Below are 144,179 nucleotides of genomic sequence, written 5' to 3' on the forward strand. Positions count from 1 at the left end.
TAGTTGTGAATCAATAATAAGATATTTTACGGAACACCTACAAATCTCAATAGGAGAGGGCAAAAACCCCACTGTTTGGGGGCCAGTTACTGCTTGAGAAATGTTATTATTTGTGCCTATATTATTATTTTTATTATGAAAGTATCAGCTACCTAGTTAGCAGGCTTGGAATTTATTTTCAGTAGTGTACAATTGTCAACTTTATCTATAGGCAATACCACAACCATTTATTTATTAATTTCATTTTCCATTACATTTTTCCACTTTTTCACTTCCAGATATCTATCTTTGCATAAATTGCCATGAAATTATAGGCATTTTAGTAACTGTCCCAGGGCATTAAACCTGCCAGATGTTTGATGAAATGGAAAATTAAAAAGATTTCTACAGCTTTCTCCTTATTTTAGGAAGAACCAGCAGAAGATGTTGTTATACTTGTTATTTCCATATTTTTGATAAAAAAAGATAGCCGGGACTCTTTCAATTCTCCCAGGATATCAAACTTGCTAGATCTCAAAGTGTTGTGAACATTTTGTGAACTTTTAATACAGGGTAAAGGCGAACTTAATTGCTAAACAGAATTTACTTTCTCTTCCTTGAAACCTTTTGGTGAATCATACATAACTGCAGGCTGCAGCTATTGAAAATGCAGTTTAAAAAGGTTTAATAAATACATTTTTATTTGAAATCATTCAATTTTAAAGCATTTTTACTTTATACATATGTGAATGTACAGAATTTAGAAGATGAAAAAACAAAGCAAAATTAAAATTAAAAATAAACCCCCTTTCTCTGGAGATAAACAAGTAACTACTGTTTGGTTAACCAGTGCAGTAAAGTCTACCGCTGTTTTGTTACCATATATTAAGACCGCTTAATGTTAAAATTTACATTGCAGCAGTTCCTATTGCTAATATCTATTCTCTATTATCTGTCAAGAGTGCTTTATAGACTTAGAATAAATCTATGTATGTGTAAGACCTACTTGCAAAATTTCAGGCTGACTTTGTTGAAAATAAAAACCACCTGTATTTAGTCCTTGACTTACAACCATAGTTGAGCCCAACATTTCTATTACTAAACAAAACAGTTGTTAAATGAGGTTTGCCCCATTTTATGACCTATCTTGCCATAGTTGTTAAGCGAATCAGTCCCTTTGTTAATTTAGTAATATGGTTGTTAAGTGAATTGGGCATTCCTATTGACTTTCTTGTCAGAGGGTCACAAAAGGTAATCACATGACTCCAGGACAGGTGTGGTTTCATCCTGATTTGGACCTGTTCACCCGAATTGGTAGCAACCTGCTGGTGATGTCATGATCTGTGGGGGCTGCCATCTTTTTTTTTAAAAAAATAAAAATTCAATTTTTTAAAAAAAGATTCTTCCGAGCATGTGCAGAAGCCATGTTCTGGTGCTGTGCATGTAGTCTGCAATCCCCCCCCCCCGCCGGGAAATCCATTCATACTCCCACACCATTCGAAGGACGTTTATCCCAAATTGCATAGCTAAATGCCTATGGAGATTCTCAGTCATCAATATCATGATTGTCCCGAAGGTGCTTTCTTTCAAAAGGCAACTGGACTTATTTGTATTGCTAGAAAACATTTTGCTTCTCATGAGCTGTTCTCATAAAACAGCTTCAGCAAATAGAATAACAATCCTACTACATTTGGAAAAACTGATCAAGCCATGATCAGTTATGGCTGATACAACAAAATAAAAAAAGTATTTGTGAGTTGTTGTTTGGCGGCTGTATTGCTAAGTCCTCTTTTTTTGTGTTTTGTTTTGCATAATTTTAAAATGTAGATACTTAGATCTTTTTCATAGTCTGTAACCATAGCAATATTCATATGGCATTTTTTTGTTCTTGCATCCAACAGTCTGATGTGTTAATCAACCTTAGCCGTAGACTGCTGGGAGCAAAACAATAAAGATTAGTTCAGAGAACATTTCTCATCCTGTCCTTTTGCTGTAATTATTTTTTTTTTAAATTAAAGAGATTTTTTAGAAAACCTAGAAAAGATTAACACGCAGAGAGTATCTTTGTTTCCTGTACGAGACAAATTTTTAAGAATTGGAATGTATCCTTTCGTTTACATACAATGTTAAATAGATTTTAAAATAGTTTAATAAACAAAATATTGCTTAATTCCAATAATTTGTGAAACCTCCAAAGAAAATACGAACCTCAGTTTCCCCATTTTACAAAAGAAGAAGATTCCTTTACAAACTGTTCAGCTCAGGGAATAGAATAAGAAATACGATCTCAGAGATCTCACGAAGAAATTACAAAGGTCTGGAGAATGTTAATTAAGTTAAATAGATTAATAAGTCTTGTGCAAATTGTAAAATTTCAAATTCTCTATTTCCGGGAGTGTCAGAACAGGAGCAACATTTTCATTTAGTCATCTTTATCCAAATTGCTATTTACATTTCATAAAGGTACACAAAGGTTTGACATAAAGTTTTACAGTCAATCTTCGACTTACAGCCATTCTTTTAGTGACCATTCAAAGTTAGAATGGCACTTATATGTGATTTATGACCATTTTTCACATGTATGATAATTGCAGCATCCCTATGGTCGCATTATCAAAATTTGGACGCATTTCATATTTATGATGATTACAGTGTCTTGGGGCAGGGGTGGGTTCAAACTTACTTTGCTGCTAGTTCATTCCTTCCCGTGTCATGTGGGCACATCTCGTGGAATCTGGAATCAGCAGCGATGGTTTTGTCCTTTCTGTTTTTCTTTAATATTTGGAAATAAATATTGGCCTTGTTCTATTTTGCGGCTATGCCGCAAAGTCAGATTACTTTCTTATTAAACTTGTCATTATGCAGTGGGGGCAGGAGGTGGAGGCAGCCTCCTGAAAGGCTGGGAAGAAAACACACACTCCATGGGACCACTTTTTTCCTGTTCTCCTTGCATGCTAATCAAAGCAAAGTTCTGAGATCTTTCCCTGCCCGTCTTCTGGAATGCGAATTGTCTGCTGGGAGGCATGTTTAAATGTTCCACACAACTATATGGCCATGGAAAAGTATCTCTGTAAAATGCCCTGGGTGAAAGGGTGGAAGAGGAGTATGGGTGAATCAATGATAGGAGAGGAGTGTGGGTGGAAAGCCACTTGAGTAAGAATGCCCGTGTGGGCTCAACCGTGTGAGCCAGAGAACAAGTGGGCGTGTTAAGGTAGCCACATTCAATTATCCCCTTCAGAAGATGTTGGCTGGTGGCAGAAGGGGGCTGCTGGCCCAGACAGCTGCTAACTGGGCTGCCCTCTTCCCCCTATCTCCGCAGCCTTTGGGAGACACTGGCTGGCAGTGAGGTGGGGCTGCCTGGAAAGTTTCTAGCTGGGCTGTCATCACCTACACCCCATCCTCGCAGCCTTTGAGAGACGATGGCTGCTGGTGGGGTGGGTCTGTCTGGAAAGTTTCTAGCTGGGCTGCCCTCTCCCCTATCCCATCCCTACAGCATTCGAGAGATGAGGGCTGGCAGTGGGAGAGGCCGGCCTGCTCCCCACACCCTGGCCCATCTTCTCAGTGCCCCCGCAGAAAGAGAGCAAAGGATTGAATATGAAGTTTTCAGGTGGTAGATCACCATCCATTTTTGGGGAGGGGCAACCTGCCACCTGGTATCTCTTTCCTCTAGTTCTTCACGTTTCACGCACCCTTTTTGCAATCGCGAAGAGGGATCTACCCCCCCTCTCTCTGTGGGCGACTTGAGATCAAAGGATTTAATATGAATTTTTCAAGTGGCAGAAAGAGATACCAGGTGGCAGGTTTCTCCTCCCCAAAAACAGATGGTGATCTACCACCTGAAAACTTCATATTCAATCCTTTGCTCTCTTGGTTTGGAGATCCCAAGCAGTTGCTTAGTTTGATGTTCAGCGGCTTTTTTTTGCTTCTTTTTAAAACAATCTTATTGGAAAGCTCTTCATCTTTGAGAATTGGCACTCTCAAATCCAGACCTGCCACAGTTACAAGGGATACAAGACCCCCAGGGCCCCAAGTTACCCCCAACTTCTGCATCCCACTTCCAACTCCCAACTGTTGCTGTCTCCTTCCACCTCTCACTCCCTCCTCACTCTTCGCTTTGTTGGGAATTGGGCTCTGTGTTTTGGCAGCTGGGATAATCCCAGTGCGGAATCTCCTTTTTCCTCCTCCTGAACTTTTCTCCTTTTCCTCTGAGTTAGGGATGCTCTCAACACAGTTCCCTGGGCTCCATGTGGATGTGAGGGTCCCCACTGCCTGGAACCATCCAAAAATGCAATGCGTGAGCATATGAGCGGGGCTACGTTCTAAGTATAAGATGCACCCAGATTTTCACCCCCCTTTTTGGGGGGAAAGGGTGCATCTTATACTTTGAAAAATACACTAGATCTTTATTTTTCCAGCTTCGCCCATGCGTAGTTTCTTCTGTTCTTTTCTGTTTCAAAAACTAATCCTGCCAATGGTCAGACAGATGAATGGACTAATCCCAGCTGTCTTTACATAATTTCTTTTCAATATTCTTGGAAGTTGGAGAGAATATAAAGAGCTGCATAGGACTGCTCATAGTCCCATCACTGGAGACCACTTCTGTATTCATAATGCCAGAAACATAATAATAAAAATGATAATGTTCCTTTTTTTCTCTTGGCTTTCTTCTGTCCTAATCTTGTAATTATATTGTAATTAAAATGTAGGTTTCATAAAAAGCAAATTAACATTAAGAATGGATCAGAGTTTATTCAAGAAATAATAAAGAACACATGCATATCAATTTAGGAAATTCCACATTATTAATTATTTTTTAGTCAGAAAATATATAATCTAATTAAACTCCTAATCTAAAAACCTAAACCTATTATTCCTATCATTTAATGTTGCCAGTTAAAATGCAAAAGCTGAAGGCAAGATAAACTGTGAATTAGACTGACATAGCACTAACATTAATTATATTATATTACATTTTCACAAATGAGTATATTTGTACCCCATATTTCTTTTTAGACATTATATTATCATGTAGCATTAAATATTTATGCATGGCCTTTCAAATAATTTCCTGGTTACCCAAAGGGAGATCTAAAACCCCCCACAGTTAAGTTAGCCTGTGATTGTAGAGTGCATGTAAACAGTATTATACTTTGGTAATTAGTGTAAGGGTTCATGAAAGAATAAAGATCTTTTGAGAATTTAGTACCTTTTTATTTCCCTCAGAATGTTGTTATGCATCTTGGTATTGATCGGATATTATTTTACCAGCAGCTGAGTAGTCAATAAAGACTGAAGTTGGCAGACAGGGAAGAAAAATTTGAAGAGAGAAGCGAGAGCTTAGTATTTAGATATCCATTTATTTTCCTCTGTTGAGTAAATTTTTGCATCAACATTCAAACTAATAGTGTTTTCACATGACAGCTACTTAGAAGACTGGTGTTTCAGCAGAATCTTCGGAGAGAAGCAATAACGCAAATAAATAAATTCTAGCTATATTGTTGCAAAACATTGATGTATTAAATTAAGTCAGATAAAATGTAGAATTCAACATATATCGATTGACAAACCTGCCCCAAAGAAAAGTACTACAAAGCAGGATTCTTTGCCATTCTTTTTTTTTAACAGCTTCAACAACAAAGACTGAATGGAAAGAATTAATTGAGAATAATGCACTTTCTAGAGAAATTTCAAGTTGGGGAAGCAAACTTGATCTACCAAGCTGCCCCTGGTTTTATGCAGTTGTTTACTCAATGTGCTGAATCTGTTCTCTACAATTTGTGTGTGTTGTGTGTATATGTGTATAGATAGAAGGATAGATAATAGATAATAGAAAGAAAAAGGATAGATGATAGACAGATAGATAGATGATAGACAGATATACGATATACATTCTGTACAGAGAATTTGCTGCCTGCATTTTGGCTGGATGTGCTAATAGAGCCAATGCAGTGCTATTAAAATTTCAAGAGTAAGATTGGTTTCTACGTGCGAAGTAGTCTCTGAGGAAATAATCTCATGAGTCTGAACTCCTACTGCATACAAAGAATGGCTAACAATTGGAAAAGCTTTTATACCCTTGATGTTCTTCCCAATTTGTAATTTTAACTAAGGATGGTTATTTTTTGTAAGTTTTGAAAGCTTGCAGTGGGGTATCTCCTAGTGATTTTCCCACCGTTTTACTTTATTGAAGAACTTCACTGTCAACATCCTTGAGTTATTCCTTTTGACAATAGTATAAATGTGTTTTAAATTTGTTCTTTGTTGATGGGCTTATTTTTAATATTACTTACATGTGCTATTTAACGTATTTATATTTGATATTATTGCACTGACAAGTCTTACTCAAACATTTTTACTAATCTGACATTAGTGTAATGATTTCTTTAACGTTTACATTTAGCAACTCCAAAAACTCCATGAATGTATACATTTGTTTGAAGGGTTATAAATTTTAACTGTGGATAGAATTTCAGTTTTGTTTATATTGTACTTTGTATTCAGAGTTAAAAGAAGAGGTTTTGGCAAAACGATTTCTTATTCAGAAAGCATTTACATAACTCTAAAAATAATTGTACTACTCAAACATTTTATGTAACTGAGAATCTTTTATCCCTCTCATCATACCAGTGGTTTGAAAAATATAATTTAATTTGGCCAAGTGTCTTTAGATACACAAGGAATTTGTCTCTGGTGCAGAAGCTCTCAGTGTTCATGCAAGACAAGAGAATAATGATAATTGTCATACCAATAATAATGAGGACAATATCAATATGAAGAAATAAAAATTTCAAAAAATTAAACAGGTCCATAAAATAGAATCAGGAGGGATGACTCAAGATAACTTGCTGTTTTAATTTTTTTAAAAGTTGGTACCCATTTCACATTTCACATAGGACTGCCAGTTTAACTTTATGCCACTACCTATACTGTGATATACCTTATGATACTTGAGGCAAAGAGCAAGCTAACAAAGCTTAAGGCGGTTTTTGTGATATTTATTTCATTGACATAGAAGAGTTGAAAGGAACAATCTTTTGGAAAATCCTGCTCTGCAAGTATTGAGTTGTTACACTTTCCCAACCTAATAGTCACTTAAACTGCTTGCATAGATTTCCTTCTTTGACTCCTCATTTTTTCTGAGCTACTGCATGCCTTTAGTATGTTTGTTGGAAGAAATTTCCCTGTTTCGCCCTATGCTGAGAAGAAATAGACATGGAAGCAGCTGCCAGAAAAGGGATCCTTTAATTCAGGAAGGCCAGAAGAGTAGGGATACAGCTCAAGTTTTTGGGTTGCAAGCAAGCTTGGAAATGTGATTAAGCCTTTTATGCTTAATTCCACTTTGAAGCTCCTGCAGCTTGATAGGTTTTGATGTATTTCTAATCGCCCTGGGTTTTGTTTTCCTCTTTTCCTGGGTTAATCTTGGTCTTTTGTTTTTTTCTGTCCTAGGAGTTAATCCTGGCAAGGAGGCAGGAAAGAGGGATTCTGAGAATTGTGGTCCATCCTGAAATTGCCAGCACTTTACCCTTAGATTATCTACGGTTGACCTATCCAGATTCCTAAGAGGTCAGTAATGGGCGAGTACAAGTGCACTAGAGTGCCTTCCGTCCCCTGTCCTATTGCTCTCCTATATCTCCTATACCTTTCTTCTATTCCTATATCTCTTCTTCTATTCTTTCATTGATATGTTCTATTACTATATCTTCTTTTCTATTCTTTCATAGATATATTTTACTATGAGTGTCTCCTCTATAACTTTCATCATGTATTTTACTATGTGTGTATATGTGTGTGTGTGTGTGTATATATATATATATATATATATATATATATATATATATATATATATATATATATATATACCCACAAAAACTCTCATTGTGTATTGGACAAAATAAATAAATAAATAAATAAATAAATAAATAAATAAATAAATAAAAGTTTCAGGTAGTTAGTTTTAGCCTGATTCCCTTATCTTAATGGTTCTACTTAAGTATCTCTATTGTCAGCTCTGTTAGTAGGGCTGCTTTGTGTTTTTCTCTCAGCTGGGGCTATGGGTTTTTTTTAAAGGAAGGACTGGTTTGAGTCTCTTGGCACTGTTTTCTCAGATTCTGGTGCTATCCAGGGCACTGTCCCCTGGGGTACACTTCCCACAGGTTTTAAACTGATATTTTATGGATATCATTACCTCTAGTTCCTGCTTCTTGTTCCTACTCCCTTCCCTTCCCCTTCCCCTTCTCCCTGTCTCTCCTCTAGTAAAAAAGTATGTTGTCAGCTCCAAAAGATGTATAAAATTAGGCAGCCTTTCATTCTTTTACTTAGAATACATCTGGATTAGCTTGTATTAAAATGTCATTTCCTAATAGAGATTTTTTTCCCCTTTTTTAGAGACAGCACTGAGCTCCAGAATTCCTTCTGCAATGGACTATATTATTTTTATTCTCTACTGAACAAGAAATTCTGCTGCATAAAGATATACACTCTCACACAACCATCAATGCTCCACCATTAGCTGCTTGAAGTGATGGCTATATTTTGCCTGAAGACTGGGTCAGTCTTATGCCATTAAGATTAGCCTTGACAATGGCAAAATAAGAACCTAATGGCCTCAATCTGTGACACATATTTTGTCTGTCAAAGATCCCAATTAAAGCAGCACTTTCTCTAGAAGAAATGTCTTGTTGTCTGAGCCATGGACAATTGCTACCAGTCAGTATGGAAAATGGCCTAGATTAGTGTTTTTCAGCCTTGACCACTTTAACATGTGTGAACCAGCATGCTGGCTGGGGAATTTTGGAAGTTGAAGCTCCCACATCTTAAAGTGGCCGAGATTGAGAAATATTGGCTTAGATGGATAAAAGGATTTGTGTGGTAAGACAGTGTCCTGAATTTTGGTTCACAAAGTTCTTTAAAACAGCCAACTGAAATCCTGCTGGAGTTTCTATTCTATGCAAGAATATTTCTAGTTTTTATTAGCTTTCTCTGCTTCCATGCTAATTTGTTTCAGCCTTAGCTAACTGACCATTAAGTATTAATACCATTTGTCTAGCTAGAGTGTTTTTGTTATTTTAATTCTGCCACCCAGAGACTTTGGAATTAAAGACATCCATAACTGTTCCTGAAAAAATATTTACCATTTGAACAGCCTAAGCACACATTATTTTTCTTATTCCACTTCAATTGTGTGCCTCTGAAAATAACTGTCTGCTGCTAGAGCGATTTTCTCCCTAAAAATGACCCTTTAGACCTCATGTATTTTAAAGTGCTGCCACTTCACTTTGTAACACAAGCAGATCCTCTGTTGAACTTAACAATATGTAATTGTTACATGGGTTTGTGTGGCGGAGGTGTTACTTGTCTCTTGAGAAGAGTTTAATCTAGGCCTATTCCATCTTTTTTCTGGATGAATGTCACTCAGTCATAGGATTGTAAACACACTAATGCTTTTCATCTATAATGTTTTCCAGCTGTGACATATGTTTGACAACTAGCAATAGAATTTCATGGTCATAGGCTGATTTATCAGTTGATATCTCCCTCCTGTTCTAAGATGGATTAATAGCTATTTCTGAGGTATGTGATAGGGAGTCTAACAGGAAATGCTAAACATTCAGGCTAAAGGTGTAAGTTTTTGTTGATGAAAAATGGACAAATGATAGATGGCACAAGTGTTATACATTTCTTTGATGAATTCCAATGCTAACAATTGCTAACTTAGGACACCTCAGTGATAAATTGCCTTACCATGAAAACATAAGTTTACAGAGCTACCCTATTTTACAGATGCTTTTATGCATAAACCCCCCCAAATACATGGGAAAAAAGATTAATTTTTGTAATTTAGTTCAGAGTACTTGTAGTCCTAATAATTTGTCAGAAGTATCCCAAAACATTACTGAGTAGTCACAATGATAAATACCTTAGATTCAAGATGTTTTGCTGTTGAGGAATACAAAAGACTTTATCCTGCAAACAAACATATAAAAGAATAACAACAGAAACAAATGCCACAGTATCAGAGAATTGAGACACAATATTTTGGTTTTGTTTAGCATCAATATTTTGCTCACAAGAGGTTCGAGGCCAAGTAAAGTAATCTCTTAGCTAGCAGTGGATAGTTTCTTATAACTATACTTTGGTGGCGTGCTTGACCTCATAAATATGTTTGAGGGCTTATATGTTAGTTACATTATGCTTCTACAGTTCAAGGGCTTTGGAGTGGTCAATTTACTGTATTTTTGAAGTATATATCTTTCCTCTTCTAAAAGAGACTGAAAATTTTGGTGCATCTTATACTCAGAATGTAGCTTTTTTGAAGCTTGTTTTCAGATCTAACAAGGTACTAATGATCGTCCAGGCTTTTCTCAGCTTGCATAAGGAAAAGGGCAGCATAAAAATCGAATAAATAAATAAATAAATAAATAAATAAATAAATAAATAAGTAAGTAAGTAAGTAAGTAAGTAAGTAAGTAAGTAAGTAAGTAAGTAAATAAATAAATAAATAAATGGCTCATTTAATCACTGAAGAGTAAAATCTCAAAAATCATATACAAACGAGTAAAAGTCTTTAGTGTGATATAATGCCTCACATTTTTTGTATGCCATCTTGAAAAGAATAGTAAAAAGAAAGTTTTTTTTTAAAAAAATGTGTACATACTCTGTCAAGGGCATGACTGCTGCTAAACATCCATTGTTGCCAGTTCTTTCCTATAAATTCATTCCGTAGGCATTTTTAAATGTCTCAGCTTTTCAGCAAAAATATAAATAAATTCAGTTCAGGAGAGAAAAAAAATGTTGGTAGGCTTTACAAGAATAATAAATAAGTACAAGGAACTTCTCTTCCATCAAGAGTTTCTTCTGTAAAGGTTATATTAAACTTACCTCGCAAATTCAAGTTTAGGAAGAAACTAGTCCTTGGTGAGGTAATATGTGGTTTATCCTTCATCCTATTTGAGTTAGATTAATTCTGTTATTCAGCAGTGAGAAAATAGCCCTGTCTTGTAACTCAAAGTGATTCTTTTCTCAAGGTCAAAGGATATTTGCCACAGTTGTTACTGTTCCCAATTATAATCCTGATATCTGTACCTTATCAGTTTTGGTCCCAAAATTAAATCACAAGAAATGACTCAACATATTATTGGGGAGGGATATGAGAAGCTCTAGGTCCATTCTTTTAGAAGACACATTGTTAGGTATTTCACTCATTGAAACATTGAATTAAAATTGCACTAGATGGACAGAGTATAAACATGGAGAGTTTTCTAAGAGCCAGTGGTTAACTTTTGAGGCAGGCAGGATTCCCTTGAGTACCATTTGTTGGGGATCAAGGGAAAGGGAGGAGGGTTTTGCCTTCTCTTTCTACTCAAGATCCCCATGTACAATTGGTGGGTCACTGTGTGACACAGAATGCTGGACTCGATGGGCTTTGGCCTGATTCAGCATGGCTCTTCTTATGTTCTTATCTGGATGGCAGGAATTTGAAGGACTGGCGATCAATCAATAGTGATCAGTAGTGAACTTCTCTGCCAGGTAAATGTAAAGAACCAACTTTTCTGAATTCAACCCATTGCCATTTCTATAGGCTGGGGAGACAATACATTCTGGAACTTGCAATTATGGCAGTAATAATTGATTTTATGGATAATGTGTCATTGCATCATGATACATACGTTCCGATGAACAGGCTTCTGTCTTTGATGAGCAATAATCTGCAATTTTATTGCCAAGGAAGTCTTACTTAGCTTGCCACAATTACATTTATTGATCTGAACTAAATTTACAGTTCGATGGTACAATTGGATTTTGCATTGCATGAAATTACTCAGGCAGAGTTCATAACCAGTAGTGCCTTTATGCAGCTAATGTGGTTGCTGAATGCCAGATCAGCCTGTAAAATGCTTCATGGATTGTAGACAATTGTGCATGTATTACTATTAATAATGTACGACATCAGCTAAGAATCTCGGGCAAGAGTGAAAATATGGTCATGGTTGTCCAGACAACTCTGGTGGCTTCCAGGGGTATTGCACTGCTGATAATTAGATGTGATTCCTTATTTGTGAAATTGGGCCATCACATTGGACTGTTACTTATATTCCAGTCTCCCTGCTACTGGTAGTCCTCCTACCACAGCTACTTGATATTGTGATCAGGCTGGTGATGGTATGCCCCAGGCATGTGGTTCTGGGAGCAGCATGGCTACTGTGGCAACCATGAAGTTGGTCCAGGTTATTGTTTTCCTAATGTTGGAGAATGAGTGGTAGTATCAAAAGAGAAACCACCCTAGAGTTTCTATATAGTTACAAATAGACTAAGTCAAACCCTTCTTACATTCCATTCTTATTTAGTAACAAAAAAAGTGCTAAACCCTAATTGAGTACATTCCTGTACAAAGGCATTAGTAATAATAAATCAGTTTAATTGGAACTGCATGTGTGATCCTGTCCTATTGCATTCATGCCAATTCTTTTTTAGATAAATTGATCTCTCCTTTTCTTCCACCCTTCCGGCCTAATTTTTACTGAGAGACCCTAGAAAAGAAAGAATCTTGTTTGTACTTAGCAACTAACTGCGGCACTTAATTTTGGAAACTTGCCAACTGCTTACCCAGAGAACTTTGGAGCTGGGCCTGAGTCAGCTTGACCCTTGATAAGTATTGATTAAATCTGGATCTTGCTTTCAGGCAATTTTGGTTCTGTTTGGAAAGTAGAAAGTTGACACTTAATTTCTTCTCCACAATCCTTGTGATTTCTTCAACAGCTGCCTTAATAATATTCATGTTGGAAGTAATCAAACTGGTTAATTTTGTCTCATTCCTAGATAAGAATTTATTTTTACCCTGAAGTTAACATGCTCCCTATTTTCCCAAATGAAGAGGTGCTTGGAGACTATGATATAGAATATAGTTTCTTTGTAATGTTTTGCTTCATTTAAAATTAAACAAAAAGCTTAATAAAGCCAAACAGGTTTCTTAGAACTGGCAGCGGAATCATTGATTCCAGATAGGTCTCTGAAAACAAGAAATGGCCAGCAGCCCATTTCTCTGAAAACAAGAAAACTTTGAAAACAAGAAATGGCAAGCAGCCCATCCACATGTTCTGCTGAAGATTCAGTCCACATTGGCTCCATAAGATGACCTAGAACAGTGATGGTTAACCTTTTTGGCACTGAGTACCGAAACTGGATCACGCTGGAGTACCAGAACCCAGAAAAGAGCAGCTGGTGTGCATATGCATGCTGGAACCCAGAAGAGAGAGGTTGGCCAGTGCGCATGTGTGCACCAGAACCCAGAAGAGAGAAGCTGACTGCTGTGCATGTATGATGAAATCTGGAAGAACAGCTAGCGACAGCACACATGCCCACAGAGAGGGCTCTGCATGCTATTTCTGGGACATGTGCCATAGGTTCACCATCATGGATCTATAATGAAAACCACATACATACATACATACATACATACATACATACATACATACATACATACATACATAGAAAGAGGCAGTAGACATCATGATCTCCGGAATGTTTAAAATTTATTTTAAAACTACTAAATAGTTATTAAGCTTTCGTCAATCCCTATTGACTTCCCATCCATCCATCCATCCATCCATCCATCCATCCATCCATCCATCCATGATTTTCACATATGCTGGAACCATGCTAGTATAGAAATATTTCTTGAATCTGGTGGTTGTGTTATAAATTGCCTAATGCTCCAAAATTCTTGCAATTCTAATATTTCCAAATTGTTATCTTCAGTCCCTCATCTATAAATTCAGAACATTAATATACTATACATTTGTTTCTGTCTTTTCCCACTACTTGGAGCATATACTCTTTGTAATCTGACCTTGCATTTTTGTCATTCCCAACTATTCCTTGTAAAGGGCCTAGCTAGAAGTGGATTGTATTGTTTTAATATTTAGTTTTTTGTATTATACATTATTGCCACCATCATTTTTAAAATAAAAAGTAGGGGCATTTATCTATTGTTGATGACTTCTTGGCTGCAGCCAAGTAGTCCTTGCTGGATAATTGATTTATTGCTTATCAATAGAATTTCTGATTATGATATACTCATGGATCATGAAACATTCAGGAAATCTGTTGTTTTCTCAGCTATCTCAGGTTGGTTTTACAATGGAAATACCATGGTGGACTATAGGTCATAAGCTTTACAGAAGTAAAAGTCTTAAAAAGGAAAAAAAAAATCTGCTGAAAACTAAACCAAGCCACGATAACCTTATGTTACTTAACTGATTATATCTAGCAAATTAACTTTCTTGTAGGAGATTGTATTGGTTTAAAATCGTTAAGCACATTGATGATTATTTGTGGAAAGTGAATGAAAGAAACAAGATTTCCCCCCCTTGTCAAGCATGTATTAGATCACGGATATAAGTATAAACATGATTATGAATACATGAAATAGATACGAATAAAAGGGAATATTGGCACAAGGATGGTAGGCACACTGATGTGTTTATGCATGCCCCTTAAGGATCTCTTAGGAATGGGGTGAGGGCAACAGTAGATAGTCTAAGGTTAAAGTTTTGGGGGTTTGGGGAAGAAACCGCAGTGTCAGGTAGTGCATTCCAGACATCGATGACTCTGTTAATGAAGTCGTATTTTCTGTAATATAGTTTGGAGACCATAAGTTTATATCTATTATGTGCTTGTGTATTACTGTGGTTGAAGCTGAAGTATACTTGTGTATTACTGTGGTTGAAGCTGAAAGTGCCTTGTACGCTTAGGTCTGATTGAAGATGGCAAAGTTCTAAGTTGTTTAAACCCAAAATTTCAAGTCCGGTGACGTAAGGTATTCTGTTGTGAGAAGAGGAGTGGAGGACTCCTCTCCTGAAGTACCTCTAGACTTGTTGGATTGTATTAATGTCTGATGTGCAGTGCAAGCTCCAGACAGATGAGCTGTTTTCAAGAATTGGTCTAGTTTTGTATGCCCCAGTTTGCAGTTCAATATTGCAGTGAGTTCTGGTTCTTAGATCATTTGAGATGAGAACTCCAAGGTCCTTGTCAGAATGAACGTCGTCTATGAGGTCGTATCTGCCCAGCTTGTGTTTTGTGTTCTGATTTTTTTCCCAATGTGTAAGACAGAGTATATATGGAGTTGCCAGTTGTTTGACCATTCTGACACATAGTCGAGGTATTGTTTTAGGGTAACAGTACTGTCAATGGTGTTGAATAGTTTTATACCATCAGTGAACAGAATGCAGTTGATTATAATATGATCGCAAAAGTCATTTATGTAAAATATAGAGTGTGGGTCCTGAAACTCTACCTTGGGGGTCATCACTGTTAACAGGTGTAAGGTGTAAGGTTTGATAAGGCATTCCCTATTTTGACTACTTGTTGCCTGTTTGATAGGAATGCAGCTATCTACTTATATAGGGACCTGGAAATGCCATAGTATTTTACTTTTAGAAATAGTTTGTTGTGTACCACTAAATCAAAGGATTTACAGAAGTCTATATAAATTGTGTTTATTGTTTTATCCTTGTTGATTTGTGAAGTCCATATGTTTTTTTAGTGAAGGAGTTGTAGATTGCAGGACAGTTTTTTTCTGAAGCCAAACTACTTGTTAGAGAGTAGGTTGTTTGTTTCTAAGTAGAGGGTAATGGATTGATTTATGATTGATTCTATAACTTTTCAGGTGATACAACATAATGACATTGGTCTGTAATTTTCAGCTAGGTTGGGGTAACCCTTTTTGAAGATAGGAATGACAATGCTAGTGACCATAAATTAGGCAAGGAGCTGGTTCTGAAGGATAGTTCATAGATTATGCTAAGAGGTTCTGCTATGGTGGTTGGGAGTTTTTTTTAAAGAAGTCAGCACAGAGTCCATCAGGGCCAATAGATAGAGATATTTTTAAGTGGCGTAGTGCCTTTTCAATGGCATCTTCTGTAAAATTGGCATGTAGTAGATACAGATTATTTTATCTGTAACTCAAAATCAGAATTTTAATTAAGAATTCCTGGCTTTTTATTGATCAAATGTCTCCTACCGTTTTCAAGAGCAAAAACAATCATCTAGTTATATGGGAAAATGAAGCTGAAATGAACTATGAGAAATATCCCCCAATAAGAAATTGGTACAAATTTTCAACAGGATCCCAAATTGGATTGTATGACTGCTCTATTATTCTCTAGCAAAAAAGAACAGATGCTTGCTGTCAGGTGAGGATGGTTCTTGGAGATAAAACTGACTGTTTAGTGATACTTGAATGTGCTCATGTCTGCTGTTTGAGAATTGATGGCTTTCCATGCTGAATATATTTGAAAGTGCCTTGTACAGAGAAAACACCAAGTATCATCTATACTGGTTTACCACAGCACTCCAGACTTTTAATAGGAATCTTTCCCATGTACATCTGGAGACTTTGGGACCTGAAACTGGAACCAAAGCATGTGGTCTGTCTTTGACTTTATTTTCTTCTGCAGTATGAGTTTGATGGCTAAAATAGGGTTATAGGATTTGACTGTGATTGCTGTAGACAGGCTGTGAGAAGTGGTTTTTTTTTTTTTAAAAAAAGATAGCTATATTATTTGTAGTTTTACTTTGTGAAAGCTATCATTTTCTGGGATTGACTATTTTCAGAAAAAGAACCCTTTGGGTTAAATAGACCATTTGACCTCACCATTAAATTTCCACTCCTGCATTGAATTAACCTTCTTCTGAGTTAAATGTCATTTCAGCTTCTATTTTCATTCTATATGCATGTTTTAAAGTAGAGAGCACTCTGAATTTCATGAAAGAAATCAATAAGGAATCTTCAGAAAATGTTAGAGGCTAAGCAAATACTGCCTCTGATTTAAAGCCAAATCAAATCTTACCTAGAATACCTAGCAATATTTAGCAATGCCATATGATAATTAGTGCAATATATTACTCTATTATTATTCTGTCGGGCTCTCTGGTAGAATCCTCCCAAAAATTCACAGGTACAAATTTCAGACACACACACATTTGAAAATTCAAAACAATGTTCTTTATAATGAAAATTCACTTAAACCAAGCCCTCTTTTGGTATAGCCAAGAGCACTCGTCTCCAAACAAACTGGTAATTTGTACAAGTCCCTTATCAGTTCTGTGATACTTAGCTTGCAGCTGTGAGGCAATTCACAGTCCTTCTTCTTTCACAAAGTGAAACACACTTTGCTCTGGTTTAGTTTCAAAGCAGGGAAAAATCAGCACACAAAAAGTCAAAGTCAGTAAAGCAGTCACAAAACACAACGATCAGATAATCCTCCACAATGGCCAAACCCACAGGCTGCTATTTATAGCAGCCTCACTAATTACCACAGCCCCACCCAACCACAGGTGGACTCATTTTCTTTGATAATAATCTCTCAGTTGTTGTTGCCTATGCATCGCTCTCCGCATGCGTGGCTGTATCATTAACTCTTGTTCTGAATCCAAGGAGGAGCTAGATAATCGATCTCCTTCTGAGCTGTCTGCCACACTCTCCTCCTCCCTGTCACTCATGTCTTCTTGGTCAGAGGAGTCAGCAGATTCCACTGGGGGGGGTGGGGGAGCAAAATAGGCCTGCAACATGTGGATGTCTCCCCCACATCCACAGTCCTTGGGGCAGGAGCTGGGCCAGAGTTAACCACAACAGAGAATATGAGATGAAGGGGACACAATCTGAAGTTAGTTGGGGGAAAGATCAAAAGCAACATGAGAAAATATTATTTTACTGAAAGAGTAGTAGATCCTTGGAGCAAACTTCCAGCAGACATGGTTGGTAAATCCACAGTAACTGAATTTAAACATGCCTGGGATAAACACAGATCCATCCTAAGATAAAGTACAAAAAATAGTATAAGGGCAGACTAGATGGATCATGAGGTCTTTTTCTGCCGTCAGTCTTCTATGTTTCTATGTTGCAAAGGGTTGCTTCAGACCACATGGAAGAAAGGCAAGCGCTCTCTTGAATAATGAAAGTAGTTCCAGCTTTGATGCATATGGTCACCCATTGGGAGACAGCCAAGAGCAGCTTCCAAACCAACCATGGGAGTTTGGAAAAAGAGGAAGCTGCCTTAATGATATGAAATGTTCCAGCACATTCTGAAGCATCTTAGTTTGAAAGGCTTTGCATAGCCTCCCAAAGTGTTATTGCTTGCAGCTGTGTACTGTAGTGGTGCCAGATAAAGTTGTATCATTTGCCTGCAGGCTGGAAAATGACAACAACTCATGGACTTCATTTTGAAAAATGTGCCTAAATTAAGTTTAAAATGGTTCTATTTACAGTTTTCCTTTGCAAACCAGATTTAAAGTGAATTGTTAATATCGGCTCATGCTTTTTATCTGTATGTGCACTTGTGTATATGCACATGAAATGAAAACAAAAATAAAAAATAAAGAGTGAAAGCAACTACACTCCTCCTGAATACTTAATACATCCAGACCATTAATAATAAAATACTTAATATCCTCTAGAAATATTGGTCCACACTGCATTGTTTACAATTTGGTCTCCATGTGTGAATATACATAGTTTCTATAGGACAAGTGAGAATATCAAAGTGCAAATGCAAGCAATTGGATTCAAAATGCAGATGCTATAAAACATTACTCAAATGAAAAATACTTTTCCTATAAAGAGGCAAATAATCTTTGTCATTTCATTTGTCTGTTTCTTTGAGCTGTTATTATTGAAGTTACACATCTCTAACATTTAGACAGCTTACATCAAGAGGAAATTTTGCAGAGCTAGACTTTTGTTATATTGTTAGACATTGTACAATAAGTCATGACCCCGGATTTTACTGTATCCTGTAAAATGTTAGTACTAAAACTTACTTGTACATATTTTCTTTGGAATAGAGATCACAATAAAACCTTGAGTCTTCTCCATTTGGAAATGGAATCCTATTTTAATTAAGGTATGCCAAAATAAGAGTATACAATTTTTTAATGGGCCCAAATCTGTGAAAATACTGGCCTTGCATCCTGGCGGATAATGTGGAACATTACTTAGTTGTAGTAAGCTTTGCATAATTCAATAGAGATTGATCTTCATATAGTTCTCATTTGGGATGGTGGAAGTATTGGAGAGAATGTTTTCAGTACATAGCAGTTCTTTCAGATTAAAAAGATCAGGTGTCCTAAAGAGAAAAAAATTGATGTCTGGCTGGCATCAGTTTTTGGTTTATAATATATTGTCACAGATACTTTCTTTGCTTGGTATTACTGTATCATATCACTGCTTTGGTCAGTTTGACCTCGCCATAAGCCTTTTAAAAAAATTCTTTCTTCTAAATTAATGTTTTGCAAACTTGGGAAGTTTAACTTCCAGAATTCCCCATCCAGCCATGAACACTGTTCTAAATAGTTGCCCTATTTCATAGTGCTTTACAGCCCTTTCTAAGTGATTTACAGAATCAGCATATTGCCCCTAACAATCTGAGTCATCATTTCACCAACTTCGGAAGATGGAAGGCCAAGTCAATCTTGACCCGGTCAGGATCGAACTGCTGACAGTCAGCAGAGTTACTCTGCAATACTGCATTCTAATGATTGCACCGCCACAGCTCTTAAACAGTTACTGTTTTAAAAGTTTCTTACAATTTTAAAAACTCATTACTTATAATTATTGTGTTAGTGTTGGTCTTTTTACTGTGTTCTTGGAGCTTAAGTAGATCTAATTGATTAATATTTCCTATAGTGAAATAGTTACACAGTGTTTTGGTACAAAGGAAAAATATGTTTCAGAAATTGCAGGTCACTCAGATAGCACTTGACAACTACTCAAAGCTCCTTTTTCTTTTCTGAGGCCACTGTGGCTTCCCTACATCTTGCAATGTGATCCAGGAGCCTTTGAGCCTATAGAGATACATCAACTAGAATCTAGAATTCTAGATGATATATCTCTATACCATATGAGGGAGATTTTCCTTTTCAAATCCAAAGAACTGCCCAGCTTGACCTTTGAATATCTAATTTCAGTATTTGGATTTATATTACAGGGAATCTTAGACAGGCAGTTGGTTGCCTCAACTAGGAGCTAAGTAACAGTTTGAGTCTACTTGAAACAGTTCTGTCCATTAAGTAACTCTGTTGAGCTAGGAAGTGCAACACTAAGGGAAGTGGTGGAATACAACAACATAAATGGCAGTGACAGCATCAGTTGTGCAGATAATAGCAGAGGTAATATTGTTTAGATCAGTGTTTCCCAACCTTGGCAACTTGAATGTATTTGGACTTCAACTTCCAGAATTCCCCAGCCAGCAAATGCTGGCTGGGGAATTCTGGGAGTTGAAGTCCAAATATCTTCAAGTTGCCAAGGTTGGGAAACACTGGTTTAGATTGTGAAGCAATTATGTTAAGACCTTGGGTAGGAGGTGACCTGAAGACATTCCAGAAATAATCATTTAAGAAGTCACAACATATCCTTCAATAGGGCAAAAGACAATTGAAGTGTTGAAAGCCAATCAGAAATCCAATGTCAATACAATGCTACTTTGGTACTTATTGTTAATTGGTTCTGTTCTATTAATTGGTTGCAACGAGTGTTAAAAACAATGAGTGCCAAACAAACCACATGACTTAACATGTGACTTTTTGTTTTGGCTGGGGAGGTCTCCTTCCCTGCCTTTCCATGTTAGCAATCTGCCCAGCTACCCTCTGCGAGCGTCCCCCTTTTCCTGACATGACCAATTCTTGCCTATACTCTGCAACCATTCTCTTTTTCCTATCACAGCATGTGACATGCTACCTGTACAACATTTTCACGTCAAAATATGCTTTGATGCCAAATTTGATGACTTTTGAAGCAATAGAGTGCCAAGATATCACTGTATGTAAATATCTCTCCTGTTATGTGATAAGCTTTATACTCAAAATATTCATGTATTTTCCTTGTCTATAATCTGAGTTTATGTTTTAATTTTGTAAGATGCTCTGAGATCTTGACTGAAAAGGCTTTAATAGATAGTTTTGCCTTAAAAATCAAAAATTTTAAAATATATCTATTTTTTGTTCATATGAAAAGTCACCTAAAGCGTAAAACTTTATTAGATTTTGACTTTTCAACAGAGAACTTAACTGCAATGCTTGTCATTATGTCAGAATTCTGGCAAGAATTATCTGAGATTTGAGGCTTCTGATTCCTGATTGTTGCCTGTTAATGGTTGAAAAGATTCTTCTCAATAATTGGAGAGATTGGGTTATCACATGTTCTTGTGAATGAATAGTATTTACAGGTTAAATGTACTGGTAGCCAAGGACATACTGTCAGAAAAACAACAAAATTAGTAATGTTTTAGTGTAGAAGCATCAAAGCAGTTGCAAAACCCAAGGGAAAAATAGGTTGGTGAATCATACTTTTTTTTCTATTTAATGTGAGCATGTCTTTCTTCTACTGTTTTTAATGTGGCATTTATAGAAACAAGTTTTTAAAGTGCTTTAACAATGCAGAATACTTTATATCTTGAAAGGATTAATGACCAAGATAGAAATATGCTTCTACTCCCACACTGTTTTAAAGGAAGCTTTAAATGCATGCATCATTCTTTCACTGGAAAATGACAAAATATCCTGGTAACCAATGTAATGAGCAACAATTAATAATCAATTATGACAAATCTAAACTGTTTGTCTTTTATAACAAAACACAAATTAACAAATGGATAATTGATTTCCACAAACTGGGACAGGTCAAATATTATAAATATTTTGGCTTAGTATTCCAGGCCTTGAGAAAATTCACAGCCCAGGGAAATTATGCCACTTCTATCACCCAAAAGAACACACACAAGCAATAATTAAATTTTATAGGCCATAGGGGAGAAATTATAGTTGAGCAGCAGTTAAATTGCTTACAGCTAAAACAGTTGCTCAAATATGGGGTGCAATTTGGTCTTATACAAATTGGAGGATTTACAACAGTGATGGGCTCCTATGGATAAAGTGGAACTGGTAGAAAAATGTTATTCAGGTATGCAGAACCGGTGGGAAAAATTTGAAGTTTTTTCTTTTTCCCCTTTTTTGGGGGGGGGGGGGGGGGCTCTGGGTATGTTTTTTCTATTGCTGTAAATGTGGTTGAATGTGTATAATTTTAGAAGAGATGTATGTGTGTGTCTGTGTGTACATACACATACAGTTTATATAGTAGATAATGTATACTGCTCAAAAAAATAAAGGGAACACTCAAATAATACATCCTAGATTTGAATGAATGAAATATTCTCATTGAATACTTTGTTCTGTACAAAGTTGAATGTGCACAACAGCAAGTGAAATTGATTGCCAATCAGTGTTGCTTCCTAACTGGACAGTTTGATTACACAGAATTTTGATTTACTTGGAGTTATATTAAGTTGTTTAAGTGTTCCCTTTATTTTTTTTGAGCAGTGTATATTTTTATGTGCCTGTGTGTAATATATATATACACATATGGTACATATACATAGAATTAAATAGTATATTTTGAATGTTCAGTAATAGTAAATAGATAGGGAAATTGTATCTCTTTGAGGCGAGGAGCGGCCTGCCATCTTACTATGTATAATCCATTTTACTCTGTATAATCCATCTTACTATGTATAATCCACATTGGTGATTTGCCTCACGCATATAAGCCAGTATCCTATTATAATGGTTACTAAGACATTCCTGTTTAACCTGCACACTCAATTATCTGCCTCATATTCTGGGTCGTTCCATGCATGGCACGTCTGTGGATGTGACTAGTTATTAATAATTACTCACGAATATCCTGTTCTAACTGGTGTCCCATGATGTAGTCCCTCCCGAGAAATCCTCTATCCTTCAGTGTAAGGCAGAGCAGTCCCGCTTTTCACGTCCATGTCTTCTAACTTCTCCCACAGTGCTTTTTATGAGACCACTGGTTAATCTTTCAGGTTCATCTCGATGGCCTGGAGAAATTCCCTCATTACTAGCTTTTTACAAAGCCTTCATCCTAACCCTAACACATAAATGATGTCAAGTTGGCCACCTTTAAGCCAGTCACAACACCTTTAAGCCACCCTGGTCACATGATCATCAAGCCACTCCTATCTGATCACATGGCTGGCAAGCCACACCGACAAAATAAGCCATGCCCACAGTGTGGTAGTAAAATTTTTTGTAGCCCTTCACTTGTTTATAAAGCCATTTAGTGGTAATCAAATTTTGTTAAGATCTTGTTTGTCTACAAAATGCACCTCAAATGCACCTCAAATATTGAGACTTGAAACTAGCATGCCAAGTATTAAAGATCAGCATGGATAGGATTATAATCTCAGAATTTAGAATCTGGTTTCATCCTACAGGCCTGGTTCCCCTGCTGCTGTTGGACAATTAGCAACCCCATTGGAAATGCGCTTGCACCTTTTGCAGTCTTGACTTCTGTTTTGAATATCTAGACTTCACCTCTCATCTAAGTTTTCTCTCAGAGTAATGCTACTACCGGTATTGCAGTTGTTGTCATCGTTTTATGATGCCAATACGGTAGATTTAACTTGGCTGGAATTCTTATAAAATATTTTTCTGGAAATTCCTTTTTGGCAGATTTCCTGACGTGGTCCCTCCTATGCTTTTCTTATTTGTATTTAACATTTCAGGTGTTGGTTTATAGAATTTCCTTTTGCTATACTTTTTAAAATTAAAATTCCAATTAGTATTTAATTAATAAAAAGCAACCATCGAAAAAGTTCTTATTAAACTTCTCTAAAGTTTTTGAAGAAATGGTTTGTGTTATTTTACTGAAAGAGTAGTAGATCCTTGGAACAAACTTCCAGCAGACGTGGTTGGTAAATCCACAGTAACCGAATTTAAACATGCCTGGGATAAACATATATCCATTGTAAGATAAAATACAGGAAATAGTAAAAGGGCAGACTAGATGGACCATGGGGTCTTTTTCTGCCGTCAGTCTTCTATGTTTCTATGTTTCTATGTGTTCATTCGGTTAGTCAAAAGGACGAATAGAAAGCTGATTCGTAAAATGACATGGTTCTCTTGCTTCTAAAAGCAATGGGAGAGAGGCTTACCTTTGCTTTACTTCTGCAACTTCCTATACTTATTAAAATGCTAGGAAGATTTTGCAGGGAGGGGAAGTATCTCAGTAATAAAAAAATGCCTTGCCTCTATACCAGCGGTTCTCAACCTTTCTAATGCCGCGACGCCTTAATACAGTTCCTCATGTTGTGGTGACCCCCAACCATAAGTCTAGTGCCAATTATCCCAACAGAGCTTTAAGCGGATTGGCAGGAAGGTCAGAGGGACACCCCCACTGTAAATGCCTGATTGGTCAGATTGTAAAAATATGTTCCAAGGTGCAAAAATAGAAGCTTTAGTTCCTAACTAGTGATGGGCAAACTGAACCAGCACAATTCAGGTCCATACCGAATTTGGCGGTGTTCGGTATGCCGAACACGAACCCGAAATTTTTCCAAACTTCGGGCAAAGTTCGGGGTCATCTTCGGCATTCAGAGCTTTGACGTCACTGGCAGGTTGCTAAGGACGCCAAGGTGATAACTTCCTGGATTCCATGGAATCCAGGAAGTGATCACCTTGGTGTCCTTAGCAACCTGCTGGTGACATCAAAGCTCTGCCCGCCAAATCTCTTCATGGGAGGGATTCACCATTCGGGTTCGGCTTGGGTTCGGGTTCAGCCGAATTTTGTGTAAAATTCGGCCGAACTTGCCGAACCCAAACACTGTTGGGTTCACCCATCCAGGGCCGCCGATAGGGCAGTACTATTGGTAGTAGTGTCAGGGGCCCAGCCAAATTGACAAATAGGGGGGGCCCGGATGGTTTTGCCGGCCCCCTGGCGCCCGCAGTAATTTGTGCCCAGTGAGCAGCGCAGAGGGCCGGGAGAGGGCTTGCCTAGGGTGTGTGGCCATGGTGGGCATGGCACGGGATTTGGGGGCAGTAGTTTTAAAATGGCAGGGGGGGGGCAGACACTTAGGCTGTATGGGCCCCAAAAATTCCTGATGGTGGCCCTGCACCCATCACTATTCCTAACAGTATGGGAAATTTGTTTTTTTCCCATGGTCTTAGGCGACCCCTATGAAATGGCCATTCGACCCCCAAAGGGGTCCCAACCCCCAGGTTGAGAGCCACTGCTCTATACTATAATGTCCCTTGTTGAGGTAAATTGACAGGTGCCTCAAAACAATATAGCAGATATTGCTTATTTTATGTCAAAGAACCAAATATCCTTTTGGTTGACATTTTGGACCGTTTTGCATTTGGAAGTTTAAAAAAAATTTCACTTGCTTTTTTAAAAAAAACTTTGCTATTTGTATAGTTTTTCCAGAATCAATAAGGAACTGCAGCCTTTTTTGGACATTTTCTTATCTATGATTGGAATAATAGTGTTGGTATCTATTATAATGCATATGTTTCCCTTTTTGAAAAGAGTGTCTGTGGTTCCCATGGTACCCAATATACCACAATATCTCTGTTAGGGATTTCATTTTATTGATTGTCATTGCAATTCAAATGCAGAATTGTTCTGCCTTATAATAGAGTTGGCTTTATATTTTCTATAAGTTATATTTTCTATAATTTATTTTTTCCCTAGCAATATTTACTTAGGTTGCTTGACTTTCCATTCTAAGAATAACAATAACAATATTACGACATGTAAATGTCCGTACACTTTTATAAGAGATCTAGAAACATGTTGATGCTTCACTAATGTAAGATGGATAAATTCAAGTTCAGCTCAAGGTTTGCTGTTGCTACATAGATAAAAGCTATTCTACTGTATTTGTTTGTGCATCTATTTCTTAACTGCCAAGAAACACATGGATTGGTGTAGCTCATTTGCAAGCATTTGTTAAAGGATGAAGAAATATTTAGGGAAACTGAGCAGAGCCAAATGTGGGCTATTTAGTGTTAGGTTTTAGGAGAGGCACAGACTTCTACAAAACCAGACTCTTCCTATCCATTCAAACGAAAGGGACATATGTTTAATAGCAATAAGATGGTGCACTGAAGTTTTTGAGCAGAGAATATTCCCCTCTTTGTCATTAAAGAGAACAACAGTCTGTAGCACAACCATATGTTTTTTCACTAGCAACTTACAGCTTCTCCTACAGTCATCACAGCCATTGTTGTGCCAAAATATTTTTTTTATCACTTCAGCAATGGCTGGATAATGCTGTGAAGATATTATATGCATAACACACCAGTGTGGAATTAGTCCCCAAAGCGGTAACAATAAAGTGACAACAAAGGAGGAGTTACAATACTGAGAGAAAATAATTTCTCAGGGGCAGCTGCATTGGTTGTTTGCAGCAAAAGAACCCCAGCTTGTTACCTCCACTCTGTTAAGACATTTCTCTGTTTGGGGAGGAAGGGAAAATGGTACTGTGAAGTCAATTTAAAATTATAGTCATAAAGTTGAAAGGAATTATTTAGGGTATAGATGAGCTAGTTTGGGGTAGTGCTTAAAGCACCAGGCTAGAGACCAGAAGACTGTGAGTTTATGCACAAAAAATAGAAGGCTGTCCCACTTTAGGCACAAAGCAGTTGGTGACCATGGCAAACTATTGCCAAGATAGCTGAAGGAACTGTCCAGGTTGGGAATAAAAAAAAAGACAACAACATGACTCAAAGGTACTCTCTCTCTCACACACATACAAACACACTATTCGTAATTGATTTAACTCATGTTCATAATTTTAGTCATATGGCTTGCCATAAGAAATTAAAGTTATCCTCAAGTCCATAAATTGCTTTATTCTAGATTTTTTACTACTATTGTACATAGAATTAAATCTAAGATATGGATAATTGTGTAAGGACTAATCTTTACATCCCACTTATCTTGGCATTTCTAACTCTTTGTACAAATCCTCATGACACCATGGCTGACCGTTTGCAGAAGTGTCCTACAGTCATATTTCATTTATTTCACAATTCTGCTGTTAAACCGGTGAAGGGCTACCAAAATTTTTACTACCACACTATGGGCGTGGCTTATGCAGGATGCCCTGCATTTTCTTTCAACATCTTTCAGTGCAAATTGGGTTTTCTGGGGCGGAGTTCCATTTTCACTACCTCACTGCATCCTCCCTGGTCCGGGCAGCAGCCCCCCCCTGTGTTGAACCATGGTCTTTCCTCTACACCTGACAAACATTGACATAGGAATAATTTGTGATGCTTCAGTGATGATAGTAGACATTTCATTTTGCTGTAGGGACAGGTCCTTCCTTCTAGCTAGGCTTGCAGGAGTGCCAGTCACTTGGCTTATGTAGAAGAATAGAATGTTTAGTATAACAGATGAGATTTGTGTTGCCTAGTACTGTTTGAGGCATTCTGCAAGCTCTTTATGTACCAGAACCTGGCAGACTTGTAAAGAATAGTAGATCTAATTTTAAGCACCTAAACATTCATTCCTACAAAAGTAGTGTAAAATCTATTTGGAAAAATTATCTCATGGAGCTATGAGTTATGGAAGTAACATGAAATGTAAACCTAGTACTGTATTTTTCAGAGTATAAGATACACCTGAGTATAAGATGTTTTCGGGCAAGAAAACAAGGAAAAATGATATACTGTTCACTGTGTATTTATGTGCATGTGTGTCTGACCCACAGAAATAGCAAAGAAGATTTGTAGATTTAGTTTCACTTTCAGTTTCAGCGCATGGCTTGCCTGCAGCCTCAAATCAGCTGAGTGTCGGGAAGCTAATAATCAGTTGTTTGGCTTAACAGGTTCTGTTCTGTTTGCTGCAAGGAAGTAAATTGTTGGTAGGCAGATAGCTGGGGCTGCATGGTAGGCATATAGCTGGGGCTGCATTTGGTGTATAAGATGCACCTAAGTTTTTACCCTCTTTGGTGTGTGTGTGTGTGTGTGTAAAAAGGTCTATCTTATACTACAGTAAGTAAGCAAGAAAGTCAGTGAAGGTTGGGCACCTATCCTAATTTTCTCCCTCCCTTCCTCTCTCCCTCCCTCCATATCCATTACCCTCTCCCACACACATGTTGATTGATTTAAACAGAGAAATAGATGTGTTGCTGGTTATGACCCAAATGAAGTACATGTTTTTCACTAGTCCTGATGTTTACATGTTTTTCACTAGTCCTGATGAGAACTTATTTCATGTGACTGTCCCTTCCATTGACATTATTGTTTACAGTTGGGAAGGAGGTTCCATTTGGATTCCCCCAGTGCATTTTGTATATTCCATGGGTTATTTCAGGTTTGGATCCTGACTTCCAGAATTCCCCTTTATTGGCCCATACATGTAAATGATTTTAGATAAAGATTCTTAAAGATATTTCTTAAAAACCATTAATAGCAATAGCAATAGCATTTAGATTTGTATACCACTTCACAGTGCTTTACAGCCTTCTCTAAGCGGGTTTACAGCGAGGAAGCATATTGCTTCCAACAATCTGGGTCCTCATTTTACCGACCTTAGAAGGATAGAAGGCAGAGTCAATCTTGAGCTTACTGCTGGCAGCCGGTGACCAGCACAAGTAGCTAGTAGTACTGCACTCTAACCACTGCATCACCAAGGCTCCATTAAGCGAATGGTTTCTAAAATTCAGTGAGAAGATTTTACTAATTTAATTTAATTTAAAAGTAATACAATATGATGATGTAAGGTTAACCAGAAAGTTGTAACGAGAATTTTTCAGATAATGGTCCTATTTATTATTGGTACCTAAGCAATCTGGATGAAATGTATTATTTACTGCACCAGTGGCAAAATTCTGAAATTTTCCTTTTCACTTGGTTTAATGCTGGTTGCCTGTTGCCTGAATACATAAATAAAAATCCTCTGATATCCTTGGCATGTCTTGAATTATAATTCATGCCAGATCTATCATTAGATGAAACACCAAGCAGAATAAATATACACACATAAAATAGCTGACATAAAATGACGAACAGCATCTAAAAAATCACCGACTGCTTCTCTGTTTACTGCTCCAATTTACATAAAATCAAATATATGACTAGTTTGCTGTATATTTGAAGTTAGAGCTTTTTTAAAATCCAATTTATACCAGCAGTACACAATATTACACATTCCCTAACCATCTCACTCTTGTAGAAAGCTTTCTTGATGGTGAAAATGTAAACTAATTATTAAAATATGTTCCTTCAGGGTACTTTGTGGTTTGCTGGCTAGAAAACAATTTAAACTCTCAAATATTTCAGATTTGATGTCTTAAGGCATGAGAAATAAGAGAACTAAAAAAATCCTCTTAGATTGAGGGAAATACATGTTGGAAATGCCTGGCCTAAGAAAACTTAATTACAATCAACTTAGTGATAAACATGTCTATGCTTGTTTGCTTGATGCAAATTCTGCCTCTCTTTTATGAGACACATGTACTTGGTTTCCTTGATTCTCATCAATATACTATGACCTTGTAATCTTGCTTTTCAATTGGTTCTTTAGATTTAAACCTTCCAATTTTGCATCTTTGTTTTTCTTTTCACACAGAGTTATTAGTTACTTGTTCCCTTCTTCTTGTATCTGTTTAAAATAATCTCCACCTTTTGTTATTTGAGGATTATGATATGTCTATTCTTTTTTTCCCTTTGGTTTACTAAGTCTTAATGTCCAAAAATGTTTTCTTTTTTATGCCTGGCATTTGGCAAATAAAAGCTAAATAAGGTATCTTCATATTCTTCTGAGAAAAGTGTATATTTTGAGCACATCATGGGTATATTTTGAATCAGAGAAAATTTGTTATTCCTTTTAATTGTGTTCCGTATTCCATTTGTGAGATCTCATTTGTCTATGTCTATGTCCAGTGGTGGGAAGCAGTCGGTGTGCCCAGCTGCCCAGTTCCGGTAGGTTGGTGACCATGCACACATGCAACCAGGGAGATACCGGTGATTTTCACCTTGTTTTGCTTCCGTGCATGCGCTAAAGCAAAGAAATAGGCAAAAATCATCCAAATCTCACATGCGTGAGTGACCTCACACAAATGAGATTTGGATGATTTTTGCTTCTGCAAAAAAATGGCAAAAATATCCAAATTCGCATTTGAGGAAGCTGGCGGGAGCGAGATTTGGGCGATTTTCGCTATTTCTTAACTTCTGCGCATGTGCCCACACCCATAATTCAATGCCTGGAAATGGGGAAAACAGCTTCTCCCACCCCTAGGAGGCCCTCTAGAGGCCAGAAATGGCCTTTTTCCCAACTTCTAATGGGCCCAGTAGGCTCATGTTTTGCCCTCCCCAGGCTCCAAAGGCTTCCTTGGAGCTGGGGGAGGATAAAAACACCCTCTCCCACCCTCTGGAGGCTCTTTGAAAGCAAAAAACACCCTCACAGAGCCTTTGTGTGAGCCAAAAATCAGCTGGCTGGCACACACATGAATGTTGGAGCTGAGCTAGGGCAATGGCTCGCATGCCAACAGATACGGCTTTGGATGCCATGCCATAGGTTTACCATCACTGCCCTATACTATTTCAGACAAATGATTGTCCAATCTCTTCTTTAAAACTTTCAGTGTTGGGGGATTTACAAATTCTGGAGACAAGTTGTTACGCTGATTAATTCCTGTCAGGAAATGTCTCTTTAATTCTAGTTTGCTTCTTTCCTTGATTAGTTTCTTTCTATTGTTTCTTGTCCTGCCCTCAGGTGCTTTGGAGAATAGATTGACCCTTCTTCTTTGTGGCAACTCCTGAACCTGTTAATTGAAAAATGTCCTAGTTTAACATTAAAATGTTTTCCTTTAACCTCTGTAGTGTTTTTTAAGAGCTTGGCAATCACTTTGGTGGATAGTAAAATTTTAAGATGATCTCTTTGGGTCACTGTGTCATTTTCATCTTGACAATCACATTGAATCATTTTGATAGTATGTAACAAGAGGAGATTGGAGACTATGTCCTTTGTGGTAACTATGGAAATATTGGATATAAACAAATCTGAAGTTCAGTTAGGGTTCATCTTCCCTAATCATGCTTGGAAGATTAGTGTCAGCTTGCATAGAGCATGGAATCTGATCATATTTGTTTTTATATTGTTAATCACTATAGTTTTATAAGGTCAGCTACCTTTTTAAGCTGAGTTTATATGTGTCCTGTTAAGTACATCAACATTCAGAAAATGTACATAGCAGTTACACCTGTTTCCTGAATCTGTGGTTTCTGGCTAAACTACAGTTATGAAGAAAAATTCTCTCTGAATTTCCTAGATAAGGAAATTAGGAATATTACTCATCCATACAATGTTGATATCACTTCTTGCCAAGATAGCCATATGGCATTCTGACATTGATTTCTAATCCACCTTGCCCTCTCATTAGTGCATGTTCATGAGTGCACATCATGGTTGGATGATGAACAGCTAAAAATGTATATTTTCCATTCTACTTCCTAAAATGCGGGATTTTTCTGGCATTCTGCCAACAATGGACCAATGAAATCTGGGTTTGGCAAAAAAAATCCCACATTTTTATAAAAGATGGGCATGGGAAAAACAAATAAGGGTTACATATCATCCTTCTGTTTTAATTTAAGCAGAAAAAATATCTATCATTTTGCAATACTAAAGGACTAGCAAAACCGTTTAAGTTTTAAGTTGAATGACACAGTAAACTAGTGTCATTCAATGAAGGGGAAAGTCATAACTGTCAAATTATTCTATTGCTGAAGTAGACAGCAAATAAGAAAAGTCCTGGAGTGGTGATAATAATCTGGAATAGTTTTTCCCACCTTGGTGTCTTCCGGGTGTATTGAACATAACTTGCACAAGGCCAACGTGTCATGCCAATGACTGGCATGTGGGGTAGGGGGTAGGAATGACAATGGTGATGCAAAGCATTTGGAGAGTAAAGGGCTAAATAAGTCAGAGGAAGAGCTCTTCAGAAGAGCTGCCCAGAAGTGATCACTCTCAAACCTTGTCAAATGTAGAAAATCAGGAGTCTAGGCAATTCAAATGAAAATATACGTTTGTTGCTGTCTACAAGAATCTGAACTATTAACCATCAGAGCAAATTGGTGGTAGTTAAGAGTTGATAGAATTCAGGATAGATTGGGCATGAAGGGATTGGAGACTGATGGTGCATTTGACCCCTCCCTTGGGTTCAGCCAGAGATCTACTACAAAATTATTTTAACTCCACTGGACCAAACAGGATTAACTAACAATCCAGCATTCTTGAAGACACATAATATACAACTTAGAACTTTTCTTTTTGTCAATAAATGAGACTGTCATTTACATTTTTAGAGTATATATATATTTTAGTAAAAGTATAAAATTCATTTCATAATGTATAGCAGGGATGTCTGTGGGGCAAATGCATCACATGCATGCCATGTCTATCCTTGTTCCGCAAAGGGGGAAAACATTATGAAATGACACATAATGGCGACACAACATAGCGAGTTTAACACCTGTGATGTATAGTGAGGAGTCTGAATGTGTAAGTTAGGGTCCTTATTTGCTGCACAAATCCCATCGACCGATTAAGTCCCACAGAGTTGGTCTTCTCTGGGTCCCATCGACAAAACAATGCGGTCTGGTGGGACCCAAAGGAAGAGCCTTCTCTGTGGCGGCCCAGACCCTCTGGAATCAACTCCCCTCAGAGATCAGGACCGCCCCACCCTCCTTGCCTTTCGAAAACTCCTAAAAACCCACCTTTGCCGCCAGGCATGGGGAAATCTTTGTGTATGATATGACTGTATGTATGTTTTTTTATATATATATATATTGGGGTTTCTTGTTTTTTAGACTTTTTAAATGTATTATTGTTATTTTAGATTCTAACTATTAGATTTGTCATTATATATTGTTTTTATCATTGCTGTAAGCCACCCTGAGTCTACGGAGAGGGGCGGCATACAAATCTAATAAATAATAATAATAATAATAATAATAATAATAATAATAATAATAATAATAATAATAATAATAATAAATGATTCTCCTTGGCGGCTCCGTTTTATGTATGGTTTGTTTGGGCTGCATGAATGTTTTTAATCAAGGGCTTTTTTAACTGCTGCTTTTTTAATCATTGGATTTGTATTTTGTGTTCCTGTTGTGAGACCTCTGAGTCTTCGGAGAGGGGCAGCATACAAATCTAATAAATAAATAAATAAATAAATAAATAAATAAATAAATAAATAAATAAGCAAGCAAGCAAGCAAGCAAGCAAGCAAGCAAGCAAGCAAGCAAGCAAGCAAACAAACAAACAAACAAACAAACAAACAAACAAACAAACAAATAAATAAAACTGGCTTTGAGCTTTAATTCCCATTTACCTTGTCAGTTCCATGAAAGGCAATTCATGTAGTATAACATTTGGGAATCCCTGTGATATGTAATTTAATAATCACAAATGAATAACATTTATTTGGTACACCAATGTAATACCAAATAAATGATGTCTTAATTAATTTAAGCAATTCATGTAAGCAATGTCACAAATCCATTTACTATTTTAGGGAATCTATTGTGAAGTTTGAAAAGTACAACTGTAAAAGGTAATTTGGCCCAATTGTATAAGTTGTTTTCTATTTTTACTTTTTCAGATAGGTTATTTTTTGAAGGTCACATATTTTACTGCATTGTAGTGCTTTGTGACATTTGAAACGTACACAGTTTAAAAGTTTAATGTTCCTTTAGGGGCATTTTAAAAGAAACTTATTATTCCAGTTAAAGTTTAATAGGGTTTTAGACCTGCATCCCCTTAATATTCTATGACAATGCCTTAGGTCTGCTCATTCTGATGTGCAATAATAGAATTAGGTTGAGATCCTTCAGATTCCATGATTAGTAGGATTTATAACAGTGTTTGAACTCTTCCCAAAACTGTAAAAGCAGCTTCTTTGAAAAACAATTTGGTATACTGGTGTTGGAATAAAGATCTGGGAGACTAAGATGAAAATCAATGGAAAGTCACTCAATGATTTGAGGTCAATCCTTCACACTAAACCTAACTTATTATTGAAAAAATGTTAGAAATGGGAGCACTGGATATATTTTTTTTATGTCTGGTAAAAAATGTCAGGTATTAAATAAAACATTTTCCAATCATTTGGCACATATCTATGTGATAGGTCCCAATACTGAAGATGCAGGAGGCTGGTGGAGTGACTTCAGTTCTTTATTAGTTACAGTGAGCAAACTTCAGCTAAGGTCTACCGCGATGAGGCCCCAGTTAAAATAGTGTGCCCTGGCAGAGAGGAACCAATCAGCATTGAGCACCTTTAATCAATAGCACAGACTGATTGTAAACAGCTCAGCTAACATATAAATCCCAGGACACAACATTATGTATAGTAAAATTATAAGTAAAAGGTAGCACATGCTGGATGAAGCTTATCCAGAAGAGTCAGGATAGAAATTGATTCAAATATGTCACTAATGTCAAGAGAGATCAACAGGAACACCAATTTTTATGGACCAGTCACATTTATTCAGAATGTTGACACTCTGTCAGTACCACATACTGTATTGGTTGGGTTTTCAATATATGAAGATAAGCCAGCATTGTATGTTAGGAGAAAATAGTAGTGTTACTTTAAGAGCTAGGAAGCAATTATGAGCTGGGCTGCAATTTAGCCATATAAGGAGACAGATGTGCTGCTCTATGTTGCATTCTGTTGTATTCAGCTTTGTTGCATTGTGTCTGTTCTTCTGTATGCCTTACATTGTATTGTTGGTTGTTGGTGAATATATTCTGGTTAGTGGTGCTAAGTCTTTGCTGTGTGCAAATAAGAGAATATGTTATATAGCTGTAACAGAGAATATGTTATATAGTGTGCTAAGTTTTGCTGCTTGCTATTAATATGAGATAATGTACTGTACTGCTGTGTGCTAAATGGTAAATTATATCTGCTGTGTGCAATATACTGTATAGAACAGGGGTAGGCAAAGTTGGCTCTTCTATGACACATGGACTTCATGGTTTGTGACATGTTAGTTTTTGCAAAATGGAATGTTTCTTTAAATGAAGGGAAGAGGACCTGCTTTAAGATACAGTGGTACCTCTACTTAAGAACTTAATTCATTCCATGACCAGGTTCTTAAGTAGAAAAGTTTGTAAATAGAAGCAATTTTTCCCATAGGAATCAATGTAAAAGCAAATAATGCATGCAAACCCATTAGGAGAGAAATAAAAGATCAGAATTTGGGTGGGAGGAAGAGGAAAAAGAAGAGGAGGAGGACAGTCGCTGCCAAAGGAAGAAGGTGAGGTGAGGGAAATCCAAAAAATCCAAAACTTTCAGGCTTAAAAAAAAAGAGGGACTCTGAGGCGGTGTGGAGGAGCATGTGCCTCCCATACACCCGGCACGAGGCTGCCTCCCATACACTGCACCAGAGAGAGAAACGCAGGCGGGCGAGAGGGGGGAACTTCCCGCTCCTTTGACTGAAAGGCGGCAGTTGCTGCTGCTACTTGCTTCCTCTTCCTTCCCATGCTGAAAGGCTCCCGTCTCCTCTCGCTTGCTCACTTTGTAGCTGCCGCCTTTCCGTCACTATGGTGACTCCTTGGTTTGGCTGAAGCCGAGTTGATCTGGCAGGGCGAAGCACCCCCTTTTGGCCAGACGCTCCAGGAGGCAATCTTGCACCAGGTGTATGGAAGGCAGCATGGGGGAATCACCACAAAGTGGTTTATTCCCTCTCCAAGAGCCCAGAGAAAGGAAAACTCTCCATTTGTTCTGGGCTGTTCAGAGCGAGGGCGAAGGGAGCATTTCTTTTCTCTGGGCGTTGGCAGAGGTTTATTCCCTCTCCAAATGCCCAGAGAAAGGAAAATGCTTGGTTCACTCTGGACTGCCAAAGCCTCCTTAAGCGCCACCAAAAGTCTCCTCTGACAGCCCAGAAAAGCCCGAGATGGCCGGGATTAAAGGGAGAATGGCAGGAAAGTGGCTGGGCGTTCATGCTGCTCTCAAATTTCCTGGGAAATTTTTCCAGGCTTCTTAAGTAGAAAATGGCTCTTACAAAGAGGCAAAAAACACCCGATTCCTATCTAGAATGGTTCTTAAGTAGAGGTGCTCTTTGGTAGAGGAACCACTCTATAGGAAACTGATCTGCTCTGAACCACTGTTCCCTCTACACTGCGCAAAAACAACCTTCCACACATCACTTTCCAAGTGCTGCAAAGAGATGTCAACTCCACCCCGTGAGCTCAACCATCACTCAGCCTTCTTATTATCGCTCTATCTATTGAATGGATTTCAGCCTCTGAATGCTGTTTGGCTTTAAATCGAATGGGGTCTTAGTTCTGTGGTGGGCGGTCTCCTAATGTGTATGTGTGTGTGTGTGGAGGGGGGGAATATGAACAAAAGAGGGAGGGAGGAAGAGAGGAGGGGAGTGTGTGTATGTACATGCACATGCTTGGACAGGGATGGGAGATTTAAAAAACTTCGGCGTGAAGCTTCTAATCTGGCACAGAGCCATCCCCTGTGCCTCCTTTGCCCCCAGATGCCCTGCGAATGGGCTGCCTCCCTCCCCTCAGCTAGCCTTCACACCCGCACTTCCTGCCCAAATGTTGTGGCTACTCTTCATAAATCTCCAACACTCACATTTCCAAACAGTAGTTAAGTGTCTAGTGAACCCGCATCTTCCTCCCAGGGACTTGTCAAAAATAGAAGGGGAGGGGGAAGAGAAGGAGAAGAGGAGGAAGAAGAAGGTGAAGAAGAAGACGGAGACTACTGCATGGCTGCCTGCACCAGAAGCCTATGCTCCCATCTGTTACCAATAGGCAACAGACTGCAAATTATGCAGACAGAAATTCTTCCATTAGAGGCTCTCGTCCACCCAAATCTAAAAAAAAAAGTAGTATGATTAGATATAATTTTATGATTGTTGGAATTTACTCTACCACTGGTTAGAAAAAAGAAAAAATGCTTGCTAATTAGAATATGAACATGTAAAACACACACACACACACATATATATCCTTGATGAAAACAAAAAGAACAAGCAAGATAAAGTTATGATTTAATAATTGAACTGATTGTCTAAAAAAGTCAAACTGGTTTTTTTTGGATGAAAACTAACTGAATCTAAAGAAAATCTACAGTTTTGTAAAAATATATATATACTGATCCTGTACACGCCTTTATTTTAATATATGGGGTGGTTTTTTTTGCTTGTTTAGTTCCCCCCCCCCCTTATTGGATGTATTGTTTTAATATGTATCTTTGGATGTACTGTTTTTCTTGTTTGTTTTTTCTTTTTCTTTTTCCTTTTCATGTATTCTAAGTATCTTGTATTATATATGTAGAAATTCTTGCCTATTGTCACGTCATGGTGCTTTCTTTCTTCTGAAGTCCGGGTGACCATACTCCTCCTTCCCCTTGCAATTCAACCTGGTCTGCCCCCCCTGCCTTCCTTACTCCGGTATCCCCAATGTCTCTTTCTTCACGCCCCTCTCAAATGCCCAGCCTTGCAACTACAAATAACTCAGTGATAACAGATTTTCCCCCCACCAACTGCAGGAGATAGTGCTAATCTTTTAATAAAAGATCACATTACAATAGGATCTGTCTGGACCAGGGATAGCAAAGTTGGCCTTTCTCTGACTTGTGGACCTCATCTCCCAGAATTCTTGAGCCAATCATGCTAGGTCAGGAATTCTGGGAGGTAAAATCTATCATAGAAGAGCCAACTTTGGCTACCCCTGGTCTGGACAGACTATAATAGATCTAGAACTCCAGCTGTGCTAATATTAGAAGACACTGTAATCATGTGAAAATAACTTTTGGGAATTGCTCAGCATTTCCAGAGGACCATTGTTTCCCAACCCTGATAAAGATTTTTTTAAAAATGAACTTCTGTCTGCTGGAATGCAACTTTTAAAATAGCAATGTCAATAATCTTGCAAAGTAGAGTTATCATTTAGGAATGGAATTGGAATTGGAATAATAAATAGTAGCTGCTTCATGGCTTTACTTGATTCCTTTGTTTATTTTTTTAATTTCGCTATGGCAGTCTGTCACAAACAATATTAAAACTTGAAAGCCTGTTTAACATTTTATTCATTAACTTAGGCAAGGCAAATTTATAAATTCCAGCAGGTTAAATTGGAATTTGTGCTCTGAAAAAGGCTCTAAATCTGCCTTTCCCCACATTACTTATACCCTTAGACCACTGTTGGTCAGCTGTTGATCAAGTTCTACAAGGACTCTTTATCTTCTTATGTGCATGTGGACAAATGGAAAAACAATAAAGAGCCCTCGTGGTGCACAGAAAATACGTCCTCATTGCACATTCCAGGGTTTTTTTGCCCTGTGCTTTAAACCTCTATACCAAACTGATTTTATTGTTAAAATACTCTATTGAACAAAATTTTATAGTTCAAGTTTGCTTCTACTTCAATATTAGGGAGGCATTGTATTTTATTTTTTGTAGCATTTTATTATTCCCTCTAAGCTATTATTCCCTCAACCTCAAAATGCAAACTTTGAGTTTCAAATAACACTGATTTCATTGTTGTTTTAGGTGACATATGTGAAAAAAAGCAGATGCTCAGGCATGAAAATGTGTCTGTTATACTATACTTTTCCGCACCCACAAAAAAAAAAATAGAGGGAACATTGCTCTGAACTCAGGACATATGGTACTGAGGGAAGTAGGAGGGAGAGATTCTATTCTTCTGCTGTCATTTTTTTAATGAAACAATCTCCTTCTTTGTTTCATTTTTCATATTAGAGGATATTTATCTGCAGAGTACTATCTAACCCAGTTGAAGAGGTCATTGTCCATGCATTTAAACTCAAATGTTTACCATGTGAAAGGGTAACCTAACATATGCACTGGTTAATGGGAGGAAAAAACTCCTCTGTTTGAGCGCAGAGATTAACAATCCCACCCAGTATTAGGCATTGCTTCACAACTGGTATGTGATTAATATTAATAAGGCAGAGATAAAAAGAAGAAAAGAATAAAATCTTATAAACATAGATAAGCATATACAACAATCTGTCTTAAGTCTTATGGTGGATCCAACACCTGGAGTAAATCCTGATTAAAATAAGATGGTAAAACCTCAGATGCACCTTCCCCACATTCCAGTGTGTGTATGCCTTCAAGCCAGTCTTGACATCTGGCAACTACATGGACAAATCTCTGTAGTTTCCTTGGCATCATTTTCGGAAGTGATTTGCTGCTGCCTTCTTCCTGTGGTTGAGAGAAAGGGAGTGGCTCAAAGTCATCCAGCTGGCTTTGTGTGTAAGGCAGAACTAGAATTCAGAGTCTCTTGGTTTCTAGCCCATTGCCTTTAACAACCACATCTACGTATCCTAATAAATCTACATTAAATAGTAAGCTTATTATTGGAAGGAGGGAGGGGGCCCTTAACCAAATTCTTTAACATTTGAGCTTTTCCTGGAGAAAGTGCTAAATCTTTGCTCTACTTGCATTGAGGTATTAAAATGAAAATAAACATGAATATATCATTCTTGCCTGCTGTGTAGTATTTTTCTACAGCTTTTAGAGTCATATGTTAAACACCCTGGCTGGTTTTTAAAGACATTTTTGATTGCATCACTTCTCCGGAATTAGCATACTGCAAACACTAAGTGAATATTTCTTCACCCAGCAGTCTTAATGCGCTTATATGAGTCACGTTCATTTAATTTTGTTATTAAACAGGAGTATATCCAATCAGCTGCAGTTTAGATAAAATACTGTAGCTTCATAAGATCCTAGTGCCAGAGCTCCACTTAGTTCCTGTTATTTAAATAGAAAATATATTTTTGCAAATTATTTATTTTTCTATCATGATGTAATCATTTGATACTAATTATTAAAACCATTGGTAAAAAAAACCTTTGATTTTTAATTGTCCATAAGAATTATACTGGCCTGTGACTGGAGCTCCTGCCTATTCTGCCTAAAGTAATTTTAATAGTTCCTAAAACTGTGAACTACTTTGGGTCCCTTTCCAGTATCAGTCCCTCCTGAAGTCTAGAAATACAGATCGATCACCAGGACCTAATAGCATCGAACAAAATAACAGAATTGGAAGGTCATCTAGTACCTACAGGAGAAAAAGATCATAGAAAAAGCTCACATTAATGGCTAATAGCCAAATGGCCAATAGACCTTTTTATTTAAGAATGATAATAACCATGGGAGCTTATTGTTAAATGAATCCACTGAATTTATTCTATAGTAGGGAACATCTAGGCACAGAAGAAAGAGAAGTAACTTCATAAAGGAATCCAGATTCCTAGATTCCAGATTCAACATGATCTGGCTAAGACTGGAATCTGTTTGAAAACATGAAGAATCCCTGAAAGTCAACACATTAATAATACTCTAGAACAGTGATGGCGAACCTTTTTTCCTCTCGGGTGCTGAAAGTGCCTGGGGACAGTGAAAATTGCTTCCCCTACCCTCATGGAGGCCCCCTAGAGGCCAGAAACATCCTGTTTTCCAACTTCTGGTGGGCCTGGTAGGCTCATTTTTCACCCTCCCCAAGCTCCAGAGGCTTCCCTGGAACAAGCAAAATCATCCTCCCCCATCCCTATAAAGCCCTTCATGGCATCGGACCAGAATATCTCCGAGACCGCCTTCTGCTGCACGAATCCCAGCGACCGATTAGGTCCCACAGAGTGGGCCTTCTCCGGGTCCCGTCAACTAAACAATGTCGGTTGGCGGGCCCCAGGGGAAGAGCCTTCTCTGTGGCGGCCCCGACTCTCTGGAACCAGCTCCCCCCAGAGATTAGAACTGCCCCTACCCTCCTTGCCTTTCACAAACTCCTTAAAACCCACCTTTGTCGTCAGGCATGGGGGAACTGAATTTTTTATCTCCCCCAGGCCTATATAATTTATGTATGGTATGTTTGTAGGTATGTCTGCTTAAAAATGAGGTTTTTTAATTGTTTTAAATTTTAAATTGTAAATTATTAGATTTGTCAGGAACTGTTTTTATTGTGTTGTGAGCCGCCCCGAATCTACGGAGAGGGGCGGCATACCAATCTAATAAAAAATAAAAAATAAAAAATTAAATCCCCCTGGAGCCCCCCCAGAAGCTGAAAATGCCCTCCCAGAGCCTCTGTGCGAGCCACAAATCAGCTGTCCAGTGTGCATATGCATGCTGGAGCTGAGCTAGAGCAACAGCTTGCGTCCCGGGAGATATGGCTCTGCGTGCCATTTGTGGCACCCGTGCCATAGGTTCGCCATCACTGCTCTAGAAAATGGACTGTTGATATGACCTGACATACAAGTCATATTTCAGATATTTCTATGAACAATATGTATTGATTATTGGGAAAATGTTTATTTTAATTTCAAAATAACCATAAGGAGCCATAGGGCATAAAAGCATGACTAATAGTTATTTTGCAATTGGGATGAACGTTGTCACAAATTGTTTTCACCATGAGTTTTCTTTTACATTCAGATAGGATCCGAGAGCAAATATAAAACTACATGTAATCCTTGACTTACAACCACAATTGAATCAAAAAATTATGTTCCTAAATAGGCAGTTGTTAACTAAGTTTTGCCCCATTGTACGACCTTTCTTGCCACAGTTGTTAAGTGAATCACTGCAGTTGTTAAGTCAGTAACATGTTTGTTAAGTGAATCTGGCTTTCCCATTGACTTTGCTTGTCAGAAGATTGGAAAAATTCACTACATGATCCGAGGCCACTGCGACCATTATAAATATGAGTCAGTTGTCAGTTGTCTTCGGAGAGGGTGGCATACAAATCTAATAATTTATTATTATTATTATTATTATTATTATTATTATTATTATTATTATCTGAGTTTTTAATCACGTAACCATGGGGATGCTGCAATGATAAGTGTGAAAAACTATTTATGGAACTGCTTCCTGCCATATACCTCCCAGAGACCAATAAGAGCACACAGAGTTGGCCTCCTTCAGGTCCCGTAGACTAAAAATGTAGGTAGGTGGTACCTTAGGGGAGGGCCTTCTCTGTGGCTGCCTCAGCTCTATGGAACCAACTACCTCCCCCCCCCCCCCGATGTTCACACTGCTCCCATCCTACTGGCCTTCCACAAGGCCATGAAGACCTGGCTTTGCCGGCAGGCCTGGGGGCCATGAATTGTACATCTTTCATGGCCACACTATATGAATGGTGTGTATGCTTAGGATTTTGACTGCTTTTTTATACACATGGGTTTTATTATGGGGCTTAGTTTTAAATATATTTGATTTCTTTTTATTGCTTGTATTTTTTTGTATTTATTATATTATTTTGTAAGCCTCCCTGAGTCCTTCGGGATTGGGCGGCATAGAAGTTGAATAAATAAAACTGTCAATTTTCATTGCCATTTATCATTTTGAACAGTCACTACTGTTGTAAGTTACAAACTACTGTATGTTGAGGGGGGAATGTTTCTTGGTTTTAATATATAGATAATATGTGTAGAAAAATCTATTTAAATTATATAGCGATGATAAAACATAGAAGATAGAACAGAATGGGAAAGGGAGGGAAAAGCACCAAAAATCTCATTGTTCCTTGATGGGGGGAGTAATAAATACGCAAAATAAAAGCACACTATTCTGGTTCCCAGGTGTTAGGACTTTTTATGGCATTTTTCTTCACCTCACCTCAACCTCATAGGAATTGCTTTTATGAACTGTAATGCAAAAAAAATGATCTCAGGAAAGGCAGCATATTATTGTCTACAGCAGTGTTTCCCAACCTTGGCAACTTGAAGATATTTGGACTTTAACTCCCAGAATTCCAGATATCTTCAAGTTGCCAAGGTTGGGAAACACTGGTCTACAGCACCCTAACACAGAATCAGGCATTGCTCACATGTTTTAAATTCAAGTAGTGGAAAAATGCATAAGTACTTGAAACATGACAATTGTAGTTGACCATTAAAAGTCTTGTGCCTTCTGAAGGGAAACTTTATAACAAAGAAATCCAACAAGTACCTCCAAGTTCCTGGAGCTTGAGAACAAGACTATATTACGATAACTCATTATGTTTGTTGAGATTGGATTTCTAGCTCTTATTCTAACCATATTGATCATCGCTTACAGCAACTCTTTGATGATGCAAAGAAGTCAATAAATGTTCTCCTCACTGGAAACCTTCAGTTACGTCCTCTGACCATTGTAATTTATTTTACAGTATTTGTCACAGTTCTTTAGTATACATCCGATATGTTTGCATCAGAAGCGGAAGGGCTGAATAACAAATTGTTTTAATGCTTGCATAGAAACAAACTTTACAATAGAGGACGGATGAAGGAGAATGCAAATGCTTTTCTATATCTGACTTCTATGTTGAGTCACTCTTAATATGTATGACTAATAAACATATAAATAATAAAGTTTAAATTTTTATAGAAAAATAGTACTACAGACGCAGCATATTGCGTCGGATGCGAAATAAGAACACGGACACCAAAGAGCTGGGATTAATGGGTCACTTTATTAAATGATAAATCAACTTTAAGTGATTATCAACAAATAACCAGGACTTGCAGAGGCCAATCAGAAAACAGGGTGGAAATTCCTGTCAGAAAACTTTCATGGGCAACTATGGGCATAGCTCCTTGCTGAGCAAGGGGGGCGGACACCATTCCCTTGCCTTGTTCTAGGCCACACCCACAAAGTGTGTGGGAGGGCTCACCATCCAATCCCCATCCGGTTATTGGGGTAGGTGAGTCCCAAGGGCACCCCCCCTCCAATTGCTCAGGCCGTGCTGGCCTGGAGTTCCTGGCAAGAGGCAGCCCATCATCTTCCAAAAGATGCCCTAAAGGAGAATGTGCAGCTGCTACTACTGCCCATTTCTGCCCCTTACCTGCCAAATCCCCGTGACCAGAGGGACAAGCCAATTGTGACCAAATTAACTAATCTGGACAGCATCCCCTAACTGATCCATCCTCCCCTCCAGTATAGAGGAGGCAAAAAACCAGACGCAACTAAAGCATTGAGACCACAAAAAATTCCTACTCAGCCCCCCTTTAAACCCACTGCAAGATAGAGGAGGGTGGACAGGTGTTTAGCCGGGGGTGGAAAGGAAGGAGGCCGGGAGCGCAGCCCTATTTATTCATTCATTCATTCATTCATTCATTCGTTCGTTCGTTCGTTCGTTTGTTTGTTTGTTTGTTCGTTCGTTCGTTCATTCATTTGTCCAATACACAAATACATAGGAAGAAAAATAGACATGTGATAATATAAATGAGGGTGAAAGTGAACTTAGAGGAGAGGGTATATGAAAGGAATAGAGTATATAAGATAGGAGAAAGAAAGGAAAGACAATTGGACAGGGGACGAAAGGCACACCAGTGCACTTATGTACGCCCCTTACTGGCCTCTTAGGAACCTGGAGAAATCAATCATGGAGAGTCTAAGGGAGAAGTGTTGGGGGTTAGGGGTTGACACAATTCCACGCTTCAATAACTCTATTGTTGAAATCATATTTTTTACAGTCAAGTTTGAAGCGGTTCGTATTAAGTTTGAATCTGTTGCGTGCTCTTGTGTTATTGTGGTTGAAGCTGAAGTAGTCATTGACCTGTAGGGCGTTGCAGCATATGATCTTGTGGGCAATACTCAAGTCGTGTTTTAGGTGCCGTAGTTCTAGGCTTTCTAGGCCCAGGATTGTTAGTCTATTTTCGTAGGATATTCTGTTTCGAGTGGAGGAGTGAAAGGCTCTTCTAATGAAATATCTTTGGACATTTTCAAGGGTGTTGATGTCTGAGATGTGGTATGGGTTCCAGACAGATGAGCAGTAGTCTAGTATAGGTCTGACAAAAGTTTTGTAGGCTCTTGTGAATAGTGTGAGATTGCCTGAGCAGAAGCTGCGTAGGATCAGGTTAACAACTCTAGAGGCTTTTTTGGCGATGTTGTTGTAGTGGGCTTTAGCACTTAGGTCATTCGATATTAGTATTCCAAGGTCTTTTACAGAATGTGGGTTAGCAGTGAGAGATTGTTTATTCAGTTCGTATGTGCGGTTTGGATTCTTTTTGCCGATGTGGAGGAAATAGCATTTGTTGGTTTATATTTGAAGTTGCCAGGTGTTAGACCAGTCTGAGACAAAGTCCAGGTCTTTTTGGAGAGTGAGTGTGTTGTCAATGGTGTTGAAAAGTTTCACATCGTCGGCAAAAAGAACACAGTTGCTTTCGATATGGTCACAGAGGTCATTGATGTAGAGAATGAAGAGAGTAGGACCTAGTATGCTTCCCTGGGGAATGGCGCTTATGATAGGGGCGGGGGTGGAGATGGCGCAACCAATTTTGACAATTTGTTGGCTGTTTGACAGGAATGCAGTAATCCAGTTGTGGAGGAGTCCTGAGATGCCATAGGATTTGAGTTTTAGAAGTAGTTTGTCATGGACCACTGAGTCGAAGCCTTTGCAAAAGTCTATATAAATTGCATCAATGGATTTTCCTTGGTCGAGGAGGGTAGTCCAAATGTTTTTGCAGTGAAGTAGTTGTAGGTTGCAGGATAATTTCTTTCTGAATCCAAATTGTTTGTTTGAGAGTAGGTTATTAGATTCTAAGTAGAGGGTGATTGATCGATTTATAATTGATTCCATGATATTACAAGGGACGCAACAGAGAGATATTGGTCTGTAGTTGTCCACTAGTGAAGGGTCTCCTTTTTTGAAAATGGGGATGACTATTGCTTTTGACCACAGCTTGGGGAGCGTGCTGGTCCTGAAGGATTTTTGGAAGATAATGCTTAGGGGTTCAGCAAGAGCAGAAGAAAGTTTCCTTAGGAAGTATGCACAGAGACCGTCTGGTCCGGCAGATAGGGAAGGTTTGAGGTCACGGATTGCTTTTTCTACACTATCTACAGTGAAGACGATTTGGGTTAGGTTTTTTAGTGGGTTAGAGGTGCGATTTGTGAAGATGGGGGAAGAGCCATGGCTTTTAACAAAAACAGAGCCAAAAAAAGAGTTGAAGAGGTTGGCTCGCCCATCCTGCCCCCAACCCCAGGAAGCCCTATGCAAAGCGATGGGGCTATTGGGCAATCTCACGCTGTCTCACGAGATTGTCCCTAAACAAACTGGCAAGCGCGCCAGGGCCGTGTTCATCTAGCCCCAATGCAACCTCCAGCTGTTGATTCTGCTGGCCGTTCAAATTTCTTTTTTCTCCTTCACCACTGAAAGGTAAGATTTTTGTGGGAAATACATTTTTTTTTCTCCTGCTAATGAGAAATGCTAAAAATTCCATATAGGTAAGTATAAAGTCTAATAAAGGCATCTATAAGAACAAAATAACTACTTAAAATGTCTGAACCTGAATTGGCCTGGTGTCCCAAACAGATCATTTGTTACAAAAGGAGAATGTTTAAAGGTCAGAAAAGGTGCGTTCTCAACATTCTGAAACTATAGGTAGTCCTTGTTTAATGTCCACTCATTCAGTGACTGAAATTGCAATGACACTAAATGACAGGTATTTACAACCTGTGCAAACATTACAACATCCCTACAGTCATGGGATCATAATTTGTTTGCTTGGCAATTTGTTTGCAATTGAAACACTGCAACATCCCATAGTAACATGATCGCCATTTGCGACTTTCATGCTCAACTTTCAACAAAGTCAATGGGGAAGCTAGCAGGAGGTCACAAATGGTGATCAAGTGATTGTGGGACAGTGCAACTACATGGGGTTAGCCTAACACTAGCAACTAGGACTCCCGAACTGTTGCTGACTCCCTGATAACCGTGCTAGTTAGTGGCAGTTCCTAGTCTCATTTACAGAGGGTAACTGAGGATTACTTATAGCAGGAGTTTCTCTGTAGAATCTATACAGAAAAAGCACAGTCAATATCTCTGTGTCAAGAGCAACAAAGCTGCAGATTAAAAAAACAAGGTGAAGGAAACACTTTAAAAGTAAAAGGAATTTCCTAGGATTGGGCCTCTCTGGGAATCTGATGTCGGGCAGTGGAATTTATGTATTGTTTGAAGGATTATGCTGTTAAGCCAGGAATCTGATATAAGTCTGTCAAATTGTAGAAGTATGTTACTATCTGCTAGGGCAAACTAGCATTACACAGGTTATAAGCAACGGAAAAATGTTTGATGACCAGACATGTCTGCAGGGCATGATAAATAAATGAAGGTGGTGACAATAAAGGAGTGATTGAAGTTCTGACAGAAACTCTTTGACTTCTTTCCCTCAGGCCCAAATGCACTCAACAAATGCCATCCAATCTTTCCTATCTTCTTCACCACATGGAGTTACCATACTGAGATAGCTGCGTCTTTGTTTAAAAGGTTGGCATCAGCACTTGTCTAGGTATGGCCCTTAATGGTAAAGGTACTGATATTTTGAACTGTGGACGTACATAAATATTGGAAAATCAATTGACCTTCTTTTAAAAACTTCACTAATGAACTCCTTTCTATTATTCAGTCCTCTCGAGATCGACCATAAGATGAAGCTATTTTGTATGTTACATTAAATCAGCATCAAGAAAGGAATATGTTTCTAAAAAGTTTCTGAAATTTTTCAGTTTTTTAAAATCATAGGAATAATAACAATAACAATAATAATAATAATAATAATAAAAGAAATAAAAAATCTAATAAATAATAATAATAATAATAATAATAATAATAATAATTTGTTCAACTTTGTCATATAATTTGAAAAGTAAAATTAATCTTTATCTACCCATAACTGATCTTGAAAATTGCAAAAAAGGAAAATTCAAAAATATTGTTCATTTTTCTTTGAGAAGCAGAGAGTGGAATAAACTTGATTGGCAGACAAAGCTTATTTCTGCCTAGAGATGTCAGGGACTGAATCTGGGAATGATTCTCTGTGGAGTTAAATAAAGACTAACTAATACCATTTTCTTGACCATCTCTTGTTTCTCTTTTCATATGATATGTATGTCAAAAACATAATATGAACAAAAAAATAATTAACTAAAAATACTTGAAATCTTTTATGAAAGTTCTGCTGAAAATGTAAAAGAAATTTCTGTATATGATTATTGAAAAAGGGTTGAATAAGGAAGTGAAGGGATTTTTGAAAATTAAAGGAGGAGGCAAGACTTTAATGAGGTGCCTTCAAAAGAAGGTTGAAAACTATTTCTTGAATTCCACTCAGTGATGGGCTCCTGAGGATATGGTCAAGTATGCAGAACTGGTAGAAAAGTTTTGATTTTTTTTCCTTTTTTTCCCTTCTGGGCTCTGGGTATATTTTTCCTATCACAGTAAATGAGGTTGAATGTGTATAATTTTAGAAGAGCTGTGTGTGTGTACATATACATACAGTTTATATAGTAGATAATGTATATTTTATGTGCCTGTATGTAATATGTATGTATACATATGGCATATATACATAGAATTAAATAGTATATTTTGGATGTTCAGTAATAGTAAATAGATAGGGAAATTGTATCTTTTTGAGGCAAGGAGAGGCCAGGCACCCTAACCCTAACCCTTGATGTGAGAGACATCAAGTTGGCCACCTTTAAGCCAGTCACATGACCTATAAGTCACCCTGGTAACATGATCATCAAGCCACTCTCACCTGGACACATGGCCGGCAAGCCACACCCACAATATAAGCCATACCTACAGTGTGGTAGCAAAAATTTTGCAGCCCCTCACTGAATCCACTATATTGCTTTTTACATTTTTAAAATTTCTTGTTTTCTTTATTATTTTTATATTTGTCTGTTCTCTCTATAAACTCTTATCTGCATTCAGAATTAGCATTAAGTGTGTCTTTGAGCTGAGTGCAGAAGCACATATTGTTCAGAAAATGTCCTCATAATGCTATGCATCTAGTAATATCCTCATAATGGTGAGTGAAGAAAAAAAGGAGAAGCAATAATGCTGCATGACAGACAATCAGAGCATTACCAAAATGATGCAGAGATTTCATTTAGGTTTTTTACTATGACATTTTACTGGACTGAATTTTATTTCACAAAAACATCCTTTAAAACTCTACCTGTAGTCTAATTATGAATTCAGTGGGATAGTGGGAACTTTGATGGAAAATTTCAAAATTTGTGAATGATTTGGATAAAAATCAACATTAGGAATGCTCGTGATCTTTGAGAAAGAGAAAAAAAGATATCTTATTTATCATCTAGCGTTGTTTGCTCATTCCTTCCTTTAGCTCTGAAAGTTTAGATTTCTGTTTCCAGTTTGGTTTTGTAGTTGTAACCTAATTCCTCACATGCACAAATGGAGCTTTGAGTATTTGCCTGTCACTTGTGCCACCTGATTTCCAATGGCCCATGGACAGGTAGTGATCCATGGATGGCAGGTTGGGGACCCCTGTTGTGTACAATATATAATAATATATCCTCCATTTAATTATGACGAAGAAAGTAGGGCCACAATATATCGCCCACTTTTCTGTATAGTAATTATTTTAACATTTTAACCATGCGCAAAACTGACTGAATTCCACTACTTACCATGCTTACACTTCTGAATCTTGCTTGACTTTACACTTTGAATATAGTGCATTTTTTTTGCCAATGCATTCATATTAAAGTTGGTGGGATAAGGGAAATCCTGTCTGAATTTCAGTGAAGGGAATGCATAACTACCCAAGTAATCCCTGATGAAAATAACTGCATAATATCTGTACCGTCCCTGAAGTAGGGATATCAGGAAATATGCTCATATAATGCTTCAAAACATTTTAAAGAATGGATGTTGGAGTTGTTGTATCCCCTTTGTTCTGTTTTGATGTAGATATTGATTTCATGCTGTACATAGTCACCTGTCAGACTTTTAGAAAGTAGCTGTCACAAATTTTCTCATGTGGAAATGCAGGCATTCTAAGGAGAAGCAAAAGGAAGTGAGAAAAATGCCTGTTCATGACATCTATAGCTTCTCACTTACTCAGATAAAATCAGTCCATTATTTAAACTTTTTTGCAGATGTTCAGTAGACATTAATTGAATAATTCAAAGTATGTTAGCAATAGTGTCATCTCTTTCCTCTCCTGTCTGGATTCTGATGAATGGAGCTTATGAGAAGTGATATTTATAATTTATCTTTTTTCTGAACAGAATGAACATCAGTACAGATGTTCTTCATGCTTAGGAAATGTTGATCTAGCCCATCATGTTTGGGCAGATGCTTTTACTGGACTGTCCATTATTTATTTGCCCACCAATATAGTGTGAATATGATACAAATATATGATTGTAGTTTGAAGAAAGAATTTGCTGTTGCCATCCTCTGAATAATGATGGGAAATAGCAAGGAATGAGCAGCATATGGAATGAGGACTTTCTATTACTTTATTTAGTCTATAAATAAATAGCATTGCAGGAAAAAAAGAAGCTTCAATATCCTCTACCTTTCTATATCTTTCTTCCTCCCCTTCCCACTTACAAGTCCATAAGGGGATGGGTATTAATACAGTTCAGTAATCTGATGCTGATAATGTTCATTTGAGAAATTAGAAGATCATACAAATGGGCAATAATGGCAGGTAGCAGTAGCTTGTGTATTGATGTAGGTAGCTCACTGACAAAATTGCAAAGTTTGATTTACTTGGAGTTATATACTGTTGTTTAAGTGTTCCCTTTATTTTTTGGGGCAGTATATAAGAAAGAACTTACTAGATACATGGATAAAAATAAGGTAGCAACATTATAATAGGGTCCCAAAATGGATTTCAATAACTGAAACAGCTATATATCCAAACCTCCTAGATGTAAACAAGGTAGTAACATACCAACACCTCCTCGATCAGTGCTTCTCAATTATTTTATGTTATGCCCCCCGCAGGAAGAAATAAACATTTCAGGTGCCCCCAATTCTGCAATCTGGGCCCCAATGGAATTTTTGTGTTAATATTTATTATTTTACTTATTATAAGCTGCAAGCAAACTATTGGCTGGGGAAGGTTGCACTACCCACTTACCTGGGAGTAAGTCCCACAGAACTCAGTGGAGCCTGTTTTCGGTTAGGGGAATCAATAGAGAGGGATCACCCATATTCCCTGGGGTCATATGTGCCCACCCCGGGGGTTCAGCCGCACTATTTGAGAAGCACTGTGCTAGATGAACATGACGAGCTGATGTAAAAAGAACTTAAAGAAAAAGGAATACATCTTGATTGGTGGCACTATCTGCAGGTCCAATCAAAATATAATGAAGACAAAACAAAATATGGATTTCAAAAAATTAGTGACTTAGGTAGGATACTTATGGGCACTGCCAAAAAAATGATTTCTACATTATATAACATCTTATTCCAATATAATTTGCTGTTTGAAGATAATTTGAAGACTGTTCACAAATAGGAACACACAAAAGAATAGAAAGAATATATATTAATAGTAAAAGCAAGAAAAAAAATAGCACTAATAAGGCCACAATAAGAAGCAAAGCCATACTATGTAGAAGAGGATTCATTCATCCTCATGAAAAGTTGGGCCAGATTGTCAAGGTCCATTTGAAATTTCAAGATGGTTGGAGACCATACAGAATTTGGTTAAACTCTCACTACTTCTTGCCAGTGAAGGTACTCCTTTTAATCCAGAGGTGTCAAATTTAATTTCATTGAGGACTGCATCAATGTTGTGTTTGACCTTGTTGTATGTGTGTGTATGTGGGCAGGGTGGGCAACACATCACTCATGTCAGGTGCGCCTGTGGTGGCCCAAGTACTCAGCCAATGAATACGGGTTCCTGAAATCTGCAACGGTTTTCACGTGCAACAGCCTCCTGCAACCCTCTGCCAGCAAAAATGGAGTTCTGGAGGCTTGCCAAGGCCCTCACAAGTTTGTTTTTGCTGGCAGAGGCACCACAGGCAAGTCCTTTGCTGTTTCCAGGGTGGCCCCTTGGGCAAGATCTAAACTCCCTGCAGGCTGGATCTGGCCCTTGAGCCTTGAGTTTGAAACCCTTATTTTAAACCATATTTTAGGGGGGAAATTTGCCCATTTCATCTTTGCAAAGAACCAACCAACCAACCAACCAACCAGCCAGCCAGCCAGCCAGACAGACAGACAGACAGACAGACAGACAGACAGACAGACAGACAGACAGACAGACAATAAATGAATGAATGAATGAATGAATGAATAAATAAATAAATAGAAAATGAATGAATGAATGAATGAATGAATGAATGTCCTCACCCGGAGTTTTCTGGCTAGCTTGCTGCAGTTCTGGCTCACCTCCCTCAGTCTCAACCTTTACTGGCCGATCAACCTAACTAAGGCTGCTCCATCAAGTGAGTGTTCTCTGAGCTCTGATCCTGACCGGCACTCAGCTCTGTACTTTCCTCTGCCAACTCAAATTCACCCTCTTCTGAACTCACATCCATAGAGGGGTCCCGGGCGGATCCATGACAACAGGCTACAGGTGGCCCTTAACTTCATTTAGTGACCATTCCAAGTTACAACGGCACTGGAAAAAATTATTTATGACCATTTTTCACACTTATGACCTTTGCAGCATTTCTGTGGTCATGTGATCAAAATTCGGATGCTTGGGAATTGACTCATATTTATGATAGTTGCAGTGTTCTGGAGTCATGCAATCACATTTTCTGACCTTCTGACAAGCAAAAACAATAGGAAAACCAGATTCATTTCACAACTCTGTTATTAATTTAACAATTGCAGTGATTCACTTAACAACTATGGCAAGAAAGTTCATAAAATAGGGCAAAATTCACTTAACCATTGTTTCACTTAGCCAATTTTGAGCTCAATTGTGGTTGTAAGTTGAGGACTACTTGTACTTAATAGATATCAATTAGAGATGAAAATATAAAGTCTCCTTTGAACTGAATCAACTCCAAGGCTGGTTGAAAGTTAATTGTAATGAAAGGACAAAGAAAGCCCTTTTAGGTAGATCCTTTGACTGCTGTTGATCTACGCTTTATTTGGCTGATCCAAAGTATGCAGCAAAGAACCATGTTTCTTCTTAAGGCACCTATTATAATGAAAACTGACTCAAACGCTAAGTTATGAGTTTCCCTACTGTAAATGAAACAAAATCTAGATTGTACAGTCCAAGCTTGATTGATAGAAAGAACGCTTACATAGTTATTTCAGTCATAGACTTCTATAAATGGCACATTTATCCCAGTTAGAAATGTTCGACCTTATATAACGAAAAGCGGCAACTCAAGATAAATAGGGGTGGTGGAAATAAAAGTGCAGTATTGTTTAGCTGAGTGCCTTTCACATTTCTGGGGTTTTGTCCATGTTTTCATTCCTTAACAGACGATAAGCATCCTATTTCATGGGGGAGGGAAGGGGAGGAGAGAAAATTTTTCTCCTACTACCTGAGAAGTAAAACAATCCAAATGAATCAGAAATTGAGGCCTACTTTCTAAAATAACCAAATGGTCTTGATGAATGTATTACAGGACTCTTGAGTTGTTTATTACCTTTGTTTTTCATATTTTCTCAGAAATATGAAATGCAAAACAAGAGGAATGAAGTTATTTAAGCAGCTATTTCCTAAAACAAATGGATCCTAAAATGAATGGAACATGTTTAATTATAAAACCAATTAAGTTATTTGGCAGGTAATTTCAGCGATAAAGGTAAAGATTTCACCTATCAAGTCATGTTCAACTCTAGGGATCAGGGCTCATCTCCATTTCTTAGTTGAGGGAGGCAGTGCTGTCTAAACACAGTTCCATAGTCATGTGGCCAGCATGACTATATGCTCATGGGACACTGCTACTTTCCCATCAAAGTGGTACCTATTTCTCTACTTGCACTTACATGCTATCGAACTGCAAGGTTCGTAGGAGATGGGGCCATTGAAATTACTAAATTTTAGTCATTAAAAACTGTTCTATATATAAAGGGCAGAGAAAATCAAAACTTTGAATGTCTCCCTTTCCCACTATTTATAGCTATAAAGGTTCTGCAGATATACTGTATATTTTCCTATAAAAGTATCATAATCTTTGCTTGCTTTCCTTAATTTTTGAAAATAAAAGAAGGGGAATAGGTTCATCTACTTCAATAAGCTAATAAAATAACATATTTTATTAGAATAAATGTTCTCACTTGGACCATCAATAAATCAACACAGAGCAGAACTGGAAAATAGACTAGAATGGAATGGAATGGAACAAAACAGAACAGAATAGAATTTTATTGGCCAAGTGTGATTGGGCATACAAAGCATTTGTCTTGGTAGTCATGCTCTCAGTGTACATAGAATAAAGGTTTGTCAAGAATCATAACGTAGAACACTTAATGATAGTCTGGGTACAAATAAGCAATCAAATCATATTAGGAACCAGTCAATATAAATTGTAATGATATAAGCAACAAAGTTACAACCATACAGCCATTTGTAGGAGGAGATTGGTGATGGGAAAGATGAGAAGATTAATAGTAGTGCAGACTTAGTAAATAGTTTGATGGTATTGAGGGAATCATTTGTTTAGCAGAGTGATGATGTTTGGGAAAAAAAACTTGTTCTTGTGTCTAGTTCTGGCATGCACTGCACACCAGAACTGCACACAGAACTATACACAAGTTGTTTTGAGGGCAGGAGTTGAAACAATTTATATCCAGGATGCAAAGATCAGTAAATATTTTCATGGCCCTTTTTTAACTTGTGCAGTATATTGGACCTCAATGGAAGGCAGATTGGCAGTAATTGTTTTTTCTGAAGTTCTAATTATCCTCTGAAGTCTGTGTCTGTCTTGTTGGATTGCAGAACCAAACCAAACAGTTATAGAGGTGCAGATAACAGACACAATTTCTCCATAGAATTGCCTTGTATCAGGTTGAGGTTGCCTTGGGCAGGTTGAGCTTCCAGAGTTGGCACAGAAAGAACATTCTTTGTTGTGCTTTTTGGATGACTTTTTTGATGTTAGGCGATCATTTTAGATCTTGAGATATGAACCTAGAAATTTGAAGATCTCTACTGTTGATAGTGTATTGTATAGTATTGTAAGAGCTGATAGAATGGGAGGGGTTCTCCTAAAGTTTACCACCATTTCTACAGTTTTGAATGTATTCAGTTCCAGATTGTTCAGTTGCATCGTGAGGGTAGTTGTTTAACCTTTCTCATTGTATCCAATGAGACCAATCACTGTTGTATCATCTGCAAACTTCAGTATTTTAACCAATGGATTGTTTGAGATGCAGTTATAAGAACATAAGAAGAACCATGCTGAATCAGGCCAAAGCCCATCGAGTCCAGCATTCTGTATCACATAGTGGCCCACCAATTGTCCATGGGGCTCTTGAGCAGAAAGAGAAGGCAAGACCCTCCCTTTTCCTTGACCCCCAACAAGTGGTACTCAAGGGAATCCTGCCTGCCTCAACCAAGATAGAGGCAGCACTTGGACATCCGTTTCAATAACCATCTATATGCTTGGCATCCATGAAACTGTCTAATCCTACCTTGAAGCTATCAAGGCTGACAGCTGTCATGACCTCTTCTGGAAGTGAATTCCATAAACCAACGACCCTCTGGGTGAAGAAATATTTCCCTTGATTTGTCCTCACTTTCTTACCTATGAGCTTTAGGGAGTGCCCCCTTGTCCTAGTATTGTGTGATCCACCTTTTCTGTCCCATGCATGATTTTATACACTTCGATCAAGTCACCCCTGTCATTGGTGTACAGAGAGAAGTGGTGTGAGCATACATCCTTGGGGGGTGTGTGTGTGTGCTAATTGTACAACTATCTGATATGATTTTGCCTAACTTCACCTGCTATTTTCTGTCTGTTAGGAAGCTTATGATCCACTTATAGGTGTGTTCAGGTACCACTAGCTGATTTAATTTAGTTAGAAGAATATCTGGTATGATTGTATTGAATGCTGAACTAAAATCTACCAAGAGGACCCCTGCACAGGTCTGTGGAGATTCAAGATGTTGTAGGATGAAATGCAGAGTCATATTAATAGTATCATCTGTCAATCTATTTGCTCGGTATGCAAATTGCAGGAGATCCGACAGTGGATCCGTGATGGTTTTCAGGTGGACATCACTAGCTTTTCAAAAGTCTTCATAACTTCAGATGTTAGAGCAACTGGTTGGTAAATCCACAGTAACTGAATTTAAACATGCCTGGGATAAACATATATCCATTGTAAGATAAAATGCAGGAAATAGTATAAGGGCAGACTAGATGGACCATGAGGTCTTTTTCTGCTGTCAGTCTTCTATGTTTCTAACTGGTTTTTAGTCACTCAGTTCCTTGATGGAGGGCTTCTTCAGCACGGGGATGATAGTGGAGCGTTTGAAGCAAGAAGGAACATGGCATATCTCTAGTGATTTGTTAAAGATTTGGGTGAAGATGAGGGCCAAATGGTCAGCACAGACATTTAAGCAAGAAGGAGCTATCTTGTCAATTTAATTATTTATTATTAGATTGTTGCTAATAATTTTATTCAAATTAAGAAAGAGAGAAGTCTTTCTTATTAGAAGAGTTAGTGTTCTTGGAGCATAACTTTTGTATGTATCCTTCTATCAAGACAGATTTTAGCACAAAACAACATTTTGAATTTGATTGCAAAAAATTACTTCAGAGCATGTTTCTGCAACACTTCAGGTAGCTGTTCTTTCTTCCAAATTGCATGATTCTATTAAAAAAAGCAGCTGTTTTCATTAAAGACTTCTACAATCACATTAAGCACTTTTTCTGAATTATTTTTAAAGTGCTTTCAGTTAAAATAGGTGTGATCCAGGGGTGGGCTACTGCCCAGACGGGGGAGGGGGAACGCAGTGGGGCAGCAAAAAATGGAGCTCCATCCCACAGCACCCAATTTGCACTGAAATATGTTGAAAGAAAATAAGTCACGCCGAAAGCGTGGTAGTAAAAATTAAATGGACATTAGCTAAAGTAAAATTTTTGGTAGGCCTTCACTGGTGTGATCATTCATGGACTTCTGTGCATTTCTGTGTTAAATACACTTTTGAATATAAAAGCACAGTATAAAAATGATGTTTATAAGAATGTAATGAAAGTTTTATATTTTATTAGTAGATGAAAACGATGGCATAAATTAAGTATTTGTTACATGCACAAACTAGGGCTATGCGGCACTTTCGAAAAAATGCAGGTGGCAGCATGAATGTGTTATCTTTCTTGCAATCCTTTAAAACAGGAAAATGTTTTTGCAAGATTGTCTGGCTGCCATTTGATCCCAGGAAAGGGTGTTGTTTTGTTAAAGAAATGAACAGAGTGCTTCTGGTCTTTTGCACTTCAAAGCATTTTTTGAAATCAAATCAGAAGCTGAAGAACAAATATTCTTCAGAACAGCATGTTTTTTTAATCTTGGAATTGTAAATTTAGTACCTTTTTAATGTTTAATAAATAAAACAAAAACACTGATAGTGTTACACAATAGGCCTCTGAGAGAAAGCTTTGATTCTCCTTGATGAGATTGTCACATGGGGAGAAGATACATTTTGCCTTAATGAGACACTTTTCTTTGTATGGCAGTCTCTGGAGTATTCAGAAAATTTATGAGACTTCCAACACCCCTTCCCTGGCTCCCATGCATGCCCCTTATTTCTCAAGATAAACATACAGAAAGATGAGCCAAGATAGTGTAGTGGGTAGAGTGCAGTACTGCAGGCCATTAAAGCTGACTGCTAGATCTGCAGGTCAGCGGTTCAGATCTCATCACCGGCTTAAGGTTAACTCAGCCTTCCATCCTTCCAATGTGGATAAAATGAGGACCTGGATTGTGGGGGCAGTATGCTGGCTCTGTGTAAAAAAGTGCTATTGCTAACGTGTTGTAAGCCGCCCTGAGTCTAAGGAGAAGGGTGGCATAAAAAATCAAATAAATAAATGTACGAGATTGTATTCCAAACTTGGTGATATTTATTTTTAATCATAAGTTTGAGCTATTTCAGTAATTTGTTTTTAATATGATCCCAATTCTTTGGTCTCTGAGTCAGCATCTGAACAGAAATCTTATCATAATTTAATAATAATAATAATAATAATTTATTAGATTTGTATGCCACTCCTCTCCGGAGACTCGGAGCGGCATATCAAATTCCCACCACTTTCATGGTTTGTGTTTTCCACAATGGGGCAATTCCAATGTCTGAAAGCTGCAAAAAGAGACAAACATGAATTTGGGAGTATGTAAACTATTCAAGGGAGCTGTTTGGTGTAGTGATGAATCAGTTAAGCTAAAAACCAGAACATCATGAGTTCTAGTCCTGTCTTAAACACAAAACCAACAGAATGACCATTGAGCAATCATTTTATCTCAGTCCAAGAAAGAAGATTGTGGCAAACCAATTCAGAATATCTTGCCAAGGAAAGTGCAAAGACTTGTGTAGGTGGTCACCAGGAAGCAAGACTTCTGACTTAAAAACATACAATAAATTTTAAAAAACCTCCAACCTTTTAAAATAGCAAACAAACACGAATCTAATTTCTCCTTGCTGAACTGCAGCCAAGACTGTTGGAATCAGTGGAGTACTTTCAGTTAAGCTTTAGAATTGCTCTGCAGCAGTATTTGAAAACTAATATGAACATTAAGCAGTAGCCTTGAATATAAAACATTAAATGGACATTAGCTAAAGGCTGTCATCAATGAAACCACAGCATCCACAACTTTAAACCCCATTCACATCACAAATTACTTACATCTCAGTCTTTATGGTCTCTTTAGAGATAATCTGATAATTGACTACTCACAAAATCTAATATTTCTGTGTCTAGTTTTAACACTTTCCCAGTTGAAAGCGCTGCATTTTATCGTTCAACAGTTTCCCACACAGCTAGAATTCAAGTTTAATATACAGCCCAGCTTCAGAAATTCTAGTTTTTGTTTTAAATTGAATGATGGAGAAACAAGAGAAACAAATGTTCATGAGTCTGTCTCTGTATAGCATTTTAAAAAATATCCCCATACAGGACATAAACAATCCATTTTTTTCCTTCCAGAAACCTTAAGAGAATGTAAAGATCTTTGGAGCCAAGCCAAAAATTACATATTTCCCTTCCCTTTTCCTTGACTCAAACTTCTAAAGCATTTAACTATACTATGTGAAAAACAAAGGCACTGTTTTCTTTCTTATTTGCTGACAATTATTCCTCACTGAAGGCTTGACCTGTCAAAGCAGCAAACAACTCCTCTGAATTCCGATGGGTTTTGTACTTGGAGCCCCTGAAAATCTCAGGACCCAATTAGTACAAGGGAATCATCAGAGAAAAATGGTGCTGTAAGAACCTCACTGAAAAACAGCCATGTCAAAACCTCTGCTGTCCTTAACCTTGACACAGAACAAAAAGATCTTCTCTCTGGAGACAACTCACAGTTGAACTGATTGGCTCTCTACTTTCTCCGTACAGGAGAAAATAATGATAAAGCAAATATTAAACAGGTCAATCAAAGCAGGTATCCTCCACAGAATCCAAGTGTTGTGATTGAGAGTGGTAATATTTTCTTTGCAGGAAAGCACCGAGAAATCAAGTAAAGACTATGCTTCTGATTGCATTTTCATGATTCTTTCCTTACTTCTTTTTTATTAGTCTTTCTTTATTGTTCCTATGTTCTTTTGACCTCCTGCTGCATTGTTTACATCTGTAATCCCCTATATTAAAAGTGGGTTTATAAAACATTTGTGACTTTCTGTTTCCATATAGATTTTATTAAAACTCAGGCTGAGAGAGTAAATCTGTGCCCTGTCTAATCTTTTTTTAAAAATGTATTTGCCTTTTAAACGAAGAGGAGCCAGGATTTTTTCCTCACTTCTCTTATATTGCCATTAACTTACCTTTACCACTTGCTATGCAGGTAAGCAGACAATTTCTGTGTTTTTATACCACACTCATTTATTATCTTTCTAGCATTGTCCTTGGCAGCAAAGTCGATTCTCTTCTGGCTTGTCTGTACAGAATCTCAACTCACAAAACTCCTGTAATCATTTGCCACTATAGCTTAGGATTTTGCAGGATGTTGGATGCATCAGTGCTTCAAAGATGGTGCTAAATATCCTATATCTTGGGCAACCTGATGGTTCATTTAAGTTCATTGCTTATTTGACCCCTATGACAATTATTAAGTGTTGTACCACATGATTCTTGATAAATCTATATTTTCTTTTATGAGAGCATATGCACCAAGACAAATTCCTTGTGTGTCCAATCACACTTGGCCAATAAAGAATTCTAAATTATCTCTTTCGCTTGTTTGCATGTTCTTCTAAGCCATATGGAACATAATGTATAGAATGGCCATTAGTGAGATATTTTTAAGTTTAAGTTTTCATGGATCTTTATTGACAATTAAGGATGAAGGTATGTTTCTCAGGTTTTTTAAAATGAAGGAATGGCTTAGAATGATATGTATCAGCTTTATATGTGTGGTGGGATAACTATTCTACTCTGGAACAGGGTCTCCTACTGTATATTTTTAATCTAAGATGCATATTATTGATTTAGATGTTTTGGATTCATTTATGTCTCTACCGAATAAATACAATTCACTCCACAATGAATCCCAGCAGGATTAAATACAAAATATAATAAAACCCATCGAAAGTGCAAATCAATAACTTAACAAGTCAAACTGGCAACCACACAAGGGACTCCCATATTACTCATTAAGAATTAAGTATTCTGCAAAAATACCCTCCTTCCAATCCCCTTATAAAATCTTTTAAGGAGCCATTGTATCCATGGTAACTCAAAATATTGCTGACAGATATCATTCTGAGGGGGAAAGTACAAAATGCTTTGATTCACTATACAGCTTTTATCTGTCACTGTGGACTTAGCTATCTTTAAATGACAACATCACCCTTCAAAAATACAAAAGCAAAAATTAAGGAAAAACCTTGTATTGTATTGCATATATGTACCAAAGAAAAATTCCTTGTGTGTCCAATCACACTTGGCCAATAAAGAATCCTATTCTATTCTATTCTATTCTACAGTGATCCCTCGATTTTCGCGATCTCGTTCTTCGCGAAACGCTATATCGTGATTTTTCCCACCCGATGACGTCACTCTCTTCCTTCCTTTCTCATCTTTCTTTCTCTCTCTCTTTCTCTATCTTGCTTCTTCCTCTCTCACACTCTCTTCCTCCCTCTCTCATCTCTTTCTTTCCTTCTCTCTCTTTTTCTATCTCTCCCCCTCTTGCTGGCGGGTGGTGGGCGGCGGGCGGGCGGGTGGGCGAGCGGAGGCATCAGCGAAGAAGACCCAGGGAAGGTTCCTTCGGCCACCCAGCAGCTGATCTGCTTGGCAGCGCAGCAGCAGCGAGCAGACGAAGATCGGGGTTTCCCCTTTGCGTGGGCGGCGGGGAAACCCCGATCTTCGTCTGCTCACTGCTGCTGCGCTGCTGAGCAGATCAGCTGCTGGGCGGCCACAGCAGCAGCGAGCAGACGAAGATCGGGGTTTCCCCGCCGCCCACGCAAAGGGGAAACCCCGATCTTCGTCTGCTCGCTGCTGCTGCACTGCCGAGCAGATCAGCTGCTGGGCGGCCGAAGGAACCTTCCCTGGGTCTTCCCCGCCGCCCACGCAAACTCCACCATCTGCGCATGCGCGGCCATGAAAAAAGGGTGCGCATGCGCAGATGGTGTTTTTACTTCCGCAACCCTACATCGCGAAAAATCGATTATCGCGAGGGGTCTTGGAACGGAACCCTCGCGATAATCGAGGGATCACTGTACTCTACTCTACTCTACTCTACTCTACTCTATTCTATCCTATTCTATTCCATTCTTGACATAAGCCATTGAATTCTCTGGATATGGCGCTAATGAGCTTGTTTGTTTATTTATTTATTTATTAGATTTGTATGCCTTCTGGGATACCATATTATATCTTTCATTCAGACATACATGTTGTATAATGCAATGTGGTGAATATCTTTGAGTAGATTTTCTGAATATGTGAATATGAATAGTGGGGAAAGAGTGAATTAGTGCATATCTTCTGAAATTAACAGATGAACAACTTCCTTCCTTCCCTTTACATGGAAATGTGCAAAACTGCTTTAGAAGCAAGGCAAATATTTATGACATAGAAAGAAAATGGCCTATACCCAGTAATGGGCAGTAGCCAGTATGACTGGGATCGCCAATTAGTTAGTAAAAATGGTGATGCGTTTGCCGCTGCGCACCCCCAATGTGCCCCCGCAGGCCTCTGCATGAGATTTGGCTGCTGTGCATGCGTGGAAGCAGAAATTGCGGAAATCTCACATGTGCAGAAGCCGAATCTCATGCCGGGGGCGCGCATCTGCACCAGATGCCTGCGTGCTCCTGCGCCCACCTCCAGGAGCATACTGGTAGCGGCTGTGGGGGCAGCCCCTCAGTTCTATACCCCTTCAAAAATACAAGTGGCTTGGAGGTGGGAGTTTGAAATTATGTTAGTCCTAAATAAACAAATTAAAAACCTTTCAAAAAGAATTAGACAACCCTTTTTATATTGGGTCAGTATTTTAGAGATGGTTCCTTACTTAAACAGACAAACAGAACTATCACAAGTGGGCAAAAAAGCAACTTCTGACATCTGACTTCCTTCTTGGAATTCAGAAGTTAGAGGTTGCCATTTGCCTACTTGTGGTCCATTGTGTTTCCTTATGGGAAGCTAACAGGCAACAGGGAAGCCCCTTCCTTGCTTCCTTCCTTCCTTCCTTCCTTCCTCCCTCCCTCCCTCCCTCCCTCATTTCATTTCATTTCATTTATTAGATTTGTATGCCACTCCTCTCCACAGATTCGGGGCGGCTCACAACAATAATAAAACAGTATACAATAGACAAATCTAATATTTAAAAAGTATCTAAAAACCCATTAATTTAAAACCATTCAACGCAAGCATGCCATACATAAACTATATAAGCCTGGGGGAAATGTCTCAATTCCCCCATGCCTGACAGCAGAGGTGAGTTTTAAGACGTTTGCGAAAGGCAAGGAGGGTGGGGGCAATCCTAATCTCTGGGGGGGAGCTGGTTCCAGAGGGTCGGGGCCGCCACAGAGAAGGCTTTTCCCCTGGGTCCTGCCAAACAACATTGTTTAGTCGACGGGACCCGGAGAAGGCCAACTCTGTGGGACCTAACCGGTCACTAGGATTCATGCGGCAGAAGGCAGTTTTGGAGATATTCAATCCAATGCCATGAAGGGCTTTATAGGTCATAACCAACACTTTGAATTGTGACCAGAAACTGATTGACAACCAATGCAGACTGCAGAGTGTTGGTGTGACATGGGCATACCTGGGGAACCCCATGATTGTTCTCGCAGCTGCATTTTGCATGATATGAAGTTTCCGAACACTTTTTAAAGGTAGCCCCATGTAGAGAGTGTTACAGTAGTCGAATCTCGAGGTGATGCAAGCAGTGACTCCTGGTCCAGATAGGGCCGCAACTGGTGCACCAAGCGAACCTGGGCAAATGCCGCCCTTGCCACAGTTGAAAGATGGCGCTCTAATGTAAGCTGTGGATCAAGGAGGACACCCAAGTTGCAGACCCTCTCTGAGGAGGTCAATAATTCCCCCCCTTCCTTCCTTCCGCTGCACAGGTTGGGGGAAGCATGTGGGTAGCATGGCCCAGGAAGGCTACACAAGGTCCCTTCCCTTCCCCTCCCTTCCCTTCCCTTCCCTGTAGTACTGGTTTGGAGGGAAGAAATAGATTGCAAGATTGGCTGGGAAATTGTCACAGAAGGTTAAAAATATTTATCACGTGATAGCAGCAGCAGCAGCAGCAGCAGCAACCCAGCAGCAAAAGTTAGTAGCAGGGAAGCTGTCACAACTTCTCCCAATTTCATTCTCTTGGAACTCACGAGTCCTGAATTTTAGACACATTCTGTAAGCAACTTGTCCAAAAATTGTTATGCTTTGATGCACCGTTTTTCTCAGTTAAAGATAATGAGTTTTAGTAATATAGAGATAGATACTTTATGGGGTTTTTCCCCCCAAGGCAGCTCTTAATGATTAGACTCATGCAGCTGAAACAAGTAATTTAGGGTACAGATTTCAATCCAAAATGCAATGTGGAAATTTAGATTAATGCATACCCAACAGTCGACTGTCTATCCTCAGCTTGATCAGATCCAGCAAAGGAAAATGTACTATTTCTCTGCTTCATTTATTCTGCTCTTAAATTGATCACGATGTTTGGTAGCTTCTTTTACAAAGGATTCAATCAGAATTTGCCTTTGGTTGAATTTTTAAAAATGTGTATTCACCTCTTTCAAGGTTTCTTATATTTCTTTTGATTTTTGACTTACCATTTTAAAGAGATGAAAAACAAAGCTGCCACAGATTTCTTTTGATGTATGCTACACAATGGGAAGGTCATATCTTTGCAACTTTTAGATCTGCTCTTACCAATCATATTCTTATTATGACTGGAGATCTGCAAAGAGCTGTAGCACTCTGTTCATTGTTTAAAATTCCTCAGCATTTGTGGAAGTGGAATTCTTTTTATTTCCAACACAATCTTTTTATAGGTGAACATACATTCCTTTTGCACTGTATGTGCTTGTTTTTTTCTTGGACAGGCTGTTGATCATTTTCTAATCTTCCAAGTTTCAGTTCTTCCAGAGAAGCTTGGAGACAATTCCTTGAATAGTCTATACCATTGATGGCGAACCTTTTTTTACTTGGGTGCCAAAAAAGCATGGGCGCATGCTATTGCACATGAGCAAGCGCCTACACCGATATTTCAATGCCTGGGGAGGGTGAAAACAGCTTTCTTTGTCTCCCAGAGGCCCTCTGGAGGCCAGAAATGGCCTGTTTCCCAACTTCTGGTGGGCCCAGTAGGCTTGTGTTTCGCCCTCCCCAGGCTCCAATGGCTTCCCTGGAGCTGGGAGATGATAAAAATGCCCTCCCCATCCCCCCTGGAGGCTCTCTGGAAGCCAAAAATACCCTTCCAGAGCCTTTGTGCAAGCCAAAAATTAGTTGACTGGCACACACATGCATGTTAGAGCTGAGCTAGGACAGCGGCTCACGTGCCAGCAGATATGGCTCCACGTGCTATCCGTAGCACCTGTGCCATGGATTCGCCACCACTGGTCTATACTTATAAGAAAGCTAGCTAGCTTGCAATAATCACAGCCACCTATATTTTCCTTCCAAGCAAGCTGCCTTTGTGGGATAGGGGCAAATACTAACACTCTTTGTGTGTATTAATTTTGGAACAGTACTTTTAACTCCCTTTAAATTTTAAACTCTTCAAATTTTGTATCACTTACATTATCTAGGAATTCACAAAATCCAGGAAACAAGAGTAGAAAGAACAGTCCACACAGTGAGAGGAGTATACTGGACCAATGAATGCAGATGGATTTCTTATTTAGGCAAATGCTGCTACTGAGTTGGCAGCAAAGTTTTATTCCATTTTATTCCATACTGTACTTGATGAGGAAAGCTGTATTTTCACTTCTTATCAACTATTTTGGTTGTACAGAAATGACAATGATGTAGTTCTTATTTTAAACTTTTCATCTAAAATCTCTAGAAACATAAATTCTTTGAATGTTGCTGTTTGGTTTATGGACAAAAATCAGGAAGGGAACAAAAAGAAAGGGATAGAAAGAAAAAGAAAGGAGAAAAAATGAAAAGAAACAGAAGGGGGGAGAAGGAAAAGAAAAGAGAAAAAGAAAGGAGAAAGGAAAAGGAAAAGAAAGAAAGGAAAGGAATTGGTTGATATCAAATAAAGTTACTGCTACTCAGCAATGAACTATGTCAGGATAATTGGTGATTTGCTGAACGTATTTTCATTAAGCTGCAAAAATTAAAATTGTAGAATATGTATGAAATCAGAACAAAAAGACCTGCAGTAAGTAAGGATCCTGGAAATTCATTGCAGAAGAAACGTAATGTGCTGCACCAGAACTCTTTTACAGGGAAAAGCAACATTTGCTCATACAAACTGCATTGCAGCATGGAAGACAATAATGCATGCAGTTCAGTAGATTAAGGTCTGCTGTTTTCATATCAAATAATATGTACAGTGTTTGGGAATATTGGCATTTAAAAAGTATATTGTACTGTATATAATTGCATTTTTAGAAAGTATATAGTATGCAAATTTGCATACTAACTACCAGTTGCAGCCATATTTTGATAATACTTCTCGACAAAACGGCAATTCCAAAATGTATTTTTAATATTATGCATGTGTATTTGCATTGCAAAAATCTTGGCAAAACAGAATAAATAAAGAAATGATTTTAGATTAAAATACATATCCCTTTCCTGGAGTCACGATTCTATTGCCTTAAGTAAAGAGAGATAGAATATTCCTGCTATCCTCCAGGTTGGATGATTGACAAGCAAATAAAGACATGGATATACTATAATTCAAGAGTTACTGGTGATAACAGTTGGAGTATATGCTTTTTATTTTTGACATGGTATTTACAGGTACAGGTAAAAGTGAACAGATGCAAAAATAATACCTGAAAGTCAACAAAAAAGGCACAATATTTTCATTCAAGTGATTGCATGGCTGATTAGGTTGTCACCAAATTATATTCATTATGTCAATTTGTACCTTTAAATGTTGTTGTAATTAGTTTGAAATAGAGCTTTGCTGATCTTCCCAAGTATTCAGCAAATTGCTTCTCAGAAAATGGTTGTCAATCTTGAGGAGTAGCATCTGTAACACCAGGTCTGCTGAAGTAGTTCATGACTTTTGTACTATCCCTGTGCTGTAGTATATAAAAAAGTAGATTTAGTTCCCAGAAACTTGAATACTGATCCGCCAATATGAGATAGTTATTACCATCCTCCATAAAGCAGTTAATCTGAATTTTTCTGAAAAGAATTACTAAAAATGCTATGCATAATCAAGGCCTCTGTTGATTTGTGATTCTAGAAGTGCATCTCAATTTTTACGGTTATAGTTCATTAGTGGTAACTGGCCAGTTCTAGTTTCCCCATAAAATAACTTTCTATAAGTTGCATTTCTAAAAAGCTTATTTTTTTCTTATGAAAGTCTTTATTACTATCTTGGATAATGAGAACATCATCTAGGACATTTCCTCCCTGGAAATCTGGCATTCTGCTAAATGGGAAGAGGTTAAGATTTGAAATTAATTGTCCTGCTTTTAATAGTTTCATGAATTCCTTGAAAACCCTTGATGAAAAACAGATATGTGGTCAGATTCATTAATGCCTTCAACTTCCTTTTATAGTTTTTTTCAGTTCCCTAGTTCATGTTTTTGTTTAGTTCTATTAATGTGTATCCCAGTATTCATTGAAAATGAATGACCTTATCTCATATATTTTTATGACTTCTTAAAATTGCATTCTTTTCTACAAGAAAACTGTAATTTTTAGACATTGCCTGTCTCATTCGGTATGCATTGTGATTTTATGTTTAAAAGGTGATGCAAATACAATGCTATATGCATTTTGTAGAAGATCTAATCTGTTTTGTTGGCATAGCTCAGACAGCAACAATTTTATCTGTGTTGCTGCATGTTTAAGAAAGTATATTTGGTAATTAAACCATTGATCTGTTTAAGAATCATGTGGTGCTGAACAACCACATCCAAGCATGCCAAGGGCTGCATTAAAAAAAAAAAACTAATGAGAGAAGCCAAGAGAAAACTTAAATTTATTTTCTTCAGATTTCAAAGCTAAATAAAAACTAAATAAAGTTAATGGGATGATTCTTCTATAATGGATTTAATAGGCTCCACCTTTTCTCCCATAAACATTATAAATTGATGTAAGGCGACCAGTTAGGTCCCACAGAGGGGGTCTTCTCCGGGTCCCGTCAACTAAACAATGCCGCTTGGCAGGACCCAGGGGAAGAGCCTTCTCTGTGGCGGTTCCGGACCTCTGGAACCAACTCCCCCCAGAGATTAGAATTGCCCCCATCTTCCTTGCCTTTCGTAAGCTACTTAAAACCCACCTCTGCCGCCAGGCATGGGGGAATTGAGATACTCTTTCCCCTTAGGCCTTTACAATTTTATGCATGGTATGTCTGTATGTATGTTTGGGTTTTATATTAATGGGTTTTTAATCATTTTTAGTATTGAATTATTATTGTACGCTGTCTTATTATTGCTGTTAGCCACCCCGAGTCTCCGGAGAGGGGTGGCATACATATCCAATAAGTAAGTAAGTAAGTAAGTAAGTAAGTAAGTAAGTAAGTAAGTAAGTAAGTAAGTAAGTAAGTAATAAATAAATAAATAAATAAATAAATAAATAAATAAATAAATACATTGAATATGCAATTTTGATACAAGTATGAATTTATAAATATCTGGGCATATTTATGTTTTGATCTCTGTAATTTGCTCTTTATGAAATACTGTACTGTGCTTAAGATAGACCTTGTTTTTGTTGTTCTGAATGTTTTGATCATTGTAGGAGATCCACAACAATTTCTGTTCATATAATATCTCCACATCTATATTTGGGCCATGGCCAGTGAAGGGCTACCAAAAGTTTTACTACCACACTGTAGGCGTGGCTTATGCAGGATGCCCTAAATTGTATTTCATCATCTTTCAATGCAAATTGGGTGCTCTGTGGTGAAGCTCCGTTTTTGCTACCCCACTACGTTCTCCCTTTTCCGGGCAGTAGCCCACCCCTGGCCCCTTGAGAACTGACACTGCTTCTAATTGGTACTGCAACATGGATATCTTGCCCAAAGGCACTTTTGTCAACTTTTTGCTAAAAATTTTAAACGCCTTATTGTTGTGTCCAGAGGACAGTTAAGTCTTGTATCCTCCCCATATTCCTTGGGCGGGAGAATACCATAATGTGATTGGTTGGCTGAGCCTGGCAGCCCGGTATATATATAGCTGCCAGGCACGGCCATGTTGTCTATTGTTTTATTCTGTAACCGTTATCCTCGTTAATAAAGAACCATTACTCACCACAAGAGTGCAGTCCTTCATTCCTGCAAGGATCCAACACTTATGACAACTACTTTAGTATAATCTGATAAGCATATTTTTTTACATTCACATGAACATAGTTTATCCTGACTAAATCACAGAGGAGTTCTCACATGCTGTAGGTTCTTACCAATTTTGTATTTAAATGTATTGAATTATTCTCGTGTACAGTGTCCATTTAGCTCTGGCTACAAAGCTTTTTACCCTTTTTTTTATATGACTTTGACATGAGAATTGAACGCCACAGAAATTGATTCTTTCATCTCTTTTGAAACTGAGTGATCCCAAGAGATAGACAACTCTTTTGAAGGCAAGATTCAGAAATTCCTGCCTGTTTGGTGTTTTTTTCTTAAGAAAAAGGAAAATTCTTCTTGGTTAATAATTTGATTTAATACATAATAAGCACAAAATAACTTTATTTATTAAATTTATAAAGTAGCTATATGCATGGGAATAACATGCAGACTAGTGCATACACACACGCATATACACACACGCACATCATTTGTCACAACTTCTATCCTCTCCAGATCTTATTTCCCTGGCTGAAAAGAGCTGAGAATTTATTTCCAGACTATTCTCCCTGACCTTTCACAATACAAGAACTAGATTCAGTTCTCCACATTACATAATGTAGTCGGATCCAAAGGAACTATTCTTGCCCTTTAGAAAAAACATCTTCTCACCACTAACCCTTTCCTTCCAGAGAAGGAAAATAATTAAGGAAAATGCAATTAGTTAAACGAGAATGAAATTGAGTAAAGGCAGTAAAGATCCAGCCCCTTGCTATGGACTAAGGCAGTGATGGCAAACCTTTTTTTCCTTGGGTGCCGAAAAAGCATGCACAAGTGCCCACACCCAGAATTAAATGCCTGGGGAAGACAAAAACAACTTCCCCCACCCCCAGAGACTCTCTTGAGGCCAGAAATGGCCTGTTTCCCAACTTTTGGTGGGCCCAGTAGGCTTGTGTTTCGCCCTCCCTAGGATCCAAAGGCATCCCTGGAGCTGAGGGAGGGTAAAAACGCCCTCCCCCGTCCCCCCAGAGGCTCTCTGGAAGCCAAAAATGCTCTTTCAGAGCCTGTGCACGGTAAAAATCAGCTGGCTGGCACAAACATGCAAGTCTACGGAAAGGGGCGGCATATAAATCTAATAAATAAATAAATAAATAAATAAATAAATAAATAAATAAATAAATAAATAAATAAATAAATAAATAAATAAATAAATAAATAAATAAATAAATAAATAAATAAATAAAGTTGGAGCTGAGTTAGGGCAAAGGCTCGCATGCCAGCAGATATGGCTCCGTGTGCCGCCTGTGGCACTTGTTCCATAGGTTTGCCATCACTGGACTAAGGCCAACTTGATAAGGAAATTGCAATAAACTAGTTGCATAGTGAGTACCCAATATCATCAATGCTTGGTCACTTGTTAACAAGAACCATGACTATTTCCAGGAATCCAGAGGCCTCCGAAAAGCAAATGTTTTTTTAAAAAAAACAAAATATCTGTCCTTTTACAATTAAACTTATCCAGTTTTCCCTATATGTTCCCAAGGGAGAGACATTTTGTTTTCCTCATAATTCAAAATTCTGATAATAAATCTTCTTATCTTCTTTGCTCCTCTTCCTTTGTAAGTTGGAACCCAATGATCATTTTCATCAAATGTGACCTTCCTCCTCAGAGTTGTGCTCCAATTTTCACATGTACAACAGTTCCTCAAGTTGTACAGTGGTACCTCGAGATACGAGTTTAATTCGTTCCGGACCTGCGCTCTTAAGTCGAGCAGCTCTTATCTCGAACGACTTTTCCCCATAGGAATTAATGTAAATAATTTTAATTGGTTCCAGTCCTCAAAAAACTCACAAAGTTAGTCTAAATTATGCAAAAAGACATTGCAAGAATAAATGTAACTTTACTTATTAATAAGATGATAAGCTGAGAGCTTTCCTTCCCTTCCTCTTTTTACCCAAAACAATCAACATGGCAAACTTTTATTTTTATTCATTAAACTGTAGTTATTTATTCAACTTCACTGCCACCCAATCCTGTAGAGGGAGGAAAGAAGGGAGGAAGGAAAAGGAAAGCAAGAAATGGAGGGAGGAAAGGAAGGAAGGAAAGAAAGAAAGGAAGGAAGAAAGAAAGGAAGGAAGAAAGAAAGGGTGAAGGGACAGGAACAGAGGAAGGAAGCAAGGAAACTTATGAAAGGGGAGAGTAACTTCACTGCCACCCAATCCTGTAGAGGGAGGAAAGAAGGGAGGAAGGAAAAGGAAAGCAAGAAATAGAGGAAGGGAAGGTAAAAGAGAGAAAGAAAAAGAGCAAGAAAGAAAGCAAGCAAGAGAGAAAGAAAGAAAATGAAAGAGAAATAAAAATAGAGAAGGAGAATGAAAGAAATGGAAGGAGGGAAGGAAGGAGAGAAAGCAAGAGAAAGAAAGAAAGAAAGAGAAAGAAAGAAAGAAAGAAAGAGAAAGAAAGAAAGAAAGAGAAAGAAAAAAGAATGAAAGAGCAAGAGAGCAAGAGAGAAAAAGAAAGAGAGAAAGAAAGAAAGAAAGAAAGAAAGAAAGGCAACTTCAAAGAAAGGCTCACTGAGCATCTCTCACTCTCTCTCTCTTTCTATCCCTCTCTCTTTCTCTCCCCCCTCTCCCCCCCTTTCCCTCTCTCTTTCTCTCTCTCCCTCTCTCTTTCTCTCCCCCCTCTCCCCCCTTTCCCTCTCCCCCCCCAGGCCGGCAGCGATGTTTTAAAACAGCCGCGCCGTTTGCGAGCTAACTCCTGAGGTGCGGAAGTTCGCCTTTGGCGTTTGGGCCACTCGGAATGTGAAATTCAAAACAGCGTTCGGATCCCCCCACCCCCAGCAGAAGCCAAGGACCCCCAGAGTGGGGCGGCAGGGGAGGCGACCGCCTCTCCACTCACCAAGTGCCGGGATACGAGCCAAGAAGAGCCGGGCTGGCTTACTTTCCTTCCTTCCCGCGCTGATGCAGAGCCACTCGAACAAAGCGTCATGCCCCCCTGACGCTTTTGGCGGCAAAAGAGCCCAGCGTCGCTTCGGAAGCCGCCGAAAGCATCAGAGGGGCGCGACGCTTTGTTCGAGTGGCTCTGCATCAGCGCGGGAAGGAAGGAAAGTAAGCCAGCCCGGCTCTTCTCGGCTCGTATCGCGGAGAGGGGCGGCATACAAATCCAAGTAATAAATAAAATAAAATAAAAAAATGTCTCTCCTCTCCCAGCTCTTATCTCGAGTAGCTCTTAAGTCGAGCAGCTCTTATGTCGGGGTTCCACTGTATATGATATTTCTTTGCTTGTGATTTGGTACATACTTCATCCATACCATTCTTTCAAACAGCTTTTCATTTTCCTACTTCACCAATTTCCTCTCTATTGAAATTTCACATGAATGCATACTTTTGTCTCCTGTCAGAATTAAAAAGAGACCATTTTTCTTTCTCCCTGCAGCTTTTATAACTGTATTATCTGCAGCAGCTAAAAGGGTTCTTTGGAAGAACTCACTTATAATGAACGATTGTGGTTTACAATGAGGAAAAAATATTGTAGATGGTTGAATATAATTGGTCTGGTTACCATTCTCCAAGCTTGCACCTGTCCTTAAAACATCTGCCTTGTGTGGTTAGAAAAGAATGTATAAAGTAAGTTTATTTTTACTTGCTTGTCTACAATATTTAAGCCTCAAAGGATTTTGGATGATGTAGAACTTCCAACATAATAAAAATAACTAAGTCCAAGTCAAAATAAAAAATAAAAGTTAACCCACAAATAAGAAAAATAAAGACAAAAGCCCAAGAGACCATCAGCTGAAACAAACCAATTGCAATAAATTAATTTTAAGCAATTCATGGTATAGTAAGCTGGGAGTTGCACCTATTTCTGAATGACAATATTCTTTAAGATGGGGGTCAAGACATTCTTGCTATGTCACCTACAGCCTTGGATTCCATCAGATGAACAATTTTGTCTTTCAATGAATGTATGTATCAGAAAGGCACCAACTTTGAAAATATTTGTTGAGAAATTGAAACAAACAGTTCCAACAAAAGCAAATAAATTATTATTAATAGCAGTGGCATCCATAATAGCTCATATAGACATTGTCTTCCAAATATTAATTGTAGCCATGACAAGAACGGTGGTGTATTTTGCACAAAGTTGTGTAACTTAACTAATTAATTCCAGAGATGCGGCGAGGGTGATGGTAGGGCAGTATAGCTTAATAACCTTCACACCAATATGCCGAGGAGTTAGCAGAATGAAGTTTAATAATGAGAAATAGTCAGACACTTATGCTGAGCTCTTGACCCAGCATGGAGAATTCTCTGGGGAAACAGTTTAGTATTACACACAATAGCCAACTATACAATTTAGTGAGCATTTACCTGTATCTTACGTCTCTATTTTTTTTTTAAGCAATGACAAATAAATCTAAAACAAATCATTTAGGAGTACTATATGTCCCATTGAATTTATTTCAAATGGGATATTGATTACATGCCATCAATTCATCACTGACTCTTAGCAACTGTTTGATAGACTTCTTTAAGATGATGTCCTAAAACAGATTTTCAGGATTTTGAACAATGTACTGTAACTTAATCCATACACCTGCAGCTAGTTGACCCCTTCTATTTTTCAGCATATACAGCCTTCTCATATACTTGCACAATTCTGATCTTTGTAAATATAGACATATCAGGGCCTTTGAATATCTCTTGGAGTCTTGGTTGATAGCCAACTAAATATAAGCCAGCAATGTGCAGCAGCAGCTAAAAAAGCCAACACAATCTTAAACTGCATCAAGAGAGGGATACACTCCAAGACTAGGGAGGTAGTAATACAACTCTATAATGCCTTTGTTAGACCACACCTAGAGTACTGCATTCAATTTTGGTCACCACACTATAAAAAAGACATTGAGACTCTAGACAAAGTACAGAAGAGAGCAACCAGAATGATAAAGGTACTGGAAACCAAGACATACAAGGAAAGGTTGCAGGAACTGGGCATGGATAGTCTAGTGAAGAGGAGGTCCAGGGAGGACATGAAAGCAGTCTTCAAATACTTAAGGAACTGCCACAGAGAGGAAGGGATGACAGTATTTTCCAGGGCACCAGAGGGCCAGACTAGTAGCAATGGATGGAAGCTGACCAAGGAGAGATTGACCAACCTGGAATTAAGGAAGAACTTTCTGATAGTGAGAGCGATCAACCAGTGGAATGGCTTGCCAGCAAAGGATGTGAACCCCCAAACACTTGACACTTTCAAAAAGAGATTGGAATGCCATCTGTCTGGGGTGATGTAGGGTCTCCTGCTTGAGCAGGGGGTTGTACTAGATGACCTGCAAGGTCCCTTCCAACTCTAATAATAAATAAAAATAAATAAAATATATTTTTGAGTGCTTTTTCATTTACTATTGAAGCTACCCACTATTTTTATACCATCATTGTCAGTTCTAAGACCGGTTGTTCTATATTTGTCTTTAGGTTTACAGCCTTGTAACACTTCTTTGTTAACTTGGAGCTTTCCATTTCACCATGTTCTGTCTATATCAGTGATGACGAACCTATGGCATGTGTGCCAGAGGTGGCACACTGAGCCCTTTCTGTGAGCATGTGCACCATCACCAGCTGCTCTTCTGGTTTCTGGTGTGAACATGCACACCAGCCAGTTGGTCTTTGTGGGTGCTGTAGCACCAGAAAAATGGCCTGAAAACAGCTCCAAAAATGGGGACAGTTTTTGGACCATTTTCAAGCTGTTTTCAGACTTTTGGACACTTGGTGCCGAAAAGATTCACTAACACTGGTCTATACTCTACTTTCCTAGCCTAAGTTTGTCATGAGGGCAATGTGACACTCTGGGATGAGAGAATGAAATGAGATTCCCATTTTTCTCATAAAATTTCACAGCTTGATGTGATTGACACAATCAAGGCATTTCTGTTAGAAGTGAAGTATATACTGACTTCTTTTTGGCATTTATTTTTCGATTACCCAGTACATGGACAAAAGAGATATCTGAAATTCAAGCTAGCTTTAGAAAAGTCGATAAGAACATGAGACCCAATAATGTCTTATGTTCTTATCAACTTTTCTAAAGCCGGCTTGAATTTCAGATATCTCTTTTTTCTATGTAGAGCTAATGGAACGTTAATTGAGTTGATTTTGTTCTGGGTTTTATAATTTAGAATACTTTTTAAGACAAAAAAGTATTGTCAAAATATATGATTCTCCAGAGGATGGCACTTCAAAATGGTGCTTGTTTGGTGACAAAGCATGCTTTGCTATAAATTATAGCACAAGATGCATACATATGTAAGTTTACTATGAAAAGAACTGATTGATTTTGGAAGAAGCTGATAGGTAGCCAATATATTCTAAGGTTAATAAAACTTTGTAAATAAAGCTTGGCTTTTGCTCTTTTATGAACAGAGGATGTAACTTTCCATTATTTCTATCCCCTAGAAGGAAGATGTAAGATATAATGCTTGAATAGAATTAAGGACTATGGCTTTATTAAATAATATCATTGATCCACAATGACGTATCTAGCTAAATTATCCCTATTATGTCAGTATATTTGATTTGCTAGCATAGTAAGCAAAAAGAAACTACATTTCTTTTTGCTGATCTCGCTTACACCATCTTTCTATAATTCCATGTTCTTCATTCATTACTGCTAACATTGATTGTGCCATGCTGTTAGGTTGGGGCAATGACAAAGCCTTAAAAGTCCAAAGACCTTTAGGCCAAAAACCCAAAAAGTCATTAAGAAGCTGACTTAAATAATGTTCCTTTCTCCAAAAAGAAGTCTTCCCGGTTTAGTGTAGATGTGACACATTTCTTCTATAATCTTCAGTAAGTTGTCTGCAGTTGCTTCATAGAGTGTAGGGGTATTTTAATCAAATCTTTATGGCTGTTGTTTTGCTTCATATGTACTGCAAGCTACATTCTCTAGGTCTATAAGGAGGGTTACAGAATTCAACTTTTGTTTTACAATTAGAATAGAGGCCACTCAAAAGATTAATCTTTCATTAAATAACTCAATTTTGAACTGTAATGAATGAAAACATGGCATTTGAACATATCAACAGTAGAAATGCAAAACATACAAACCATTCAGCTATTTATGTCCAAGATAGATTCTATTCATGTTGGCAAGACAGCTTTGATATTTGTCATTATCATTAATCTTGTACAAACCTTTGTAACTTCAGTTCAAGAATGGGAAAAAAGAAAACTTTCTATCTTAAGACACATGATTATTGATGATCTATTTCTGCTGAAAATACTTTGCTGAAAAATAGGGAATCAGTTTCAAGTTCAAATGAAACACTTGTCAGTCATATACAATAACAGTGCATAAGAATGGCGCATATGTATCTCATTTAAAATCAAAGGATCCTCTTCCATTTTACATAAATTCTCACTCCATATTAAAAAGGCTTTCCTGAAAATATGACAGAGAGAACTTTGCATTTAAATGTAATATGTCAACTTATACATTTTAATAGATTTCCCTCAAATCTACTTCGGAAAGTCATCAAGAATAGGTTATAAAAATATTCCAGGGATGGTGGTTCATTTCCCCCTTAAAACATTAAAGTGTTTCAACATTGCGCAGTATGCTTATAATAAAACGTGGGTATATTATAATACTGTATCTAGGGGCTATGTAAATTTAGCTGATCATATTGGCTGAACTTAAGGAAACTGGATAGAATGCACACTTGCTATAAATGTGCATAAATTAAGCTTAATATACCTGTCCTAGAATCTTGCAACAATCTATCTTGTCAGAAGATTTAAAATTCATTTATGTACATAAATGTCCTTATTGAGATCCAAGGAAAGGACATTTTTCTTGTCATTCCTGGCCAATCTGACCTTTAAGAAGATTTCTTTATGATCTCAAATATAGCGTTCTTTCTCAACCTTGGCTCAAGAAGGGCAGCAGTCTGTATAAGAACCAGCAATAACCCCCCCACCCCGGATATTAAACTTCATAATTAAAATACACGAGGTAGCAGAGATAAACAAGTTAACATTGGAACTTCAGGAAAAAGACAATACAGAATTTTATAACACTTGGGACAGGTGGTACGACTGGTTAAGTTAAAAAAAAAAATTGAAACTTTAACACTGCCGCCCCAAGTCTACGGAGAGGGTCGGCATACAAATCTAATAAATAAATAAATAAATAAACTGTATACACATTCAGAAGAAAACAAATAAAAGCAAAGAGAAATCTTATAAATCCTTTTAATTATGGTCAACTAAGCAAGCAGACAAACTGTTGCTAAACTCACCTATTGATGCCTACTGAACTACCAATCCACAACAATGAGAAATAATGTAACCCAGAAAAAGAAACACGAAGAGATAGAAATAAAGTAATCTAAAAAGTGTAGTTTACAATAAAATCATAAAACGAAATAGATTAAAACACGGATAGGTTGTAAGGAATAAGATCCAGCAGAATATCGCCGGCTGACTTACCGGCCCCACGGCGCTGTTGCGGAAGGGCCGGGCAGACTCGGACCCTTCCGATGGCGGCCGCCATCTTGTTTTCGGCCGAAATCTCGCGAGGCGAGATTTCGGCCGAGGATGCCCTGCCCACGTGGCTGGGCATGACGTCGGGTCCGGGTGGGGCCTGCTGGCCCTATTTAAGGGACAGCAGGCCGGGAAGAAAGCCTTTTCGCCCGGACCTTGGTACTAAGAGCAGACACTCTCTGGTGCTGCTCCGCCGCCATTTTGGTTGCCCTCGTGTTGCGGCCGCCATTTTGTGGCCTACCGAGAGGGCGAAGAGTTTCTTCCTGGCTGGAAGCCGACGTTGGAGGCTCAATCCTCAACACCTGTGGAGCGGTTTTCAGCGATCCCCCTCGGGCTCGAGGGGGACTGGTAACCTCCTCCCGGCCGGGAGGAGGGCGCGGTGGGGGCGTTGCCTCTGGGGTCCAGGGTCCTGGGCGGTTGGGAGGCCGGATTGCAGGCCTGTAAGGCCTACCTGTGAGGGGAGGCTTTCCACTAGCGCCTGGGGAACGGGGCCTGGGGGGTAGCAGGGGCTTCTCCCGTCCAGTATTTGGCCCTAGGTAGGGCACAGCGGTAGGGGACCTTGCTTGCCACTGTCGGTAAGGTTTTGCCCCAGGTAGTTTGGGTTGCCCTGCATATTGGGGAAAGTTGGGATGGCTCCAAAAAAGAGGCCTGCCACTGCCCCTGCGGCTCCGCCGGCTGCACGCCCCAGGAGGGCCCTTAGGCCTTCTGCCCGGGCTCGGGCCAGTAGGGAGGGGAATGCGGGGGTGGTCCCCGAGCAAGGGGGGGGGTTTCATTGCCTCCTGCCCCTCAACCTGTTCTTTCTCCCGCCATGTCTTGGGCCAGGGTGTTGGAGAGGCTCGACGAGCTCGAGCAGTGGAGGAGCGGTGCGGTCCCCGGAGCGTCCATCGATCAAGTTCCCGCGGCGCTGGGGAGAGATCCGGCGGCGGCCCAGGCTGGGCAGATGGCTCCGGTTGGACGACAGGCCCCAGCAGGGCCGATGGCGGCTTTCCCGGGCCCTGCAACAATGGGCCCCCCGTGGATGTCATCAACCCCGTACGGGGCAGGTGAGGCTGCACCACACACCACACCGCTGTCCTTTCTTCCTTCCCCCGCCCCGGGTTTTCCCCCGGCAGGGGTTGGGAGTGGGTCCAGTTTTTTGGGGTCCTCCATGGGCACTTGCGGGCAGGTTTGGGCCCAGCCGGTTCCTCCTTTGGGGCCGCCGGCGGCCGGCCCTGCTTCGCAGCCCGGGACGGGTCCTACGGGGATACCTGTGGTACCCGGGGCAGGGGGGTGGGTTCCCCCGGCCCCTGCTGTTATGCCCCCGCTACCCGTCTTGCCCTACCCCCACGGTGCGGGGGTGTTTGGCGTAGCGGCCAACTCGGTATGGGACCCGTTCGCTTGTATTAAAGCAGGGGCTATCCCGTGCGGGTTGCCGTCCACCCCTCTAGGATGCCACCTTCACCCGTCGGTCAAGGAGGCTATTTGGCGGGGTGAATACGTGGATCTTTTTTCGCTTTTGAACCGAGAGGTTCCCAAGCAGGAGAAAGAGATTGTTCCGGGGGAGAAAACTAAGAAGACCAAGGTGACGAAATGCTTCAGCTCCTGGCTGTATGCTTTTCTCACCTACGGGTCTGTGGTGATTCAAAGGCAGCCGGCTATGGCCTCTGCCATGTTTAAGTATATAGACTTGATTGCTAGGGCCCACTTCGAATATAAGGGCACCATATGGCGCCATTATGATAAGGGTTTCCGTATGAGGATGGCTGTTGAGCCTAACTTGCCTTGGGATATGGTGGTGCCGGACCTTTGGTTCCGGGCCACGCATATGTCAGGGAAGGAAGGGTGTGAGCGTACGGATAGTGGGCACTTCATGGAGGAGGAGCCTGGCGCGGCTTCACCGGCCAAGGCGACTCCTGGTGTGGCTGGCAAGGGGGCCTCGCCCGCTTGTCATGAGTTTGCTGCAAAAGGGGCGTGTTTTCGTCCCTTTTGTAAGTACAAGCATGCCTGCAGGAATTGTGGGGGGTCCCATGCAGCTTCAGTCTGTCCCCGCCCCAAGAAAGGGGCGGAGAAGAAGGGCGGGGGTCCAGGAAAACCTCCCCCACCAGCTGGGGGAAAAGGGGCCCAGCCCAATTAATGTGTCTGTGCTCGAGGGTTGGTTGGTCGACTACCACCCTCGCCCGAGAGCCGAGCTGCTCTTGAGGGGCTTCTCCGAGGGATTTAGGATCCCTTATGTGGGTGTTAGGAAGGCCTTCATGTCGGACAACCTCAGGTCGGTAGTTGGACATGAGGACATTGTGAGGGCTAAGATTCGAAAGGAGGTTGCCGAGGGCAGGGTCCTCGGGCCTTTCCCGGAGCCGCCCTTTTTGAATCTTAGAGTGTCCCCCCTAGGGGTGGTCCCCAAAAAGGCGAGTGGTGAATTTCGGTTGATTCACCATTTGTCTTTTCCAAAAGGGGAGTCAGTGAATGACTTCATTCCTGACAAGCTTTGTTCAGTCCGGTACGCATCCTTTGATGCGGCCGTGGCCATGGTTAGGGAGTGTGGGGTGGGAGCCTTGATGGGTAAATGCGACATTAAGTCGGCATTCCGGCTCTTCCCCATTCACCCAGGCGACTTCGGGCTTCTGGGCTTCCATTTCGAAGGTGGGTTTTATGTGGACAGGGCATTGCCCATGGGCTGTTCTGTTTCCTGCTCTCTTTTTGAGAGCTTTAGTACCTTCCTGGAGTGGGTGCTCAGGAGGCGTAGTGGCCTGGGTTTGGTCGTTCATTACCTTGATGATTTCTTGATGGCCGGGCCTGCGCAATCGGAGCAATGCTTTGCTTTGATGCGGGACTTCGAAGCCCTTTGCGCTCAATTGGGGGTGCCTTTAGCCCCCGAGAAGACCGAAGGCCCTGCCACCAGGATTACCTTCCTCGGTATTGAATTGGATTCAGAGGAGCAATCTTCCAGATTGCCCCTGGACAAGTTGGTAAAAATTAGGAGTAAACTCGAGGCGGTCCTGGACTGCAGGAAGGTTACTCTTCGGCAGCTCCAGGAGTTGGCCGGGATCCTTAATTTCGCCTGTCGGGTAGTGGTGCCTGGTAGGGCTTTTTCTCGCCGGTTATATGATGCGATGAAGGGGCTAAGTTTGCCCCACCATCGTACCCGCTTATGCGCAGGGGTCAGGGCTGACCTCTGCGTGTGGCGGGAGTTTTTGGAACGTTTTAACGGGTTGTCTTTCTGGCGGCAGGAGCTTCTTTTGGAAGCGGAGCTGCAGCTGTGTTCCGACGCCGCAGGGACTTGCGGTTTTGGGGTAGTGTTAGGTGACCAGTGGTGCTGGTCGGCATGGCCTCCGGAATGGAGTGCCTGTTCATTGGTTAAGGACTTGACCTTTTTGGAGCTTTTCCCCTTAATAGTGGCCTTAGAGCTCTGGGGGGAGCAGTTCAGGGATAAGACTGTGCATTTTTTGGTGTGACAATCTAGCGGTTGTCCATGTTGTGAACGCCCTGTCCTCTAAGAGTGACAGGGTGATGCGGCTTGTCCGCCATTTCGTGCACAGGTCCTTGTCTTTGAACGCCTTGTTTTTGGCTAGGCACGTCCCTGGTTTAGATAACGGGGTGGCTGACGCCTTGTCCCGTGGTCAGTTGTCCAGGTTTCGGACCCTGGCCCCGTGGGCCTGAGAGTCGCCAGAGGTGTTTCCAGCCCACCTGTGGAGCCTGGGCGGGCTCTCGAGAGCTGGAGAGACGAGGCCTCCAGGGCGATCGCCTTATCGGTAGCTCCTAGCACCCTGCGAGCTTATCAGCGTGCAGGTAAGGAGTTTGGGGATTTCAGGCTGGGTAAGGGTTACCCCCATTGCTGGCCTGCCCCGGTTGAGCACCTAGCCGAATTCTGTGTCCTGCTGAAGGGGCGTGGCCTTTCAGTGAGGACTATCAGGGCCAGGTTAGCCGGCCTCGCCTTTCTGTCCAAGGCGGGGGGGTTTGGTGATTTTCCGGGTGATTTTCGCATCCGGAGGATGCTGGAAGGCTGGGTGAGGGAGCGACAGGGGTTCCCCTCCGACACTCGTCAGGCCCTGACGGTTCAGCAGCTGTCTCTGATTAATCAGACGTTTGACAGTCTGTGTGCCTCTCTTTACGAGGCTCGGCTGTTTAGGGCAGCGACTTGTGTTATGTTTTTCGGGGCCCTCAGGGTCAGCGAGGCAATGGCCTCCTCGCAGTCTGACTTGTCGCTCCGCGCCTTCCAGCTCGCTGATCTGACCTTTAGACAGGGGGGTGTCTCTCTTTTGGTGAGACACTCCAAGACAGATCAGTTACACAGAGGGGTTAGACTTGAACTTAGCGCAGCCACCGATAAGTCTGTTTGCCCGGTGGCTGCTTTGCAGCAATTTTGTGTTTTGCGTGGGTCAGGGCGTGGGTACCTTTTTCTACACCAGGATGGCACCTGGTATCAATTCTGGGCGATAGTGTCTAAGGCAATGTCGCAGGTAGGCATGGATCCCGCCGGCTATGGAACGCATTCGTTCCGTATCGGCGCCGCCACTAGCGCGGCACTTTCCGGTTTCCCGGCCCAACGGATTCAGGAGATCGGCCGCTGGCGGTCAGCGGCATATTTGGGTTATGTTAGGCCCGCTGAGGATTCTGGGCAGGGTTTAGGCTAGGTAACCTCTCTGTGTGTGTCCTCTTCCAGGTTCCCAGTCCAGGCAGAAACCGACGGCGCTGCTGTGTGGCCACAGCATGGTCTTCTGGGCCGGCCGCTCCGCAGCTAGAAGCGCCATCGGGACCCAGCTGTCGTTGGGACGGTGGGTCAATGTTGTTTGGATGGGCCGGAGGGGTATGCGGTGGGAGGGGCTCCTACCGACGTTGCTGGGTACTCAGCATCTCAGGGCGGTACCCGGCGCTGCTGGGCGGGCGGCTACCCAGGGTCGCGCCCAGATGGGACTGGGTGGTCGGCAGCCCATAGCCGCACCCAGATGGCTGGTCTTGCACCTTGGTGGCAATGACCTGTGCCTGCTTGGCGGTCTACCGTTGATCGTCCAGGCGCGCGAAGACCTGCGGTGGCTTCGCACGGTATGGCCCACCACGCAAGTGGTGTGGTCAGAGATCCTTCCAAGGATCGTTTGGAGGGACGCCATTTCCCTTAGGGCCATACACCGGGTTAGGCGTAGGGTGAATAAGGCCGTGGGAAAAACTGTCAAAGAATTAGGTGGGGTTGTAGTGGCCCATCCCCTCATCACTGTAGATCGGCCGTGGCTTTACCGGGCCGATGGCGTTCACCTGTCAGAACAGGGGAACGCCATTTTCTTACAGGACCTGCAGCGGTCTCTGCGTGAGCTGGCGCAGATAGAGGGGGGAGTCGGGGGGCCAAGATAGAGATCTGACCCCCGCTCCGTGGCAGGTTAGGGGCGGAAATCTAGGTGGTTTCAGCAACTGCGCGTTCTCCCTTGGGCATCTTTGGGGATGATTGACAGGTTCTCTCCAAGCCCATGGTGGGTGCTACCTGCGCACTTGGGGGGAACCTGTCTTTGGGTCCCGCTATTGAAGTCCCAGGGTAGGGGTGAGCCGGCGGGACCCCCCTCATGCGAGTGTATGGCAGGGTCTCAGGTGAGGGAGAGGTCCCTCACCTGGACCAGCATCGATTACGCCCATAGTTGCCCAGGAATGTTGACCTTTTACGTCATTTCCGCCCCGGAAGTGTTTGTTTGACCCTGCAGGTCCACTGTTTCCGGGTCATAGTTGAGTATGTTGATTTATGCAAATTTATGCTAATTCATGCTAATTTAATTAATAAATTATGCAAATTTATTATAATAAAAATGATCCAAGTTTAAATCCAGCTCTTGTGTCCGAGTCGTTACTCCGTCTCTTCTGCAATATCGCCGGCTGACTTACCGGCCCCACGGCGCTGTTGCGGAAGGGCTGGGCAGACTCGGACCCTTCCGATGGCGGCCGCCATCTTGTTTTCGGCCGAAATCTCGCGAGGCGAGATTTCGGCCGAGGATGCCCTGCCCACGTGGCTGGGCATGATGTCGGGTCCGGGCGGGGCCTGCTGGCCCTATTTAAGGGACAGCAGGCTGGGAAGAAAGCCTTTTCGCCCGGACCTTGGTACTAAGAGCAGACACCCACCCGCCCTTCCCTATTTTGCAGTGTGCCTAGTGGGTCACCTTCGGGGGCCGAATGGGAATTTTTTGCAGCCTCGCCCATTAGGCCAGGCTGTTTTTTCGCCCATTCCACACTGGGGAGATGGATGTGCGGTTAGGGGGTGTTTGCATTTAATTAGGTTAATTGGCTTACCTCTGGTCATTGGGTAGGCAGGTTAGGGGCGGAAATCTGGGTGGTTTCAGCAACTGCGCGTTCTCCCTTGGGCATCTTTGGGGATGATTGACAGGTTCTCTCCAAGCCCATGGTGGGTGCTACCTGCGCACTTGGGGGGAACCTGTCTTTGGGTCCCGCTATTGAAGTCCCAGGGTAGGGGTGAGCCGGCGGGACCCCCCTCATGCGAGTGTATGGCAGGGTCTCAGGTGAGGGAGAGGTCCCTCACCTGGACCAGCATCGATTACGCCCATAGTTGCCCAGGAATGTTGACCTTTTACGTCATTTCCGCCCCGGAAGTGTTTGTTTGACCCTGCAGGTCCACTGTTTCCGGGTCATAGTTGAGTATGTTGATTTATGCAAATTGATGCTAATTCATGCTAATTTAATTAATAAATTATGCAAATTTATTATAATAAAAATGACCCAAGTTTTAATCCAGCTCTTGTGTCCGAGTCGTTACTCCGTCTCTTCTGCAATAACTGGCATATATGTTAATTGTTAGATGCTTAAGTTATGATACGTTTGTTATGTTTTTGTTTGTATATTTTTTCTTTTTGTGTGTCTCTGTCATTTTAAATGTAAATATTCAATAAAGATATTAAAAGTACCAGCAATAACAATGCTGATGCAGGAGCAGAGAATCCCTGGCTTGAAAATTTTGGGGATGAGCAATGCATACACTCAGAAACAAGGGGCAGTAAAGAAAGAGTGTGTCCTAGAGTGTCTCTGCTTCTCTTTTGATTAACCATGACAGGCCCATTATCAGAGCAAAAGGCTGTGACTGTTTAGAAGGGCAAGTGGACATGTCTGGTAGGAGGACAAGAGCTCAGAGCATACCCAGCACAAAGTCAAGCATCAGAAGAAATTTCCCAGACCAGCTGACGGAAAGTTTACAAGGTCAGCCCTGGATAGATAAAGGCTAATTAAGAAGAGAAAGTGTGGGAAAGAGAAGAAGTAAGAGGGGGAGGGGGAGGAAGAGGAGGAGGAGGAGAAAGGTTTAGAAATGAATTAATAAGAGACACAGCACAGTTGAAGGTTGAAGTAGAAAAAATAAAGACAAAGCTAAAAGATTGATAGAAACAAAGCTAAAAGTGTTTAAAATATAAGAGTAATTATGAATAAGTACTGATTAGGATAGAGCAAGATATGAATATAGAAGATTAAGTAACTCATTAAGAAATAATAGCTCTATGTTATAGTCATTGTAAATAATGGACTCCTGGGAACATAATCTACTGTGTTTCTTCAAAATTATAAATATTTAAATATGTCCAGAGAGAATCCTTTCATTGAGGCTGCGCTGCAGTATATGTCAGAATGGTGGCTCTTTGGGCTAACATAGAATTTTACTGTTTGGGAAGAAATTATGTTGAGACCAATAGAACCCTTCCCCTGGTTAATGTTGTTAGGAGAGCTTTAACAGAATAACAAAATAACAAGAGTTGGCACTCCCTTCTCAAGCAGGAAACTCTATAATATTTCAGACAAATGGTTGTCCAAACTCTTCTTAAGAGTTTCTTAAGAATCTCCAATGACAATCATTGATTGATTATTCTAATTGTCAAAAAAATTCTCCTTAGTTCTAGGTGGGTTCTCTCCTTGATTAGTGTTCATTCATTGCCTCTTGTCCTGTCTTCAAGTGCTTTGGAAAATAGATTGACTCTTCTTTTTTGTGGCAACCTTTTAGATATTGGAACACTTCTATCATATCACATCCTAATGTATCTTTTATAAATATCCCCAATTCCTGCTCATTTATATGATTTGGCTGCCAGTCCCCAAATCATCTTTGTTGCGCCTCTCTCTCGATACAATATTCCAAGTGCTGTCTTACCAAGATATTATAAAGTAGTGCTAACCCTTCCCGTGATCTTGATTCTATCCCTCTGTTAATATAGTCTAGGGCTATATTGCATATTTTGGCAGGTACAACACACCGTTGGCTCACATTTAAGTAATTGTCCACTAGGACAACAAGATACCTCTTGCAGTTATTACCATAGAGCCAGTACCACCTATTCTATATCTGTGCATTTGGTTTTTTTCTTGGCGAAATGTATAACTTTGTTTTTCTCACTATTGAATTTCAGTTGGTTAGATAGGGCCCAGTGCTACTCCAAAACAAATTATTGTCCGACATTTGTTCAAGGAAACTACACATGAAAATCAAAGAATATAGTACACAGAGGCCAGGAGTAACTTGTACTTTAAAACTGATACCATAGAAACTGCAGAAAAACAGAGTATGGTTCAGAGGAATAGGAATAAAAAAGGCTTGGATCTAAGATCAGATATGCAGGCAGATGGTGAAGTGAATTAAATTTCTGGAAAGAGCAAAGCTAAGATTGTCTATGGGAGACAAAAACGAAACAGGATGTTCTGTGAAAGAAATAATTCCAGGGTAAATATAAAAGACTTTCTCAAACAGGATACAACTAAAGAGTGAATTTCTCTTTGAAGGAAATTCATGGTGAAGCCTATTTAATGTGAGAATACAATGGATCAAGAGATGAATAGAGCATCTTCATTGTGAAGTATCTTAAATGTATGCCTTTGAACAACACATTATCTTTTAAAAGTTCCAAAATTAAAAATTATCTGCAAGAGGAATATTCAGAGTCAAAGGACTCTATTCAAAGTCTTTTGTATAGATGACAATTATCTGCATGAGTAATACACACATGCCTGAGCTTAGCCAGAAAAACAAATGGTTGGGTGGATATGTCAGGTGAAAAAGGGGATAAAGCATGATGTTTGATGTAGCTGAAACTTTTTAGTTAGTCCTGAAAATGTAAAACAGAATTCTCAGTAATGTATTTGAAAATTATGTATTATTATTTTATATTAATATCTTTTGAGCCTTGGTGGTGCAGTGAATGGTTAGAGTGCAGTACTGCAGGCTACTTCTGCTGACTGTCAGTTGCCTGAAATTTGACACCTCAAATCTCACCAGGCTCAAGGTTGATGCAGCCTTCCATCCTTCTGAGGTTGGTAAAATGAGGACCCAAATTGTTGGGGGCCATATGCTGACTCTGTAAACTGCTTAGAGAGGGTTGTAAAGCACTGTAAAGTGGTGTATAAGTTTGTTATTGCTATTAAGTCAGAAACAGGTTTGGACCCAGTGTGGTGCAGTGGTTAGGATGCTTGGACTAGACACCAGGAGATTTTGAGTTCTAGTTCTGCCTTTGAGTTTGGGCTCTGTTTCTCTTCCCAACTCATCTCACAGGTTTGTTGTGGTGGGGGAAAAAGAAAAGATGGAGGATTAGGTTTGTTCACCATTTTGAGTTAACCAAAATATCTTTTAAAAAGATACAAAAACACAGTGATACAAACTTACGTCTTACAAACTTAATTGGTTCCGGGATGAGGTTCTTAAGATGAAAAGTTTGTAAGATGAAACAATGTTTCCCATAGGAATCAACGGAAAAGTGATTAATGCGTGCAAGCCCAAAATTCACCCCTTTTGCCAGCTGAAGCGCCCATTTTTGCACTGCTGGGATTCCCCTGAGGCTTCCCTCCATGGGAAACCCCACTTCCAGACTTCTGTGTTTTTGTGATGCTGCAGGGGAATCCCAGCAGGCGAATCCCAGCATCGCAAAAACGAGCGCTTCGCTGGCAACGGAAATCCAGAGGTGGGGTTTCCCAGCGAAGGGAGCATCAGTGAAATCGCAGCATCACAAAAACACCGAAGTCCTCAAAACCCCACCTCTGGACCTCTGTGTTTTTGCGATGCTGCGATTTCACTGAGGCTCCCCTCGCTGGGAAACCCCCCTTCCAGACTTCCGTTGCCAGCAAAGCGCCTGTTTTTGCGCTGCTGGGATTCCCCTGCTGGGATTCTCCTGCAGCATCACAAAAACACGGAAGTCCAGAGGTGGGGTTTCCCATGGAGGCGAGCCTCAGGCGAATCCCAGCAGTGCAAAAACGGGTGCTTCGCTGGCAACGGAAGTCCGGAGGCGGGGCATCCCAGCAGCGGCAGTGGGTTTGTAAGGTGAAAATAGTTTGTAAGAAGAGGCAAAAAAATCTTAAACCCCAGGTTTGTATCTCGAAAAGTTTGTATGACGAGGGGTTTGTAAGACGAGGTATCACTGTATAGTAATAAGAACTTTAAGAACAAGCTGGGAATTGATCATACTATATATATGGGTCTCTATTCAGAAATAAGTTTTAGTGAGACTGATTCTTGGGGGTGGTTTGTAAGGTACCGCTATACTTTTTATATCTTAGCTGATAAATATCATAAAGACTATTTTATTATGTTGAAATATTTTGTTATCACTTCTATATTAGGTTTCTGATTTTTACCAGCTAACAGGTTTTCATAAATCCTTCTCCTGTCTTCATGCAATAAATAGTTTATATAAAAAGTTGGACTTACATGGAATCAGTTATGTAAAAAGTTGAAATTATTTTAGAAAAGTCTCATCTGAGTGTAATTTCAAAGTGATTAAAAGATTTGTTAAAAACATGAATTGGAGTTTAACTTGCTCTACTTTTGATTGTTTCATATCAGCAACCATGTGTACGTGTACACTGCCCTGAGTCCCAATTTCTAATATGATCAATCAATCAATCAAAATAAATATAAATAAAAAACAAACAAAATTGGTTTTAATAAAATTATGTCATAGACATTCCTGAAACATTCTTGAAACTAGAGGTCACAACATTTGATTGTTTTCAAATGTATACTGAAAGAGTATTAAACATAGCTGTGGCTATGTTACCCTTTTTTTCCCTTTCTTTTCCTTCCCTCCTTGCCTTTCTTTGTGGAGTCACAGCCTATGAAATGTGGTAGGGAGCTGTGTTTGGACCCCATTCTACTAGTATTTAGAAAGATGGTAAGATCTATCTCCTTGCTAAGCTTTTAATTGTTAGCATTAAAATGACTGATTGAAATATTGGCTTTCCAACTAGTTGATTTATGTAATGTAATATTTATCACAATCAAAAGACCTGAATAAATAGTGCTTGAATGGCTGTATAATGGCTGATGCTACATAATGATTTATCTATTAAAATGTAGTGAATTCCACGAAAAAAGTCTGAAGGGTAGCAGGGAACATTTAAATGGCTAGAAATGAATTGCAAATAGAATATATAGATGCAAAATAATGTAAGCCTTGATAAACAGAAGATTTTTTTAAATGTAATTTTTGAAAATTTGGAATAAGCAATAGAATTAATTCCATATCTAGATACAACAGTGCGTATATAATGATGAAATCTGTTGGTGAATGCTAAATAGAAGATCAATTGAATTAAGTCTACTAATAAAATGGGAAGTATCAGGATACTTGAGAGAAATGCAATGCTGGGACAAGTACAACACTTCCCCCCCACCTTCTCCATACCAAATTAATGCAATGAGAATTAAGCCTAGTCAGAAACTAGAAAATGTTTATTTATTTATTTATTTATTTATTTATTTATTCATTCATTCATTCATTCATTCATTCATTCATTCATTTATTAGATTTGTATGCCGCCCCTCTACGTAGACTCAGGGCGGCTAACAACAATAATAAAACAACATATAACTAATCTAATATTTAAAATAACTAAAAACCCTTATTTAAAAACCAAACATACACACAAATATACCAAGCATAAATTGTATAGGCCTGGGGGGAAGGAATATCTCAATTCCCCCATGCCTGATGACAGAGGTGGGTTTTAAGGAGCTTATGAAAGACGAGGAGGGTGGGGGCAATTCTGATCTCTGTGGGAGCTGATTCCAGAGGATCAGGACCGCCACAGAGAAGGCTTTTCCCCTGGGTCCCACCAAATGACATTGTTTAGTCGACGGGATCCGGAAAAGGCTAACTCTGTGGGACCTAACTGGTCACTGGGATTCGTGCGGTAGAAATGTAAAAAAAAAAAGAGAGAGCGAGATAGAGAGACAGAAGATGATGGAATAAATCTAGGAATACTGTCATTCCTTCATAGCAGAAACATATCACAACAAATACTATACCTCCTCATTGATATATGCTATAATAACAAAATCTTCACATTCCTTCTATATCAAAGATAGTCAGTGTGAAAGAATTCTAATTGGCTTTTTTCAAACTTTCTTGTTCTTCCAGACTAATTTTTTGTTTATCTAACAGTCTCCCCCTACCTTATCCGAGGTCATCTGTATCCTCCTCTATACCTACTTCAATCCTGTTAGAAGATAAATATGTTCTTCATTCTTAGCTTTCTTATAGGTCTGAAGGCTGTAACTTTCATGGGTAGCCTTCCCAGAACTTCCCAAACTTCCCGGAAGTTTCTGAATCACTTTTGCTGGAAATCAGAAAGTTGGAAGACATTGATTATGAAGGCTTAAACAGATTAAACATCTTTAACACATGTTTTAAAGGCCATGGTCCAAAGCAAAAATAAGATTTTGAAGGCTACTACATTGTCCATCTCCAGATTGTCCCTATTTATACATAACTGGAACTCTACTTTAAATTGTTAATTTTGCTTTTTCAAGAAATTGAGATGTGGTACTTATGTTTACAAATGATTTGCAATTGGCTTTAAAAATAAAAGTAACAAACTAAACTAAACAAAGCTAAGTATATAATTCAAAAGCACTATGTACTTAACAGATGGAATTGCAACAATCAGACAAGATAAGTAGATTTCAGTGCCCTTTTATGGTTAAAGGTTTGGTCTAGTGGTTAAAACACTTGGCTAGAAAGTAAGGGATGATGACTTCAAGTCCCTTCTTCACCACAAAAGCCAGCTGGTGACTTTGGGACCGTTGCTCAACCCACTTCATAGAATTGTTGCTATGGGAAAAATAGGAAGACGAATGTGCGTTAGATATGTTTGCTACCTTCAATTATTTTTTAAAAATAATAAAGGTGAGATATAAATAAATAATAAAAAATAAAAATAAAATAAAATAAATAAATAAATAAAATAATAAAATAATAAAAGACTTATACTGCAGCATTGAAGAGATAAATGAGCACATTTCTTTCACTTTTTAAAGAACAATTTTTATGTCTGTATCTCCATCACTATTATCCTTATGTTTTGCTGCTCCCCACCTCTTTTTAGTTATTAATTCAAAAGCAATAAAATATAAATTTAAAGAACCCAAGGCTGCTATAATTCTGGAAATGTAGATATAAAAATTTTATTGCAAGCCTGACAATTGAGATGAGAAAGTATTAATAGAATAATTGAATTGAATTTGCTGTGGTTCTCCATAATGATGATGATATTATCCATTCAGTTGTCTGACTCTTGTTGATTCTATGGGCCAGATTTCTCTCCATCTTCCAATCTTGCAGTACTTCTTTGAGTTGTTCTATTATCTGGCAGATATCAGTTTTGATAGTGTTCAGCCACCATATCCTTTGGTGGTCTGGTTTACTTTTACCACTAACTCTTCCAGACATAATTGCTTTCTCCAGTAAATTCCCCCATGCCACGTGGTATGACCAAAATAAGTGAGATGTAGTTTTATGATTCTGTGCTTTGGTGACATGTGTGATGTTATGCACTCCAGTACTTATTTATTACTATCTTTGCTGTCCAAGGAATAAGTAGGAACCTTCTCTTGCACCACAGCTCAAACAAGTCTATATTCTTCCTGTCTTGCTTTTTAAAGGTTCACTTTTGGCAACCATAGGTAGCTACCATAAACACTTGATTGCCAGGCTTCTAAATATAATCTACTAGCTGATGACCCGGATCTGCCTGGGTATTTTTTCATTCTAATCACACCTGCCTCCCGCGCATGTGTGCACGACCCCCTCTGTTGTGGTTAGCTCTAGCCCAGCTCCTGCCCCAGGGAATGTGGAGGTGGATGCAGGGGAAACTTCAACATGTTATAGGCCTGTGTTATTGCCGACAGAGTCAGTTCAGAGTTTAGTTTCCTCGGACGAAGAAGAAGGTGGGAGTGACTTGGAAGAGGTGGGCTTGGCACACAGCCCAGGCAGTCAATCTCCCTTATCTTCCATTGATTCGGATGAAGACGTCTTGGACCCACGCAAGCGCAGAATTATGCATAGAAGAGACCAAGTAAGGACATATTATAGGAGATAAGAGAGGCCACCTGTGTTTGGGTGGGGCTCCAGTAATTAGGGCTGCTGCTATAAATAACAGCGTGTGGGTTAGGCCTTTGTGGAAGAGTATCTGATCGCAGTTCTTCAGGAATCCTGTGTTGCTGTTTCCTGGACTTTGTTGATTTTTCACGCCTTTGAAACCAAAGCATAGCAACGTGTGTGTGTCTCACTTTGTTGGAAGAAGAAGGGGTGTGAAATTTCTTCACAGCTGCTAGCTAAGTACTTAATGACTGCTTAAGGGAAATTGTACAGACTACCCGGTTGTTTTGGGACGAGTGCTCTTTGCAATACAAAAATAGTGCTATGTTTATTTTGAATTTTGTGATAAAGAACATTGTTTTGAATTTTCAAACCTGTGTGTGTCTGAAATTTTTACCCTTGAATTTTCGGGAGGCTCCTACCAGAGAGCCCGGCAGAACACCCTCCGATGGTCATTTCGAAAAACAATTTCTTAGTGAGTATCTAGAGGAAAATCCAAGAGGAACATATGTGGAAAATTTCAAGTTTGTAGGCTTTGCGGTTATGGAGATTTCGTGATTACGGCATGAGTGGTTTTCACTTATATAGAGAGAGATGATATCCTACCAGTTTATGGAAAGTTGGACCAGTGTAAAATACCATTCATCTTCCTAATCTGAAGATTTTCATAATTCCAATACAAAATATTTATAATCATAGTTTTCCCCCTACCTCAGTATTATATGATGTCCTCACAGGTATAAGGACATTACAGTTTTCCTTTTCTGTGATTCATAAAGTGCTTTTGTTTTAAGGATTAATCCAAAAACTTGCTAAATATTCAGAAATCTGCTTAAGCTATTTCAGTTGTTCAGGATGACTTCACATTATAACAAGTCATGGATTTCAGAAGAGAGTAACTAAGCAGCAAACTTTAGTGTAGAGTTTGGAATTGTATTTATATGATGAATGAATTGTTACATTATACTTTACATTTTCTTTCTTTCTTTTCTTTTATGTTAAGATTCTGTAAACTAAATAATTTTGGAGTGCTGGCCGTTCCCATGGAGATCTAAATTTTGGCAGTAAACTCTGGCTATGTTTTGGAATGATTAAACTGTGTTTCAGATTACCAAACAAAGTCAGTATGTGCTCCATTTGCTGTACCAAGGCCTTTCATTGAGTTGACCATTGAAATGACCTTAAGAGAATGGAAATTTCAGAATGTCTCATTTTCCTCATGTGAATTCCATACCCAAGATAAGAAATCAGAGTCTGGAAGTAACATAGTGAAGCAGATTGGCTTCAAAAGTAGAGTAAGGAAGATGACTTTGAATGAGGTACAGTGGTACCTCTATATAAGAACAGCTCTACGTACAAACTTTTCTAGATAAGAAGCGGGTGATCAAGATTTTTTTGCCTCTTCTCAAGAACCATTTTCCACTTACGAACCCGAGCCTCCAAAACTGTAACCAGAAAAGGCCGGGAGAAGCCTCCGTGGGGCCTCTCTAGGAATCTCCTGGGGGGAAACAGGGCTGGAAAAGGTGGGGAGAAGCCTCCATGGGGACTCTCTAGGAATCTCCTGGGAGGAAACAGGGCCTCCACCCTTCCTGTGGTTTCCGCAATCGCACACATTATTTGCTTTTACATTGATTCCTATGTGAAAAATCGCTTCTTCTTACAAACTTTTCTACTTAAGAACCTGGTCACGGAACGAATTAAGTTTGTAAGTAGAGGTACCATTGTACATAGGATCTATTTTCTAAGCAAAAAGGCATGAAAGATTTTTTAAAAATCTTGAACAGTGAGATAATATTCAGAATTTGCTCAGGCTGTCTCTCCAATTCAATGAACAATAAGCAAGAGGAGGAGGTACAACCAGAACAGATTAGCAAGGTTCTGTTAGTATAGTCCAGGAATAGGTAAAGATGATTGGCTCAGGAATTCTTGGAATTGAAATCCACTTTGCCTATCCCTGTTATAGTCAATCTCAATAAAAGTAGTTTTACCCTTTCTGATCTGTTATACCTAGTACAGCTGACAGCAAAGGAGCAAGACAAACATTTATTTATTTATTTATTTATTTACTTACTTACTTACTTACTTACTTACTTACTTACTTACTTACTTACTTATTTATAGTACTTGATTATGCGTCCTTCAGTCATCCAACATTCTGGATTATCTAACATCGCTGCTGCTTGGGGGTGTGGCTATAGGCATTTCTGTGCCCTCAGACACGCCCCCAAACATGGCAGCCGCGACGGGAAGGATCACTGATTTTTTTACATTTTGAGATGACTGAACTGTTTATACATTAATGCAATGTTGTTACTGTAACATTACTGCAATAAAACTTCAATACATTTCCAAATCATAGTGATTGCAAGGCTTTTCTTAGACCCTCTGGATTATCTGACATTTTCGGCTATCCGACTATCAGCCCACCTATTTATGTCGGATAATTGAGACTCTACTGTATTTATTTATTATTAGAGTTCAAAGGGACCTTGCTAGTCATCTAGTCCAACCCCCTGCTCAAGCAGGAATCTTAATGGCAGTCGAATCTCCTCTTGAATATGTTGAGTGTTGGGTGTTCACAACCTCCGCTGGTAGGCCATTCCTATATGTTCTCCCTTTATTTATCCAACCTATATGTGGAATATAAATCAAAAGAGGTTGGGCTGGAATCAAAGTCCCATTTTTATACTACACTCTTTTATCTTCATTACTAGACCTTCCAAATCATTTGTATTTTCAGCTACCTCAGCAATAGCATCAGTATAGTTCAGCTTATGAATGTTTCTTCTTTCAATCTTAAAACCATGCTCATTTAAAGAGCCTAGAATAAAAATGGGATTTTGATTAAGTATAAAGAGCAAACTAATGACAACAAACAGAAAGCCCAGCCTTAGAAGTCATAGTTAGGCAGCTTTCAGGCTCATCTCTTAACAGTATAGGACAGTGATAGTCAACTTTTTTCCTTTGGGTGCTGAAAGTATGTGTGCACACGTTATCATGCACATGCAAGTGCCCACGCCCATAATTCAGTGACTGGGGAGTGTGAAAACGGCCTCCCCCAGTCCTGCACAAAGCCTCTGCAGGCTGGAAATGGCCTTTTTCCTGACTTCTGGGGGGCCTGGTAAGCCTGTTTTTAGCTCTCCCAGGCTCCAGAGGCTTCCCTGGAGCCTGTGGAGGGTGAAAAACCCCTCTGAAGGCCCTCTGGAGTACCCTCCCAGTGCCTCTGCATGAGCCAAAAATCATCTGGCCGGTGCACACATGCATGCTGGAACTGAGCTAGGGCAACGACCCGCGTGCTGGCAGATATGACTCTGCGTGCCACAGGTGGCACTCGTGCCATAGGTTTGCTATCACTGGTATAGGATCTAGCAGGAAATATAATGAATGTTGTCACAGGTTATTTTTTAAACCAAATTCTATTAGAGTAACCTGTACTTGACCCTAGACCAGGTGTTTGTTTTTATATTTGTCTGTAATAGATGAGGACATTTCTTATTTTGTAAATGAAAAGTATTTTATAAAAGGATGCATAAAACTAGGTACACAAATATATATGGAAGGTATCCTTTTACTATATATTCTACAACAGTGTTTCCCAAAGTGTGGTATGCATACCCCCAGGGATACGGGAAGAGTTTGGTGGGGGTACGCGTTCAGAAAAAGTTCTGAAACACATCTTGCCTTTTCTAACTTCATATTTACGTGAAGTTGCTTTTTCAGCATTTGTAGACATTAAGTAAAAAAAAAGACTATTGGATGTGGAACCGCATCTCAGATTAAAATTAACAACCAGGGAACCAAATTATGATGACCTGTCATCTCAGCACAAACAATTTCATCCTTCTCATTGATCCAAATAAATGTTATGTATAATATAACTTTTATTTATATTTTATTATGAATAATTTTATTTTTCATTTAGTATTATTTTGTGTATGTACCAAAAAAAGAAAAGAGAAAAATATTTTGATTGTTATTAAAATACATCCATTTCTTTTGACGAGGGGTACTAAGCGTTATGAAAATTATAGAAGAGGTACACACATGTCCCAAAATTTGGGAAACACTGCTCTACAACATCATTCCCTGTCACTATCTACTATTTCTTGAAGGTTTCTTTCAGAACTTTTTTGCCTCCTTTTTTATCTTTGGGATTTATTCTACTCCCACACACCCACGCTGTTGCTTTTAGTAACTAGCATGTAGAGCTCTTGTACCTTTCCAGGTTATGTTTTCTTTGCTGGCCTCTATACTTTTTTCTCCCTCTGGTCCATCCACTCTGTCTGAAGGAAAGAAAAGAAACATCTTTTATCTTTTTTTGCTGCTGGGCCTTTCCATTTGCCGAGCTCCTGAAACAATGTGCCTCTTCCATATCTGTGTCAAGGTTACTGTTTTATTAGCACTTCTGCTTTGCTAACAGTGGAGAAAAGGCTGAAATGGAAGATAAAGGATTTTCGCAAACAGCCAACTCTTCTCCACATACTATTGCTTGGTGGAGTAGCAATGAGGCTTTGGAAATAATATTCAGATATTGTGACATGTTTATACCTGTAATTATAAGAATAATTTAGACAGTAGTTGTTATTATTATTGCTATCATTATATTATTATTATTAATAATAATAATAATAATTATTATTATTATTATTATTATTTACTTGTACATCAAACATGTTCAAGATAGCAGGTATGTACATAAACATAAGCAAAGAAGGTACAGGTAAATTAGGACAATTAGGGCAATAGGACAGGGATGATAGACACAGTGGTGCGCTTATGAACATCCCTTACAGACCTCTTAGGAATGCGGTGAGGTCGACTATAAACAGTCTAACTTTAGACTGCTTTTTGTTTTGGTGGTTTGGGGAAGAAACCACAGAGTTTCTTCATGGAGAAATCACAATTATGAAGAACCACAGAGATCTTCATGGAGTTAAAATTTGGACTTTGAGGAAAAAGGTCAAGAGGTCAAGATAGAAAAAGCATCAATGCTTTTAAAATTTGGTAGAATGGAATAGAAAAGAATTCTTTATTGGCCAAGTATGATTAGACAAACAAAGAATTTATCTACGGTGCATAAGATCTTAGAAACATAGAAACAGAGAAGACTGACGGCAGAAAAAGACCTCATGGTCCATCTAGTCTGCCCTTATACTATTTCCTGTATTTTATCTTACAATGGATATATGTTTATCCCAGGCATGTTTAAATTCAGTTACTGTGGATTTACCAACCATGTCTGCTGGAAGTTTGTTCCAAGGATCTACTACTCTTTTAGTGAAATAATATTTTCTCACGTTGCTTTTGATCTTTCCCCCAACTAACTTCAGATTGTGTCCCCTTGTTCTTGTGTTCACTTTCCTATTAAAAACACTTCCCTCCTGAACCTTATTTAACCCTTTAACACATTTAAATGTTTCAATCATGTCCCCCCTTTTCCTTCTGTCCTACAGACTATACAGATTGATTTCATTAAGTCTTTCCTGATACGTTTTATGCTTAAGACCTTCCACCATTCTTGTAGCCCGTCTTTGGACCGGTTCAATTTTGTCAATATCTTTTTGTAGGCGAGGTCTCCAGAACTGAACACAGTATTCCTAATGTGGTCTCACCAGCGCTCTATATAAGGGGATCACAATCTCCCTCTTCCTGCTTGTTATACCTCTAGCTATGCAGCCAAGCATCCTACTTGCTTTTCCTACTGCCTGACCACACTGCTCACCCATTTTGAGACTGTCAGAAATCACTATCCCTAAATCCTTCTCTTCTGAAGTTTTTGCCAATGCAATACTCAGATTGAGGATTCCTTTTCCCCAAGTGCATTATTTTACATTTGGAAACATTAAACTGAAGTTTCCATTGCTTTGACCATTTGTCTAGTAAAGTTAAATCATTTACCATATTACAGACCCCTCCAGGAATATCAACCCTATTGCACACTTTATGTCCATCTTAATGTACATAAAGCTTTAAGCGATAAATCATGATTATAGTCATCATACAAATAGATTCATTATAAATTTATTTATTTATTTATTCAACTTCTATGCTGCCCAATCCCAAAGGATTCAGGTGTGGTTGAGTCATAAGATACAACACTTAGTGATAATGATAATTATAGGCAGGTGGGGACTGTTACTGCTGCTACTGGTATGCTGTGCACACAGCTTCAAGTCACTGGCGTGCACATGCATGTGTCCCAGTGAGATTTTACTTCTGCACATGCACAAGAAGTAAAATCTCACGAGAGAATGTGCGTGTGAGATTTCAGCTATTTTTTTTGCTTCTGCGCAGAAGCAAAAAATCACCGAAATCTCGTGCAGACATGCATCCCCTCATGAGATTTTTGGTTCCTGCGCATGAGCAGAAGCAAAATCTCACTGGGATGTGCACAGTGAAGGGCTAACAAATTTTTTACTGCCACGCTGTGGGCGTGGCTTATGCAGGACGACCTGCATTTTCTTTCAGCATCTTTATTTATTTTTTTTAAAAATAATTTTTATTAATTTACAAAGAGTTATATACAAAGGGAGGAAGATGCATCTTAATTGACAACATTATGATAACATATACTCGCGGGCATAATATGATTATTCTATTCAGTTACACTTTGTCTAATCAATATACATATCAAAATCATAACCTATTATGGCTAAAATTATATATCTTTATAGTTCGTTATCCTTTAAATCTTCTGGGTCTTCCTCCCATCCCCTTCCCCCCACTGAACTATGATAGTTCTAAAAAAGTTTAGATTGTTAATTGGGCGGCATATGGTTGCCGCGGTTTTGTTGTTATTTTATTTTTATCAATACATTTCTAAATTACACTTGAGAAGAGATCGTATTGGATTGATCAAAATATTCATAATAATCCGATATAACCATTCAGAGTTTTATGTTTTATATAACCATTTCTACGCTATCCATTAATATATTTTAATCTACATTTTATATTATTTCCTTGTTTTTCTAATAATACTAACTAATAGATGTGGTACAATACAAAAGGATAATTATGATCCCCTTATTAAAAAAACAGAACAACAGTTAATCATTTGGTGTTGGACTTTGAGAAATCTATGAACAGATTATCAAAGCATTGTGTAAAACTGACAATTTTTAAATTTGTAACCAGCTAGACTCATTGGGAGTTGAGTGGCATATACATTTAATTGATGCTGCTGCTGTTGTTGATCATTATAATGATAGAAAAGGTAGAAAGAAAAAGAGGACAACAAGCTATAAAATGGATGGACTTAATTACAGTGCCAGTGGGTGCACTATTGGAAGACCAGAAAAGACAGGATAGGGATAGATAATCATGGAAAAGATTTATCCCAAGATTCATTTTAAACAAGCAAGCAAGCAAGCAAGCAAGCAAGCAAGCAAGCAAGCAAGCAAGCAAGCAAGCAAGCAAGCAAGCAAGCAAGCAAGCAAGCAAGCAAGCAAGCAAGCAAGCAAGCAAGCAAGCAAGCAAGCAAGCAAGCAAGCAAGCAAGCAAGCAAGCAAGCAAGCAAGCAATATTTTACCTTTTACTTTGTACTCAAAGCAATTATTACAAATGATGTTTTACAAAATGCCAACTAAGTTCTCCTGATACCTTCCTGAAGGGTAACAATTCAAGTAAACACAGGATCCCTATAACTTCTCACCAATTAGAAAAGTGGGTTCAATATAAACACATTATTGTATAGCAATGCTTCTCATCATTATGGCAAATCCACACACAGAGAGTTTGTAGCTAAGGAATATACAGGAAGTTAACTTAATAGAAATTCCAGTGATATATTAAAATCATATATACTCCTATGATATTTTTTAAAACAAATGAACCCAGAATCCACAGACACATTTACTTATATTCATTTTCAGAGTTCTAGAAAAGAGCTGAATGGGTTTTTATAAAATTTCAGAAAACGTGAGCAAAAACATGAGATGCTCTAATCTTTTTTTTACAAGCACCATCACAATAGGTTGGAAGAGAATTATGAGGATACAAAAAATCATGACAGGGTAAGTTATGGTCTTTGTTTTTGAAAACAGAATAACTATTGGAGAAATCGAAAAATGCTAAAAAAAGTCATACCACTTGACTAAAAATGGAAGCATCCAAATATTTCCAGGATTTTTTCATAATTCTTACATAATGATTGAGCATATGAATTACTAATTGATAACGGCTCATCAGCTGTCATTAGCATTGCAGAAAACTTGTGATAGTTTTAATTTCGAAGTTGCTATGATAGACAGTAGTAATAAATACAATCTTTCACTGTAGAACCCCTTACATTTGTACATTTCTATTCTGATCTTTTGACAAAAAAAACTACAGTACTGTTCTTTTATTAACATTTATGATGCTACTGGGAACATTTTAAATGATATATAAAGCCTACTTTTAAAATTCTTCAACAATGTTATGTTTTCAGATTCATACTCCGTGAAGTTGAGTATGCCTCATATGCTGCAACTTTGAATTAGGTGGCATGGGCGCTTACTGTGCATAATTTCAGCTTCACAAAAATCTTGGCTTCTAGCACAATGGATACCATGGTTCTTTTGAGGGCTGATTATGCCAAGACTCACTAAAAGGATTTTTTTGTCCATTGACTGCTAAGGCTCTTTTTGAGTTGCCACAAATATTCAGAATAAATCACAAGGCAAAACTTCTTGTCAAAGCTGCCTTTACATTAAAAAAAAACAGAATTGAGGAGAGAATGTATCCCTTTTGTTAATAATTTGTTGAAATATAGCATTTATTTAGAATGGTGGGAATGGATTAATCCTCCAGAGGTGCCCATATTGTTCAAGGATATTCTTAAAATATTATTGATCAGATCACTGTGCCCTAAAATCCTTTTCTGATCATGTCACTAGGTCGGACTGAAACATGAAACGTTCAGTGGGTTTTATTTGTGTCAAAAAATTCAATTACTCATTTTACCCCAAACCACAGTGCTCATTAATTCATTCATGTTATAATACAGACAGTGTTATTCTTCAGTATTAATTACACAGAAAGGTTTATTTTTGTTTAGCAAGTTGTCTGAACCTGTCAGATGTCTTACAAACTGGTTAAGTGGATTTCATATCATGCTACTTCAAAACAAACATACTGTAGCTTAGCATTTTGTGCAAATCAAGTCAGTATAGATTTCCTTTGCAAACGTCATGATGACATAAGCAATTTATTCCCTCAGGGTCACCTGGCTTCTGCTGTTAAGATGAGGCAGCTGCTACAGCTGGCACAGTGGAGTGGTAGACTACACAATATGACGCCAAAGCACTAAATCCTTGATTGGAAGTTATCAAGTACAACACCACACTATAATGAGCAGGAGATACCCCAAAGTGAGGGTATGTTTTAGGCTTCTCTCTGACGTTCTGATTTATATCTATTCACATCTAAGGATTTTTCTCATAGGCATTTACTGATATACCAGATGGTTTTATAAATGATGATAAGGGATTTTAAAAATGTGATTGTGGGAATAGAGAAACTCATAGAGTTGTCCATCTAAGTAGAAGTTTTTAACATCCTTTGTTCTTTAATGTCTGGCTTTTGATCCCTGGGAATTTCATCATTTTTGCAGTGCTGAGTTAGGACTTCCATCTTTCTTTGTGCTCATGGTTTAATAACTTCAACATGCTGATATTATCAGTGGTGGGTTTTTACCAGTATGGTAAGGGATGGCACACCGGTAGCAGCTGCCAGATCGTGCAATTAGCACGTGGCCATTATGGTGCCAGTCTTATGGGTGCTGCCATCTTTTTTCTTCAATTTTTCATATTTGTGCTTCGTGTGCAGAAGCAAAATCTCAGGAGGGGATGCCTGTGCAAAGGAGATTTTGGCAATTGTTTGCTTCTGCGCATGCTTTCAGTGTGTTTTTCCTTCCTGTACATGCGCAGAAGCAAAATCATGCTGGGATATACACGCATAGTGCCCCTGCATATGCAAAAGAACTGAACCTGCATGCATAGCATACCAGTAGTGGCAGTAATGGCAACCTGTTCCTGGATATTATGGAAATATTATATGATTCTCAGACTGGTATAATTGTATAAAGTCTCCACCTGATACCATCTTGAATATCTCTCTGGATAATTTCCTTGTTTTCTGTGGAACCCTTCAAAATGATACCTAGACAATGGTTCGGGGTGGGTTCCACTTACCTCCGGCACCGGTTCTCATTGCAATATTTTGCACGTTCCCCCTCATGCAATTAGCAATAGCATTTAGATTTATCTACTGCTTAACAGTGCTTTACAACCCTCTCTAATCAGTTTACAGAATCAGCATATTGCCCCCGACAATCTGGGTGCTCATTTTACTCACCTCGGAAGGATGGAAGGCTGAGTCAACCTTCAACCTGATTAGATTTTGTTCTGTCTGGGTCACTCCAGAAGCCAATACCAACCCAAAAAGAGAAGCCAGACACACTGGTAAAAGGCAAAGGCATCCACGAGAGCAAAAGTCCATGCAGCAATACAGAATTCTTGCTGCCAAGCCGAGGCTGTAGATAGCAGACCTACACCTCCCACGGGTCTTCCAAAGCTGCTGGGCCACAAGCCAGGAACAGAGACGCCGAGAAACAAGACAGGATAACACAACTCCAAACTGGCTTCAAGGGCTTGCCTGCCTTTTAAACCCTGCTAAGGAGGACCACACCCAAACCCAGCTGTTCCTAATTCAGTGCTGATAATACTTCTTTAATTGCTCCTTTCTTTGATCTGACCGTCTCTGTCGCATGTCAATGACAGCGTCATCACCTAATGACTCCAAACTACTGGCTGGGGAGAGGCCCCCCCCGGGGCTCTCATGCTGTTTTCCTTCATCCCATTCCTGTTTTCCTCTCCCCCGTCCGACTGTTCAGCCCCCTCCTCTTCGCTGTCATCCTCCTCTGGGCATGGAGCCTGCAGAGACACAGCCGGACCCTGAGCAGCCTCAGGCTGAACCACAACAGATTTGATCTGCCAAACTGCTGGCAACTGGTGGCCAGCAGAAGTAGCTTGCAGCACTGCACTCTAACCACCGCACCACCGCAATTCTGCTTCCGCACATGCTCAATAGCTATAATCAGCCTGAAACACAGCTGAGGAGTTGATCAGCTGTGCTTTGGAAAAAGGAATAAAGGTAAGTAAAACCTTGGAATGGTTGGGAGAGTCTTTTTCAAGCACCAGCAGAGGAAAAAACTTCAAAACAGAAAAAAAAATCAGGAAACAAATCTGTAAAAAGATGGTGGTGCCCATGGGCCAGCACTGACCAAACCAGATCCATGACATCATCATGACATCACTAGCAGATTGCAGTTTGGGCAAGCCGGTCTGAACCAGCAGGAACCCACCCCTGCAATTATTGTCTAGAGCAGTGATAGCGAACCTATGGCATGAGTACTACATATTTGCTGGCACGTGAGCTGTTACCCTAGCTCAGCTCCAATGTGCATGTGGGTGCTAGTCAGCATATTCTTGGCTCACACAGACACTCTGGGAGAGCATTTTTGGCTTACAGAGACCCTCTGGGGAGATGGGGGAGGGCATTATTACCTTCCCACAGCTTCAAGGAAGGCTTTGGAGCCTGGCGAGGGTGAAACAAGAGCCTACTGGGCCCACCAGAAGTTGGGAAACAGGCTGTTTCTGGTCTCCAGAGTGCCTCCAGGATGTGTAGAAAGCTGTTTCTCCCTCCCAAGGCATTGCATTATGGATGTGGGCATTCACGCATGCATGCACGATAGTGCACACCCACTCTTTTTCAGCACCTGAGGAAAAAAAGATTTGCCATCACTGGTCTAGAGTATTAATCATAGAAAAGAGGTATAGGAGAGGGGAAAATCCAGGGGACCCCAAGTGTTTAGGCCTTTATACAACTAATTTACTGTAAACATTGCTGCCATTGTATGTAATAAGGTGCTGAAAATCATCAATGTAGATAATTTGACAAAGGAGTTTAACAAATCATGAAGGATTGGTCTATTTGCTATCTTCAGAGTCATGTCTGGGCACATGTCTTGGATAGAAGTACTGTAGAAGAGGACTATTCTCCTCTGTCTATTTCTGTGAGGTTCCTGTATGCGTCTTACTTTCTAGTGCTAACACCAAACTCTGGATTAGAAAGCATATTGGCCATTCATGAAGAAATGGATCCATCAGTTCCTAACAGCTACAAACACTTGGTTTTATAGTTGTAGTTACTATCTATCTATCTATCTATCTATCTATCTATCTATCTATCTATCTATCTGTCACATGTTTTTTTGCTGAATTTGAAAATTAAGGGAGACTAGGACAGATCTATTTTGGCCTTATTTTGGCCTCATCAGCTAGCCATACCCCCTGGGACTTGAACCTGCAACCTTTGCCTTGTAAGGCAGAGAATTATCCTCTATGCTACAGTATCCAATCCCTTCAGCTCTGCACCAGGGAAGGGTTACATATTTTTGTGTCGAATCACCCTGGTGTATTGAAGGAACATCACAGCTCCTTATTTGCCTTTCGGCCCAACCCAGGGCCATTTCCAAGGCAGTTAATTTTATTGATAGCCGACAATTCTATCTGTATGTGTCACATGTTTTTTTGCTGAATTTGAAATTAAGGGAGATCACCACTGAAATTTGGAAAACAATCTCTAGGTCTGCATCAGAATCCAGTGATATTTTTCTTTGCTGACACTCTTGCCATTAAGTATTCTTAAATCCGCTCAAATGTCGATAAAGGCCTGATATCTAATGAATGTCTTTGCATATTTTTTTTTGCCTTGGAGATCATTCGATCTTCCTGACAAAAACACAGCAAGAGGTATACAGGTATTGTGCCACTATGGGCTTCAATGCAAAATCAGTCAGTCAATAACTTAATATTAATCCCACCTTCCTTTCTCTGGAATAAGAATTATGTGCCCATGTTAGGTATCAGATCAAGAAAGGCAGATCATGATAAGACACAAACGTATTTCCCCAAGAAGTTACAATAATATAGGCATAGTCTAGGCTTCTAAGAATAACAGTCAATCACCCATTTCCCTTTGACTCTTTTACAGTGGTTTGTAAGAGAAAGCAGAAGTTTACGGGATATGAAATAAGGGATATGAAATAAGGAAGGAATTAATCATTTGAAAATTCTTATCCACAACAGCTTGTTAGTGCAGTAATAACACAGGTGAGGACATGTTGGAGAATAAATTGGTTTTTAGGAATGACTGCTTAACCCTTCTGTGCTTATAATTTTCCAGCTTTCTAAATTAGGAATGCTTGATAACTCTCCTTCAGATGAATTTTGAAGGCCAGCAATCTCATTTGAATTTACAAATTTATATCCTTCCACTTGAAGCTTTGACTAAATTTCTAATATATTCTTTGCTGTATAAATAACACATCTTACAGATAAAAGTAATGCACAGTATATTATAAGGCAAAAAGCTTATAATACAATGAAAATATAAAAAAGCTGCACAGCATATTATAAGTCAAAATGCACATTAAATTAGAAAATATACATACAAATATAATATGCATACAAAATTGACATGTATACAAAATGTTTACATGTATTTGTGGCAAAATTGCAAATTTTGGAAAATTCATGTGAAATGTGGACAATTCCTTAAATGGATTGAAGAATTAACTTGTGTGAAAGTGGCACGAATAAGAAGTATACAAACCTGTGCAGATAGCAATGTCAGCCATCCCAATAATTCTTTGGCTCAAGGTTGTCAGCAAAGTTTGCTTTGTCTTCAAAATGAAATCTGTACTTTTAAAAATAGCAGGTACGGTACTTAGCAATAGAAATCTAGAAATGAAAATTGCACTTAGCAACACATATATTTGAGCAACTTATATAAATATATGGTGAAATGCAATGCGCAATGACAAACTCTTCACAGGAGAAGGATAGAGGCTGAAACGATTATTTTTTCCACACGTATGTAAAAATAGTGTATTTACATATGAAAATCTGAGATGAACACACAAAGCTCTATTGCAAGATCTTTCAGGCTGACCCTTTTCTTCTTGACATGCTGCCTAGGAGATATCTAGTAGCACATCTGTTTTGTTTTGTTTTGTTTTTGCTTACACCATAAACAGAACATTCACCAAATTGGGAAGAGTTAAAAATAGAGAGGATCAACCTTATATCTCATAATTTCTGTTGATGCTCTGAACCAAAAGAAAATGGGTTCTATGGGGTGAACATAACATTCTTGCAAAACAATAATAATACCCCACTTGCATAATTGTATCAGATTTTGTAATCCAAGTTCTAAATTATGATGTACTTGGTTGATTGGCATTTTGAAATCTATCTGGGGTACTAATTAAAACATAGGTAGATTGCACAGGTATAACAGCCTTCTTGAAGAGTTCAAAGTTGACTACCACACTAAAGGAACTGAAACATTCTCTGCCTGCCCGCCTGCCCGCCCGCCCGCCCATCTGTCTGTCTGTCTGTCTGTCTGTCTGTCTGTCTGTCTGTCTGTCTATCACCTGTCTGATTTTTAGCTTTGAAAGGCATGAATCTTGAGGAAATGTCAGAATATAATCTTTTACAATCATCAGCCATTTCATAGACAAGTGGAATTTGAAGGTATGGCAAGCTGCAGTTTGGGTTATAGCAGTCTACAGTCACATCTTAGTGATTGTTTATATAATCAATTAATCTTTCCTCTTCAAGAGTGCTCAGCAGATGTCTTCCAGATAATTGAACTTTAATTTATTGGAATGTAATGTAAAACTCTTATGAAGGGGAAATAGAAAGCCAATTTAAAATGGTGCAGAAAGCAATCAATATGTTAACACAACCAATCTATACACACTCCATTTCTGATTTTTTAAAGAAATGCAAACATTTTTTCTAGTTATACAAACACACAGGCATCTCATATCTTTAGTTTAATCCCCAAGAGGCCTTGTGCTATTAAAGTGAATATATGTTCAAAAATACAAATCATGTACTTGTTAGTGGGGCTGAGAATAAAATGATGACAAAGCCAGTTCTCCATTTATTTATTACAGCCAGAGAGGCAAAACTAAATAACTGTGGATTTGATGTACTGTATGTTGTCTTTGGTAAAGTAAGAAAATAAAGTTAAATTTGGATTTCAACAAAGAAAGTCAATTTTCTGAAAACAAAGGTTCTCAGCTGCAAATTGAAAGCTTTCTTGAAATACTGGACCTGTCAGCCTTCTACTATAAAGTGACCAGGCTAAGAAGGTGCATTCTTGGTTTGGTCTCAAGCCTTGTTTATCTGATCTGAACATGTATTTCCACGTATGCTTCAAAGTCATTTTCTCCATTCATAAAAGCACAAGATTTTTGGATAAAGCAAGAAACACACATTCCAAGATAAATTAATACAATTAAGTTCAAAGACAAATTTGAACTCTTTCAAATTTCTTTCAGGCAAGGGAGGAAGGAGATGGAAATTGGGGAGAGATAATATTCCGAATCACATCTGGATTAATTAATATACGTTAGTTTGCTGAAGAAAAAAAATCTTATTTTCTCCCCCCATTGTCCTAACAAATCACATAGCTTTCCATTCAATTTTCTTTAGAAGCAGCACTCTAACGTAGTAGTTTTTAAGAAGGCCAAAATGCTATCAGAGAGGGCAAGAGGAAAGAGAGAGGAAAAGAATTTGTAAATGTCTCACAGAATTTAAGGACATTATCCATCTAAGTAGATAAACCTTGACTGGTTTGAAATCTTATACCAGTGATGGCAAACTTTCCCCTCCCTCGAGTGCTAAAAGAGCATCCATGCACGCTATCGCGCCTACATGAGTGCCCACACCCATAATTCAATGCCTGGGGAGGGTGAAAACATCTCCCCCCCAAGAGGTTCTCTGGAGACTCTAAACAGCCTGTTTCCCAACTTCTGGTGGGCCCAGTAGGTTCGTATTTCACCCTCCCCAATTCCAAAGGTTTCCCTAGAGCCAGGCGCTGATAAAAATGCCCTCCCCCAGTCCCCCGTAGGCTCTCTGGATGCCCAAAACACCTTCTCAGAGCCTCTGTGCAAGCCAGAAATGAGCTGGCCAGCACAGACATGCACGTTGGAGCTGAGCTAGGGCAACAGTTCTCATGCCAGCTGATATGACTCCATGTGCCGCCTGTGGCACCTGCGCCATAGGTTTGCCATCACTGTGTTATGCCATAGTGGATGTCAAGGCAAGTTCTTTTATATTGAAATCTATCTATCTATCTATCTATCTATCTATCTATCTATCTATCTATCTATCTATCTATCTATCTATCTATCCATCCATCCATTTAAAAAATAATTCAAGATGGTGAACATATCTAATACTTTAATTGACACTAAATTGAGGGTTGAGGGGTGTTTGGAAACTCAAACAGTATTTGCTGAGTGAGCAAGAAGGAAACAGGAAAGAGTCTGTGTGTGCCTTAGCTCAACTGTTCTGTAGTAAGGCTGCTCGTGCTGTAAAAGTAAAAGCAAAAGCAAAACTGAAACTCCTCTGCTTGTGTTTTGCATTGAATCAGATTTCTTTTCAGGTGGGGAGCGGTGAGTAGAACTCTTTAGCATCAGAACTTGTTAATAATAAGAAATACTCATGCTTCGATGGCCATTTTGAAAAATCCTTTCTTAGTGAGTACCTAGAAGCCAAGAGGAACATACATGGCAAATTTTAAGTTTGTAGACTTTACAGTTCTGGAGATGTTGTGATTAACATGTGAGTAGTTTTCACTTATATATATATAGATTGTAATTGGTATTAGAATTGCATATTTAAATACTTAACAATCAAATAATAAAGTATAGTACTGTAATGCAAAAGGAACGCTTTTTAATGTAATGGTCACATGAATAAAAGTTAGAATAAAGACAGAAATAAGAGAAACGGGGAATATTTTTATAAGATAAGTGTAATAAGAGAGATGTTTAGATATTGAACAGCTGTAGTATTATGTATGTTTAAATAATATGAAATAATGAAAGTTTATAATTTGATATAAATGTGTATTATTATTAGAAATATACAGTATAAGCTGGATGAATGTGATAACTATGTTTAATGATATTATTTAATTTGTACTGAAATATATGGGACCCAGGCATTGCACTGTTCTCACATTGATATGTATATGAAATATAAAATAAAAAACTTGATAAAAAATAAAAAGGAACTAGGTTAGATGTGGAAGTAACTCCTATTTGGATCATTACATATTAACCTCAATGAATTTAACAAATGCTTCAGGGATTGAGTGCAGCTTAGATTTCAAATGAGATTTTTGCAGAGATGGAATTTCTGTAGTTTGTGTCTGAGCAAACATATTTAAACAATCCCATCGCAGAATAAACATGCTAAATCTCCTTTGCATTGATTTATATACAAGATAATAGTGTTTGTAAGTGTCTATGCAAGCAAAGAGTAAGAATCAAAAATTGCAGCTGCTGCAGCAGCCACAGAAGAGCAGAAAAGACTGGTATAATTACTGAATTACTATTTACATGTGGGTCACATATCAAAGGATATCTGCATTTATAACTGGACAACAAAATGTCTTCTATCAAGTCAAGATTATGCTATAAGACTTTTGGGATACACAAATGTTCACTTTTGACTAAAAAGAAATTACACCAGTCTTTTCTGTTGTTGTGTGGCTGCTGCAGCAGCTGCGGTTTTTGATTCTTGCTCCATTTACAGATTCCAGTTAGAAACTAGATGTAGAAGTATTTAAAAAAATTATGGAATGTGCAGAACTAGACAAGATGACAAAACTTTTGAACAACCAAGCTGAAACAGAATTTTGTAAAACATGGGACAAAGTATATAAATGGTGGAATTTTAAAAATGGTGGTAAAATTAAATAAGTAAGAATTTATAATTATTTGAACATATCAATTTGAATGTTAATTGTATGTATATATGAGTGAACATTTAGAAATAAATATGACAGGGTTTTCTTTTTTAAGTTATACCAAATAAGAGAATTTCAAAAAAATCTATAACATGATAACGATATATAGAATGTAATAATTTAAAAATAACATAAATATAGAGGTTTTTTTGCAATATTATAACTTTTAAAGTCTTATTTTTTATATTTTAATACTAGTCTAAGTATTTGATATTTTTATAGACAAGAAAATTAAACAATATAAAGAATACAGTGTTAAATCTAACAAGAATATAGTATATGTATGTTATATTTCTGCATTGATCTGACTATAGTTAGTTTTCTTTGTTTTGTATTAGTTAGACTTCTGTAATAAGAGGAGCAATGGTAGCTCCTTAAATGTTTAATGTTGTTTGTGTTTGTCCGTCTAATGAAAAATAATTAAAAAAAACAAAAAAAAACCTCCTAGATGTTCCTTTGTTTGCTTAAGAGCAACTGGGCACAAGATCTGAAAAGACAGTAGGATACATAGAAGGAATTATATAAAAACTTATTTTATAATTTGGTAGGTTGGCAAAACAAAGCAGTACAAGTTGGTGCTAAAGGAAATTTGGCCTCATTGTACAGATAGCCTTGACTTGCAACGGTTGATTTAGTGACTGTTCAAAGTTACAATTTCACTGAAAAAAGTGACTTATGTCCACTTTTTGCACTTATGACCATTGCAGCATCTCCACAGTCATATGATCAAAATTCAGACAGTTGTCAAATGACTCGTGTTAATGACAGTTGCAGTGTCTCAGAATCATGTGATCACTTTATGTGACCTTCTGATAAGCAAAATCAATGTGAAAACCAGATTGACTTAATAACCATGCTACTAATTTAACAACTGCAGATTCACTTAAAAACTGTGGCAAGAAAGGTTGTAAAATGAGGCAAAAGTCATTAACAATTGTCTCATTTAGCAACATACATTTTGGGCTCAGTTATAGTTGTAAGTTAAGAATTACCTGTACTGACAACATGGATTTTGCTTCCTGGACACTTTTGGTGTGTCTTATAGTTTTTTGGCTGCTAATCATGAAAAGAAAATCTGTAATTTAACCTGTCATGTACTATTTTATAAAACTCTTTTTTCAATGTACATCATTAAGTACCTATTGACTATGCTGCAAATGAAACACATGAAAGAAACACATGAAACACATGAAAGAAACACATGAAAATATGGAACTGTTGCTGAAGCACATCCAGTACACCAAATATAACTGGAATATCAATGGAAATCTAAAAGTTTTGGCTCTGCTGTTTGAAATATGGATATTACATTAAAAAGAGGCAAGCATTCCAAAAGATGTTGATTCCAGGCAGTAATAGGCTGCCAAAAGTTTTACTGCCACACTGTGTGTGTGGCTTATTTTGTAGGTGTGGCTTGATGGCCATGTAACTGGGTAGGAGTGGCTTGCCAGCCATATGACCAGCTGGGAGTGGCTTGAACAATCATCATCGTTCAAGCAACTGTTATGTCTTTGACTTACAACCTCACCAGTGTCGCTTTCACGTTTCCCGCGCTTTCCATCCTGGGTTACCCCCTGCTCAGGCTGGGTAGCTAGGCGAACAGGTGTCGATCAGCTATTGAGAAAAGAAGGGGGAAGAAATGGGCCCGCTGCAACTCCTGCCGGTGCTGGTCTCCTTGCCGCTTTCCGAGGAGGAGGAAGAGGATGGAAGGGGGGGATAGTCAGCTCGAGCTGGGCACACAGCTTCATTTCTGCTGGTGGAACTGTATTCCACCCTGTCCTGCCTGCTGCCCACCCCTGGTTCCAGGCCAGATAAATGAGGCACATGAACCATGTGTTAACTTGACGAAGATAATTTTGCCTCTGCTTCACATAAATAATTGGAAAAACAATTTACAAGGAAAGTGAAGGTTTTTGTTATCTTAGACAGATGTTTCCAAAAATAAATGATATGAAAGCATTTTGTTCATCTACAGATTAGATCAGTAGTAGGTTCTAAAACCTGTTGCTACTGGTTCATGTGTGTGCTCGCTCGCGCAATGCTTCTGTGCATATACAGAAGCATCCTGGGTGGGTGGGTGGATGGAGGCTCCCGCCATCAGTGTTACCAGTTCACAGAACTAGGCCAAACCAGGACCAAACCACCACTGGATTAGATATATCATCAATAACCAACAATTCTAAGATTTGTTAGCAGGGCCAGAGAAAATAGTCTGGAAAGCATTCAAGGTTGTCATTGAGAATTTTATTCATAACTACAGAGCACCAAACTACATTCAGCTGTTTGACAAACTTCTTACAGTATACAAGACCATTACATGGAACATGTCATTGAAGAAATTCATTTTCAACTGTTGGGCATATTTCCTGAAATTCTAGGTGCAGCCAGTGATGAAAAAGGAAGAAAAGCTTCATCAATTCTTTGCCACACTGAAAAATGTTTTCAGGGCAACTGGAATCTATCAATGCTGGCTGATTATTGTGTCAGATGCGGAAATAAGCACACGGACCACAGAGCTGGGATTTATGAGTCACTTTATTAATTTAATTCAGGACGTGCAGACGTAAAACAAATGGGGCGGAATTTCACGTTCCAAACATTCCTGGGAAACTATGGGCAAAGCTCCCTGCTGAGCAAAGGGGCTGATGAGTAGTTCCCCAAAAAGGGGGCGTTGAGTGGTGAGCCTGCCCCCTTTATACAGGGATTCACTACTCCACCCTCAGGCCCCTCCTGCCCAGCGTCTTGCATTGGGCATGCTGGACGATCGCATGCGTTCTCGTGCAATGACTCTTCGTTTCTTGCCTTCCATGGCAGTGGCCATGTGCTGCCTGCCCAGCTACAAACGTTGGCCCACCTCGAGCGGCCGGCCTTTAATTGTTAGACACTACAGCGAGATATATTGGACACTGAGTACAAATAAAAATAAGCAGCAAAACACTAGGTTTGAACTCATGCAGCATGTCAGAAACATATCTGATTAAATACTTTATAGTCATTAAAAGTTAAGATCATGTTTATCAAATTTTCTTCACAATATAGTCATTATGAAATTATTTTATGTGAATGGTCTATCATAATTATCAAAAGTTTTACAGGAAGCAAAACTTTTGAAAAAATTAATGTCTAAAGTTATTAGAGAAATCTCCTTTTTATTCAAAAAAGGAAGCACACTTTTCAGTTTGATTCTGCTTCTCTTCTATTCACTATTTCTCAATTTCTTTGGTGTGGTCTAGGAGCACTTGATCTGTTTCACAACTTGTAATTTGGGTCACATAATTTGTATCTGGACTAAGAATTAAAATAATTGCAAGCTATAATGAAAAAGTTGTCTGATGAATTGACTTCTGAGCATTCATTATCTTAAGAGAGTTGTTTTTCAAACATTTTGCTATTTGCTGTCTCCTAGGACTATAGCATTATGATTTCACGTTATCCCAGATCTGTAAAAGTTAGATCCTAGTAATTTGTCTGGTTCCTGGTCATTCTATTTATATAACACCAATCTCTCACCACTTTTCTCAGCCAAACTGTTGTGTGGCTCTTAGTCTCCTACCTTACCAGCTCTTCTTACTAACACAACAGGGATAGCTGTAACAGGGATAGCTGTAGTTTTAGGTATGGTTGTGGCTGTCAGTCTCAAAGCAGTCATACATAGATAAGAATGGTGTTCCATCTCCCCCCTCTGTCTTATTTTCTGTCATTCTGGTCATCTTCATCTCATAATTTCTGATCAGAGGTCTATCTAACATGGCAATATTAGCTGTTCCTGGATCAAGAGGTTCTTTAATCATTGACTAATACCTTGGTCAACTCACAATTGGATTGTTGCAATATGTTGTAGCTGCCATTGAACACCACCCAGAAGCTTGTTTGTTTAAAATATGACAATGAGTGTGCTGCTTTACTCACTTATCTCTGCTTTGTGAGCTGCACATTTTATCAGTTTGCTTCTTGGGGCAATTCAACATGCTGATTGTCACCTACGAATCTATGAAATAAAATCTGGCTATCTAAGGGACTGCTTTATACTAATTAATTCTCCTTATCTATAGATGTGAGAAAGGGTGGGTTCCGAATCCCACTGATTGAACATAGTTGCCTTATGGGACCCAGGAAGCACATCTTATCTTTTGAAATGCATGCTGCAATGGTATGTAGAAAACATACCTCTCAGGCTATGCTGTCTTATGCTGCCCATTGTCCTGGGCAACATCTCTTGGCTCTTTCTCCCAAGATCTTCCAACAATACCAATCTGTCCCATAGAGTAGCTGGAATGGCATCAGAAAATCAATAAAAGGCCAAGTGCTTATTTCAGGGTTCAAAAAAATATAAGACAGGGTCTGTTAAATCACTTCACCAGAGACTCTTACCGTTCAAACATATTTATTTAGGAAGGCATAACATCCAACTAATCCTCTCAACAGTAACTCCCAACAAGGGCAACGGCTAATCTGTTGCCTTATTTATACTTTTTCTTAAACGCGGGAATTTCTCTGACAACCGTTTATTTTTGGCGGCAACCTAGAACTAGCCGCGTCTTAACCAATCAGTGAATTTCTCTTTATTTCTTTAAACGAACATAACATCCCTCCCCTTTTAGTTTGGTGATTGGGTGTTTTAAGTGTTTATCCAAGTGACGTAATCCTGTAACCGGATTGATGGTCTCACGGTTCATTGGGACCTGCGCAGTTCATTTTCCTGAGAGCTATCTCCCTGGACGGCCAGCGGCTTTTCTGCTCCGCTCAGGCCGGTTTCTGGCTGGTGCAGCCGGATCCGCGCTGGCCTCCAAGGGCGCCAGGTAGCCATCGCTGGAGTCCTGAACAGGTTCGGGTAAGTGTTCTTTTTGCTTTTCTAAGTGGGTAAAATGTTAGTGTTAGTTTGAATACGTGTTCTTATTTGATCTATGTGACGATGCCAAATTCAGCTGTCATTTAATAAAATTAAATAAGTTTTAAGACAAATTCTTTATTTTACTGTTCCTTCTTTCCACTTGTTTTCTGAGTCGTAATCTTTTGCAAATACTGGATCGCCAATGTGAAAATTCCAGCGAATTTCTCTTTATTTCTGTAAACGAACATAACAGAGTCTTATTTTTGGGGAAACACGGTTATGTATATACAATAAGTATTTAAGTATATTATTTCTCTCTTAATACCCAAAATTGATAAGCAGTCTCATGGCTTCAAAGTTTTAAAAATTAAATATATCTAATTGAAAATTAAAAGCCTTTATATGAAACAACAAAAATAGAATAGGGTTAAAAAATTTAAAATTTTCTGGTATGTAATATCTTATTTTACAGAGGAACCTTAGAACAGGTCTTTGCAACATTTAGTGGATAGTGGATATATATATGTACTATATATAATATTCATATGTATATATATAAGAAAAGAATGGACCCTGTGTGGGTGAGTGAATGTGTGTGTATGTGGAGTGCCTAACAGAGACTTCCTAATTCTTTTCATGCCCTTAATATACATAGATATGAGGGTGAAGATTCGTTCTCTGAGTTTGTGGGTTAGTTTCCGAACGTTTTGTTATTAGGATACGTAACATCTTCAGCAGAGCTTAGGGGATGTCAGTGACAGTGTACCTCTGCTTATAAGGGTTTTTTGTGGTCAGTAGGTCTTGTGCTAGGTTTACATGGGCTATAGCTACATGTATGTATGCATGCATGTAAGTATATATGTATGTTAAGGGCGTGAAAAGAATTGGGCAATTTCCACAGTATCTAACTGACCAGGACCAGGAAAGACCAAAATAATACAAATGGTTTGTCACATTCCATGTATGTCTCAAAGGGGAAAACTTTGTACTTTAAGAGCCTATAGCTTCTCTTGCAGCAAAACGAGCAAACTTCAGAAGATTAATTATTTTGTGGGTTTTAAGAATGATAATGGGAGCAGTTTTCCTTCCCAAAAGCTTTTTCCCCCATCATATTTTAAAACTAAAAAGACCACACAGATGAAAACTTACTATTTTCCTTCTGTTATGGTTTTAAGGGGTAGGGGAATACGAATAGTACTGTCTGATAAAATATGACGTTTTCCTTTTGATTATTATGTATTCTTTTCTAAAGTTGTTTTTGTCAGCTGTCTTAACGTTTGTGGTTTTGGTTGCAAACCTCTTATATTTATCCTTTTGCTTCAGCCTCCTCCCTATTTTGCTTCTGTTGTCTACCACTTCAAACGTATTTATAGTTACCTACAAGAACCTTAATCTTGCTATCACAGAATGCCATATATCAGATGTACATGAAGGTCCTGGTAGTCATGGCAACAATTAGGAATGCCATCACTAATATTGAGTGCAAACATCTATATTCCGTGCCAAGACTGAGTTGGTGTACGTGTGTGTACAGCAACATACACCACATACCCTGATAATGTGTAATTATAGCTACTCTTGTACTGCACAGTTGTTTGCAATTAAAAAAAAACATATAAGAAACCCTATAAATTTTATAGATCTGGTTTCATTTAGAATAATTTCAGCTGGTTCTCTTCATTTTAATGGATTTTAGTTCATATAATCCTTAAAAGCACAGCCAGGGCATAATTAGTTTATGGACATTGCTATATTACCAACAACAACTTCAAATCTAACCTTTTAAAAAATAATCAATGTGAAAAGGTGACCATACTAACGCTTCACAGATGTTATGTGGAAACCCCATATTGATAACTTTTATGTAATGATATTACTTTAATTTAATTTAATTTATTAGATTTGTATGCCACCCCTCTCCATGGACTCGGAGCGGCTATATAATCACGCTATGAATCTCCTTGGTATTTCTGTAGGATAAAATGCACCTGAATTAAGAAAATTGTTTCCTTACACTTCAATTAAGAATGAAAATAAATCAGAATAGAGCTGGAAGGGACCATGGAGGTCTTTTAGTCCAACACCCTGCTCAAGCTGGAAACCCTATACCAATTCTATTTGGACAAGCGGCTGTCCAAATAGACTTGCTGGCAATGAAGAAAAAAAAGGAAACAACTAGAAACATGTCAGTGCATTTCTTGAGGAGAAGTTTCCTTAGGTTTATATGCACTGCCTACTTGCCCCATTGTCAGATTGCTATCCAGAAGCAAACAACATTCTCTATTAATCCCCCACTTGCCTTTAAAGGGTAGATTTCTTTGCCACACTTCCAAATTGCTATTTTTACACATTTTGTCACCTCAACTATTCCTTTGTTTGGATTAGAATGCTTCAGGTTGCAATTAACTTCTTCAAGTTACTACTTTGAGAAGAAAGGAACTACTCCTTTAAATGAGCCAGGGTTTATCATGCATTTAAATAGGTTTTAGGCCTCCTTTTCTCACTGCTGCTGAAATACTTAGTGGTTAAAATCTTTGGCTAACAAAGAAAAAGTTAACAGTCCAGAACCTCACAGAATTTTAACACACATACCACATTAGTCTTTTGTTACTTACAGCAGGGATGTTTCAACCGCGATTCCTAGACCACCACGGGATTTCTCAGTTAAAAAACATGGTAGACCCTTAGCCTTATTAAAAAAAGCAGGGGGGAAGCAGAATGGAAAACTTCCTATTCAAGAAAAAATTTGTGTGTATGAATGACAGATTTGAAACCAACAATCTCTCTATACCAAGTGAAACGATTAGCCATCGTGCTATTTCTGCGATGCTGGGACAGTAACGCACAAATATTCTTATTCTGCAAATAAGAATATTATTTTAAAAACGGTTTATTATTCTTATATATATCTGTTTTCAGTGAAATTATCATATGTACATACATTTAATTCAACTTTGTATGAGCTGTATATGTATTAATATACTGTATATATACTGTTCAAAAAAATAAAGGGAACATTTAAACAACACAATATAAATCAAACTTCTGTGAAATCAATCTGTCCACTTAGGAAGCAACACTGACTGACAATCAATTTCACATGCTAAGAGAAAAAGAGAGCCAATGCAGTGAACCAGGGCAAGGAGACCAAGCTTCTGGTCCCTCTTAAGGAGGGAAACCGGTCAACACTTCTCTGAGTAATCAAAAATTATCTACAAACATACACTGGACTAGCATGATAAATTATGATGGGTAGCCTTCGGTGAAGAGGTCTTTATTCTGCAATGGACTGATTCAGGATGATAACAACAAGAACAGCAATAATATGCATAGGTATCTGTGCATATCTATAGGTATCTACACATAAATCTGTATTTATGTTTAGACACAAATACACAGATAAATATAAATGTCCTCAGAGAGGAAAGCAACTGGCAATGGTTTCCAGAACATAAAGGTGGGAGGGCAACCAGCAACAACATTGTATGGATATGTGAATTTGCACTGAATAATTTACAGCTGTTGCCAACATTTCTCATTCCAGGCAGAATTTTCTTAAATTGACTAAGTTCAAACTGGCATGAGCTTAGGACAGCATATGTTTAAATAAAAAGTTTTAAATATGGCCTTAATCATTTACATACATTACTAATATAAATAGCTCTGGCTCACACATTATATTGTTTATAATATCATTACATCATTGCTTATTTGTCCCCTATGGCAATCATTAAGTGTTGTACCTCATGATTCTTGACAAATGTATCTTTTTCTTTTATGTACACTAAGAACATATGCATATGCACCAAAGACAAATTCCTTGGGTGTGCAATCACACTTGATCAATGAAGAATTCTATTCTGTTCTATATATTGACTTCCTGAAAGCATTTTGTATGAACATTGTTTCATTAATGAGCCGAGATGGCGCAGTGGGTAGAGTGCAGTACTGCAGGCCACTAAAGCTGACTGCTAGATCTGCAGGTTAGCGGTTCAAAGCTCATCACCGGGTTCAGGGTTGACTCAGCCTTCCATCCTTCTGAGGTGGATAAAATGAGGACCCGGATAGTGGGGGCAATATGCTGGCTCTGTTAAAAAGTAATATTACTAACATGTAAGCCGCCCTGAGGCTAAGGAGAAGGGAAGCATTAAAAAAATTGAATGAATGAATGAATAAATAAATATAGTGGTCCTTTGACTTTTATGGGGGATACATTCCAAGACCGCCCGCGAAAGCCAAATTTCCACGGAGTAGAGACACTCCCTCCCTTCCACTCCTCCCTCCCCTCCCTCCTCCATTCCTGGTTTTACTTACCCCCAGAACCCGCAGGGCGGCAAGCTGGGGGCCTTGCTGTGCTTGCTGCGGGCGTCTCCCATAGCGGCATCGGCAGCACCAGTGCGCAGGATCAGGGTAGGGGAAGGGGAAGCTCAAGGCAAGAGAGATCCAGGCCAGAACTCAAAGCCGGGATTCCAGGCCAATCAGCTGGGAGGTTGGACGCTACCACTAAGGGAAATGACTTAGGTGGGTGGGGGAAGCAGAGTCGGCGGCGGGCAGCAGTAAGGCTCAGCTTCAAGTGGAGCATACCAATGCTCCGAGAATTAAAGGGGCGGGATTGGGAGGCTGGGGCAGAAGTGGAGCTTTTATTTAAAGATGGCTGGCATGAGGTGAGAGGAGGAGAGTTAAAACGCACAGTATTGTACATCGGGCGGCCATGGGAAAATGTTCAAATGTTCAAAAAAAACCCCACGGAGTATTTTTTTAATTAATATTTTTAAAAAACCCGTGGTATAGCCTTTCTGTGAAAGTCAAGGGATCACTGTAAACAAACAAACAAACAAACAAACAAACAAACAAACAAACAAGCTTTATTCATCCCACTGCTACATCTCCCAAAATTATAACATGGATTGAAAACTAGATTGGTAAAGCCTAAGCAGCATTTTAACAAGAAACTAAAAAGTCCAGTCAGTGACACTCATTTGGAACTCCTTTTTAATTCCTCCAAAAGTTCACTGAGATTTCCTTTCATGCTACAACTTGCAATAGTGGCCTGTGAATATGAAGACTTGGAGGAATGAAAATAGAGTGCTTTCTTGCAGTCAGCTCATGGGAAGACCAAATGGCATCTGAAGAATTTGGGAGTGACAAAATATTTGAGGCTGTTGGCCTGTAATTATATTCCTGTGAGCTAAAATATTGTGGTACTCTTAAGCTAGTCAGTTTGTGAATTGGCTCAGGATACAGAGTTAAATTAGCTCTGTAACTTTGAAGTCTTTTCTCAGGTATTTCTTTTTGTTCATGTTTTAATCTTCTGTACAACAAGAAAGAGCAAAGCGTATAAAGCACTATTTGCACTACACATCTTGGTCCGGCTACATCTGGAAAGCCAACAACCCAGCCCAATAGCTTGCAGCACTGCACAGATTAGAGATATTAGATACACATTGATTGATGGTTTTATGTCTTTTTCTGTAAATGGAAGGAACCACATCAAGAGAAACTGCTGACTTTTTTGAGGAGCAGAGAATAAATCTTTTAATGTTCGGTGGATGGAAATGGCAGCCATCTGCAACTGATTTTCCTCTTTGGTCAGCCCTTTAAAACAGCATTTGACTCAAACTTGTCTTCTGTTTAAGCCTAAAGGCTCATGTTTCTATGGTTTTATCAACACATACTTCATTTAATTTAAGTGAGGAATGTTTAGAAAGAGGTTTGAGAGTGAAATTATACATTACAGAATGAAGCAGTGCATTATCCATCTTCCCTTCTTTTACTCTAGAGCAAAGTGTTTGAGGCCTCAGTTCAAATTTGGACTTATTATAGGCAAGTACATAAATAAAATTAATTGTTCTTTCTACATGTTGGTTCACTTTCAAATTACCTTCATTTTTACAGGCTTAAAAAATAAATCAGTGGAAGAATTTCTGTTAGTTATTTTAAACAGACATTGTTATTCCAAACACTTCACATACCGTTCAGACTGAATGTTGGCCTTCATACAGAATAATGTCAGGCAAGATATAATTATTCTCAAAGAAATCCATTCTCAACTATCACTGAAAATTATATTTTAAAAGAACTTACATAAAACCCTGCTGTCACATGAAGAGTTGTTAGTTCTGCCATTTGTACATTTCTCCTCTGTTTCTCTCTGCTTAGGTGGGGGAAGACCTCAATGAAAACTCAAAATAGCCTTTACATTATAATAGTGTTACAATGTATAACACTGAGACTACAAGTTCCCAAATTTCCAGCAAGATGCAAAAATTGTTGAAAGAATGTTGCTACAATTTCCTTCTTACAAAGCAGTCTACTACAGATACCTTCTAATTATCAATCAAATTATCATTCAAAGCAGGAAGCTAGAGTGAATTCCCTTCTATTTGACTTTAGTATAATTTGACCAATTTATCTTTCTTAGCTGTTTTTTCCCATCTTCTTATTTTGCACTAGCTAAAAAAGGATGACTGTACTTGAAACTGAACTTTGGAGAAATATCAGACTAACAATCCTGGGCCTAGAAAGCCTAGAACTATGGCACCTAAAACACGATTTGAGTATTGCCCATGAGATCGTGTGCTGCAACGTCCTACCGGTCAATGACTACTTCAGCTTCAACCACAACAACACAAGAGCACGCAACAGATTCAAACTTAATACGAACTGCTTCAAACTTGACTGTAAAAAATATGATTTCAACAATCGAGTTATCGAAGCATGGAACTCATTACCGGACTCAATTGTGTCATCCCCTAACCCCCAACATTTCTCCCTTAGACTCTCCACGATTGACCTCTCCAGATTCCTAAGAGGCCAGTAAGGGGCGTACATAAGTGCACTGGTGTGCCTTTCGTCCTCTGTCCAATTGTCTTTCCTTTCTTTCACCTATCATATATATTCTCTTCCTTTCATATATCCTCTCCTCTAAGTTCACTTTTACCCTTATATATATTACCACATGTCTATTTTACTTCCTATGTATTTGTGTATTGGGCAAATGAATGAATGAATGAATGAATGAATGAATGAATAAATAAATAAATAAATAAATAAATAAGTACCTGCTGGATGGTACTTTCTAGCCTTTTTTGCTTATTTATTTATTTCAAGATTTATAAGGATGCTTAACTAAGACAATGTGACTCTAGGCAGCATACAACATAAACACACAATAAATTAAAAAAGAAAACCATATAAAACAAATATAAAATATATATTTTATATATATTTTTAATATATATTTTATATATTATATATCCTACCAAGCATGTAGATGGCTCTTCTCCATGGCAATTTTAAGTCTTTACTTAGGTTAATGGTTAATAATAATCTTTTGAACAAAATGTACATACACTTTGCTGATCAATATTACTGTTCTTAAAGTAGATAATTTTAATCTATGCACATAATTCCCGCTGGTATATTGTGCCATTCTATTTCTGAATAGACAATATTATAAATACACAGTGTGGAAAAGTGTGAAGTGGTGAGAAAAATAAATTATGGAGAGAAGATAAGAGGAAAGGATAGAAAATACATCCAGCTTATATCAATTCAGTAAATCACTATATGGCACAGTGCCTGTCTATTCTTGCAAACTATTCTTGCCTCTACATTGTCCATAACTGATTTATATCATGTGTTCATTTCTCACTCTTTCTTTTTTAGTATCTTATCAATTCCATCAAACCCAACTTTCTTAGTCCTCTACTTCTTCTCAACCCATTTGCCATTCTTCCATATAGTTATTTAGCAATTCAGTCATCATTTATACTCTCAGCTTCTTTCATACATCATCCACTTTTTAATTTAATCTGCATTTATTTACACCACTCATTTTTTGTTTTATTTTTCCATTCACACTTCTAACTTAATCCAGTCTCTTTCTGCACAATAAAGTCAGAAACACATTCCTACACACAGCCATTTTCTTTTTTGATAAAAAAAAATCATCTCAGTGGATTTAAGCAGATAGTCGCAGAACAACTTTAAAATTCTAAAAGGTTAAGTTTCCTTCAGCCTAAGGAAGGTGTTAAGTGAAATTTATCTGGAATTTGGTAAATAAATACATACCGGTATGTAGCATATTTCCCTAGATAACTAATATGCCATCATTTAAATTCTGTGGACTTGAAAATTTCCAAAGATATTTCACCAGAAGAGCCCTTCACACCTCCACTCGAAACAGAATATCCTACGAAAATAGACTAACAATCCTGGGCCTAGAAAGCCTAGAACTACGGCGCCTAAAACACAATTTGAGTATTGCCCACAAGATCATATGCTGCAACGTCCTACCAGTCAATGACTACTTCAGCTTCAACCGCAACAACACAAGAGCACGCAACAGATTCAAGCTTAATGAGAACCGCTCCAAACTTGACTATAAAAAATATGATTTCAACAATTGAGTTATCGAAGCGTGGAACTCATTACCAGACTCAATTGTGTCAACCCCTAACCCCCAACATTTCTCCCTTAGACTCTCCACGATTGACCTCTCCAGGTTCCTAAGAGGCCAGTAAGGGGTGTACATAAGTGCACTGGTGTGCCTTTCATCCCCTGTACAATTGTCTTTCCTTTCTTTCACCTATCTTATATATTCTCTTCCTTTCATATATCCTCTCCTCTAAGTTCACTTTTACCCTTATATATATTACCACATGTCTATTTTTCTTCTTATGTATTTGTGTATTGGACAAATGAATAAAATAAAATAAAAATAAATAAATTTTAGTGTAAACCAGCATCTTCACACACTGTATGTTAAATTATACTGCCCATCCTGGTAAGCCAGAAGTCAATTGTCATGATAAAAGCTATAATTTAATATATGGATGAGACTTGCTGGAAAAAGGCTGATCCATGAATATTTTTGCTACAGTATCCCTACACTTCTAATGTCCAAACACTCTTGTAAAAGAATTCAGGTCTTTCAACATCCTTGATTTAGTGCTTTTTTTTTCCATTCTGGAAATTCCCCCATATGGAAACATTACCTCAGATATAAAACAGTTCCCAAGAAGCTTTGCTGAACTCCAAACCATGCAGTGGGTAAAAAGAAAAAGCAAACAAACAAAACCCTCTAAGAAAATACAACTAACCTGTAATCCATCCGAAAATTAGATCCCATCCTCTTCTTGATAATTTCACAACACCAAAGTTTTTGAAATGCATAAAGGATCTGCATGTGTATTGGCAAAAGCACAAGAGATGTATTGCACACCTTTGAAAAGTGTTCGGAAACTTCAGATCGTGCAGAATGCAGCTGCGAGAGCAATCATGGGCTTCCCTAAATATGCCCATGTCACACCAACACTCCGCAGTCTGCATTGGTTGCCGATCAGTTTCCGGTCACAATTCAAAGTGTTGGTTATGACCTATAAAGCCCTTCATGGCACCGGACCAGATTACCTCAGGGACCGCCTTCTGCCACACGAATCCCAGCGGCCAGTTAGGTCCCACAGAGTGGGTCTTCTCCGGGTCCCGTCAACTAAACAATGCCACTTGGCGGGACCCAGGGGAAGAGCCTTCTCTGTGGCAGCCCCGACCCTCTGGAACCAACTCCTCCCAGAGATCAGAATTGCCCCCACCCTCCTTGCCTTTCGTAAGCTACTTAAAACCCACCTCTGCCGCCAGGCATGGGGGAATTAAGACTTTTTCTCCCCCTAGGCCATCACAACTGTATATATGGTATGCTTGTATGTATGTTTGATTTTTATATATTAAGGGGTTTTAAATTCGCTTTTAGTATTGGATTTTATTGTACATTGTTTATGATTGTTGTTAGCCGCCCCGAGTTTTCGGAGAGGGGCGGCATATAAATCCAATAAAACTTGAACTTGAAACTTGAAACACTGAAAGGAGAATGAAAGACCGAAGAATCTAACAAACAAAGATTCCTGTTCCTTCTCCAGTCAAATGGAACAAGTGACATGTTGATTGTGAGATTATAGTTTCCTTCAATTTTTAAGATCTGAACAGAGAATGACACCATAATGAGGCAACCCACAATAGGTTTGGTCATGCTATATGCATTACAGAATGTAGCTACATTAGTTTTTCTGGCATATATATGCTCCAGTGGTGAGTTGCTTCTGGTTTGGGCTAGTTTTTAAAACTGGTAGTGCTGGGGGTGGAAGGCTCCCCACCTAGGACGCTTCTGCGCATGGGCACATGTAAACCAGTGGTAAACTGATTTAGAACCCACCACTGCTGCACTGCTTATGAAGCTTAAGGTGGACATAATGAATTATAACACAGTTGGCCCAAAACAGTGAAATTAAGCAATTTTATGTAGAAGGGTAAGCTGTTTATTGGGATCTACAAGATAGTGAACTATATTCCTCATCATGCTTCCAAGGTTAAGCACCATAATTTAGCCTAATCTAAATTCATTGTAGGTCCAAATAGTGTCTTTATGTCTTTTGTGTTTTATTTGTTTTATGGATTTTGGGTTTTGTATACTTTGTAAAGATCTTTGAAGTTGGGCAATAACAAATTTAAATATGCACAGAAATAAATACTTAGTCGAAATTTACATTAAAAAAGAACAACAACAACTCAATGAATAGACCATAGCAGTGTCTTTATTGTTGATCATCTATTTACAAGAATCTAGCATTCCCTTCGGGAAATGGAAGATAAAGGCTTTAATAGTTTATGGTTTCCTTCCATGGAGAACTCCATGCTGAAATGCCATATTATTTCCCCTTTTTGTTTAGCAATAGCACAGTCTTATATACTCCTTCATGATGCTTTGTAGCTGTCTCTAAGCGGTTTATAGAGTCAGCATGTTACCCAACTGTTGTGATTCAGTCTGAGGCTCCTCAGGGAACGGCTGGAACTCTGCCGGCTCCATGCTCAGAGGGGGAGGACGAGGAACAGGAGGAGGAGGAGGACCAGGCAGACGGGGAAGAGGAATGTCAGGACGAGGAGGAGGGAGAACAGCCTGAGACCCCCGGGGGGGAGCTCTCCCCAGCGAGTAGCCTGGATTCATTAGATGAGAACGCAAAAGCCATCATAGATATGAGCCAGAGAAGGGCAGCACAAAGAAGGGGACAATTAGCCAGGTATTTCCATCCCTAATAGGCAACAGCTGGGTTTGGGTGTGGTTTCCCTCAGAAAGGTTGAAAAGGCAGGCCCGCCCTTCCTGTATTGTGGAGAGTTATCTTTTGGGAGTCCTGTGACCTTGCTTCGATCCTTGGCGTCTCTGATTCTGGCTTGTGGCCTCGAAGGCTGAAAACTTGGGGGAGGCGTGGGTTTTATTATCTACAGTGGTGTGTGTGCCAGCAAGAAGCCTGTTGTATTGTCTGGCCATCGTGACTCTTCTGTGAAGCTTCATAGCATTCCAGTCTGTAAGAACAGTTTTTGTTATCTGTGTTTGTTTTCAAAGATATAAAATGACTTTGCTTTTTACCAGCGTGTCTGACTACTCTTTTTAGTTGGTGTTGACGTCTGGGGGAACCCAGACAGAACACCCAACAATCTGGGTCCCCATTTTAGAGGGTGATTTCACCACATAGTCAGATGTTTAAATGTGAATGTGGTCTTAATTTGTCATTGTTATTCATTGGGAAGTGCAGGTTTATAGTCACCTAGCAAGAAATTTTCAAAATTCATTCACATTTTGGTCTCTTCCCCAATTAAAGTTGATTGATGTGTGTACATGAAACAGGTCTTTTTAATGACGCCTTCTAACTGTAGCAATCACTATTAAAGACACTCAAATTGGCTCTATTCTTATGGACAAGTAATAGATAAAGTTGGAAAGCACACAGAGCTCCCCTTTCTCAATTTTACAGATAATTTGATAGATTGTATGGAATGTTATACATTAGTTACATATAATATATTTACCATTGCTTATTGAAAATATGGGCCATTCATCTCCAGAAGAGAAGAACCAGGGATGACATGATAGTAGTGTTCCAATATTTGAGAGGAGTGGGTCAACCTATTTTTCCAAAGCACCCAAAGGCCAGGCAAGGAACAATGGATGGAAACTGATCAAGGAGAGATTCAACCAAGAAATAAGGAGACATTTTCTGACAGAACAATCAACCAATGGAACTTCCTTCAGAAGTTGTGGGTGCTTCATCATTGGAAGCTTTCAAGAAATGACTGGACAGCCACCTGCCTGAAATAGTATAGGATTTCCTGCTTAATCAGGGATTGCACTAGATGATTTACAAGTTACCTTCCAATTCTGTTTGTTCTGTTCTGTTCTGTTCTACTCTACTCTATTCTACTCTGCTGTATTCGTGACTATCATCATAGTGTGGTCAGGAGGTTAAAAAATCAGGGCTGGTATTCACTTCTCCTTATCTCCTCCAGACACTGAGTTCTCAATGTCTGAGAAATGCTGCTCTGATTTTTAGCAGACTTTTTACAAAGGTCAGGTCAGCATAAATAATCCCATCACAGCGAATTTTACTTTCAGTCTTATCTAGAGTTGTTCAAGTAAGTGGCATACAAGAAATAGTAACAAATGACTAACCAACTTTGTAACTTCCTGCCTGTTTCTTAAACCCAATTTCTCATTAATAATACCAAGAAATGGAAGTCTCACTTTCACAAAAAGATAAGACAGTGGGGGCTGTTACCTCATGAAAAACAGAAAAGAAGCAATGGGTGGGGGTGGGATTGCAAGAAGGGCAAAACGTTGTTTCATTCTTGCACCTCATTAAAGAGACTGAATAAACAGGAAATGGTGAGCAGATGTTCTGTACAACAGATTATGATAACTTAAATGGAAAAGAAAGATTTCAAAGTTTAAATACAGGTGTTTCTAGCTTCCCTTGGCTTTAGATAAAAGACACTGTAAGAAAATGAGCTATCATCTCAAGAATCTCCCCTCTCTCTAAGTTAACTGACTCCATTGCATGAACAATCCACATGGAGGTCCACCTAGCATTTCCAAATAGTTTTTATCGGTTTTAAACCTTCCATAATTGCCTGGTTTTCTTGGCTTCTTTCACAAGAATAGAAAGGGACAGTGCCAGCATTCTAATGTAGAGGTGGGCAGCCTGAGTTACAATATTCAATAATGCTTCCTCATAAATCAAGGTGTTCATCATTCTTGGCTGGTTATTTTGGTATTTGAGTCACAACCTGTCTCCTCACCCAACAGCAAAAACAAAACAACTTAATTTTTTTCTGCCAAAGTAGAGTCTGCCCCACTGTTTTTATTGCCTGAGGCCATGCATGTTTGCTTATGAACAGAGAGAAAATGTGTCTGTAATGGTGTTTGTGTTGTTTTGTTAAATAAAATATTGTGGCATCATCAACACTTCATCATGTCCCTGTCCAGACTCTGCCCATAAAATGGCAACATCTTGTGGTGGGAATGGAATTTCCTGAACATATTTCGTCTAATGCATATTTTGTTGCTGAGACAAAATTTGTTGCATTTTGGGTGTTTGGAGAATTCACACTGTGTGAAAGGAAAAGAGAGCTGAGACAATATTTAACCATGTGAAATCAGATTCATATATTATAAGAATCTGCTTAGACTCTATGGTAGAGGAAAAAATGATGACATAAGCTCCAGTAATTAAAATGTTGAGTGGATTAAAAGCAAATGCTTTCCATAATTTGCCACTCTTAGTTGTACCTTTTCAACTGATCAAACAAAAGACAATAGGGCCAAGAAGATTTTGCTTTGCTGAAATTCCCAGAACTAATTTTAAAGATTCTGGAAGATTTGAAATACACAAGGTCAGATGTCTCTGTATAACATGTTAATGCCATTTATAAATACCTGTAGCAGGAATAAGTTTTGTTCCTATTTGGCATTCATATTTGCATCATTAAACAAATATACTGGTACATTACAGTTTGGAGAACATAGTCTCTTTTCAACAGATCAAGCAAAAGACAATGGAGTCAGGAAGATTTTGCTTTGGTGAGGAACCAACTCTATTGATTCTGCAAGAATTAAAACATAATATAAAAAAACAAGCCCAAGCAAAGGAATTGAGCAAAGTTTAAAATCTCAGGCACATTTAATGAAGAAATAAAAATAACAAGTTTGGCCATTTGTGGTTAAAGTATTGCATGCTGCAGTGATCCTGACAGCTATAAAAGCCAGAGATGTGTTACTAGAAGCTGCAAGCAAGCATGACAGACCTCAGTTGAAAAATTAGGCAAAATAATAATAATAATAATAATAATAATAATAATAATAATTTATTAGACTTGCATGCCGCCCCTTTCCGAGGACTCGGAGTGGCATACAAAATACCAAACAACTGATACTAGTGAATCAGTTAGACTTTGATACTGAACCTCTTATTATCTAGATCAGTAAGAATTGCCCCAGTTGCTTTGACTCCTGGGAATTTAATGACAACTAAATTACAGGTGTCAATCCACTCTGCTACACTGCAAGATGTAGAACTATAATTCAAGTGAACTATCAAAAACAGCACTACAAAAAACATATTAGGAACAAAAATTAGAATGGGGAAGAAAACGGTGAACACTTATCTACCCTAGGTGAGTTCAAATCACCAGGACTGAATGGATGACATCCCAAGGTTCTGAAGGAACTAGCAAATGAGATCTCAGAATCATTGAACTATATCTTTCAAAGATTATGGAGCACTGGGGAACTGCCAGAGCATTAGAAAAGAGCTGATGTAGTTCCCAGCTTCAAAAAAGAAAAACAAATTGAACCAGGAAACAACAGACCTAACAGCCTGACCTCAATACCAGGCAAGATGCTTTCAAAGATAATCAAGCAACAAATCAGTGAACATCTAGAAGCAAACAAAGTAATAACCAAAAGCCAACATGGGCCTGTCAAAAACAGATCATGCATTCTTTGACAAAGTGACAAAATTAGTAGACCAAAGAAATGCTGTCGATTTAATTTAGAATAGAATAGAATAGAATTTTTATTGGCCAAGTGTGATTGGACACACAAGGAATTTGTCTTGGTGCATATGCTCTCAGCGTACATAAAATAAAATATACATTTGTCAAGAATCATGTGGTACAACACTTAATGATTGTCATAGGGGTCAAATTAGCAACGAAGAAGCAATTTTAATAAAAATCTTAGGATACAAGCAACAAGTTACAGTCATACAGTCAACATGGGAGGAAATGGGTGAAAGGAATGATGAGAAAAACTAATAGAATAGAAGTGCAGATTTAGTAGAAAGTCTGACAGTGTTGAGGGAATTATTTGTTTAGTAGAGTGATGGCGTTCGGAAAAAAACTGTTCTTGTGTCTAGTTGTCTTGGTGTGCAGTGCTCTGTAGCGACGTTTTGTGTCCAGGATGTGAGGGGTCAGTAAATATTTTCCCCACCCTCTTTTTGACTCGTGCAGTATACCGGTCCTCAATGGAAGGCAGGTTGGCAGCAATTGTTTTACATGGACTTCAATAAGGCACTTAATAAAGTAGACCCATAACCTACTACTAGACAAAGTAGAAAAATGTGGGTTTGACAACAATAACTGCAAGTTTGGTGCTCAATGGAACTATATCTACATGGAGGAAAGTATGCAGTGTTAAGTATTAAGGCTCTGTTTTAGGCCCAGTACTCTTCAACATCTTCATCAATGATTTGAACGAGGGAATAAATGGGGAACTCATCAAATTTGCAGATGACACCAAACCAGCAGAAATAGCCAACAGTCCAGAAAATAGGCTCAAGATACAAAAGGATCTTGACAGACTTGAACATTGGGCACTATCTAACAAAATGAAATTCAATGAAATTGTTGTCAAATCCACATTTTTCTACTTTGTTTAAATTTAGGCAAGAAAAACAAAATGCACAGGTATAGTTTATGTAGTAGCTTGCTCAACAGTAGTAACTGTGAGAGGAACCTTGGAGTCCTAGTGGACAACTATTTAAATAGGAGCCAGCAGTGTACAGCAGCTGTCAAAAAAGTCAACACAGTTCTTGTCTGCATTAACACAGGGATAGAATCAGGATCACATGAAGTATTAATACCACATTATAATGCCTTGGTAAGGCCGCACTTGGAATACTGCATTCAGACATTATAGCAGTGTTTCAATATCTCGGGGGTTGCCACAAAGAAGTCAAACTATTCTCCAGAGCATCTGAGGGTAGAACAAGATGCAATGGGTGGAAACTGATCGAGGAGAGAAGCAACTTAGAACTAAGGAGAAATTTCCTGACAGTTAGAACAATTAATCCGTGGAACAGTTTGCCTCCAGAAGTGGTGAATGCTCCAACACTGGAAGTTTTTAAGAAAATGTTGGATAACCATTTGTCTGAAGTAGTGTAGGGCTTCCTGCCTAAGCAGGGAGTTGGACTAGAAGACCTCCAAGGTCCCTTCCAATTCTGTTATTCTATTCCATTCCATTCCATGTGAACAGAGGCTTGAAAAAATAATGGACACGACCGGAAATTAGTGGAAACATTATCCACCCTGAGTCCTATGGGATTTGGCAGCATAGAAGTAGAATAAACCCAACAATGGAAACAAGTGTGGGATAAATGAATAACATTCCTAGGTCTTTTAACTCTTCTTGTAGACCTGGTTTTCAGTCCTTTTTTCCAATTTCACATTTCCAATTCAATGCTGGCTCAGGAATTCTTGGAATTGAAAAGGATAAAAGGATCATCGTTCCCACCTCTGTGGAAGAGCATATGAGGATGCCTCTAATCTTGTGTGTAAAGCCCTAAAATTGGACTAATTGTGCAAAAAATGCAGATTGTGAGTGACTGCTGGGATTATATACTCTTACCATACTCTTGGCATTGTTTACTTATTCCTGTGAGAACTACCCCTTGTTATCACGATGAAGCAGGACTTGTAGATGGGAGGGGAAGAAAGGAATTTTTTTTCTCTCCTGTCTTTATTATTTTTATAAATGTCAAGATGGTAAACTTACCTAATACCCCTTCCTCATCCCATTTCTTCACATTTCATGATTAAGTAGTTCAGAACAGAAATTTTGATCAGCTTGTTAAATTCAATTTCATGAATAAATTAGGCATCATTTACCATAAAACATTTTCCGTCTCTAGTTCACAAAGATTTTAGAAGTTCCATGGATTGGTGAGTTCAATACTGAAGGCACTCAATACCATGGAAGTTCCATGGATTGGTGAGTTCAATACTGAAGACACTCAATACCAATGAGAAGCCAACTTATTTCCCATTGGAAAATTAAAATAAAATCCTACTTGATTATAGATATTGCCAAATTTTAGCTAATTTAAGAAGCAAGTTAGAATTATTTTGAAAATGCAAATGGTATTATCTATGTGTGTGTTTCTGTGTGGGCAGTAATAATGAGCGGTATAAAACAAGTAAGAAAAAGAAATGTAATTTTTTTTGTCCCTTGCTGTGAGTTCTAAGAAAAATATATATAAAGTTTTGCTTTTGGGAGGAAGTAGGACTGTAGTAGAGGAAGCAAAGATTACATTCAGTGCCTATATAGTTCCCTTTAATTATATCTCTCTGATATATAATTTGTCATATATAATTTGCATTTTAAGAGTAACATGTCCATTAACCACTTCTAATTTGTGCCTAAGCTTTCACATTTTAGTTCACACATCAAATAAATGTAAGCTGAAACAAAGTCTAGAAAATATTTATATTAGAGACGACATATGTGAAACTATATAAAAGCAGAATGAAATTCAGGCAGGTAAATTAACACCATCTGGAACACAAAATATAGTACAGGTCTATTTTTTTTAGCTCTTCACCTGCTTTCCCTATTCCTAACTAATTCATCTAAATGTGAATCAGCAATTAAAAGAAGATGGTGCATTTAAATAGTTTTAAGTAGCATTCCACAAAGTATTATTTAAAATGAATTTAGAGAAAATATAGTATATTTGATACGAAAAAAAATTGACAATTTTTTTTAAAAAAAACCAAGCTTCTTAGATCAGTGAATTAGAAAAATAGGCAACACATGAAATCATGGTTGGCTATTTGGAGAGCGTAGTATAGATGAATATGCGTAGTCCTTGAGGCCCAAATTTTCTGTTGCTAAGCAAGACAGTTGTTTAGTTTTGCCCTTTTACTACCATTCTTGTTAAGTTAATCATCATAGTTATTAAGTTAGTAACACAGTTGTTAAATGAATCCGGCTTTCCCATTGATTTTGCTTGCCAGAAGATCACAAAAGTGATCTGAGAAAGTGCAACTATCATAAATATGAAACAGTTGCCAAGCATTTGAATTTTGTTTACATGATCATGGTGATGCTGCCATAGTCATAAGTGTGAAAAGCGGTCACAAGTCACTTTTTTCAGTGCTGTGTAACTTTGTCACTAAACAAATGGTTGTAAGATGAGACTACCTGTAGATACTAGATATCAAGTTACATCTGTTTCCAAAAGTTACATTTGTTACTGCTTTGAAACACTATATCCAGCACTGTAGACAAGACTAGAACTTAGACAACCATAAAACCAAAACTCATCCTAGAAGAATGCCAACTGACAAAACTGAAAAGAACTACATGATTATGTGTCCATGAAATCATTAAAAGTCAAACTGGAGGGAGACTTTATATTTTGAAATACAGTGATACCTTAATAACTTAATTGGTTCCAGGAAAAGTTTGTAAGATGAAACAATGTTTCCCCTAGGAATCAATGGAAAAGCAATTAATGTGTGCAAGCCCAAAATTCACCCCTTTTGCCAGCCGTAGTGCCCGTTTTTGCACTGCTGGGATTCCCCTGAGGCTCCCCTCCATGGGAAACCCCACCTCCGGATTTCCATGTTTTTGTGATGCTGCAGGGAAATCCCAGCAGGGGAACCCTAGCAGAGCAAAAACGGGCACTTCACTGGCAATGTAAGTCCGGAGGTGGGGTTTCCCAGCGAGGGGAGCCTCAGCGAAATTGCAGCATCGCAAAAACACCAAAGTCCTCAAAACTCCGCCTCCAGACTTCGGTGTTTTTGCAATGCTGCAATTTCGTTGAGGCTCCCCTTGCTGGGAAACCCCACCTCTGGACTTTTGTTGCCAGCGAAGCGCCCGCTTTTGCAATGCTGGGATTCTCCTGCAGCATCGCAAAAACACAGAAGTCGGGAGGTGGGTTTTCCCATTGAGGGGAGCCTCGGGGGAATCCCAGCAGTGCAAAAATGGGTGCTTTGCTGGTGACAGAAGGTCTGGAGGTGGGGTTTCCCAACGAGGGGAGCCTTCACCTGGCAACGGAAGTCCGGAGGTGGGGCATCCCAGTGGCGGTGGGTTTGTAAGGTGAAAATAGTTTGGAAGAAGAGGCAAAATAATCTTAAACACCGGGTTCGTATCTCGAAATGTTTGTATGATGAGGGGTTCGTAAGACGAGGTATCACTGTACTGGTATATTTATCTCATTATTTCATAGCCTTTAATCTGATATCCCGGTTACGGCATATGAAAGTATTTTGTTTCAAAATTCACCCATAAAATTCTTTGTTCCTGATCTATGACTAATAAAACTTTGATTTGATTGATCTGTGCTTCTCTGAGCAGTACATGACAAACTTCTTATCCTAAGTTGTATGATAATTTTTTAATGGAACCTTTTAAAAGGAAAAGTCTCAGAAGAGCTGACTCATTGTGGCTACTTCCCCCACCCATTCCATTTATATACTAGTATGTCTGACTCATGTGCCAGAAGTGATTAAGCTGTGATTTTTTTTTCACATCACCACCACTTAACCCCCACATGGGATTGGTTTTAGGAAGTATGGAAACCTTTCACTTAGGTTTATAGCAAACAAGTCAAGTGCTGAAATTGGATTTTTTGTTAAAGATATTGCATTGTTATGTAAACAATTGTTGCATGAAACAATGACAAAAAATATGAGTAAGTGCTACATTTTTATACCACTAACCCCAAAGCATTTCTTTCTACTTCTGAAGTAATTGCATCTTTCTACATTTAAAGCATCATTTGAGTTGTTACTAGATTTCCCTTATAAACCTTGGATTCTGCCTTCCGGACAAATGCTAGAAAATATAATCTGAGATGGTGCCATCTTTTCAACTTTAATATTCTTAAGTAATATAGTAAAGATTGCAATGTTTTCTGACTGTGGAACATTATCCCTACAGAGATAAGAAGGACCCCCATTTTGGCATTCTTTCACATGGTCCTGAAGACCTCGTTTTGCCAATTGGCTTGAGGAACCCGGAATGAGATGTAGCTCATCATTGCTTATTCAATTGACTGATTGTTGTCACCAGAGGAGTACATATTATTACTTTTTATTGTTTTTATATTGAGTTTTTATCTCTGTAGCCTGGAGTCACTGAGAGTGAGTTGGGTGGCCATATATAAATATCACGAGCTGACAGTAATGTTCAAGTTTAATCAAATTGTAACAAGGCTACTTATAATATCTGTTATTTATTACAATGAGTAATATTTGCATTATAAATAATATCAGAAGACAAAGAAAAGAAAATCTAATTTTAACAATGTATTTTTAAGAACACCCTCCCTCCAAAAAATCATAGAATAGAATAACAGAGTTGTAAGGGATCTTGGAGTTCTTCTAGTCCAACCCTACGGAGTCTACGGATAGGGGCGGCATACAAATCCAATAAAGAAATAAATAATAAACCCACGCCCAGGCAGAAAACCCTACAGATCCTACAGACAAATGGTTATCCAACATCTTAAAAACTTCCAGTGTTGGAGCATTCTCAACTTCTGGATGCAAGTTGTTCCACTGATTAATTATTCTAACTGTCTGGAAATTTCTCCTTAATTCTAAGTTGCTTCTGTCCTTGATCAGTTTCTACCCATTGCTTCTTGTCCTACCTTCAGAAGAATAGTTTGACTCCCTCTTCTTTCTGGCAACCCCTGAGATATATTAGAACACTGCTAACATATTTCCCCTAGTCCTTTGTTTCATTAAACTAGACATACCCAGTCCCTGCGAACATTCTTCATATGTTTTAGCCTCAAGTTCCCTAATTATCTCTATTGCTCTTTTCTGCACTCTTTCTAGAGTCTCAATTTTTTTTTTTACATTGTGGCGACCAAGCCTGAATGCACTAACCCCAAGTTACAAAAAATATGTTGAGGCTTTAGAAAGAGTGCAAAGAAGAGCAACAAAGATAATAAACGGTCTGGAGATTAAATCATAAAATGAATAGCTAAGGCAACTACCGTAGGTATGCTTAGCCTAATGATGGAAGTCTTAGGGGAGACTTAATAGCCATCTTCTAATACTTGAAGGGCTGCCACAGGAAAGAGGGAGATTGATTTAGTCTTTATAGCACCTGAAGGTAGGAGAAGAAGCAATGAGTAAAAGATCATCAGAGGAAGACCTTACCTGGAACTAAGGAGAAATTTCATGAGAGAGACAATTAATTTAATGTTTACCTCCCAGAAATGTTAGTGTTGCCCACAAGATTATATGCTGCAACGTCCTGCCTGTCGGCGACTACTTCAGCTTCAACCACAACAACACAAGAGCACACAACAGATTTAAACTTAATATTAACCGCTCCAAACTTGACTGTAAAAAATATGACTTCAGTAACCGAGTTGTTGAAGCGTGGAACTCATTACTGGACTCCATAGTGTCATCCCCAAACCCCCAACACTTTACCCTTAGATTATCTACGGTTGACCTATCCAGATTCCTAAGAGGTCAGTAAGGGGCGAGTACAAGTACACTAGAGTGCCTTCCGTCCCCTGTCCTATTACTCTCCTATATCTCCTATATCTCTTCTTCTATTCTTTCATTGATATATTCTATTCCTATATCTTCTTTTCTATTATTTCTTAGATATATTTTACTATGACTATCTCCTCTATAACCTTCATCATGTATTTTACTATGTGTATATTGATATATATTCACTAAACCCTCATTGTGTATTGGACTAAATAAATAAGTAAGTAAGTAAGTAAGTAAGTAAGTAAGTAAGTAAGTAAGTAAGTAAGTAAGTAAGTAAGTAAGTAAGTAAGTAAGTAAGTAAGTAAGTGTTCCATTCCTGGAGGTTTTCAAGAAAAGGTTGGACAAACATTTGTCTGGGGTGATACAGGGATTCGTGCTTGGGCAGAGGGTTGAACTAGAAACCTTTTCAGTGTACTAGTCAAAATGAGTAATCTATAAAGAAGAATTATGCTTAAAAATTCAAGAAGCCTAAAAATTTCACCAATTCCATTTACATATTTAAAAATTAACAGAATATCCAGAAAGTAGGTATTAGGCTTAAAAGCAGATGTAGCCATTTTCCATCTTTGGTTTATGTACTTAGACATGACATGAGTCGTGAAAATGGAACAAACAGGTTCTGTGCATTGGCATCTTGCTCTTTCAGACTCACCAGGATAAATTAGAAATTTTGGCTTATTGTTCTGAAACAATTTAATAATTAAGAAACCGCACATCAAAATTCTTCACAGTTCATTATTCTGAACTACTATTCCATTTATGGTTACATTTTTAAACTGTAAAAATTTATAGTGTAATTTGTTACATCACTGCTTTGATGTTATTTTATAATTGAATAGTGGTCCAGAAAAAAAGAATACTTTCATAGGTTCAATTTGTTCCTAGAAAAGAATTCTATCCAACCCAGAATTTTCCATGGGTAGCCTGAATATTCAGAGCTCTTGCAAATGCTGGTTTGTGGTTTTTTTAAGCACTTCATAGTACTGTATTTTGCTTAGCTCCTTTGAATTCTTGAAATCATGAAAAATCTGTATTATATTTTCATTAGATTTTTCTTTTAACTTGGGCTTCACAATATTCTAACATCTAATAAATTTCTAGTGTGCATGTTGTTCATTAATATGCATTATTGGTAAAGATAGCTCTTATCACATTAATGGCTTGGCAATTGTATAAGTGAGATGAATACTAATACAGAAGATAGTTTAATGTTGGATGGATTAGTCATATTTAAATAGCATTAGTGACATCGTGGCTCTAATCCTTGATTTTAGTGTTTGAGTAGCATACGAACATTCTGAGGAATATAATTTCAAAGTATATAGTGAATCACTTATCTGTAATAATTTCAGGTATATAATGTAAGAACTACTTTTAAGCAATTATACTCTGAATTAATTCCATTATCCGTTAAAGCTTCTTGTAATACATTAATATTAAAACTGATCTTGAACTCTTTGAATTTATAAAAACAATATATATAGGTCTATTAAAACAATATATATAGGTCTATTAATAGACCTATATATAGGTCTATTAAAACTATTCAGTCCTTGGACATGGTGGCATTTCCCCGTAAAGAGGGAAAATAAAATTTTAAATTAGTTTTATTTTACACATATTTATTTCTATCATTTTTACTATCATTATTACTAGATCATGTACTGTCTTTTTAAATGTTTATACATTTAATAAACTTTTTTCTTAAAAAAAAAAGACATTACACAACTTAAAATCATCTCTTTCTATTGGACCTGATGGACTACATGCTTACTTCTTTAAAAAGCTCTCCTCAACTTTGGTGGACCTTCTAAGCATAATTTTTAATGAATCTTTCAGAACTAGTTCCTTACCTCAGTGATTTTCAACCTTTTTTGAGCCGTGACACATTTTTTACATTTACAAAATCCTGGGGCACACTACTAACCAAAATGACACAAAATGACATTCTAACACAGTATATACAGTGATCCCTCGAGTTTCGCGATCTCGAGCTTCGCGAAACGCTATATCGCGAGTTTTCTACCCGGAAGTAACACCACCATCTGCACGCATGCGTAGATGGTGGAGTTTGCATTACCGCCGGGCAGATCAGCTGCTAGGCGGCCAAAGGAACCTTCCCTGGGTCTTCCCGCCGGCATGGGGGGCTTCCTAGCACCCCCCCGAACCCCCAACCCGGGTTTGGGGGGGTGCTAGGAAGCCCCCCATGCCGGGGGAGACCTTTTAAAACACCCGTGCCGCTTCCCAGCTGAGTCCTGAAGCCAAGCGCAGAAGTTCGCCTTTGGCGCTTGGCTTCAGGACTCAGCTGGGAAGGGCGCGGCTGTTTGAAAAGGTGGCAGTCGGCCTGGGGGGCTTCCCAGTACCCCCCCCAACCCTGTCTCCTGCCGCCGGTTTAGCCAGGAGAGGAGCGGCAAAGTGACTTGGAGGAATGGGAAACTCAAACCGCCCAGTTTCAGCTTTCCATTCCTCCACGTCACTTCGCCGCTCCTTCTGGCTGGTGGGGGGGGGAGTTAGGAAGGTTCTACTTCTCCCCCCCAGCCAAAAACTCAAAGCCTGTCTCCTGCCACACAGTTTAGCCAGGAGAGCAGCGGCGAAGTGACTTGAAGGAATGGGAAACTCAAACCGCCCGGTTTCAGCTTTCCATTCCTCCACGTCACTTTGCCGGGGGAGTCTGGGAGGGAAGATGACGCGCCGGCAGCACAGGGGCGAGGGGTGGGAGGCAAAGCTCTGCGGGTACAGCCCCTTTCGGCCAAGCCTCCCCCCCCCGCCAAGCAGCCAGGGAAGCCGAGCCGGGCGTGGAACATCGGCGCGGGAGGCAGGAGACGATCGGGCGACCGGAGCAGCAGCGCCGCCGCCGCCACGCCCGGCTCGGCTTCCCTGGCTGCGTGGCCGGGGAGGCTCGGCTGAAAGTGGCTGGAGCCGCAGAGCTTTGCCTCTCCCCCCTCGCCCCTGTGCCGCCCGCGCGTCATCTTCCCTCCCAGACAAAAAGGCCGCCCTTCGGCTCTGCAGTTCCAGCCCCTTTCGGCCGAGCCCACCCGGCCAAGGAGCCAGGGAAGCCGAGCCGGGCGTGGCGGCGGCGGCGCTGCTGCTCCGGTCGCCCGATCGTGTCCTGCCTCCTGCGCCGATGTTCCACGCCCGGCTCGGCTTCCCTGGCTCCGTGGCCGGGGAGGCTTGGCTGAAAGTGGCTGGAGCCGCAGAGCTTTGCCTCCCCCCCCCCCCTGTGCCGCCCGCGCGTCATCTTCCCTCCCAGACAAAAAGGCCACCCTTCGGCTCTGCAGTTCCAGCCCCTTTCGGCCGAGCCCACCCGGCCAAGGAGCCAGGGAAGCCGAGCCGGGCGTGGCGGCGGCGGCTTCCTTCGGGGGCAACGCCAGCAAGAGGGTCTTCGCCCTCTTGCTGGCGTGCGTGGGCGGTGGGGAAGACCCTCAGCTGCTAGGCGGCCCAAGGAATCTCCCATGGGTCTTCCCCACCGCCCACGCACGCCAGCAAGAGGGGGAAGACCCTCTTGCTGGCGTTGCCCCCGAAGGAAGCCGCCACCACCACCGCTTCTTCTTCCTTGCGCCCCCGCTGCCTCTCCGCTCTCTTGGGTGGCGGAGCGAAGGAAAACAAGAAGACCCTCTTCTCCAACACGCCCGGAGGAAAGCGGGGGGAAGGGAGGAGAGAGAAGGAAGCCAGGCACGAAGAGTGTCCATGAGGGGGAAGAGACCCCCGCGCCGAGCAGGCCCACCGAAGCGGGAAGAGGGGGCGTGCGCCCGGGCCTGGCTAGAGCGCTTGATCTGCGGGCGCCTTAAAAGGGGGTGTGGACTCCTGGGAGGCCTTGGCGGTGGAAGGGGACACACTCGAAGCCTCAGCCGCCTGTCATAAGCGTCCTCTGAGGGAAAAAGAAAGAGTCCGAGCTTGCCGTCCGGAAACGTTGAAGCGCCCTCACAAGCAAGAGGGGGAAGACCCATGGAAGGTTGGAACTGCAGAGCCGAAGGGCGGCCTTTTTGTCTGGGAGGGAAGATGACGCGCGGGCGGCACAGGGGCGAGGGGGGGAGGCAAAGCTCTGCGGCTCCAGCCACTTTCAGCCGAGCCTCCCCGGCCACGCAGCCAGGGAAGCCGAGCCGGGCGTGACGGCGGCGGCGCTGCTGCTCCGGTCGCCCGATCGTGTCCTGCCTCCTGCGCCGATGTTCCACGCCCGGCTCGGCTTCCCTGGCTCCGTGGCCGGGGAGGCTTGGCTGAAAGTGGCTGGAGCCGCAGAGCTTTGCCTCCCCCCCCCCTGTGCCGCCCGCGCGTCATCTTCCCTCCCAGACAAAAAGGCCACCCTTCGGCTCTGCAGTTCCAGCCCCTTTCGGCCGAGCCCACCCGGCCAAGGAGCCAGGGAAGCCGAGCCGGGCGTGGCGGCGGCGGCTTCCTTCGGGGGCAACGCCAGCAAGAGGGTCTTCGCCCTCTTGCTGGCGTGCGTGGGCGGTGGGGAAGACCCTCAGCTGCTAGGCGGCCCAAGGAATCTCCCATGGGTCTTCCCCACCGCCCACGCACGCCAGCAAGAGGGGGAAGACCCTCTTGCTGGCGTTGCCCCCGAAGGAAGCCGCCGCCACCACCGCTTCTTCTTCCTTGCGCCCCCGCTGCCTCTCCGCTCTCTTGGGTGGCGGAGCGAAGGAAAACAAGAAGACCCTCTTCTCCAACACGCCCGGAGGAAAGCGGGGGGAAGGGAGGAGAGAGAAGGAAGCCAGGCACGAAGAGTGTCCATGAGGGGGAAGAGACCCCCGCGCCGGGCAGGCCCACCGAAGCGGGAAGAGGGGGCGTGCGCCCGGGCCTGGCTAGAGCGCTTGATCTGCGGGCGCCTTAAAAGGGGGTGTGGACTCCTGGGAGGCCTTGGCGGTGGAAGGGGACACACTCGAAGCCTCAGCCGCCTGTCATAAGCGTCCTCTGAGGGAAAAAGAAAGAGTCCGAGCTTGCCGTCCGGAAATGTTGAAGCGCCCTCACAAGCAAGAGGGGGAAGACCCATGGAAGGTTGGAACTGCAGAGCCGAAGGGCGGCCTTTTTGTCTGGGAGGGAAGATGACGCGCGGGCGGCACAGGGGCGAGGGGGGGGGAGGCAAAGCTCTGCGGCTCCAGCCACTTTCAGCCGAGCCTCCCCGGCCACGCAGCCAGGGAAGCCGAGCCGGGCGTGACGGCGGCGGCGCTGCTGCTCCGGTCGCCCGATCGTGTCCTGCCTCCTGCGCCGATGTTCCACGCCCGGCTCGGCTTCCCTGGCTCCGTGGCCGGGGAGGCTTGGCTGAAAGTGGCTGGAGCCGCAGAGCTTTGCCTCCCCCCCACCCTGTGCCGCCCGCGCGTCATCTTCCCTCCCAGACAAAAAGGCCACCCTTCGGCTCTGCAGTTCCAGCCCCTTTCGGCCGAGCCCACCCGGCCAAGGAGCCAGGGAAGCCGAGCCGGGCGTGGCGGCGGCGGCTTCCTTCGGGGGCAACGCCAGCAAGAGGGTCTTCGCCCTCTTGCTGGCGTGCGTGGGCGGTGGGGAAGACCCTCAGGTGCTAGGCGGCCCAAGGAATCTCCCATGGGTCTTCCCCACCGCCCACGCACGCCAGCAAGAGGGGGAAGACCCTCTTGCTGGCGTTGCCCCCGAAGGAAGCCGCCGCCACCACCGCTTCTTCTTCCTTGCGCCCCCGCTGCCTCTCCGCTCTCTTGGGTGGCGGAGCGAAGGAAAACAAAAAGTTTCCCTTTCTGCAGCTCCTGCCTCCCGTCCACCCAAGACAATAAGAGCGGAAGAAGACCCTCTTCTCCAACACGCCCGGAGGAAAGCGGGGGGAAGGGAGGAGAGAGAAGGAAGCCAGGCACGAAGAGTGTCCATGAGGGGGAAGAGACCCCCGCGCCGGGCAGGCCCACCGAAGCGGGAAGAGGGGGCGTGCGCCCGGGCCTGGCTAGAGCGCTTGATCTGCGGGCGCCTTAAAAGGGGGTGTGGACTCCTGGGAGGCCTTGGCGGTGGAAGGGGACACACTCGAAGCCTCAGCCGCCTGTCATAAGCGTCCTCTGAGGGAAAAAGAAAGAGTCCGAGCTTGCCGTCCGGAAACGTTGAAGCGCCCTCACAAGCAAGAGGGGGAAGACCCATGGAAGGTTCCTTGGGCCGCCTAGCAGCTGATCTGCTCGGCAGCGCAGGCTGCTGCTGCGCTGCCGAGCAGATCAGCTGCTAGGCGGCCCAAGGAACCTTTCATGGGTCTTCCCCTCTTGCTGGCGAGGTGAGCGGGCGGGCAGCGGACAAGTGGCGGGCAGCGGGCGGGCGGTGCGGAAGTAAAAACACCATGGAAAAGTGGCACGCATGCGCAGATGGTGTTTTTACTTCCGCACCGCTATATCGCGAAATTTCGATTATCGCAAGGGGTCCTGGAACGGAACCCTCGCGATAATCGAGGGACTACTGTATTATATATATAGTTAATAATATGGTTTCTAAATGTATTTATACTCACTTTGTGTGAAACATGGGCCTGTTTCGATGAACACAAAAGGGATATCCTGGCAGGAATGATAGAAAGATACACACGAAGCTCTTCCTCAACAGTTCTCAGTCTCTCTCTGTTTTTAGTTTTTATCCCAGTCAAGCTTGAGAAGCTCAGCTCACATAGATATGTGGTTGAAAACGGGAGCAATGTCAAAATAGCTTTGTTGGCCAGAATGGGGAACTCCTGGGCAACAGATAACCAAAAACTTTCCAAAAGAAGATCAGCAAAATTTAGCTTTAAACCATGATTGGAGCTCGCTGATCTTTGGCCCAAGGCAGCTGCATATTCTCCATGTGCTTTCCTTGAGCCATTGGCCTGAAAGAACACCCCCAGGTATTTGAAGGTGGTTACTTGCTATATTTTGTGCCCATCAAGATACCATGAGTAAATTTTTGGCCTTTTTGCAAAGGCCATGATCTTTCTTTTTTCATAGTTTATACTCAGGTTATTGTTATTACAGTACTAAAGAAGGGCTCGCAAGGCTCTTTTAAGGCCTATTGGTGTCCTGGAGATGATAATAATACTAATAATACTAATAATACCAATACTAATACTAATAATACTAATACTAATAATACTAATAATACTAATAATAATACTAATATTGTGGGGGCAATAGCCTAGCTCTGTTAAAAAAGTGCTAAGGGTAACATGTTGTAAGCCACCCTGAGTCTAAGGAGAAGGGCGGCATAAAAATCAAATAAATAAATAAATAAATAAATAAATAAATAATAATAATAATAATAATAATAATAATGTATTAGATTTGTATGCCACACCTCTCCGAAGACTCGGGGCAGCTCACAACAATAATAAAAGACAATATAACAGTGAGCAAATCTAATATTAAAAGAAAAAGATATATCGGTAAGATATCACGGCGTCACCTGCATTGAGCAAAAGGGCGATGTTTCGGTCGCCTATTTTAGGGGGGGTTGATTTGGTTTGTTCAACTATTTTCCCATATCATTTATATAAAAGTTGAAAAGTAATCCCTCTTTCAGTTTTAACTGGCTTTGAGAGGGACCCTTGCGTATTACACCTCACCTTGAGGGACGTCTTGGTATGTAGGGCACGTAGTAAATGAAGAAGCCTTTGATCAATGGAGGCAGCTTCCAACTTCTCCCATAATTTAGTCCTAGTAACTGAATCAAAGGCTGCCTTGAGATCTATAAATCCAGCATATAGTGATACAGGACTATTTGAGATGTATTTTTCTATAAGATGGTGGAGGACTAAGCACTCTAATCCTGGGCCACTGAACCAATAGGCTGTGGCCTGTTTCGAACCAGGCTGTGAAATGGTGGATGAGTGCATGTGCCTGTTATGTCCGGGAGTACCAACGACAGGAGATGCCTAGAAAGGCTCCATACAGGAAGTGTTATGAGAACAGGAAAGGGCACCGGGAGAGGGGCGGTAACCTAGCGACCGGGGAAAATAAGGGACAATCATTGGTTCGTTCCTCAGCCAGCTGGTAGTTAAATAGGGAAACCCCGAGGAGGTTTAACAGTTGAATACTGACTGTTGTATTAACGTTATGTTTATGTTGGAATAAAGCAGTTCAAGCTAAGCTGCAATTACGTGTCCGAATCTGTACAAAGCCACTTCATTGGCGATGAGGATTTCCACGCAAGTACACAATCTAAGAAATTAAGTTAAATAAAAGGAATGATGTCTACACAACTTAATTTTCCGCCTTTCAACCCTAAGAGTGAAACATGGGATTCATACGTGGCCAGATTTGACTGTTTCCTTATTGCTAATGGGTTCACAGAAATCTCAGACGACAGGAAACGTGCATATTTTCTAAGGTTCTGTGGAGCCAAAATGTTCGAAACAGCAAGAGCCCTATTTGCCCCCACCCCAATACATGACATTCCATGGCAG

This window comes from Erythrolamprus reginae, chromosome 5, assembly GCF_031021105.1.
Source record: "Erythrolamprus reginae isolate rEryReg1 chromosome 5, rEryReg1.hap1, whole genome shotgun sequence".
Taxonomy (NCBI): Eukaryota; Metazoa; Chordata; class Lepidosauria; order Squamata; family Dipsadidae; genus Erythrolamprus; species Erythrolamprus reginae.